The 129,926-nt window shown below is 49.6% G+C and overlaps 4 protein-coding genes across 4 annotated transcripts; 2 read left to right on the forward strand and 2 right to left on the reverse strand.

Moving 5' to 3' along the window:
• Positions 1-15,433: 15,433 nt before the first annotated feature.
• Positions 15,434-22,438, reverse strand: PEX19 (peroxisomal biogenesis factor 19). Its single transcript, XM_066609040.1, has 8 exons — positions 22,356-22,438; positions 21,661-21,773; positions 21,428-21,593; positions 21,034-21,119; positions 20,783-20,944; positions 20,311-20,475; positions 17,663-17,707; positions 15,434-16,135 (listed from the first exon to the last, which is right to left on the reverse strand). The coding sequence occupies exons 1-8, from the start codon at positions 22,402-22,404 to the stop codon at positions 16,055-16,057; spliced, it is 867 nt and encodes a 288-aa protein (XP_066465137.1). The 5' UTR covers positions 22,405-22,438; the 3' UTR covers positions 15,434-16,054.
• Positions 22,439-25,469: 3,031 nt separating this feature from the next.
• VPS72 (vacuolar protein sorting 72 homolog) lies at positions 25,470-30,769 on the forward strand. The gene is made up of 6 exons (XM_066609041.1): positions 25,470-26,037; positions 26,384-26,536; positions 28,601-28,721; positions 28,882-29,058; positions 29,896-30,040; positions 30,230-30,769. Exons 1-6 carry the CDS (start codon positions 25,921-25,923, stop codon positions 30,600-30,602), a joined length of 1,086 nt encoding a protein of 361 aa, XP_066465138.1. The 5' UTR covers positions 25,470-25,920; the 3' UTR covers positions 30,603-30,769.
• A 5,440-nt stretch (positions 30,770-36,209) lies between these two features.
• On the forward strand, positions 36,210-97,852 carry TMOD4 (tropomodulin 4). Its single transcript, XM_066609043.1, has 10 exons — positions 36,210-36,291; positions 74,215-74,368; positions 76,645-76,801; positions 79,322-79,444; positions 87,291-87,380; positions 89,303-89,433; positions 89,538-89,645; positions 94,704-94,847; positions 95,195-95,339; positions 96,930-97,852. Exons 2-10 carry the CDS (start codon positions 74,249-74,251, stop codon positions 96,956-96,958), a joined length of 1,047 nt encoding a protein of 348 aa, XP_066465140.1. The 5' UTR covers positions 36,210-36,291; positions 74,215-74,248; the 3' UTR covers positions 96,959-97,852.
• A 19,063-nt stretch (positions 97,853-116,915) lies between these two features.
• LOC136633364 (germ cell nuclear acidic protein-like) lies at positions 116,916-118,965 on the reverse strand. Its single transcript, XM_066609044.1, has 7 exons — positions 118,660-118,965; positions 118,422-118,538; positions 118,242-118,299; positions 117,990-118,134; positions 117,549-117,678; positions 117,186-117,396; positions 116,916-117,077 (listed from the first exon to the last, which is right to left on the reverse strand). Exons 1-7 carry the CDS (start codon positions 118,766-118,768, stop codon positions 117,005-117,007), a joined length of 843 nt encoding a protein of 280 aa, XP_066465141.1. The 5' UTR covers positions 118,769-118,965; the 3' UTR covers positions 116,916-117,004.
• Positions 118,966-129,926: the final 10,961 nt, after the last annotated feature.

Here is a 129,926-nt window from a genome sequence, read left to right on the forward strand (position 1 = left end):
CCCAAGAAGGGCATGACCTGCTTCTTAGTTTTGGGACTGGGCCATGCTCGGATGGTGCCTACCTCCCCGGGCTCTAGCTTCAGTGTTCCCCCGCCTACATGGTGCCCTAGGTACTACACCTCTTGCATGCCGATCTAGCCCTTCCCAGGCTTGAAGGTGAGACCTGCTGCCTGGATCTGCCTGAGCACTGAGACAGGTGCTCCAGGTGTTCCTCCCAATTGGGGCTGAAAACGGCGATGACAGTATACTCCCCGTGCCCCTCAAGCAGCTGATCCATCAAGCGCTGGAAAGTAGCCGGAGCATTCTTCACACCCAAGGGCATTACCTTGGAATTGTAGAGTCCAAATGGCATGATGAAAGCCGACCTATCTTGTGCCTTCCGGGTCAGGGGTATTTGCCAAGTACCCACTGTTCAAATCCATTATGGTGAGGTAGCGGGCACCCGCCGATTTGTCCAACAGGGCATCGAATAAGCATCGGATACTGTGATCGCATTCAACCTCCTGTCGTCCACACAGAACTGGGTCGTCCTGTCCTTTTTGGGCAGCAGGACTACAGCGGAAGCGCATGCGCTCTGGGACTTCTGAATGATGCCCAGGTGCAGCATCTCATCAATCTCCCGCTTCATATCTGCCTGCACTTCTAGGGAAACCCAATAGGTGGACTGCCTCATAGGGGAGTGATTCCCAGTGTTCACTTGGTGGACTGCCAGCTGGGTCCTTGCTGGTTTTCCTGTAAAGGTGGGTAAGAAGAGGAGCAGGGCCTTCAGCAGCTGTGACTGCTGGTCCCTGGACAGCTGTGGATTGAACTTCGCGTCTTCAATGGGTCCATCAGCCTTTCGCTGTGGTCAGCAGATCTATCAAGACCTCGGTTTCCCCATCCTCGGGTATACTCCATACCGGTAGGATGCATGCCCCCCCGTTCATGATGAGCTTTCATCATGTTGACGTGGAAGACTCTCTGCTTCGATGGTGACCACGTAGTTCACAGTTCACGCTGGTGAACGATATATGGGCCTTCCCAAGCAGACTGAAGCTTGTTTTCGTTCAGTGGAACTAAGACCCACACCTTCTGACCCACCTGGTATTCTCTCTCCCTGGCATTCCGATCATACCAAGGCTTGGGCCTGCTTTTATATGCTCGCACATGAGTCAGGATGAAGCATTTTCTAGAGCTGCTGGGAAGGGCCAGGAAATGGATCAGATCCAGAGCCTCTGAAAAGGCTCTTTAATGAATGGCAAAGAGACTAGGGGTTCTTAGGGCTAGGCCCCAACCTCCCCACCCTTTGACACGTCTTACACGACCGACAGTAGTTGGCTACATCAGTACCCATCTTTGGCCAGTAGTAAAGGTGGGCTAGCCGGGCTTTGGTCTTACTGACCCCTAGGTATCCAGCCAACAGTATTTCGGGGGGGGGGGGGGGAGGGGGGTAGCAATCCGTAGCAACTGGTAGGGTACGATCAATTGCTTCTCTCTCAGCCACTCCTTCTGGGGATTGCACAGGTAGGTCTCCCTGTACAATCTCCTTGGTCCCAGAAGAGCCTCTCCATGTCTGACTCGGAGGGGTTTTCTTCGGTGAGGTCCCTCAACACCCACAGGGTGGCGTCATCATGCCACTGTAGTCTAGAACTCCTGGCTTGGTACAGCTGGAAGTTACCTTGCGGTTGATACCCCAGTGGGCCCCTCCGGGAACGACCAAGGGCTGTCTCGCTAGATGGGGAGGCTGAGTGTCCGGAAGGCAGTTCTGGGCACTCTGGCTATGGGTGACAGCGAATATGCCCGCCGGGCCTTGAAGGGTCACACCCCCTGTTCTTTCTGACTGGCACACCTCTGTACCCGAGTGGATCTCGATCCTGCTACTACCTGTTGCACCGCACCCAGAGGTGAGGCATGCAGGCCTCGCAGGGACAGTACCCACAATGGCATCACACGCTCCCCTAGAGTTGGCACTCACTGTTACAGGTATCGGCAGATCCTCAGGGACATCACACGTGGGTGTGATATCACTGAATCCTGCAGTATTACAGGTGTATGCAGTCCCATCAACATTGTGTAGTGGCCCAGAGTTAGAGTGTCTCTCTGTGACATTTGTTTCCTGTGGTGTTGTGGTTGTGTCTTTGTAAGTGTATTCCTGTTGATTCAGCCTATGTGTATTATCTGTTCTGTCTCCCTTTCCTGCTGAGTGTGAGAAGTGAGTCAGTAATTGTGAGGTGCTAGAAGAGAACAGAGTAGTCGGCGAGTGAGGAGAAAGGAGGTGTGATGTGGTAGAGCAGCACCTAAGGCTGCTCAAGAAGTGAGTGGAGATGTGATCGGAGAAGAAGACTGCGTGAGGAAGAGGCAGGAGATCTGAAGTTCACCCGTGCCGAGTCCTTGTCTTACTCCTGCGGCAATGGGATGCCTTTCCTTCGGGGAGTGTGAGGAGCAGACGCTATTCTCCTGGAGCTGACGGTGGCGAGTGCATGGTTCCTCCATTCATCTACCACAGTAGGAAGCACAACTGAAGAAACTGAGTAACCAGAGTGAGGAGGGTGACTGTAACGGAGAAGAGTAAAGTGTATGCGGTATGTGCCAAGCAAGTACCGGTCCGACAGAGACTGCGGATAGTCTCAGTGACTTCTGGATACAAACTTGTTGAAGGAAGAATAAGGAACAGGAGTGTTTGCGTTGTAATGCCTAAGACTGTTAAATGCCATTCATTGGAACAATTTGCATTGACTGTACAAGTAAAAGAAAACCATGTGCCTCCAGTTTAAAAACTATTTCCTTGACTGTGGACTCTGTTATTTGTAACGACCACTGAAAAGGGGTATTGGTGTCAAAAGGACAAACAGGTAATAAAGTTACCCAGCACTGTTTTTTATACCGGGTTCTGCGTGTGGCTGGGCCTACTACACCTTGGGTCTTAAGGGGAAGATGGTAGAGCCGCCCATGACACATTATTTGATTTTACCTCGCCATTTTGTCCGGCCAAAGGACTGACCCTGCCTGGTACAAAGGCCCACTTGGCATCACGAACAGGATGTGCCTTTATGTTGAAAAGGACTTTCTCTGCTCTCATCTTTGGAATAAGCTGGCAACTTAATTTGGGACAAGAGGTATGTGAAGAAAATGCCCTGCAAATTGAGAGGACTGTGTGGTGCTTTGGAAGAAGTATCACTGTTGAACATTCATGGAATGACGGAAGAAATGGACTCCCAAAATGGTGCCCAGCCCAACCCTTCTTCTCTGCCAGAAAAGCTCGCTAAAATCCCGCCAATGGTAAGGAAAAGGTAGGTGGGAGGAAATCCCCTGCTGCGGAGCTGGGAGAGGGTGGTGACCGGAGTCGCCCAGGGGTGCACTATGCAACGTACTATACAGATCTCGGAGAGTGCACTGGAGAGTCAGAGGAAAAGATAGTAGTGGTGAGCACCGACGACTCTGAGGAGCAAGCTACTATGGAGCCTACAGTGGCAGCAGTAGCCATACCCACCAGGGACATGAGGTTGTGCCAGTTGACACTCAAGCGCTCCCTGTGGCATCAACTAACTTTGAGTGAAGAAGTGCAGAGGCTGTCAGACGACCTCCATATGTTGCTTCTTCTGGGACTGTGTATACCTATTGTCCCCCCTGGATCTTAATACACAAGGACAATGTGGATGCCCGACAGGCCTTGCCGGCCTGTTTGCAGTCGTTCACTAAGGAGTTCGATGACCAAAATTTTTCATTTGTATTTCGGGATGGGCGGCCAAAGGAAGACAGAGGGCCTCCATACTGCGTTGCACCAGCAGTGCAAAAAGGTCAACTAACTACTTTTCTGCCTTTGTCATCCAAGGACCTGGTGAGAGATATCTCAGAATAGAGCACCTATATGTGCTGTATACACTTTACCATCATATATATGTTTTTTTTATCATTTGCATTTCATTAACATCTCTATCGATTCTGTGATTTCCATAATTCCCCATCACACCAGTAGGGGGTAGTGTGCTTCTCCTCAGCAAAGGCAGGATTGAGGCGCTCAGCCCAAGGGTCGCCAGACACAAACATGGCTTTCGTCAGCTCCCAAACTGAACCTTGATTCCATCGCTGAAGACAACCCGGTTCTCCTCCATAACGTCCAGTTTCATCATTCACAACACCACTGCAGATAGAGGTAATGGTGGGTGTCAGGGGCCAAACGTAATGGGGCCATCAGACCAAATGTCCTTCAGTCAAGTGCCTGTAAATGGTTCCAACAAACACAGGGGTGTAACAATGGCACCCCTTGTCTCTGGATGGCTGATAACGAAACAGTTGGAGTTGCTGGTGCTTGTCGGATGATCAGACGATCCTCTGTACCAGCGGTCTGTCAAGGGCGTCCTGAGCCTGGTTGCCTTGTGTGCCCCCATCCACTGGTCCCAACACCCCGTAACAGTCTGATCAGACGCTCCTCTCTACTGGTGGTCTGTAGGGGGCATCCTGAGCCCGGTCACGTTGTGTGCCCTCATCCACTGGTCCCAACACCTCCTAACAGTCTGGACAGACTGTCCCAGCCGGTGGAGACAATTTATCAAAACGGCCATCCAGCTTCTCTCGTCCAAATAATATCAGACTCTGGTAACTGAACAGGGCAGTTTTTCTGAGTGAAGCCAAAAGGATATATTACTGAGTGGGGGCATAAAGAATGGAGGCACTTTTACTGTGTGAGGGTAAGCAGCACTTGTGTGGTACCTACAGGGGGCACAAAATAGGGACATTACTACTGTGTGGGGTACCGCAAGTGGCATTATTACTATCTTGGGTACTCTAGAATGAGGATAGTGTAAAGGTGTAGATAATGTAGGGCAGTGACGGCGAACCTTTTAGAGACCGAGTGCCCAAACTGCAACTCAAAACCCACTTATTTATTGTAAAGTGCCAACATGTCAGGGGGCGGGGCTTATCACGTCGTATGATTTTTACCTCCGTTGTTCTTAAAAGGACAAGGCTGTTTCAAAATCGACCGGGTGCAGATTTTGACTGCTTTTGGATGCGGAAATGCTGTGGAATTTGCCACGGAAATTTCCACTGAGGACATTCTGCAGCATTTCCACCTCGTGTAAACATATCCCAGCAGTGATATTGACCCCCCTAGAGCTGCCCCAGCGCTAATAGTGACCCCCCCAGAGCGGCTTTAGTGGTTATAGTGACCCCGCACAGCGGCCCCAGCCGTAATAGTGACACCGCACCGTGGCCCCAGCCGTAATTGTGACACCACACAGTGGCCCCCCAGTAGTAATAGTGACACCACACAGTGGTCTCAGTGGTAATAGTGACATCCCACATCAGCCCAGTAGTAATAGTGACATCCCACAGCAGCCCCCAACAGTAATAGTGACATCCCACAGCAGCCCCAGCGGTAATAGTGACACCCCACAGTGGCCCCAGTAGTAATAGTGACATCCCACAGCGGCCCCCAGTAGTAATAGTGACATCCCACAGTGGCCCCAGTAGTAATAGTGACATCCCACAGCAGCCCCCAGCACTAATAGTGACATCCCACAGCGGCCCCAGCGGTAATAGTGACACCCCACAGTGGTCCCCAGTAGTAATAGTGACACTTCACAGCGTCCCCAGTTGTAACAGTAACATCCCACAGTAGCCAGTAGTAATAGTGACATCCCACAGTGGCCCCCCAGTAGTAATAGTGACACCACACAGTGGTCTCAGTGGTAATAGTGACATCCCACAGTGGCCCAAGTAGTAATAGGGACATCCCACATCAGCCCAGTAGTAATAGTGACATCCCACAGCAGCCCCCAGTAGTAATAGTGACATCCCACAGTGGCCCCAGCGGTAATAGTGACACCCCACAGTGGTCCTCAGTAGTAATAGTGACACTTCACAGCGTCCCCAGTAGTAATTAGTAATAGTGACATCCCACAGTAGCCAATAGCAATAGTGACATCCCACTGTGGCCCCCAGTGGTAATAGCGACATCCCACAGTGGCCCCTGTAGTAATAGCGCCCCCCCCCCCCCCACCTCCTCTGCTTGGCGCTGTTGCTGCCACTAATCCCAGGAGCACACTGTGACGTGCTGCCGGACACCTCCTCCCCTCCCCTGCTCTCGCGAAACCACGTATGAGACGTCAGAGGAGAGGGGAGGAGGATCCTGTCTGCACACTGACATCACAGTGTGCAGCGGGATCAGCGCCTCTAGCAGCGCTGCTGAGTTAATACCAGCAGGGGAGCTGCGGCACCCCTGCTGGTATTTACTAATGTGGTGAGCGGACGACGGCGGCGAGTGCCAGCTGGGAAGGCTCTGAGTGCCGCCTCTGGCAGGCGTGCCATAGGTTCGCCACCACTGATGTAGGGAGTGTGATGGAAAAGCGAGGAGCCAAACATGTCTGTGTCAAATTCCACAGAGACAAATTGTGGATGGGAGAAGCTGTCATGGCAGTCTGGTTCAGAAGAATAGAGGAACTGAACGACTCCAGTTAGAGAGGATGTCACTGGATAAAACAGTGCTGTAATCACTTAGACCGGCTTCACACAGGCATAGAGAATAGAACCCATTGATTTGCGGACTTTCCCAACTTGCAAAAAAATACAGCATGCTTTATTTTTCTGTGTATTTGTGCACCAAAGAACCCCATAGAAGTCAATGGGGAGGTGCATAAATGTGCATGCAATATGCAAGGAGATGCGTTAAACACTGCGCAATTCCGTGGGGAAAAGAACACATCTGTAGCTAATTAGCAATTTCATTTGGTGCATCTTTGTTTGCAGCATGCAAATGAAAATGCAGCACTCAAACACGTACAAGTAGCGTGCGCCCGTGTGAATACGGCCTTATATGGTCTGCAAAATACGTGTGGTGCTGGTATCTACCGTTATATGGTCACTGTATGCGTAATTGCAGATTTATTGCCGCATATGTTGTAACACAGTGCAAAGGGCCCACAAAAACCTAGAGCCAGACCTGGCTACCACCACTCCTTGAAATGGGCAAGGAGTCTCAACATATACAAATACACACACACACTTGTCTTCTGCAGTTAAAGGGTTATATTCTATAGGAAAGGCGATGGATTCTCAAGAGCACATAAGAACAAAGCTTATTAAAGTTTCAAGCTTTAAAGAAGACTTGTCTTGTTGCAAAGTCAGCCGATCCAGGAGCATAGCTCTGCCACTACCGCCCCACTGACTCTATCAACGCTTTTCTTATGTTCCATCCCAACCTTTGTTTACTTGAACAACTTCTTCTTAGATCTGATGCTGTGAGTCTGTCAAATGGGCGTTCCCCACCATTCACTTTCCATAGGTGATGTCAGACTTGATTAACTGTGAATGCTGGGGACTGCCTAATTGATGGATTTACAGTGCCAGTGCTGGATCTAAGGAGAAGACATACGGATAAACTGAGGTGGGTAAGAAAAATTAAATGCGGCAACAGAGTTAGTGGGGCTACGGCAGCAAACGGGCATACTTACAAATCATAGGGTCCGAACCATCGAAAATTGCAAAACATAAAAAGAAATATATATATATTTGGTATCATCTCAGCCGTACTGGCCTGCAGAATAAAGTTAGTGCGTCATTTTACATGGACGCTGTAAAACAAAATACAACTCATTACGCTGCGGTCCCACTGCTCCCTACCATTCTGTTTATTGGTGCTGCACTAGTGATGTAATGGACTACCCATGTAACCAATCAGTGGTCAGAAAGACTGACGGGGAGCAACGGAGCAGCAGCGCTGGAATACGGCAAAATGAACAGTATGGCTTTGTTTTTTGTAACCCTGCATTTCATTAAATTTGTAGAAGTCTTAGAAAATCCCTGAAGGGCCCAGTCAGCCATTGCTTTCCTTAACCTCCAGGACTGTCACTGCATCACTACTGCGCTTACTTCTGGCAGGCAAAGTACCGAAGGGATCAGAGACTCCACAATGACGGAGCAACAATCGAGTTTTGAGATGAGGTAGTGGGTTTGGAATTAACCTGTGTCATCCAGTGTCAGTCATTGGCACAGTTGGGTAAGGTAGGCTCAGTCGGCCATGGGCATGGAACTCGCCTTGGCCCTCCATGTTGGAAGTTTGGGTGGGGAGACAGAGACCAACCGTGGAGATGGAAACTCCTTTGGCCCTCCGTATTGGAAATTGTAGCGGGGAGGTGGAGCTGGCCGTAATGGAAGTTGTGGAAGGATCCAGAGCCAGGCTAGCTAGAAATGTCAGAGAACTCAGGGAGCCAATAAGCAGGGCATCTCTCTGGCGCTGAGTGGTAGGGCGCACTGGGGCATGCAGGAGAAGGGTTGTGGCCAGGGTCCTGCATTGGGGTGGTTCTGGGCTCTGGGAATGGGGGAAGGCCTGCACAGAAGTTGGAAGAGCCAGTGCCAAGTCCCTCAAGGTGACCAAAGTCCCCTGATCCATGTAGGTTGGGGGAGGCACCAGCAGGTCTTTGTGGCTGGGATCAGGCCACACCAGTTCAGATTGCGGTCTCACAGAAAGTTATGCCCGTGACAGGGCAGGCACCCGAAAACGCCAGCTGTCTGTAGTATCATTATGAGAGGACTGATTGATGCTCACAAATGGAACAGCAGCAGGACAAATAAGCTAGATCCGACTGGTAAAATATATCTGCCTAATAAGCTCATCCTGTTTATTGGGTTTTCTAATGGCCTTAGGGCGAAGATAATGTCTGTCGGTGTTCCAGTTTGCTGGGAGTCAGTAATCACTCTTGTCTTTTTCTTGCCTACTTCTTGGCTGACACTGTAATGGCGGTTTTCACGGCTGATGTCCTTGGAGGAGAGGGGTGCAGGAGGAGAGCGCAGTAGACTCAGTCTCTGATCGGGTATTAAGCATGCCAGAGCCCAGACAGATGTAAAAGCCGAAATGCTCATAGGGCTGTCACCTTTTCTGCATAGGATACTCTAGGGAGTATCCTCACTTCTACTGTTGCAGCGTAGCTGTGCACTCACTTTGCTTTAGGTTCCTGTGCAGAGACTTAGCCGAAACGCCCCCACGTACAGCACAAGAGTGCCCCCATCAAATACTACAATCACCAACAAGACAATACACCAGCCCAGGTGAAATTAAGTAAAATGAGCAATGTCCTCAGCTTGCAGCAGCGGATGGGCAGGCGTTTGACCCACGGGGACCTTCACACCTGTGTGGCCTGCCACCATTGCAGATACGCCTCTGGCTGCAGAGCTATGGACTTAGCCCTGCTGACCCTACAATGTGACACGTCCACCTTCATAGGAAAAAGTACAGAGCACAAAAAAACAAAACAAGCAAAAGGATATAAAACACAAGGAGGAAAACCAAAATGAACACTTACAGTTCTTGGGGTCTTTTCTGCTTTCTTGAGGGCAGGAGGAACAAGGGGACACTCAGACCTGGATGACCCCCAGTGTGACCTCTTCTCTATTGTCCACAACACATTTCTATAGTGTCAGTCCTTGGGATCAGGACTCCAGTCACTCATTAGGCAAATCCCTTGTATATGGCTGGACAGTCAGATAATAAGGGGGAGGAGCAGGGATATGAACCAGCTCATTGTCCTGTAGCCCCTTCACTATAAGTGGGTGGGGGACTGCAGTTTGGATGCACAGAGATCCCAGAGAAGCCCTGAACAACCCAGGCTTAGGTGTTATATATGACCTCCTCCTCCAGAACATAATCACCCCCCATGGTCTAACTTGCCATAAAAAGTCCTAAGTTCAAAGAGCTTATTGTATTCAAAAACTTAACCACATAGATGCCAAATACACCCATTGTAAAACCAATGCCCACCCCCCCTCCCCCGCCAGCCCAATAGAAGGGAACTCTCTCTGTGTGGTTGTAACATTGATATAAAAAGTGATTATAATATTAGAGCAAAAGGGTCATTAATTGTGGAAAACTGGCCCCTTGTAGGAATTCTCTAGTACCCTGTTGTACCGCCACTAGATTGGATACAAGATGTGATATGGGGGCATGGAGGTTTTAGTACCCTGTCAGGTGACCTCTAGCTTGGATACAAGATGTAATATAAGGGGTCATGGGGGCTCTAGTACCCTGTTTTACTGCCTTTAGCTTGGATATAGGATGTGATATGAGCAGGCATGGAGGCTGTAGCACCCCGTTAGGCCGTCTCTAGCTTGGATGCAAGATGTGATACGGGCAGGCATGCAGGCTCTAGGACCCTGATGAACCACCTGTAGCTTGGATACAAGATGTGATATGAGTGGGCATGGAGGCTCCAGTACCATGCTTGGCCGCCACTAGCTTGTGTACAATATAGGATACGGGGCGCATGGAGGCTCCAGTACCATGCTTGGCCGCCACTAGCTTGTGTACAATATAGGATACGGGGCGCATGGAGGCTTCAGTACCCTGTTGGGCCACCTCTGTCTTGGATACAAGATGTGATACGGGGGTGGGGGGGGGGGGGTCATGGAGGCTCTAGTACCCTGTCGCACTGCCTCTTGCTTGAATACAAGATGTGATATGGGCAGGCATAGAGGCTCTAATATCATGTTGAGCCACCTCTAGCTTGGATACAAGATGTGATACAGGAGGGCATGGAGGCTCTAGTACCCTGTTGTACTGCCTCTAGCTTGGATACCAGATGTGATAAGGACAGATATGGAGGCTCTAGAACTCTGTTGTACCACTTCTAGTTTGGATACAAGATGTGATACGGATGAGCATGGAGGCTCTAGTACCCTGTTGTACCACCTCTATCTTGGATACAAGATGTGATAAAGGTGAGCATGGAGACTCTAGTATCCTGTAATCCTGAGCCCAGTCACCTTATGTGCCCTCACACATCCACTGGTCCCAACACCTCCTAACAGTCTGGTCAGACGCTCCTCTCTACTGGTGGTCTGTAGGGGGCATCCTGAGCCCGGTCACCTTGTGTGCCCTCACATATCCACTGTCCCAACGCCTCCTAACAGTCTGGTCAGACACTCCTCGCTACTGGTGGTCTGTCGGGGCATCCTAAGCCTGGTCACCTTGTGTGCCCTCATCCACTGGTCCCAACACCTCTTAACAGTCTGGTCAGACACTCCTCTCTACTGGTGGTCTGTAGGGGGCATCCTGAGCCCGGTCACCTTGTGTGCCCTCACATATCCACTGTCCCAACACCTCCTAACAGTCTGGTCAGACACTCCTCGCTACTGGTGGTCTGTCGGGGCATCCTGAGCCTGGTCACCTTGTGTGCCCTCATCCACTGGTCCCAACACCTCTAAACAGTCTGGTCAGACACTCCTCTCTACTGGTGGTCTGTAGGGGGTGTCCTGAGCCCGGTCACCTTGTGTGCCCTCATCCACTGGTCCCAACACCTCTTAACAGTCTGGTCAGACGCTCCTCTCTACTGGTGGTCTGTAGGGAGCGTCCTGAGCCCGGTCACCTTGTGTGCTCTCACACATCCACTGGTCCCAGCACCTCCTAACAGTCTGGACTGACGGTCCTCTCTATTGGTCGTCTGTCAAGGGGGTACTGAGACCAGTCACTTTGTGTGCCCTCATGCATCCACTGGTTCCAACACCTCCTAATAGTCTGGTCAGACACTCCTCGCTACTGGTGGTCTGTAGGGGAGGTCCTGAGCCCAATCACCTTGTGTGTCCTCACACATCCACTGGTCCCAACACCTCCTAATAGTCTGGTCAGACACTTCTCGCTACTGTGGGTCTGTTGGGGGCCCTGAGCCCGGTCACCTTGTGTGCCCCCATCGACTGGTCCCAACACCTCCTAACAGTCTAGTCAGATGCTCCTCTCTACTGGTGGTCTGTAGGGGACATCCTGAGCCCGGTCACCTTGTGTGCCCTCACGCATCTACTGGTTCCAACACCTCTTAACAGTCTGGTCAGATGATTCTCTCTACTGGTGGTCTGTAGGGGGCGTCCTGAGCCCGGTCGCCTTGTGTGCCCCCATCCACTGGTCCCAACATATCCTAACAGTCTGGTCAGACACTCCTCTCTACTGGTGGTCTGTAGGGAGCATCCTAAGCACAGACACCTTGTGGTCAACAAGCTCTACACAAGCGGAAGAAGAGGTCACTACATATAAGGAGCCTCCGAAAGCCTTTCATAGGCCAAGGGGGGGGAACCACTTTTAGGACCTCTGCTGGCCAGGCTGTTCATCTAATCACCCCACAACTGTCATCATTTACGTATACCTGCCTGAGAGGCAACTGCATGCCAGGTTTTGTGTATATAGTCATGTGACCTTTCTATATGTATACCTCACCCAAATTATACACAGTTGAGTCCCATTATTATGACTACCTTCTACTTTCGACGTCGGCAGTGTGTAGCCCCTGCAGGACATGACGTGTGGTGGGTGCCTTGGGGTATATAAGGTGTGCAATGGGCCGTCTGCCCACACATCATCTGTTGTCATCATGGATAAAAGGGGTGATTTGTCACAGTTGCAAAAACAGATGATTATTGGCTTTTGGGCCGAGTGTGGCGGTATTAAGCAGCGTAGTTTGTTAACTGTTCGCGTGCTGCTGTGGTCTACGTGTATAGTGAGTGGACAGATGGCATCATTGGGAATAACCAACACGAAAACTGCAGTGCACCATGTGCTGTTGATGTGAGGGTGAGGGCCGACCGATAGACCACAGTGGAGCAGATTACCATGAACCAGGGGGCTACGGCATGTGGAGACGGATGGTCACTACACCGATGCTAACAAAGGTGCATCAGAAGTAAAGGCTTCAGTTTGTACGGCGGTAGCGGAGTTGGACCACCACTGATTGGTAAAGGGTTGTCTTCTCCAATGAGTCACGTCTTCTGCTTCATCGGACGGATGGACATCGGTGCGTCAGATGAGAAACATCAGAGAAGAAACACCTGGCGACCATTGCTGGAAGAACACAAACCGGTGGTGGCAGCGTGAGGGGAAGGTGTTTGTGGCATTCTCTGGGCCGCTCATCCATGCTGAAGGCTCTCCAAACCCATCTAGTTATCCATCCTTGCAGATCTCGTACATCTATACTTGCTGACCGTCTCTTCCAGCAATACAACGCAATATCTCACACGGCTAGAAATGTCCTACAGTTGGTAGGAGAGCACGGCCAAGACTGCATGCACTTCCTTGGCCCCGTAATTCCCCAGATGTGGACCCAATTGAGCATATGTAGGACCTCGATCATCGTATTCGCTCTATGGATCCTCCCCCATGCACCCAACAGCTACTGTGAGATATACTGCAGTCAGCATGCTCCAGCTACCTGAGACCACCTACCTGCACCTTACTGGGTCCCTCTCACCCCGTCTAGCTGCTATCCGTGCGGCCCTTGGCGGTTACTCCGGATATTAGCTGGTGGTCATAGTAAAGTGACTCCACTCTCTATACGACGCTGTACACCTCGCCCACATTACATACAAGCGTAACTATAGGACAGCGCCCCCTGCGTTTACATTCTGAGGCTACATTTACATGGGCAATTATATTGCATGATTTCTGGACACTGCGAGATAGACGTGAAAACAGCGCATTGCCTTTAATGGGGGCCTTTACAGTTTTTGTCCTGCAGCACGTCCTATTTTTGGGTGACGGTGTAAGAATCACCCATTCCACTCTATGGGAGCCAAAAAAAAAAAATTTTCAGTCACACGTTTATGGGAGTTTCATGCAAGTGTGATGCGTTTTTTTGCTCCCATCGGAAATAGGCGACTTTCACGTACATGGAAAGTCACACAACACGTCGCACCCACATGAAAATCACAACTTCGTAGGCACAATATCTTATCCAGTTTCTTAGACCGATAGCACAGTCGCCTGTGTAAATGCTATAAACCTCACCTAATGTGGGGAGGTATGTGGTGTATACTGCTATATACCCCCCCGGGTGTATGCTGCTACATACACTGGGGGATGGGAGTGGTGGTCAACTGTGAACGCTGCTATATACCTCACCTAGGGAAGGGGTACACTGCGCATACTGCTCTGCCCTCTGGGGTGGGTACACTGTGTATTCTGATCTGGCCTCTGGGGTGGGTACACTGTGTATTCTGCTCTGGCCTCTGGGGTGGGTACACTGTCCTGCCCTCTGGATTGGGTACACTGTGTATACTGCTCTGCCCTCTGGATTGGGTACACTGTGTATACTGCTCTGCCCTCTGAATTGGGTACACTGTGTATACTGCTCTGGCCTCTGGCGTGGGTACACTGTCCTGCCCTCTGGGGTGGGTACACTATGCATATTGCTTTGCCCTCGGGGTGGGGGGTACACGTTGCATTCCTGCCCTGGAGGTGGATTCTTTTTGTATACTGCCATCTCTCTCACATGTGGGGCATATAAGGCCAGTAAACCGCCAGCCACACCCATGTCTCCGCCCTCGTATACCTGGCTAAAACTGCACAACTGTTATATTTACAAACCGCAAAAAGGTCAGGGTTCTTATCACATATTCCAATCAAAACCCATGAACCCATCTGCTATGTGCAGGCCTTCAGCACTCAGACTGGCCCTCACAGGGGCCGGGCCCCGTCTGATGATTGGAGGCTCGGGGAGAAGAGAGTCTGCTCAGAGGGGGACCTGTTGCGGTGCTGGTCACCTGGACATGGTGGATGGGTCAGATGTTTTGATCACAATATGTGCTAGGACCCTCCCACTTCTGTGCCATTAGTAGATATCACAGTTGTGCAGGGTTATCCAGGCATTAGCTGTATCTGAGTACTGAGGTTCACGATTCTGCTATGGTGTCACAGCCCTGGCGTATGAGCACCCGCACATTTAATACACGTGTAGGCTGCCGTGACGGACATTTGTTTCTGGTCATTTTTTTTCCCTTATAATTGGCAATATTGCCAGTAAAAATTATTACGTTGCTACAGGGCCCCTGAACCAGAGGGCCCGCCCCTGCTACGGCTGACTCGCAGCAGCAGTTTACTCCGTTTTCTTTGTGAGTAAAGTACTGCCACCACACGCTCTGCTGACCACAACCGGACTCCTCCCCCGTCTCCTGCTATCAGACTGCAGTGTGTGCAGGAGACAGGGGAGGAGTCCGGTTGTGCTCTGCTGGCAGCACATGGCATCTGGCACCAGTACTCTGTGAGCTGGTGGTTCTACTAGGGGCATTATTACCATGTGACGCCACGATGACTAAGTTTAGCTAAGTAAACCCCCGACTATAGTAGGTGATGAACAGCCGCCAAAGCACTTGTGCAGTTTTATGAAGCCAGTGCACTAGTGTGATGGGGGCTGGCACGATGTTAAAAGAGGCCATCACCAGCTGGCAACCCCATAGAGGAAACATGGCACATTAGAGCTCAGCGCCACGTGGGTCAGTGCATTATTCTATAGTGGGTGGGCCACAGAAAACTAGCCCATACTTTGCTGTGACCCCACCCTGTACATCATAGAAGACCAGCCTTGGCTAGTGCCTATAGGGGGCAGGAGAGAACCAAGAAACCCTCTGACTTTTGAGGTTTGTGGAGTTGACCATGACGGAGGAGAGATAAGGTCCGGGTTGCTCTAGGAGGAGGAGAAAGCACTTTCACGTTCTGGTTTTTATTTTTTTTTAAGAGTCCAGTGAATCTACCAACATAGAGGACCCCCGGCCCCTACTGGTGTAACACAGACAACCGCGACAGCTCTGCCGAAATTGGCTGGGCTTACCACCCACCAGAATTAAAGGGGCAGTGCAGGCAAAGTTGCAGCCATTGGGGGAGGGGAGTTTGTGATGCTGAAGCCTCAGGCCCAACCAAGGATTATTTCTTCTTTCTACCGTAAACCACTGATACAAGAGAGGCGCTCTTCTGTACCTCGCTAACCGAGCAGCAGGGTGGCCATGGTGTCGGTATTTTTGTGCCATGTGGGGTGGAGGAGGCACGTTATATACAGGCAGCGTCGTCTTTCTACATGCGGTTGGGTCCTGGGGGCGGGGCTACGTGTCATCATCATCATCATCGCCAGCGGTTACATCAGTAAGGCAGTCTTGGAGAAAATGTCAGATTGTCCCAGGCGACGCGTTTCGGAGTCATCCGGCAATGTACGAGCTGACCGGTGGCAGGGTTGTGCAGATTGGAGCCACCTTATAGCCTCTACCCGGACGTCCTGGCCGAGCCAACAACGGGGGCCGACCTCCTGCTGCACGCTACGTCGTCTGCTACAGGTCACATGATCAGGCACTGCTCACCGCTGGCACTTCCGGAGTTAAGGTTCATACCCTCCAGATCGAAATTCAAACCGGGCGGCTGAAAAGAAAGTTACAGAAAACTCAGAGTGAATATATCTTATACTCCAAGCACACCCAAAGCAGCACTCACATTTCAGCAGGCTTTTTAGCTACAATGCAACTATGGGAATGCAGCTCTGGATGCGACTAGAGAATAAGGTTAATAAAAGTAGCATTCTACATGAAAAAAAGTTTAAGAATTTTGAATGCTGCTCTGGATGTGACATCAGTTTAAGGCCGGCGTCACAAGGGTATAAGTGCATTTACACCACGTATTTGTGCGTATAAAGTTTTACTGCTATTTGGCCACTATGACTAGATCTGGGGTGTGCAGCTTTAGTTGGAACTGGAGTATTGTGAATATAGTGGAGAATATAAAATTATGAATGCTGCTCTGGAGGTAACTGCAGTATAGAAATAGCGCATACTGCTACAAAACTGGGGTATAAGATTTGGAAATACAGCTCTGGATCTGACTGGAGTATAAGAATTATGAATGCCGAAACAGGGATGACAGGAGCATGAGAAGTGGAAACGCAGCTCTGTATGTGACTAGAGTATAATGTTTGTGGATACAGCTTTGTGAATGGAGTATTAGAATTATGAATGCTGCTCTGGATAGGACTTCAGTGTAAAAATAGTGAATTCTGCTACGACTAGAATTGTAGTTAGAAGAACTGGAAACGCAGCTTTGAATGTGACTGGAAAAAAAGGCCTGGCATACAGTATAAGAATGCAGCTCTGGATGTGACCGGAGTATCATAAAATAGCTTCACATCTAAAATGGGAGTACACTATTAAAAAATTTGAAAGCTGCAGTGTTAGAAGTGGAGTGTGAGATCTGGATGCAAATAGACCATAAAAGCTTATGGATACAGCTTTGCATGTGAATGGAGTATAATTGTTACAAATGCAGCTCCGGATGCAACTACAGTACAAGAATAATGGATTCTGCTACGACTGAAACTGCGGTATAAGAACTGAGCATACAGCTTTGAATGTGACTGTAGTATATGAATTCTGCTCTGGATGTGACTGGAGGCCGACCCTGTGGCTACATTTCAGCCAGAGGTCTTCGGCACACACAAGGTTAACTCTCCGACGGGCTTCACCTCCTCTTCTTGGGATGCAGAGTTAGTAAACAAGCTGCAAGACGGAGCCAAGAAGCCAAAACTGGTCAGAGCAGAGCAGATGTCTCCGTCACAGCGAGCCAGGGCCCTCAAATAGAACGCGGCGGAGTACAGTGGGGGCGGGACTTAAAGGGGAACGATACCCATCATCTATTTATACCCAGGGAGCATCAGAATCCGTGCGTTCAGGGGGAGCATGCCCCAAAACCCTACAGCTGAGCTATCACCGCACCAGGGACTGTCTAGTACCCAGAATGCAATGCAGCCAGGATCACCGCTCTGGCAAAACTGCAGCTTTAGAGGTGACTGGAGCAAAAGAGATGATGCTACTTAGGATCAGTTTAAGATCAAGAATTCAACCTTTCAGGTAGATGAGATTGTACAGACATGCACCGCTCGCAGCTGAAGCAACGTACCGAGTCTCCGGCCAGCTCCTTGGGGGGGTGCCCTAGCTCCTGGAGCTGCAAAATAACAGAAGTAGTATTTAGTACCTGCTCCCCGTGGCCACGGTCAAGAGTGCCGCCCCCTCCCAGCATCTCCCACAGCCGCTCGTTAGCCAATTCTTGCAGCCCAAGACAAGAACGCCGCTCCTACACCTCCTTCACGCTCCACCCAGTTCTTATTGCCCCAGACAAGCGTGCTCCTCTCTCCCCTGTCTTACTGCGCCAACAAGAGCACCTCTCCTCACCCTCGATCGTGCTCTCCCTAATTCTTGCTGCCCCAGCCAAGAGCACCACTGCCTCCCAGCGGTCCTGGGGCCCCAGACGAGAGCGCCGCTCCCTCCCAGCAGCCCCAGACGAGAGCGCCGCTCCCTCCCAGCAGCCCCAGACGAGAGCGCCGCTCCCTCCCAGCAGCCCCAGACGAGAGCGCCGCTCCCTCCCAGCAGCCCCAGACGAGAGCGCCGCTCCCTCCCAGCAGCCCCAGACGAGAGCGCCGCTCCCTCCCAGCAGCCCCAGACGAGAGCGCCGCTCCCTCCCAGCAGCCCCAGACGAGAGCGCCGCTCCCTCCCAGCAGCTCCAGACGAGAGCGCCCCTCCCTCTCAGCAGCCCCAGACGAGAGCGCCGCTCCCTCTTAGCAGCCCCAGACGATAGAAATACGTTCACGCTCCACCTAATTCTCACTGCCCCGACAAGAGCGCCGCTCCCTCCCAGCGTTCCAAGACGAGAAATATACCCCACACTCGTTCATGCTCCCCCAACAAGAGCACTGCTCCCTCCCATTTGTGCTCCTCATGAATATTGTTGCTTTCAACAAGAGCACTGCTCCCCACCCATGGTTGCACTCCCCCCTCATTCTTGCTGGTCCAGACAAGAGTGCTGCTCCGCCTCCGGACCCCCCCAGACATCGCGCTCTCCTCTTCCTCCCCCCACACACCGCGCTCTCTTCTCTCCTCTTCTCCCCCCAGACACCGCGCTCTCTTCTCTTCTCCCCCCCTGGACCCCCCCATAGGCGCCGCTCCCCTTCTCCGCCGCCGCCCCCCATAGGAGCCGCTCCCCTTCTCCGCCGCCGCCCCCTATAGGCGCCGCTCCCCTTCGCCGCCGCCGCCCCCCATAGGCGCCGCTCCCCTTCGCCGCCGCCGCCGCCCCCCGTAGGCGTCGCTCCCCTTCGCCGCCGCCCCCCGTAGGCGCCGCTCCCCTTCTCCGCCGCCGCCCCCCGTAGGCGCCGCTCCCCTTCTCCGCCGCCGCCCCCCGTAGGCGCCGCTCCCCTTCTCAGTCCTCGCCCCCCGTAGGCGCCGCTCCCTTCTCAGTCCTCGCCCCCCGTAGGCGCCGCTCCCTTCTCAGTCCTCGCCCCCCGTAGGCGCCGCTCCCTTCTCAGTCCTCGCCCCCCGTAGGCGCCGCTCCCCTTCTCCGTCCTCGCCCCCCGTAGGCGCCGCTCCCCTTCTCAGTCCTCGCCCCCCGTAGGCGCCGCTCCCCTTCTCAGTCCTCGCCCCCCGTAGGCGCCGCTCCCCTTCTCCGTCCTCGCCCCCGTAGGCGCCGCTCCCCTTCTCCGTCCTCGCCCCCGTAGGCGCCGCTCCCCTTCTCCGTCCTCGCCCCCGTAGGCGCCGCTCCCCTTCTCCGTCCTCGCCCCCGTAGGCGCCGCTCCCCTTCTCCGTCCTCGCCCCCGTAGGCGCCGCTCCCCTTCTCCGTCCTCGCCCCCGTAGGCGCCGCTCCCCTTCTCCGTCCTCGCCCCCGTAGGCGCCGCTCCCCTTCTCCGTCCTCGCCCCCGTAGGCGCCGCTCCCCTTCTCCGTCCTCGCCCCCGTAGGCGCCGCTCCCCTTCTCCGTCCTCGCCCCCGTAGGCGCCGCTCCCCTTCTCCGTCCTCGCCCCCGTAGGCGCCGCTCCCCTTCTCCGTCCTCGCCCCCGTAGGCGCCGCTCCCCTTCTCCGTCCTCGCCCCCGTAGGCGCCGCTCCCCTTCTCCGTCCTCGCCCCCGTAGGCGCCGCTCCCCTTCTCCGTCCTCGCCCCCGTAGGCGCCGCTCCCCTTCTCCGTCCTCGCCCCCGTAGGCGCCGCTCCCCTTCTCCGTCCTCGCCCCCGTAGGCGCCGCTCCCCTTCTCCGTCCTCGCCCCCGTAGGCGCCGCTCCCCTTCTCCGTCCTCGCCCCCGTAGGCGCCGCTCCCCTTCTCCGTCCTCGCCCCCGTAGGCGCCGCTCCCCTTCTCCGTCCTCGCCCCCGTAGGCGCCGCTCCCCTTCTCCGTCCTCGCCCCCGTAGGCGCCGCTCCCCTTCTCCGTCCTCGCCCCCGTAGGCGCCGCTCCCCTTCTCCGTCCTCGCCCCCGTAGGCGCCGCTCCCCTTCTCCGTCCTCGCCCCCGTAGGCGCCGCTCCCCTTCTCCGTCCTCGCCCCCGTAGGCGCCGCTCCCCTTCTCCGTCCTCGCCCCCGTAGGCGCCGCTCCCTTCTCAGTCCTCGCCCCCATAGGCACCGCTCCCTTCTCCGCCCTCGCCCCCATAGGCACCGCTCCCTTCTCCGCCCTCGCCCCCATAGGCACCGCTCCCTTCTCCGCCCTCGCCCCCGTAGGCACCGCTCTCCTTCCCGTTCTGACTGCCCAGACAGGAGCACTACCTCCCGCCCATCTGCGCTGTACATTTCGGTTACCTGCTGCATAAGATCCATGATGGCTTCAAATCTGGTGGCCTCGTCCCCCGACGTCTCGGTCTCAAAGTGCCGGCAGATCCTGGCCATGAGGTTGTGCTGCTCCTGGTACTTGCGGTACTCCTCGGGGGGCAGCGTGTCCTGATGTGTCTGCAGCCACTCTGGGAACTGGGCGGCAGGAGGAGAAGCAAGACGACGTTAGAGCGCCCTACCCGCTCTCATGTATCACACCTCTACCTGTTGCCCACGGCAACCAGTCACAGCGGCTTTCATTTTTCCCCACAAGTTTATAAAATGAGAGCTGAGCTCTGATTGGCTGCTAGGGGCAACAAGTACATCTTACTGTTAGACCGGTTTCATAAATGGGGACCAGTGTATCACCAAGAAAGCTGGGTGACAACCAATATGGCCGCCAGTACCAATCCTACACGGTGGGAGCGGCGGCCATATTAGTTGTCCCCCAGGATGCGGTCACCTTCTCAGTGATCTCCTTGAGGGACGGGTACAGGACATCCTTGGACAGCAGGTTCTGCATGATGTTCTGCATGAAGGGCAGGATGTTCCCCTCGCCCTCCAGCTCCTCCATGCCCAGACCCTCCATGGCACGGGACAGCTCCTCCTCCGACAGGCTGGAGTTCTGCAAGGAAACACACGAGGGCAGAGGGGCATCAGCGGGCACTGTGGAGGCGAGGCAAGATGGCAGCCCCAAGGGGGTACATCTCTTACCTGCAGGTCGTTGGCGTTCTTCGCCAGTCCTGTCAGCGTCTCCTTCAGACAAGATGTAAATTCCTGCTGGGAACCTTCATCGCTTCCTGTCGGGAAAAGCAAATTCACCTTGTAGACTCAAGAGGCGGCAGAAGCAGCCCGACAACAGCCCGAATGGTGGCCAGAGGGGGTAAAGAAGACATGGCAGCCGCTCACACATTATTCTTGGGCTGCAGCATGGCATCCGCCCGCTATTCCAGCCCTTGCTTGCGGTGCAGTGACAATCTTAACATAGGACTGCAGACACTGATGGCAGGGTGGCAGCGTGATGTGGGTGTCTGTACGGGCAGCAGGGAGGCGGAGCCTACTAGCTACACGCCATCATACTCACAGGTGCCCTTTGCCCCTCTCTTACCCACTTTCCCGGCGGCCTCGGACAACTTCTGGAACTGCTCGACGAGGTGCGGCTCCTCCTCCGCCAGCTCCTTCATGGCCTTCTCGAACTCCTCGGTGGCCTGCGCCGCCAGCTCACTGCTAAAGAGCTCCTGGAAGAACTTCTCCTGAGACGTGAAGAGGGCATCCTGGCGGGAGAGGAGAGCGCTAAGACGGCGTGCACACAGGGAGCGGGGGACAGCGGGGGGCACTAACCTTAGCTGCATCAGCGGGCGGCCTCTCGGACGGGGCGGGTTTCGCGGTTTGGTTGGACGTCGCTGCGGGAGGAGGAGGAGGGCGACCGGTCTTCTCAAAGTCATCAAGCGCACCTGTCACATAACAGAGGAGAAGGAGAACACGGCCGACATGCTGCGGGTTACTAGTCCTCCCATCAGCTGACACCACAGAGCAATAGCTCACAGTCAGTCAACACAAGACCTCCATACAATGTGCAGAATAGCTGACACCAGAGAGCAATAGCTCACCGTTAGTCAACACATGACCTCCATACAAGGTGCAGAATAGCTGACACCAGAGAGCAATAGCTCACCGTTAGTCAACACATGACCTCCATACAAGGTGCAGAATAGCTGACACCAGAGAGCAATAGCTCACCGTTAGTCAACACATGACCTCCATACAAGGTGCAGAATAGCTGACACCAGAGAGCAATGGCTTATTCTGATGTGTCAGTCAGGTGCTATCGCTCCATACCCCCTGACATCAGAGAGCCATAGCAGAGCTATAAGTCTCAGCATGCCCAAAGGTTGAGCAAGTTTAGAGTACTAGCTGACACCAGAGAACAATAGCAGATGCCAATAACAATCACCCCCACCCGCTACTCAGGTTTTGTCAGCTGTAGAGTAACACCAGAGAGAAGTAGCAGCCCTGCACCCTCTCCCAGCTCTCACTGTCCAGCAGCTCGTCCAGCTCCTTGTCTTCTCCCCCAGCTTCGGCCATCTTTCCTGCTTCCTCCGGGCGGGGGCGTGTCCTAGTGACATCGTCACCGCACAGCCAATAGAACGCCCCACTGCAGTAAGGGCAGTGATGCCGCACTGGCCGGCGCCATTTTTAAAAGGCAGACGAAGGTGACAGGGAGGAGCCCTGTGCTGAAGGGGCCGGGCCCAGTAGCTGGCATCACGAGGTGATCGTATCACACTGGTTCTCCACTAGTAAAGAAGAACTCCAGCTCATGCAATAGCTGTGCTTGCTGTAAGTGAATATGAACACCCAGCATGTAAAGCCTTGTCCTCAGCTGGAATCTTGCTGCTGTAGTTTTTGAACATGATGAGGACAAGGTTTTAGCCTCTGAGCGTATTTCCACCCACTGACAGCAGGCACAGGTCGTGAAAATGGCGAGTAATGTAAATACGCTATTTTTTAAAGAAAGTTGCAGAGGTTAATAATATACATGAATCATCTTCACATGACCGGGAGTAGCTGTGTGCGACCCATGTGGTACCAAAGGGCGCTGGCTACTGACCTTAGAGGGCACTAGGTGAGTGTAGTCTGGGGGTGATCGCCCCCCCCAATCCTTAGGTCCGCCTGGGCGGATGATCTTCTTCCTCTGTGTGGCAGCTTCTTGAGTCCCTCCTGGCTCTGTCTGCTACCCTCTGATGCTCCATTGTGCTGCTGTCAGACCATCAACCAATTGCTTAGTTCTGCTACTGTATTCATGTTATGAGCTCGGTTCTGGTGCTGTATTTATGTACTGAGCTTGGGTCTGGGGCTGTATTTATGTACTATGGTTGATTTGTGCTGTATTTATGTAGTATGGTTGATTTGTGCTGTATTTATGCCCTGAGGTTGGTTCTAGTACTGTACTTGTGTAACAACCTTGGTTCCTTGCTGTGTTTATGTTGTGAGCTTGGTTCTGGTACTGTTTTTATGCACTAAAGTTGATTTTTGCTGTATTTATGTCCTGAGGTTGGTTCTGGTACTTTATTTTTGTTACGAGCTTGATTCTGGTGATGTATTTCCATTATAAGCTTGGTTCCTGTGCTGTGTTTATGTTGTGAGCTTGGTTCTGGTGCTGTATTTATGTACTGAGCTTGGCTCTGGGACTGTATTTATGTACTAAGGTTGAATTGTGCTGTATTTATATCTTGAGGTTGGTTCTGGGGTATTATTTTATCTTGACGCCACCAGGAAGTCCTGGTGGAGTCAAGATTGACAGGAGAGTGATGCCCCCTTAACGTGATTTGCTGGACAGTTGGCTGGGCTGTAGGTCCTGGCAGCCCAGTAACATACAGCATACTGCAGAATTTCTTTTACATTGAACCGGCAGCCCCGGCTGTATTGCTACATCCGCTGCTGCAAGCGCCCTCCCCGCCACCAGTGCCGCAGAACGCAGCACCCCCCTCTGTGTTTACGCGCAGAGCGGGGATGGCAGCAGGGAGGGCAGACCGGCGTGAAGCACCTTTCCTGGTAAAGGCGGCTGACAAGTGCGGCACCCTGCCAAGAAAAATTGCCAGCGGCAGCATGGGGGGGAGAGACAGTCACAGGCGCTGGCCCCCGACTGCAGGCTTTGACTGCAGGGAGAGCACAGCGGCGCGGGACAGTCGCTGACATGGCTCCCCTACACAGCTGTAGCACTGCAGGGAGCCAAGTGTGGCGGGGGACTGTCACTCATAGACAGCATATTTTTGCTGTATTTATGTCCTGAGGTTGGTTCTGGTACTTTATTTTTGTTACAAGCTTGGTTCTGGTGAGGTATTTACATTACGAGCTTGGGTCCTGTACTGTGTTTATGTTGTGAGCTTGGTTCTGGTGCTGTATTTATGTACTAAGGTTGACTTGTGCTGTAACCCCATGACAGCCCCCCATCTCATGGTGGCAGCAAAACAAATGACAGATTCATCATTGCACTCCAAGCATGCTCAGAGTGTGGCAACCATGCTCTGCCTGTTTCTCATTGCATCGAGCATCTCTGGAGCGCATACCCAGGTCATTCATCATTACTGGGTCACGCTCTATCCAGGAGTGTGTTTGCCGCAGCCCAAACGTTTGCAGAGTTGGAGGAGGATCACAAATGTGGCGCGCCCAGCGTTCAGGTCACCATTGTCACGATTATCCTCCATATTGCCAGACAGTGAATGGATGAGACGTACAGAGCAGTGCCAACATCCGGCTGGGACGTCCTCACCACGGTGGTGTTCTAGGCGACCGCATCAGTTTTATTGACCAGTGAAGTAGTTTGCTGTTGGAGGTGAAGCTTGAAGTTTTTTGGCTCTGATGTAAACTTTGTAGTGGGGCCCCTGGCAGTAACGTGTCACTTACAGACCTCCTATGTAGCAGAGGGGCCTACGGATCCTCTCTGACTCCACGACGTGACTGTTACCACTGACCCCCTCTAGCGTACCTTCCACCGCCCACATTCCAGCGAGACGGTCCTGATTTTTGGGTGCGTCCCATTATAAACTATTATCTGCCACCTCAGGACGTAGATGTGAGTGCAGTCAGGGGCGAACATAAGAGCACAGCACAAACCTGCAGGGCTCTGTGAGCAGCATAGCTCCACACCTCCCCGTCTCCTGCTCTACAGCGCCCCTACCCAGTGCAGGAGACGGGGAGGAAGCAGGCTATGCCAAACATGGAGCTGCAGTGTGTCCTACACCAGCAAAAGAAACTTTGTCCTCTGCCAACTGGAGTTTCAGGGGACCGGGTAAGTTGTGGACTAAAGGGGGCAGGGGAGCTATTACTTTGAGTGGGCACATTTGAACACCATTACTTTGAAGGGTCGCATGGGCACTATTACTTTGAGGGGGAACAGAGGTGCACTATTATTTTAAGGGGTCACATAGGGGGCCTATTACTTTGAGAAGCACATTGTGGCAGGGTTACAGATTTTGAGGGGTCACAGATGGGCACTAGTATTTCTAGGGGTCACAAAAGGGCACTTTAAGGGGGCAGAGAGTGGCACTATTAAGGAGGGTAGAGATTGGCGCTATAGTACAGAGTGGCACTACTAAGAGGAGGGCACAGAGTGGCACTATAGTATGGAGGGGCACTATTACTTTGAGGGGGCACAGTGTAGCAGGGTTACAGGTGTGTTACAAGGTAGTAACCTGCCTACGTGTGCTTGCAGGTGTAGTCCCTCTTTTGGTGCACGGTCATCTCCGTGATTTATGATCTACGATCACAGCCAGAATAAACATGAAGACGTCACCCTCACTAAATATAAACTTTATTCCGTTAGTACCTTTCACCATTCCTAGCAATAAACACAGAGCCTGAGCCGCCATATTACGGCTGGCACGGTAATCGCTTCAAATTGTCGCAGAACTGATGACGTCATGCGTTCCTTTGCTTCCCATTAGGTATAGAATTATATGGGCTCCTCTAATTGGCTGATTCCAACCTGGCTCTTCTATGCTGCATTCTGATTGGTCCTGTCGCTCGCCGCTCTGCGGTCGCTTGCTCTCGCCTTGGTCTTCAGACTCATCCAGCCGCTGACCGATTTGTAAGACCAGCAAGATGAGCCTGGCGGAGAGCAGAGCGCCTCGTAAGACGGCTGGAAACCGCCTGTCCGGTCTGCTGAACCGGGAGGAGGAGGATGAGTTCTACAAGACTACGTACGGAGGCTTCAACGAGGTTAGTTTACTCACAGCCGGACACGCTGTGAACTACATCTCCCAGCATGCCCTAATAGAGCTCGCAGCTATCACTGTGCATGCTGGGACTTCTAGTCCTAAATCCCCTGCCCATCCATCTCTCCTGCAGCTATGGCTGTGTGTCAGTCTTTACTGTCCTTGTAGCATTGTGTTCATGCAGCAGGAGGCTCTGGATGAGCATCCGAGACGACTGCTCGGATGCAGAAGAAAGCCGAGTCCTTAGTTCCCAGGGGAGCTGGTGAGCCCAAACCGACCTTATGGGGGCGCCTACCCCCTGAGTGAGCTCTTGGTTGCTGCCGCCGCTCACTCTGACGTTCCTCCCGCAGGAGTCCGGCGACGAGGAGTACAACGATGATCGGGACGCCAGCGAGGATGAAGTGGATTCGGACTTTGACATCGACGAGGGTGACGAGCCGGCCAGCGACCACGAGGAGGACGAGCCCAAGCGCAAGCGGAGAGTGGTGACCAAGGCGTATAAGGTGAGCGCCAGTCAGCACGGCTGCCCAGTCTACATTAACCCCTTAATGACTGGCCTGCCTTGTGCCTCATTGGCGCCATCCTGAGGCACACGGCACCGCCGGAATGTACTTTATTAATTTTTTGTTTATTTTTTTATTTATTTTTTTTTAATTTAGGCATTTATTTATTTATTTTTTTTTTTACTGAACTGCCCATGTACGATAAATGACATCATCTCGCTGTCTGGATCGTAATGAACGCGGTCATACCGATCATCCGTATTTTTTCCCTTCTGGATTTTAGCCATTTAAAAAAGGTTTTCGTAGGGCCAAAAAGCAAAAAAATGTGTTTTTTTTTTTTTTGTTTTTTTATTGGGGGGGGGGAGGTTATTATTATTATTATTTTTTTTAATTTTGAACTTCAGTGAGTCCTTCTTCTTTTTTACACTTTTTATTTTATTTTTTTTTAATCCCTGGAGGGGGCCTGAAGATGGGATCATTCATTTACTAGGATAGTACACTGCATTACTTATGTAGTGCATTCTACTAAGCCTATGACAGCAGCCTAGTAGGCGGAGTTACATGGCGGACATGGAGGCCTTTGTCAGGCATCCGGCTGCCATAGGAACCCATTGGTACCTTGTGATTGCACTGCGGGGTGCCGATGGGTGACAGAAGGAGCCCCCTCCCCCTGTCATCTCCTTACATGCTGCAGTTGCTGAGTATTGTGGAATGTAAGGTGTTAAACTGCCAGGAATGGAGGCTTGTCTCCTCACGGCTGTTAGAGCAGGAGCCCCGCTGTCAGGAGTCAGTCAAGCCACCACATTTAAAAAGATGTGCAGGTTTAAAGCCCATCGGTGAGGTCAGTAAAAAAGGCGGATTGGTCCTCACTAAGGTATTCATGGATGTAGGATCCTACTCTACCCAGATAGCCGACTCAGTGGAATAACCTCAGTGTGGAAACCATCAGCATTTTCAAGCGGACTTGCTAATGGTACCATCAGTAGGGTCTAGCTGCTGACTGGAGCGTGTTAATGCTTAGGGGACTCTGTGCCGCCCAGATATCCATCCCTGTGGAAACCATCAGAACTTGCTGACGGTTTCCACTGAGATGCTGGTTGGCTAAGAGCAGGTGATGTAAGTGCTGATCTGCGGCATGCGTGAAGTACCAACTGCTGTCTCAGCGTGCGGCTAGTTTCAACTTCTTCAGTTTGAGGGGGAAAGAAAAGCGCTGTTAGAGCGGCCATTTTTTTTCTTACGGTTCGGAGACTAAAGTTATAGAGCGAAGATCGCCGAAGTATGGTGAATATAATGCGAGGAGAGAACACCGAGCAGCCAGAACATTAAGACCAGTCAAGTCTTCTAGCTGAGCCGGGAAGCAGAAGCATATGTGGTGGCTAGAACCTACCAAAAGTAGTCCAAGGAAGGCCAGCCTGTGACCGGCGGCAGGGTGACGGGTGCCCCATGTGTGTGGGGTGAAGGTGCCAGTCTGCGCCGATCCCACAGGAGAGCGACTGTAGGATAGAAGGCTGTCCGATCACACAGGACATCGCAGCTCACACTAGGCTAGGACCACAAGGCAACTGTTAGGGGGATTCACAGAAGTGAGACCTGAAATGACCCGGTTTTCTGCAGACGTGGGGGCACCAAGGTTGTTTTAGAACATTCATCAAGAATTAAAAACTTTTTTTAATGTCTTTTCTTTGCCGTATTCTGCCCCTCAGGAACTTTTCTTTTAACGGTTGACTAGTGTCGCTGTGCGGGGGCTCGTTGTTTTTGGGAATGGACACACAGGCGCCCCTGGTTCGTCGAGCTTCCTCACAATGGCCTCCTGTCACCGGGGCAGCATTAGTAGTATGGTGGGGGAGGGTGAAACGGCTGCTTCTTGTTGCCGTGTCTTTAAGAAAAAAAAAAAAAAAAAAGATGGTGGCGTGAAGAACTACGTGCTGTGAGAGTGATGCGCGTGGGAATGTCCCCTGCAGGGCCCATAGCTAATGACAGCCGTCCGGTGGCCCCATTGCTGGTCATTACCCCCTCTGTTTCGGTCAGGATGCACTCAGGGTTGTCGTCTCCTTTCCTCCATAGGAACCAATTCAACTTCTGAAGCCGAAACCCAAACCCAAATCGGATGCCGCGTCCAGCAGCACACCAAAAAGCCGACCGGAGAGGCCTCCCCCGCAGGAGACCACAGAGGACAGTGCAGAAAGTAAGTGGGATATAAGGTGTGCATTGTCTTAATTTCTTGAGTGCTATGATCTATTGCTTGCTGTTATCAGCCAGTAGGACAGCTGTGTCTGTAGTGTTTATATCTGGTCCTTGGGCATCCAGTCCTGAGGGAAGCCACTGAACTTACCTTTTCCCACCAGGCCGTAAGCAGATGCGTCAGTCTACCACAGAACACACGCGGCAGACCTTCCTGCGGGTGCAGGAGCGGCAGGTGCAGTCCCGCAAGAAGAAAGGCCCGCACCCCGACAGGCCGCTGACCCAGGAGGAGCTGCTGGAGGAGGCCAAGATCACAGAGGAAATCAACATCCGCTCGCTGGGTACGCATGTAATGCCGGCCGTAACGCTGATTATGGCTGTTGACCATTTAAATGTATCGATTTTATAATGTCCCAAACGGCTGGTTGGGTGCCGCCCGGATGTCATGGCATCCCTGAGCCTTCTGGTGACCCCTATGGCTGCCATGAGTGATTGCCTATTAAGCCCTGCCTGTTGCACGTCTTAATAGTTTGCAGGTCACCATTGCATGAGTGATTGGAAGGTCCCTATCCTATGGAGACCATGAAAACCTAATAAAAAGTAAAAAAATGTTTCCATTATTGCAAAAAATCTGACATTTAAAAACAAACAAAAAAAAAAACTTCCCAGTCGTTGCATCAGAAAATAAAAAACGGGGTCTGAGCAGCGGCTTCCACTCCAGCCCCGTCGTATCCCGGCACTAACAGCCGACACTTCCTGGAAAGCCCCTTTTAAGGTGCTCAGCCCAGCTGTCGGAACCCCAACAATCCTGTAGATAGTGGATAACCTACCATCATAGCACAAGCCCTTTAATTTAGTGGCATTCCCCTTTAATGATCCTATGGCCCAGCAGTCTCCGCCCGCTGCCTCTTTTCTTAACCCTTTCCAATCCAATCCTGGTTTTCCTAGGGGGCTTACTCTTTTTCTGCTGTTATACAACGGCGCTATCTGCTGGCTAAAGCCAGTACTGCATGAGGTGACACGTTGGATGGGCTCTGACAGCAGAGAGGCTGGCAATATACAGTAAGAGAACCCCGACGGATGTCTTCCAACATCAGAGCTGCACAGCCTTAAATCATAATGTCTTTAGACGTCAGACAGTGGATTGGAAAGGGTTACATTTATTTCTCTCATTGCAGAAAATTACGAACGCTTAGAGGCCGACAAGAAGAAGCAAGTGCAGAAGAAGCAGAGATACGTCGGGCCGACCATCCGCTACCACTCGGTGGCCATGCCGCTCATCACGGACATCACCGTGAAGGAGGAGAACGTAGACGTGGAAGGGTGAGTGGTCCTTTAGTCAAAGCCACGTTTCTCCCGTGAGAACCAACATGGCCACTATGATTGCCCCCAAAGGGGTTGTAATTGGCTTTCCCAGATTTCTGCTGACATCCCCTGCTCTGGGGTCTTTATATCAGACGAGCGGCCATATTGGTTGTCACCCAGCATACTGAGGCACCCACTGTTTTCCAGGTTGGAGCAGGAGCAGACCGGTGACTCCACTGCGCCCCCTCTCAGCAAGTGCTCCCGCACCTTCATCACCTTCTCGGATGACGAGGGTTTTGAGCGTGTTTTCCCCAGGAACAAAGTCAAGCTTCCTGTCCGAGAGCTGTGCCCGGTCACCCACAAGCCCGCCCAGTACAGGGACCCCATTACTGACATCCCCTATTACAACGCCCGCTCCTTCAAGATCATCCGAGAGGCTTACAAAAAGTACATCACCGCCCACGGCCTGCCCAACGCCGCCATGGCGGCCGCTTCCATGGGTCCCACGGCGACGCAGGACACCAGTCAGCGGAACACTCGGCAGAAGATAGTGATCAAACAGAGCGTGCCGACAACCTGACCTCCCACGGCTGCCCGGATGTCCGAGGAGCGCGATACGGAACACTCAGCACCTAAGCTGGTTTATTGGGGGTTTTAGTTTTTGTTTTTTTTTTCCTTTTTCTATAAAATAAATTATTTTCAGGACCAAAAACCTTCTGTGTGACGTCTGCCGGAGCGGTAAATCTGCCGTAGATCATCCATCCATGGGAACTCTTGTGGGTCGGGAGGCGAGACGGCGGATCAGAATGTAATTCAGCTGAGCTCAGTGTTTTTGTCTATACTTGCGTGTTGGAGTCGCGCGTCACGTAGTTTTACACCACAAACAAATTAATCCACCCCAAAATCCGCATGTCGTACATTCACATTTGTAGTGGAATCTCTCGTCTTCCGCCGCCGTGATCTGAATTGGTTTCCAATGGGTTCTTTCACATAAGAGATGTTTTGTAGCCTGAAAAACCCATTGGAAACCATGAGCTTCACGGACATGCGAAGTCGTGCGTTTTTTTTTTTTTCTTTTTTTTGTGTAGCCGTGTGAATAAGGCCTTAAGGCTCCATGTCCACGAGGAAAATCAGGCCTGCTACGGATTCTCCATGGAGAATCCATAGCGGGTCCCTCCTGCCCCGCGGACATGAGGGCTGAAAATAAGAATAAATCAGAATTAACTCACCTTTCGCCCGCTTCGGATCTTCCCTTCGCCGCAGCGTCATCTTCTCTGCGTCGCGGCCGGATTTTCTTTCTTCGGCCCGGCGGATGCACAGGGCACGTCAGTGACGTGCCCCGCGCATGCGCCGGCCTGAAGAAAAAAGATCCAGCCGTGACGGAGAAAAGATGGCGCCGCGGCGAAGGGAAGAACCGGAGCAGGTGAGTAAATTCCGATTTTGGTCTCCCGCGGATCCGGACGGCTTCCATAGGCTTCAATAGAAGCCCGCGGGAGCCGTCCCCGCTGGAGACCTGCACGAAAATGGAGCATGCTCCAGATTTTTTTCATGCTCCATTTTTAAAAAAAATCACTTTTATTGACCATCCGCGGGTATTTATCTACCCGCGGGTGGTCAATGCATCCCTATGGGGTGCGGATCCGCGGGCAGGAGAAGAGTTAAAATCCGCTGCGGATTTTAATTCTTCTTTTGCCCGTGGACATGAGGCCTAAAGGTTTCTCCTTCCCACTGTCAAAAAGGTTATCGAAACTTTCTTTCTTTTTTTTTTTTTTTGTGGGACGGATTTCTCAGTTCTACTTAATGCATTGGCGACAATGTCACGATAACGTTATTGACAGGGATACATTTTTAAATAGTTTTTATAGTTTTTGTTGGGCTGTTTAAAAAATAAATCTTAAAAGATAACATTTTGGAGGCTGCAATCTTCTGAACGCTATAAAAAAAAAATTTTTCCTTTGGGGCCGCGCACAGCAGGGGGCAGGGAACCTGGCGGTGGAGCCGCGCACAGCAGTGGGCAGTGGAGCCCTGCACAGTTGGGAGTGGGGAGAGGTGAGTATATGCTGGTTAGTTAAGTTACTACACGGGAAAAGAGGTTTGTTAAAATAACAACTTGGACAACTCCTTGAATTTTTTTTTTTCTTGAGGACATGGTGCCAAAAAAAAAAAATGTAATTTTGGCTTTTTTTCCCCCTATTTTCTTTGACAGCAATATCAAATGTGTGGGGTTAATTTTGCTTTTGTTTTGACTTTCATTAGAAATGTGGGAAAAGATTCTTGAATGGGAACTTTGCCAGCAGTACCAATCTTGGCCACTGGAGTAAGAACAGAGCTATTTACTTCCTGCAGAAATTAGCTTGGTACATGAGCATTGCCATCCTGGCGAACAGCTGATTGGCCGGAGCCTGTTGCCTGCGACCCTTGCCAATGTACTATTGATGACTTATGCTCCAGGACAGTCCATCAATAATTTTTACCCCCTTTCATAGGCAGTGCTGAAAAGTACTGCAATACAGAAGTATAATATATAAAGTGATCAAGTCCAAAAACAAAAAAATATATATTTTTTTTAACAGCAATCATGGGGAAAAATGCCATTTTTACCATGGAAACCTAAACACCATAAAAGTACATCCTATTATAATATTACTCTATTTAGCAAGGTGAATGCTGGGAAAAAACATTATACATACAATGCCATCCATGGAATAATAGTTATAGGGGTCAAAAATGGTGACAATTATAATATACTGTATATATTTTAACCCTTTCCAATCCACTGTCTGATGTCTGCAGACATTATGATTTAAGGCTGTACAGCTCCGATGTTGGAAGACGTCCGTCAGGGTTCTCTTACTGTATATTGTCAGCCTCTCTGCTGTCGGAGCCTATCCAACATGTCACCTCATGCAGTACTGGCTTTAGCCAGCAGATAGCGCCATTGTATAACAGCAGAAAAAGAGTAACCCCCCTAGGAAAACCAGGATACAAATTGGGTTGGAAAGGGTTAATATATATATATATATATATATATATATATATTTTTTTTTTTTTGCTGTAAAACCTAGGAGCTGCACATTTATCTGCAGAGTAACCGTACTGAGCCGCAGGACAAAGTAAACATAACGCATCCCACACCGTGAACACAGGAAGAACAAAAACCAGCAATGTTTTTCAGTTCATGAAATAGTTCCAGTAAACAATAGAATCGTCCCGCAGGGAGTGCGCCCTCGTGTGGACGGAACAGGATAGAGGTTATAGCGCCTGGAATGGGGGGAAAAAAACAAAAATGACGAACTGTAAAATCTGCGTTGTGGAAAGTGTTAATGTTCCCTACAGTAGGTGGTCCTCTAGGTGTAGGTTGGGGGCTCCTACTAGGGGGAGGTCTTTAGGCCAGGGGTGTCATCCTCCATGTCAGCATTCTGGGTGCTGTCACAGGGCTGGTGATAAGGGCTCGCTCACATGGGGGAATTCGTGCATCGTGTTATGTGCGTATTTTGTACATGCATAATGCAGAGAGGACCCCCTACCCCCCCATTGATTTGCATTGAGGCACTCGGAGACGGATTTTCACGCGCTTGCAAAAAGGAAACGAGAGAAACCCAGCATGTCCCATTTTGGTCTGTATTATGGCCAAAATTGCCCATTAAAGTCTATGGGATCGTGTAAATGCACATGCAGTACGTACGTGTTTACACGTGAATGCAGGAGAAATCTCCGGGGGTTCATCGGGGGGTTTCGTTTTGTTTTGCACATGTGAAAAATACAGGGAATATGCACGCAAAAAAAAAGTAAAAAAGCACAAATAGGCCCAGATATGCTGTGAAGAGGCACAATATCGGTCACGGACTTTAAACGGCATCCGCCCGTGTGAAGGATCCCTGACTGTAGCTACTCCTTACATGGCGGTGCAGCTCTACACACTGAGGGACATCAGGTACACGGGCGGATCCACGTCAGGCGTCCGCCCCAGGATCCGCCCATAGTATGCCGAGGGATTCTTCCTGCACGTGAGTGGAAACCAATTGTGGTTTCCGTTCATGGAGGAAAAATCGCAGCATGCTCCATTTTTGCGCTGATGGCTTCCATTGAAATTAATATTGCGGAAAGGTCGCAGATTCCGCATCGTCACTAGACGTTTAAAAAAAATTATCTGTACTGCGCATGTATAACGGCGAGCCATACAGACCAACCACAGCGGAGATGAAGAAAAAGAAAAGCGGGCAACGCGGATACTACTTCTGCCAGGGCTGGACTCCGCATGCGGACTCCGACCCGTCTGTTTGCGGGCGGCCTTAATGGGGTTTCTTTCCGTCCACCTCTCCAGCGCTGCGCTTTCCTACCTTGGCGGGTGGCTAGGGTGCCCGGGTAGGGTTGTCAGAGCTGAGCCACCACTGATAAGCTGGTGATGAGAGCAGGGTGGAGGAGCTCAGTATCCAAGATGGCCCCCACTCCCTGTGCTGGCGCTGCCCCTTCTGGCGAGCGCTGGCTGTGAAAGGGCAGAGCCGGTCCTTCTTCATCCGGACCTCGTGGCAGGCCTGGAGTCTGACGTGGTTCGGCGGGTCTACTGAGGACTGGACAGCCAGTAATGGTGTCCGCACACCTCCCAAGTGATGGACCACTGTCTGCTCACTGGTCCGGCCTGTATATACGGGATGGCGCTATACGCCGCTACAGGTGCAAAAGCCGGAACTTCTTTTATTTTTCTGTCCCCATGGCCGTAAGACGGATGTTTTTACATGCTGAGCTGCAGTACTTAGTGCTATTATTTTTGGATTTATATAATCTATTCTAGATCTAGTATTTCCTTTTTCAGGGCAGGAAGTGAAAACATCAATGCTGCCTTTTTTAGGTTTATTATTTGCAGCATAAAGAACATCATACTTTTTCTGCAAAATTATATTAATAAATAGTGGCGGTACAACAGGGTCCTAGAGCCTCCATGCTCGCCTGTATCACATCTTGTATCCAAGCTAGAGGCGGTACAACAGGGTACTAGAGCCACCATGCCGGTCTGTATCACAGCTTGTATCCAAGCTAGAGGCATTACAACAGGCTACTAGAGCCTCCATGCCCCTCGTATCACATCTTGTATCCAAGCTACAGGTACTGCAACCAGGTACTAGAGCCTCCATGCCCGCCTGTATCACATCTTGTATCCAAACTAGACTGGGTACAACAGGGTACTAGAGCCTCCATGCCGGTCTGTATCACATCTTGTATCCAAGCTAGAGGCGGTACAACAGGGTACTAGAGCCTCCATGTCCCCGTATCACATCTTGTATCCAAGCTAGAGTCGGTACAACAGGGTACTAGAGCCTCCATGCCTGACTGTATCACATCTTGTATCCAAGCTAGAGGCAGTACCACAGGGTCCTAGAGCCTCCATGCCCACCTGTATCACATCTTGTATCCAAGCTAGAGGCTGTACAACAGGGTACTAGAGCCTCCATGCCCACCCGTATCACATCTTGTATCCAAGGTAGAGGCGGTACAACAGGGTACTAGAGCCTCCATGCCTGCCCGTATCACATCTTGTATCCAAGCTAGAGGCTGTACAACAGGGTACTAGAGCCTCCATGCCCTCCTGTATCACATCTTGTATCCAAGCTAGAGGCATTACAACAGGCTACTAGAGCCTCCATGCCTGTATCACATCTTGTATCCAAGCTACAGGTACTGCAACCAGGTACTAGAGCCTCCATGCCCGCCTGTATCACATCTTGTATCCAAACTAGACTGGGTACAACAGGGTACTAGAGCCTCCATGCCGGTCTGTATCACATCTTGTATCCAAGCTAGAGGCGGTACAACAGGGTACTAGAACCTCCATGCCCCCCGTATCACATCTTGTATCCAAGCTAGAGGCGGTACAATGGGGTACTAGAGCCTCCATGTCCCCGTATCACATCTTGTATCCAAGCTAGAGGCGGTACATCAGGGTCCTAGAGCCTCCATGCCCACCCGTATCACATCTTGTATCCAAGCTATATCTGCATTAAATGCTCCTTTTGCTCTAATATTGCATCCTTTCAGTTACTCCTCTAACGACTCCCTGTCTGCATTCGGCATGTAAATGAGTTTTTCAAGCAGGTGACATGGAAGTCACAATGCAATACTGGAAAATGACCACTAGGTGTCTGTCCGAGGACATAAAAATGCGTACACCAGCTGTAGCCTAATGACAGCAGGGTCACACCCCTTTGCAGAAGTATCCCCTTTTGAGGCTTGGTCAGACCCCCCTGACACACAGCCGGCAGGAGAGTCACAAGGTAAGCCTGCTGATATTTTAGCATCCCAAGTTTTTGTTTTAGTAAAAAAAAAAATTGTGCAACTTTTTAAAACAAAATGGGAACTTTTTTCTAAAGTTTTTGTACCTGCAGAGTTGCAAAGTTGGGGCATTTTTAATCAGCTTTATGTCATGAAGTCGCTGCGATCTGCTCCACGGGACTCAGGACTGACCTGTTAGTTTACTGGAACCATGTTTTATGATTTTAATTGTTTTTTATGTAAATTGGCAAAAAAAACATCAACTTTCAGCTGATTTTTGGTGTCCTGCTTGTAGGTGACGTAATATGAGGAAGGTTATTATTACCTCTTTTATATCTGTCCGGTAGTGGTAACGCCATGGGGGGCCGCTGCCAGGAATACCCCAGTCTAGGGACGCTGACCGCACCTCACCATATGTGTGCGCGGCTCCTGGCAGCGCCATTCCTGCACCGAGGAGCCTGCTGGCTACCTAGCATATTTTTAGATTTTTTTTTTTTTTTTACTTTTTTTCATGGCTTTTATTAGCTTTTGGTGAAACTTTTTGGTTTTCCAGAATTTCTAGTCCTACAAATCCCCCCCTTGACATCCAGAAAGCCGGCTGCGCTGGGAGCTTGTGGTGTAAATCCCGGAGTGCAGCGCTGACTTTAGAGCACAATCCCCATGCGGCGAGCGCGCAGATCCCGCTGCAGCTGCTGTGTTGTCTCACAGATTTAAGGGCCTTACATGAGGGATTATTTTTAACAAGGGCCCCTCCGGGGACGGACAGGTGGTTATCTGCACTGGGGGGTACGGAGCCCTTCTGAGTGCAGCCAGTGACGGCGGGGTGGGGAGAAGCGATTTGTGGGTAGAGTTGTTGTTTTTGAGGATTTTGGCTGCTCCGCTATTTGCCGCATAGGCAGTGATGTCACCAACAATACCGCACATTGTCCATTCAGGAGTCTGGGAAAGCTGAGTGATGTTTTTGTGGTTCATTCCTTGACCCTTTTTAACCCATGAAGGACGCTTTTTTTTTTTTTTTTTTTTTTTTTCGTTTTTGGTTTTTCTTCCCTACTTTCAAAAATTCCTAACTCTTTTATGTATCCGTCGCGGTCTGCGGTTGTTTCTTGCGGGCCGAGTTGTATTTATCAATGGTTCTAATTATTATCGCATAGAAATTTATTGAAGTTTTTCAGTACATTATAAGTGGATGGAAATGTAAAAAAAAAACCGCAGTCCCGCCATCTATGGGTGGGGGTGGGGATTCCTATTTACACGGTGTGTACGCTGCGGAAAGAAACGACGCGATAGCTTTATTCAGCGGGTCGGTACGATTACTTAGTTTCTTGCGCGACGTCCTGTAGTTTTTATGGGTACCAGTTTGATGTTCATATGACTTTTTGATCACTTTTGAAATTTTTTTGTGGAGACAAAGTGACCAAAAAAGTGCATTTCTTTCGGGTTTTTTTTCCTGATAACGTTCACGGTGCGAGATAAATAATGCATTACTCCAATATAGCAGACTTTTACATATATTTGAGCTGAGTTTTTTTTTTAAACTTTTTTATTGCATTTTTTTATCATAAAGAGAACTTTTTAAAAAAAAAAAAACTTTTTATTTTCTTCTTTAGCCAACACAGGTGATTTGAACTTGCGATGGCTTGATCGCTCGTAGAGTGTAATGCAATACCACAGTATTTCATTATACCGGGGTTCTGACAGGCAGCGACCTGTGGCACGCCTTGATAGGTAATTAATCATGACAGCCCTGGGGGCTTCAGTACGCCCCAAGCTGCCTTGGTAACCAAACGGCACCTCGTTATCTCATTGCAGTGGGGCTATTTGGGACCCTTCCCACCCCCCTGAACACATTTAAAGGGTTAACGTGTGTGAGCGCTTGCTGATTGCGGTTGTTGCAGACGGGTGTCATCTGTCAGACAGCCAGCACCCGCCGTGTATGGAGGAGAATTGTCTCCCCATCCAGCTCCATACAAACGCCAAACACCCAGGACGTAAATGTATGCCCTGGAACGTGAAGGGGTTAAAGATATCTGCTTGCTGTCAGTGAATTGAAACTGCACATGGGATTGTCGAAATCGCGTCCATGCGCTGCGAATGTTAAATCCCCACAGCCTCTATTGCTGCATATTAAACGCAGTTGTGAGGTTTTTAGCACCATGTGTTACGCAGGCGCCATTCGCCCGAGTGAGTGAGCCCTAAAGTATGTTCACATAGTGGAATCTATGAATTACACCCCTAAAAACCACAGCAAAATAAGCATTTTTTCTGCCGTGGATTTAGACGTGTCAGTGGCAAAAATCTGCATGTTAATTCCAACATGGAAGATCAAGCGGAAACTCATCAGAATTCTGTGCGCCAATGTTACCCATAAACAGGGCTGCATCTGGGGCAAAAACCGCGGCAGAAAGAGGCGGAGTTTGCAGTGATTTTTAGGGTATATTCACATGGCAGAAATTCTGTGGCCAGGGGTGTAACTAAAGGCTCAGGGGCCCTGATGCAAAACGTGAGCTGGGCCCCCCCCGTCTATCTGTACCCGTACCCATACCTAAACCATGCTGCACAGAGACATAACTTGAAGCTTCTGGGCCCCAATGCAAAACCTGTAACAGGGCCCCCAACTATAATGCTTTATTCATAGTACTGGGCTCCCTATATGGAGAGGAGAGGCCTTATGGGCCCCCTAAGGCTCCTGGGCCTGGGTGCAACCGCATCCCCTGCACCCTCTATAGTTACGCCCCTGTCTGTGGCAAATTCTACAGATCCGCAAGCAGATATAGCCCTGTCGGTGGACGAAATCCGCATGCGGAATTCCAACGAGCTTTTTCGTGTCAAGAATTGGCCGCAGATTCGCACAAAGATTTAGCCTTTTTCAATGGGCAGATCTGACGTCATCCATTTTTTTTTTGTTCCCCACATGTGGATTCGAAATCCGTGTGCGCAAAAATTAGCGCAGTATACACTATGGCGCAGAATGTGATGGGGTGTAGAACTGGGTGCAGAATGGGTGTAAATTCAGATGCAAAATTTGCCGTATGAAGATATCTTAAGGTCTGAATGTAGACAAGAATATTCCTAGCACTGACAGCAAGCAGTGATCTTGAAAGTGAAGAACTGAAACCTGGATACCTAAAACTGGAAACCTGCTTTAGTAATAAGACGTCTTAAAGGAACATTGCCGGAAAATTTGGTTCTACCTGATGTGAACGTGCGGGGTGCCTGCAAAATGGGATACCCTGACCCTCAGGGGTCGCACGGCTTATACTGACCATAAAGTGTATAGAGGATGGTTGTTATAGTCCTGATCACTTCCCCCTCAGTGATGTAACGCAGCTGTCCTCCAGCATAGGGGGCGCTACTACTGGATAACCGCGGAAAATAACCGCAGTCCAGAATATTCTTGTGTTATTAGAAGTAACACGGAGGCCGCATCACCCACAACAGTTAGGTCACCCCAGGATTGGTGTGCGGCCCAAAGCCGAAACAGTAAGGTTTAAGGAAAAAGAACCCGATGATCTGCCGATCTCATCTAACCATATTGTATTCCCACTAGAACACAGAACATATCAGAGGGGGAGGGAAAATGGTTCTCCATTTCATTTGTAACTCATTTAGAAGTCGATGACAGGGTACTGATGTATCTTGACACCACCAGGAAGCTAGGGGTTTGACAGGAGGAACGCCCCTCTCACACCCCCAGCTCCCGATTGGCTAAATGCAAGTAGGTCCTAGGAGCAGCATGTGCCACGCTCCTGACAGAGCACTCAGCTCATGACACTGTGCTCCCCTAACCCTTGCTCCTCACACTGCACTCCTGGGCCGCCACGATCCTGATACTGCGCTCCCGACCACCCCCCGGTCATGGCACTGCGCTCCCGGTTTCCATCCCCGGCTCCCCTCTCCGTTTCCGCTGCTCCCCGCTCTGCTCACGCCCACAGAACAGCGCTGCCAAGTGGGCACTGCGCTCCCGTTTTCCCCCAGGCTCCCCGCTGTGCTTACCCCCGCAGAACAGCGCTGCCACGTTTGGGCAAACACACTGCGCTGCCGGCTCCCCTCCATGCTGGGCTTCCTGCTCCGCTCACCACTGCTGGGCTGCCGGCTCCCCGCTCCGCTCACCACGGCTGACAGTCGCTTGCAACTGCAGTCCGCCAGCTGTCACCTTCCCACCGCTACAAGGGAGCATCGTCCATGAGATTCTGCACTGTAGGGAGGCAGCTACAGGACCTGTGTGCCCAATGACAGATAGGGGGCGTCAACCCCCTGTCAAACACACTGTATCTTGCCTCCACCACTACTTCCAGTGGTGTCAAGATACACCAGTACCCGATGGCAGCAACACATCTCTTAAAAGTTGGGCGGGGCCGTGTACCATCGTGTAGCATCCCCTCTTCTGGGAAGTGAGGAGACCAACTGCTGGAGTTCTGGGAGAGGAATGCTGTCCCCTTCCTGTCTGATGGAGGATTCTGGTTGCTCAGCAGTCCTTGGTCTCCTTTTTTGTTTCATAATGTGCCAAATGTTTCCTATTGGTGGACGATCTGGACTGCAGGGGGCCGGTTCACCCGGACTGATAACAAGCTGGATGGTCCCTTTCCTCTTAAGTCCACAGGATACGGTGTCTATGATGTCCAAAAAGAACTCTGAACTTATGATTCATCTGACCACAGAACAGTTTCCATTTTTCCTTGGTCCATTTTAACCCCTTAAAGTGGGTCTGTCCGCTGGAAAACGCTGTATAACCTGCATGCATGATGTTATTGAGCCGGGGGAGCAGAGCAGACTGATACATAGATTTATGGGGAAAGATTCAGTAGAACTTGTATTTTATTCATTTATATCTCTGCACATTCTGAACTGAACGGTCCAGTAGGTGGAGCTATTAGTGATTGATACTCAAGAGTCCAGTGGGCAATCCTATCAGTGATTGACAGCTACACCTGTATCTACAGTCATACACAGTTTTCAATCACTGACAGCTCCACCCATTGGACTGTTCAGATTTGAATGTGCAGAGATATAAATGTATAAAATACAAGTTCTACTAAATCTTTCAGCGTTCGTGCAGAACACGGCTGTTGCCACCGGGGGTGTAAGCTGTGAGAAACAGTGAGTGCCTGCATAGTATACAAACCCTAAACACACAGGAAGTAACTGTACGTCCTGTGTCATTAAGCCCTTAGTGACCAGCCCATAGTGTTATTACGCTCTAGCCAAGTGTGCTTTAATCCCTGAAGACCTAAAAACATGCTTCAGCCCACGTGGTCTATGGACGTGACAGCTCCATGTTGTCAGTACATGGAGGTAGCTGACGACATGGTGCTGTCATCCTGGGCTGCAGGAACACCCCCACGCGGCAGTGCAATTGGCGCTATCTGCCACAATGGGTATGTTTCTGAACATGCGACAAACAGGGGTATCCATTTTGGGGTGAAAGTCTTCAGTCATATGTGTGCTGTACCAAAAAAAATCTGTTTTTATAATGACACAATTGCCAAAAAAATGAAAATCATAATTTTTTCCTTCTGCTTTGCTCAGATTCATTCAAAAACGGTGGTATCAAAACACGCAGTACGCCCGTAGATGAATTCATTAAGGGGTCTAGATTTCAAAATGGGGTCATTTGTGGGGGTTCTCCATGGTTTTGACCACTCAAGGGGTCTAACAAGTAGGCATTGGGGCCTAAAACACCTTCAAGCAAAACGTTTGTTCTGAAAGCCACCGGCTGCTCCTTTCGGTTTGGGCCCTGTTGTGCATACGGACATAATATTAGGGCCACAATGGGTATGTCTCTGAACACGGGAGAAACAGGGGTATCCATTTTGGGGGGTAATTTCTCATTTTCATGTACATTCTAGAAAAAAATCCTGTGTTTAAAATGACATATTTGCAAAAAGAAAAACGTGTGGCCAAAATACTCCTGACCCCCTCAGTGAATACATTAAGGGGTGTAGTTTTTAAAATTGGGTCATTTGTGGGGGTATCTATTATTCTGACACCTATGAGCCTTTGCAATCTTGGCTTGGTGCAGGAAAACAAAGTGTCCCTCAAAATGTTGATAATGTTAAATTTGTCTCCTAAATGGTTAAAAAAACAACAAATATTTTTCATGTGCGTCCAAAATAAAGTGAACAAATGGAAATATATATCTCAAACATTTGTACAGTATGTTTGCACATATTAGTTATATTACAATTGAAAATGTGAAAAATGACAATTTTAAAATTATTTTTCCAATTTTGGCGCTTTTAATAAATATACACAAATTCTATCGGACTATTTTTACAACCTAAATGAAGTACAACATGTGGTGAAATACAATGTCAGAATCACTTGGATATGCAAAACCTTTATGGAGTTATTTTATGTTAAAGTGACAGATGTCAGATTTCCAACATTTGGCCTGGTCATTAAGGGGCAAACAGGGTTGGTCACTAAGGGGTTAAATGAGGTTTGGCCCAGAGAAGACGCTGGTGTTTCTGTATGTGGTGATATATGGCTACTTACTCACATGACACAGCTGTAACTTCTAGTTGTGGAGTGTATGGTGAACTGTGATCAGACAATGATTTCTGGAAGTATTCCTGAGCCCATGCAGGGATTACATTACAGAATCATGCCTGTTTATAATGCAGTGACGCCTGAGGTCCCGTAGATCTCAAGCATCCAATATTGATCATCGGTCTTGTCCCTTGTGCACATGAAGTTCTCCAGATTCTGTGAGTCTTCTGAGGATATTCTGTACTGTAGATGGTGGGATATTCAAAGTCTTCGCAGTTTTACGTTGAAGAACATTTTTCTGAAATTGTTTCACAATTTTCCGACAGTTTTTCACAGATTGGTGAAACTCTGCCCATCTTTGCTTTTCTAACATGATCTATATATGTGTATATATACTGCACAGTACCCATTCTCCTGTTCTGTATGTATATATACTGGTATATACTGCACAGTACCCCTTCTCCTGTCCCTAATCCCCTTAGTGAGCGCTGATACACCTTTTGACGGCCTGTATCGGCAGTCTATGTATAAAGATTGATTGCGCAGCGATCTCTCTTCATACATAGTGGGCGCCAGCTGTTTCTTACAGCCGACACCCGGCAGCAACAGCTCTGATAAGCGGATGATCAATTCTGACAGCGGCATTTAAATCCATTTAGGGAGATTGCAAGGAGCCATGCAGGTGTAATGGCAGCCGAGGGCCTTCTGAAAGGCCCCAGGACTGTCATGGCAGAATACCTATCAAGCCATCCCCGTGGGGTGGCTTGATAGACTGTCTGCCCGATTGCATTACAACATACTGCAGGAGTGATCAAAGGATCGTCAGTTGTTGTCCCTGGGGACTAAAAAAAAAGCAAAAGTAAGCATAAAGTTTAACTAATTATTAAAAATAATAATAATAGTTAAAAAACCCTTTTGCCATATTTACAATAAGGCCCTCTGTCCACGGCAGTGTATTCACTGGCTGACGCTTTCCATAGCATTACTATGGAAAGCGCCGGCCCCTGTCCACGAGCGGAGAATCATTGAGATTCTCCGCTCGCGGCGGGCTATTCGCAGCATGCTGCGAATTGCCCCGATTCTCCGCGCCCAGCTTATCTCTCAGATAGGGCTGACCGGCGGAGATTCGGCGGCGGCTCCTGCTCCCGGGCGGAGATCTGCCGCGGGACTCCGCAACGCCCGTGGACAGCCGGCCTTGGGAAAAAAAACAAACTATGTCTGGCGTCGTAGTAATCGTACTGACCCCTAGAATAAAATTATCATGTCCTTTTTGGTGCAGTTTGTGCGCCGTAGAGACAAGATGCACCGAAAGATGGTGGAATTTCTTTTTTTTCAATTTCTTTCCACTTTGAATTTTTAAAGTTTTCCAGCACATTATATGGTACCCTTAATAGAACAATTGAAAAAGTCAACTCATCCTGTAAAAAACAAGCCCTCATACAGCGATGTTGATACATAAATAAAGGAAATATGGCAAAAGCTTGGTTTCTAAGGGGTTAAGTGTGTGTGTGTGTGTGTGTATGTGTATATAAATACACTGCACAGTACTCCACCTGTCCTGTGTGTGATATATATATATAAAACAGTACTCCTCCTGTCCTATATGAATGTGTATATATATTTATATATTTCACACACACTGCAAAGTACTCCTATCTTGTCTGTGTGTTTATAACACACACACTCTGCACGGTACCTTTCCTCCTGTCCTGTATGTATATATACTACACAGTACCATTTCTCTTGTGCTGTATGCATGTGTGTATATATGTGTGTGTATGTAATTATATAATATTAGTAACACAGTCTTCCAGGGGTGGGGGCGGCAATCACACTCCGGACTAGAAAGTGCATAAAACTTACTTCAGTTTTATTCTTGTACAGCACACTCCAGGCAAAGCAACAAAAAGGCCATTCAACATAACATAAGCAAAGGTGCACCATGCAGGGTGCTCAGGTCCACGCTGTAGGTATTGCTCCCTCCTCAGTTTGTCAGACACTGACTCTTTAGAGCTGCAGTCTTTTATGCCCCAGTAACGGGGTTAGTGCCTACAGCTGAGCTTTCTGAGAAGTAGGCTGAAGTTGTGGACTGGACCACCACCCTGTCCAGACTAAGAGCCTGGGAGGGAGATATACTCCATCCACCACTTCACCCTTTAACTGCCTACATATCCCCCCCTCTTCTCCAGACCGGAGGGCTGGGCCTTTTCGGTGACCAGACAATGCACCCTAGACAGGGCATCAGCATTACCTTGTGACTTGCCTGGTCTATATTCGAGGGTGAACTTGAAGTTCTGAAGCAAAAGAAACCACCTCGTCACCCTCGCGTTCTTTTCCTTATTTTGCTTCATCCAGGTCAAGGGGGCATGGTCTGAGACCAATTTGAACTCTCTCCCTAAGAGATAGTACCTTAACGTTTCTAGTGCCCATTTTACCGCTAAACATGCACGTTCAACAACAGCATAATTCTTCTCCGCCGGAGATAGTTTCCGGCTTAAACACAGTACTGGATGTTCTTCCCCATTTATGGACTGGGACAACACTGCACCCAACCCTACATTAGAAGCATCTGTCTGCACAATAAACTCTTTCGAGAAGTCGTTTGTTATCAATACTGGCTGTTGGCACAGAGCAGACTTTAAACTTTGAAAGGCCTGCTCGGCCTCGGCTGTTCATGCCACCATTACCGACTTGCCCCCTTTCGTCAAGTCCGTAAGTGGTGCTGCAATGGAGGCAAAGTTAGGCACAAACCTACGGTAGTACCCGGTCATTCCTAAAATAGCTCTGACCTGTTTTTTTGTTAAAGGTCTAGGCCGTGCCTGTATGGCCTCCACGTTGTTGACCAGGGATTTAATGACACCATGGCCAATAACATAGCCAAGGTACTTGGCTTCCTCCAGGGCCAGCGCACATTTCCCAGGGTTTAAGGTTAAACCTGCCCTTTTTATGGCATCCATGACCGCCTGTACCTTCCCAAGGTAACTCTCGCAATCGGCACTATAGACTACGACATCGTCTAGGTACGCGGCAGAATAGTTATGGTGAGACCTCAAAATCCGATCCATTAATCTTTGAAAGGTAGCAGGCGTGCCATGTAGTCCAAACAGCATGTCTTTGTACTGAAACAAGCCCTCTGGGGTTGAGGAGGCCGTTTTCTCTTTGGCCTTGTCAGTCAGAGAATTTTGCCAGTACCCTTTGGTAAGGTCAAGTGTGGTAATATATCTGGCATTACCCCGTCTCTCAATTAATTCATCAACCCTGGGCATGGGATATGCATCAAATTTGGAGATCTCGTTTAACTTTCTGAAATCATTACAAAACCTCCAAGTACCGTCTGGTTTGGGGACTAACACAATGGGGCTTGACCACTCGCTTTTTGATTCCTCTATCACCCCTAATTTCAGCATACGCTTAACCTCAGAAGAAACTGCTTCCCTGCGGGCTTCTGGAATCCTGTACGGATTTAAGTTTACCTTCATCCCAGGTTCAGTTATGATATCATGTGTTATGACGTGTGTACGACCGGGCAGGTCAGAGAATTTGTCTCTGTTTCTTTGCAGGAACTCTTTTGCCTCCTGCCGTTGGCACACCGAGAGGGCCTCACCTACTCTAACATCGGGCAGGGAGGGCTGCAACCCACCCCTCCTAATGCTTGAGGTAGCCAAAGCTTCTCTGTTCTTCCAGAGTTTTATTAAATTAACATGGTACACCTGATACGGCTTCCTTTTCCCCGGCTGGTGCACTCTATAGTTTACAGTGCCTACCTACTCAACGATTTCATAGGGACCCTGCCATCTAGCGAGGAATTTACTTTCTACAGTGGGCACCAACATGAGAACTCAGTCACCGGGACTAAAAGTTCTCACCCTGGTAGAACGATTGTGCACTCTGCTTTGGGCCTCCTGTGCCCTCTGCAAGTGTTCCCTGACAATGGGCATTACAGTATTAATGCAGTCCTGCATCTGAGCCACGTGCTCGATGACGCTCCTATAGGGAGTAGACTCGGTCTCCCAGGTTTCTCTGGCTATATCCAACAACCCTCTGGGGTGCCGACCATATAGAAGCTCAAATGGCGAGAAGCCTGTGGAAGCCTGTGGTACTTCCCGTACGGAGAACATGAGATAAGGTAACAGACGTTCCCAGTCCTGACTATCTTTCTCTACTACCCGCTTTAGCATTTGCTTTAGGGTCTTATTGAACCTCTCCACCAACCCATCCGTCTGAGGGTGGTATACCGAGGTTTGTATGTGATCAATTTTAAAGAGTTGGCACAATTCTTTCGTCACTTTGGACGTGAATGGTGTATCTTGGTCTGTGAGGATTTCCTTGGGAAGACCTGCTCTGGAGAACATAAGGGACAACTCTTGTGCAATGTTTTTGGCAGTAGGGCTTTTTAAAGGGATTGCCTCAGGGTATCGAGTGGCATAATCTAACACGACCAAAATGTATTGATGCCCTCTAGCTGACTTGACTATGGGACCCACCAAATCCATTCCAATTCTCTCAAAGGGAACCTCTATAATCGGGAGAGGCACTAAGGGACTGCGGAAGTGCAACACAGGAGCGGTGATCTGACAGGTGGGGCATGACTCACAGTACTCCTTTATGTCCTTGTACACCCCTGGCCAGAAGAACCTTTGAAGAATTCTATCCTGCGTTTTATCAGTTCCTAAATGTCCTCTTAATACATGATTATGTGCGAAGTCTAGCACCTTGCGCCTGTACGGCTTCGGCACGACCAACTGTTTCACCACTTTCCCGCTTATTTTTGTTACTCTATACAACAAGTTATTATTCGTCGAAAAATGGGGGAACCGTTGGTCAGAACCCGGTTGCTGTGACACACCATTTATAACTTCGACATTTTCTTTGGCACTGATAAGAGTGGGGTCCCCTAACTGGGCTGTCCCAAAGTTCCCGGGCACATCCTCCAGATCGGACACATCCTGAGCCGAGGGGTAGACTTCCTCTTCAGCATCATCTCCAGCCAAGTTACATTTTCTTGTTCAACGTCCACATTTACCCCGCTATCCTGCGGAGGTGTAAGGTCCGCTGGGTTTGCGTCAGTCTCTTTAGAAGGGATTATCATTTTTCCCCAAATGTCCCAGAAAACAGGAAAATCGCGCCCTAATATCACGCTGTGCATTAACCCTTTGACAACAGCTACATCGTAGGTCACAGTTCCGACATGAGTTTCAAAGTTACACTGTGCCATAGGATACACCCTTGTATTACCGTGTATACATACCACACTTATGTGCTTACCCGGTATGAAGCCTTCTGCTATCAGGCTAGCATGCACTAAGGTGACCAGGCTACCCGCGACAGCAAAGCCTCCACAGAATGGTGGTTTACACTTATGCGACACAGTTGTGGCTCAGTCTCTAGTCTCTGTGAGGCATTGCTAATAGGACTTGTGAACAACGACCGGTGCTAAGCACCGTCACACTCCATAGGCTCATTGGTAATAGGGCACTGAGCCAACACATGCCCGAGCCCCTGGCATCTCCCACCCTTCAAAGGCCCTGGTTTCCTTGGTTTAGAAAACTGGCTGGGGCTATCAGAGCCTTTTAACACCATTGGTGCCCCTTCTGGTGGCCCGACCTCCTTCCCGCCATGCCACAGCTTTCCGCCGGCATCTAGTGGTCTCTTACCCCGGGTAGGCCTGGGACTCGTAGCAGGGGTCTGGATGGAATGGACGTCCCGGTGGTAGTTCTCAGTCGCAGTGTAGCGGTCGACCAGATCTACCAGTTGGTTAGCATCCTTGGGTCCTCCATGGCCGATCCAGCGTTGCAGATCAGCCGGCAGGGCACGGGTATAACGATCCACCACGACCTTATCGACCATCTGGGTTGGTGTGCAAACGTCCGGTTCCAGCCAGTTCTTTACCAGATGGTACAGGTCAAACATTTGCGACCTGCCTGATTGGTCGGACCTGTAGCTCCAATTAAGCACTCTCAGAGCCTCAGGTCCACGCTGTAGGTATTGCTCCCTCCTCAGCTTGTCAGACACTGACTCCTTAGCGCTGCAGTCTTTTATGCCCCAGTAGCGGGGTCAGTGCCTATAGCTGAGCTTTCTGAGAACCAGGCTGAAGTTATGAACTGGACCCCCACCCTGTCCAGACTAAGAGCCTGGGAGGGAGATATACTCCATCCACCACTTCACCCTTTAACTGCCTACAATATATATACACACACATACTGCACAGTACCATTTCTCCTATCCTGTATGTATATATATATATATATATATATATATGTATATATATATATATATATATATATATATATATATATATATATATATATACATATAGACATATATATATAGTGCAGTACCCCTTCTGCTGTCCTGTATGTATATGTACTGTACAGTGCACTTTCTTCTGTGCTCTGTGTGTGTATGTATGTATGTATGTATGTGTGTATATATATATATATATATATATATATACACTGCACAGTACCCTTTCTCCTATCATTCGTATATAGCACAGCACAGCACCCCCTCTGCTGTCCAGTGTGTATAAATATATATACTGCACAGTACCCCTTCTCCTGTCCTATATGAATGTGTGTGTGTGTGTGTGTGTGTGTGTATATATATATATATATATATATATATATATATATATATACACACACACACCCTGTTTTACCAAAAATAAGACAGTGTCCTATATTATTTTTGTTCAAAAAGATTTCACCGCATCACTCAACTTTTGTGCTGCTAAAAGATGAGCGATGATGACCATCACTCATAGTGCAGTTTAAACAGCCGCTGTTCAATAGCGAATGGCGCCTGTGTTATGTGAATGGAGAGGGGCGGAGGAGCGAGAGGAGAGAAATCTCCTGCACTGCCCCGCCCCTCTGCTGGCCGCTCAGTGTGCGAGCCAGCTGTGCTAGCTCCCACGCGGGAATACAGGGATGAGTGTTGGGCATCGTTTGCCCGACACTCGTCCAATGTAAATGAACCTTTAGTGTGTGAGGTTGTGTGGTGTTTAGGTTCTAAACGGGAAAAGTAAAGGGGTCACAACTTGACTATTCAATGCTAATTGCAGAAGTAAGTGCACCCCTATGTAATGTAACTTACCGGTGTCGTACAAGCGTGAAATTTGATGCAAGCAATCTTTAGATCCTAAGTCAGGAGAGTAGGAGGGGTGGGATATTCTGCAGAAGGACATCGGTACATGCAGCCTGAGGAGAATCTAATGCTCCTCCATGTGTATACATATTTTATTCCTCGGTTACTCTAAAGTAACACCGTAACCAAATTGAACACCGTAACACGTAAACACCTGTACCAAATTAACTCGGGTGAAGCTGGGTATATCAGCTAGTATAGATATATATATATATTCTGCACAGTACCCCTTTTCAGGTACTGTGTGTGTATGTATGTATATGTGTATATATATATATATATATATATATATATTTATTTTTTTTGTATATATATATATTGGACAGTACTCCTTCAATTGCACTTTATGTATAGGTATACTGCACAGTAGTCTTTCTCCTGTCCTGTACGTATATATATGCTGCACAGTACTCCTCCTCCTGTCCTGTATGTGTATGTGTGTGTGTATATATATATATATATATATATATATATATACTGAACAGTACCATTTTGCCTCTTCTGTATGTGTGTGTGTGTGTATATATATACTGCACAATACTCCTATACACAGTGCCACTCCCCGTGCTATATATATGTGTGTGTATATATATATATATATATATATATATATATATATATATATATATATAGCTTAGCACCTCTCCACGGGCTCTGTCCTGGGTGCATTACATGGTGGGGTATTAGTCCTTAGTCCTGGCGGTTAGATAATGATCTCCGGTTGGCGCTGGCGGCTCCGCTGAGTCAGTTTGTTATGTGAAGCCAATTAACTCTTTGTGGTCAGTTGGGTAGATGCAGCCTGGACAGTGACAGCGACGCCTCCTCTCGGGACCCCTGGATTCTTGTGATTAATAAGATCTCCAGATATTGAGGACTCTCTGTGTTCCCTATGAGGTGTGTATGCAGGGGTGTAACAAATGTGGCCCCTGCACCGGTTCTGGGGTCCCTGGAGAGTAAGGGGTCCCTTCCTGGTTGTGTTGCCTCCGTTGTGAGACCCTTTACCCGACACGGCGCTGCGGGGCTTGGAGTCACTCCACTCCTCACCATGATTGGCGCATCAGAACCTTTTATCACAGGTGTTTGAGTGAGTCTCATGGTGTAAAGCAGCACCTCTAAAGGGCCACATTTTTTTACTTTTGGGTCCCCTGTCCTCTCTGTACAGCACTGAGTATACGATGTATAATGATGCATGACTTCCTTTTTCTCTGTATGGTGTTACGCACTATATGGTGGTCTTATTAGCAGATTGTGTAGTGGTATAACTGTAGGATGCATGATGGGATCTGGATGACGGTGGTATTGAAGCATTTTATGACGGTATGTTTTGCGCGGTATGGTGGTAGTATTAATGCATTGTATGGTGGTACTCACAGCATTATATGATACTAGCATTAATTCATTCTACTAAAGGAGTATTCCAGTACCCTTTTGATGACCGACAGGGACCTATCGCTCGGATTCCAGCTGATCAGCTGATTCCCCGGGTTATTGCCACTGTGGTCAGCACAGGAAGCAGAAGGCGCTAACCAGAGTGCAGTTGCCTGGGGTGGTACTGCAAGCACAGCTCCCAATGAATTCATGGGAAGCTGCTCCTGCAATACTACGCCTGGCCACTGTGCTATAGTCAGTGCATTTTGCTTCCTGTGCTGACAGCAGCCCCAGGAACCAGCTGATTGGCAGGGATCCGAGCGACAGGTCCCCACTGATTCTGTTGTTGACCGGTTGGTCCTCAATAGAAAAAAACAAAAGTCCTGGAATACCCCTTGAAAGTATTCACGGTATGGTTTTACAGCGGGATTATAGCGGTGCAGTGGATATGCACGGTATGGTGGTAGTAGTAACGTATTGTATGGTGTTATGTAGTATATGATGGTAGTATTAGCGCACTCTGGCAGTTATTACTGTATGGTGTTATGCACGTTATGGTGGTATGCACTATATGATATTATGCATCTTATGGTAGTAGTCGTAATACACTGTATGGTGGTAGTATTATTGCATTTTATGAAGGTGTTGTGTTGTATGATATGTACTGTATGGTGGTAGTATTAATGTATAACTCCATACAGTAATTACCATCATACCAATGGTGTGCCGCCAATGTAGGCAGACCACAACACTGATAAGGGACTGTGCGACTGCCGGGGCCTGAGACCGATTGGCCTGACCCACTGCCTTATTGCTGACTCTTCTTCCCCTTCCCTGAATGTCTGGCCAGCAGCACAAGTTTCACTTCTAGCTGCTGCGGGCGCTGTGGTGCTGCCTCTCAGTCAGTGCAGGCTGCTCCCCCCCCTCCTACCTTCCTGCTGTCAGTGTAGTACTGCTGAGAGGAGGGGGAGCAGCCTGCACTGACTGAGAGGCAGCACCACAGCGCCCGCAGCAGCTAGAAGTGAAACTTGTACTGCTGTCCGGACATTCAAGGGAAGGAGGAGAGATTGACCCCAGCAGCGTCCAAGGCCCAGCGCCCCCAGGAAGCATGCGGGGAGAGGCGATCCTCTCTTGATGTATTAGCTACAGGCGAAGGGGAAGCGCATCTCCATGACAAGGCAGAGAGCGTGAGCCGAGTGCTGCGGCAGAGCGGTCTGTGCAGGATCCATAAGCGCCTACAAGGACAAAGTCCTGCTTCTCTGGCAATCTCTGACTTCTCAGCCAACCACTCTCCCGAAACCCAGGACCCATTCCCCGACTGAACCTTTCACTCCAACCCCCACACACCGCTGCGTACAACATAAGCGTTATCATAGGTAATAAACATATATAATAAAGGAACAGCCGAAGTAAACTAATCCGAACAGAGGCACCCCTCTACAGAGACACCAGAGCTGTGTGAGGCGGCCAGTGCTTTCTGGGGACAGCAGTGCTTTGTGGGTCCGCAGCGTGGGGACCCCATTGCTATCTGGAGACACCAGTGCTGCGTGGGGCCGCAGTGGGGCCGCAGCGTCGGACACCTGTTCTTTGTGGGGTTTCAGTGTGGGGGCACCAGTGCTCTGTTGGGCCACAGCGTGGGGACACCAGTGCTGTGTGGGGCCACAGCCACACCAGTGCTTTGTGAGGTCACAATGTGGGGACACCAGTGCTTTGTGGGGTCGCAGCGTGGGGACACCAGTGCTGTGTGGGTCCGCAGGGTGGGGACACCAGTGCTGTGTGGGGCCGCAGGGTGGAGACACCAGTGCTGTGTGGGGCCGCAGCGTGGGGACACCAGTGCCTTGTAGGGTCGAAGTGTGGGGATACCAGTGCTTTGTGGGGCCATAGTGTGGGGACACTAGTGCTTTGTGGGGTTGCTGCGTGGGGATACCAGTGCTGGGTGGGGTTACAGCGTGGAGACACCTGTGCCTTGTAGGGTCGCAGTGTGGGGACACCAATGCTTTCTGGGGTCGAAGTATGGGCATATTAGTGCTGGGTGCAGACAACAGTGCTCTTTGGGGCACAGCGTAGGTACATCAATGCTTTCTTGGGCCGCAGCATTGGGACACCAGTGCTGGATGGGGATACCAGTGCGTTTGTGGGGTCGCAGCATGGTGACACCAGTGCTGGGTGTAGACACCAGTGCTTTGTACGGTCTCAGCCTGGGGACACCAGTGCTTTGTGGGGTCGCAGCCTGGGGACATTAGTGCTTTGTGGGGTCGTAGCGTGGGCACACCAGTGCTTTGTGGAGCTACAGCATGTAGACACCCGTGCTTCGTAGGGTCGCAGTGTTGGGACACCAGTGCTTTGTAGGGTTTCAGCATGGGGACACCAGTGCTGGGTGGTGATACCAGTGCTTTGTGGGGTTGCAGCGTGGGGACACCAGTGTTTTACAGGGTTACAGCAGGGGGGACACCAGTGCTGGGTGGGGCCACAGTGTGGGGACACCAGTGCTTTGTGGGATCGTAGCATGGGGACACCAGTGCTGGATGGGGATACCAGTGATTTGTGGGGTCACAGTGTGGGGACACCAGTGCTGGGTGGAGACACCAGTTCTTTGTGGGGTCGCAGCGTGGGAACACCGCTGCTTTGTTGGGTCGCAGCGTGGGGACACCAGTGTTTTGTAGGGTTACAGCATGGGGGGACCAGTGCTGGGTGGGGCCACAGTGTGGGGACACCAGTGCTTTGTGGGGTCACAGCGTGGGGACACCAGTGCTTTGCACGGTCGCAGCGTGGGGACACTAGTGCTTTGTTGGGCCGCAGCGTGGGGACACTAGTGCTTTGTTGGGCCGCAGTGTGGGGACACCAGTGCTTTGTGGAGACACCAGTGCTTTGTGGGGACCCCAGTTCTTTGTAGGGTTGCAGTGTGGGAAAACCAGGGATTTGGAGGCCATAGTGTGGGGACACCAGTGCTTTGTAAGGCCGCAATGTGGGGACACCAATGCTTTGTTGGGTTGCAGTGTGGGGACACCAGTGCTGGGTGTAAAAACCAGTGCTTTGTGGGGCTACAGCATGTAGATACCCGTTCTTTGTAGGGTCGCAGCGTGGGGACACCAGTGCTCTGTAGGGTTACAGCGTGGGGACACCAGTGCTGGGTGGGGATACCAGTGCTTTGTGGGGTCGCAGCGTGGGGACACCAGTGCTCTGTGGGGCCGCAGCATGGGGACGGAAGTGCTACGTTTGGCCGCAGCGTGGGGACACCAGTGCTGTGAGGGGTTGCAGCCTAGAGACACCAGTGCTTTGTGGGGTCGCAGTGTGGGGACACCAGTGCTTTGTGGGGACCCTAGTTCTTTGTAGGGTTGCAGCGTGGAAAAACCAGGGCTTTGGAGGCCACAGTGTGAGGATACCAGTGCTTTGTGAGGCCACAATGTAGGGACACAAATGCTTTGTGGGGTCGCAGTGTGGTGACACCAGTGCTTTGTAGGGTTACAGCGTAGGGACACCAGTGCTGTGTGGATCCGCAGGGTGGGGACACCAGTGCTGTGTGGGGCAGCAGGGTGGAGACACCAGTGCTGTGTGGGGCCGCAGCGTGGGGACACCATTGCCTTGTAGGGTCGAAGTGTGGGGATACCAGTGCTTTGTGGGGCCATAGTGTGGGGACACCAGTGCTTTGTGGGGTTGCTGCGTGGGGATACCAGTGCTGGGTGGGGCTACAGCGTGGAGACACCTGTGCCTTGTAGGGTCGCAGTGTGGGGACACCAATGCTTTCTGGGGTCGAAGTATGGGCATATTAGTGCTGGGTGCAGACAACAGTGCTCTTTGGGGCACAGCGTAGGTACATCAATGCTTTCTTGGGCCGCAGCATTGGGACACCAGTGCTGGATGGGGATACCAGTGCGTTTGTGGGGTCGCAGCATGGTGACACCAGTGCTGGGTGTAGACACCAGTGCTTTGTACGGTCGCAGCCTGGGGACACCAGTGCTTTGTGGGGTCGCAGCCTGGGGACATTAGTGCTTTGTGGGGTCGTAGCGTGGGCACACCAGTGCTTTGTGGGGCTACAGCATGTAGACACCCGTGCTTCGTAGGGTCGCAGTGTTGGGACACCAGTGCTTTGTAGGGTTTCAGCATGGGGACACCAGTGCTGGGTGGTGATACCAGTGCTTTGTGGGATTGCAGCGTGGGGACACCAGTGTTTTACAGGGTTACAGCAAGGGGGACACCAGTGCTGGGTGGGGCCACAGTGTGGGGACACCAGTGCTTTGTGGGATCGTAGCATGGGGACACCAGTGCTGGATGGGGATACCAGTTATTTGTGGGGTCACAGTGTGGGGACACCAGTGCTGGGTGGAGACACCAGTTCTTTGTGGGGTCGCAGCGTGGGAACACCGCTGCTTTGTTGGGTCGCAGCGTGGGGACACCAGTGTTTTGTAGGGTTACAGCATGGGGGGACCAGTGCTGGGTGTGGCCACATTGTGGAGACACCAGTGCTTTGTGGGGTCACAGCGTGGGGACACTAGTGCTTTGTTGGGCCGCAGCGTGGGGACACCAGTGCTGTGTGTGGTCGCAGTGTGGGGACACCAGTGCTTTGTGGAGACACCAGTGCTTTGTGGGGACCCCAGTTCTTTGTAGGGTTGCAGCGTGGGAAAACCAGGGGTTTGGAGGCCATAGTGTGGGGACACCAGTGCTTTGTAAGGCCGCAATGTGGGGACACCAATGCTTTGTGGGGTTGCAGTGTGGGGACACCAGTGCTGGGTGTAGAAACCAGTGCTTTGTGGGGCTACAGCATGTAGATACCCGTTCTTTGTAGGGTCGCAGCGTGGGGACACCAGTGCTCTGTAGGGTTACAGCGTGGGGACACCAGTGCTGGGTGGGGATACCAGTGCTTTGTGGGGTCGCAGCGTGGAGACACCAGTGCTTTGTGGGGCCGCAGCATGGGGACGGAAGTGCTATGTTTGGCCGCAGCGTGGGGACACCAGTGCTGTGAGGGGTTGCAGCCTAGAGACACCAGTGCTTTGTGGGGTCACAGTGTGGGGACACCAGTGCTTTGTGGGGACCCTAGTTCTTTGTAGGGTTGCAGCGTGGAAAAACCAGGGCTTTGGAGGCCACAGTGTGAGGATACCAGTGCTTTGTGAGGCCACAATGTAGGGACACAAATGCTTTGTGGGGTCGCAGTGTGGTGACACCAGTGCTTTGTAGGGTTACAGCGTAGGGACACCAGTGCTGGGTGGTGCCACAATGTGGGGACACCAGTGCTTTGTGGGGTCGCAGCGTGGGGACACCAGTGCTGGATACCAGTGCTTTTGTGGGCTTGCAGTGTGGGGACACCAGTGTTGGGTTGAGACACCACTGCTTCGTGGGGTTACAGCGTGGGGACACCAGTGCTTTGTAGGGTCGCAGCGTGGGGACGCCAGTGCTATGTTAGGCCGCAGCATTGGGACACCAGTGCTTTGTGGGGCCGCATCGTGGGGAGAGCAGTGCTTTGTGGGGCCGCATCGTGGGGAGAGCAATGCTTTGTGGGGCCGCAACGTTGGTACACCAGTGCTTTGTAGGGTCACAGCGTGGGGGCACCAGTGTTTTGTCGGGCCACAGCATTGGGGCATCATTGCTTTGTAGGGTCTCAGCGTGGGGACACCAGTGTTTTGTGGGGTTACAGACTAGGGACACCAGTGCTTTGTGGGGTCGCAGCTTGGGGACACCAGTGCTTTGTGGGGTCGCTGGGTGGGGCCACACTGTGGAGACACCAGTGCTTTGTGTGGTCGCAGCGTGGGGACACCAGTGCTTTGTGGGGTCGCAGCCTGGGGACAACAGTGCTTTGTAGGGGTCGCACCGTGAGGAAACCAGTGCTTTGTGGGGGTCGCACTCTAAGGACACCAGTGCTTTGTGCGGTCACAGTGTGGGGATACCAGTGCTTTGTGAGGCCGTAATGTGCGGACACTAGTGCTTTGTGGGGTTTCAGCGTGGAGATACCAGTGCTTTGTGGGGTTACAGCGTGGGGCGCCCAGTTCTTTGTAGGGTCGCAGCGTGGGGACACTAGTGCTGCTTGGGGACACCAGTGCTTAGTGGGGTCGCAGCGTGGGGTCACCAGTGCTTTGTGGGGTGGCAGAATCGGGACACCAGTGCTGTGTGGGGCGGCAGCGTGTTGACACCAGTGCTGTGTGGGGCCACAGTGTGGCGACACCAGTGCTTTGTAGGGTTACAGCGTAGGGACACCAGTGCTGGGTGGTGCCACAATGTGGGGACACCAGTGCTTTTTGGGGTCACAGCGTGGGGACACCAGTGCTGGATACCAGTGCTTTTGTGGGCTTGCAGTGTGTGGACACCAGTGTTGGGTTGAGACACCACTGCTTTGTGGGGTTACAGCGTGGGGACACCAGTGCTTTGTAGGGTCGCAGCGTGGGGACGCCAGTGTTATGTTAGGCCGCAGCGTTGGGACACCAGTGCTTTGTGGGGTCACAGTGTGGGGACACCAGTGTTTTGTGGGGACACGATTGCTGTGTCGGGACACGATTGCTGTGTCGGGACACCAGTGCTGTTTAGGGCGGCAGCATGGGGACAGCACTGCTTTGTGGGGCCGCAGCATGGGGACAGCAGTGCTTTGTGGGGCCGCAGCGTGGGTACACCAGTGCTTTGTAGGGCCACAGCGTGGAAGCACCAGTGCTTTGTGGGGCCACAGCATTGGGGCATCCTTGCTTTGTAGGGTCTCAGCGTGGGGACACCTGTGCTTTTTGGGGACACGATTGCTGTGTCGGGACACCAGTGCTGTTTAGGGCAGCAGCATAGGGACAGCACTGCTTTGTGGGGCCGCAGCGTGGGGACAGCAGTGCTTTGTGGGGCCGCAGCGTTGGTACACCAGTGCTTTGTAGGGCCACAGCGTGGGGGCACCAGTGCTTACCAGTGCTTTGTGGGGCCACAGCATTGGGGCATCATTGCTTTGTAGGGTCTCAGCGCGGGGACACCAGTGCTTTGTGGGGTCGCAGCTTGGGGACACCAGTGCTTTGTGGGGTCGCTGGGTGGTGCCACACTGTGGAGACACCAGTGTTTTGTGGGGCCATAGTGTGGGGAGATCAGTGCTTTGTGGGGATACCAGTGCTTTGTGAGGCCGCAATGTGGGGACACCAGTGCTTTGTGGGGTCGCAGCCTGGGGACACCAGTGCTTTGTAGGGGTCACACCGTGAGGAAACCAGTGCTTTGTGGGGGTCGCACTCTGAGGACACCTGTGCTTTTTGGGGTCGTAGTGTGGGGATACCAGTGCTTTGTGAGGCCGTAATGTGCGGACACCAGTGCTTTGTGGGGTTTCAGCGAGGAGATACCAGTGCTTTGTGGGGTTACAGCGTGGGGCTCCCAGTTCTTTGTAGGGTTGCAGCGTGGGGACACTAGTGCTGCTTGGGGACACCAGTGCTTTGTGGGGTCACAGCATGGGGGCACCAGTGCTTTGTAGGGTTGCATCGTGGGAACACCGGTGCTTTGTGGGGTGGCAGCATGGGGACACCAGTGCTTTGTGGGATCGTAGCATGGGGACACCAGTGCTGGATGGGGATACCAGTTATTTGTGGGGTCACAGTGTGGGGACACCAGTGCTGGGTGGAGACACCAGTTCTTTGTGGGGTCGCAGCGTGGGAACACCGCTGCTTTGTTGGGTCGCAGCGTGGGGACACCAGTGTTTTGTAGGGTTACAGCATGGGGGGACCAGTGCTGGGTGTGGCCATATTGTGGAGACACCAGTGCTTTGTGGGGTCACAGCGTGGGGACACTAGTGCTTTGTTGGGCCGCAGCGTGGGGACACCAGTGCTGTGTGTGGTCGCAGTGTGGGGACACCAGTGCTTTGTGGAGACACCAGTGCTTTGTGGGGACCCCAGTTCTTTGTAGGGTTGCAGCGTGGGAAAACCAGGGGTTTGGAGGCCATAGTGTGGGGACACCAGTGCTTTGTAAGGCCGCAATGTGGGGACACCAATGCTTTGTGGGGTTGCAGTGTGGGGACACCAGTGCTGGGTGTAGAAACCAGTGCTTTGTGGGGCTACAGCATGTAGATACCCGTTCTTTGTAGGGTCGCAGCGTGGGGACACCAGTGCTCTGTAGGGTTACAGCGTGGGGACACCAGTGCTGGGTGGGGATACCAGTGCTTTGTGGGGTCGCAGCGTGGAGACACCAGTGCTTTGTGGGGCCGCAGCATGGGGACGGAAGTGCTATGTTTGGCCGCAGCGTGGGGACACCAGTGCTGTGAGGGGTTGCAGCCTAGAGACACCAGTGCTTTGTGTGGTCACAGTGTGGGGACACCAGTGCTTTGTGGGGACCCTAGTTCTTTGTAGGGTTGCAGCGTGGAAAAACCAGGGCTTTGGAGGCCACAGTGTGAGGACACCAGTGCTTTGTGAGGCCACAATGTAGGGACACAAATGCTTTGTGGGGTCGCAGTGTGGCGACACCAGTGCTTTGTAGGGTTACAGCGTAGGGACACCAGTGCTGGGTGGTGCCACAATGTGGGGACACCAGTGCTTTTTGGGGTCGCAGCGTGGGGACACCAGTGCTGGATACCAGTGCTTTTGTGGGCTTGCAGTGTGTGGACACCAGTGTTGGGTTGAGACACCACTGCTTTGTGGGGTTACAGCGTGGGGACACCAGTGCTTTGTAGGGTCGCAGCGTGGGGACGCCAGTGCTATTTTAGGCCGCAGCGTTGGGACACCAGTGCTTTGTGGGGTCACAGTGTGGGGACACCAGTGTTTTGTGGGGCCGCAGCATGGGGACGGAAGTGCTATGTTTGGCCGCAGCGTGGGGACACCAGTGCTGTGAGGGGTTGCAGCCTAGAGACACCAGTGCTTTGTGGGGTCACAGTGTGGGGACACCAGTGCTTTGTGGGGACCCTAGTTCTTTGTAGGGTTGCAGCGTGGAAAAACCAGGGCTTTGGAGGCCACAGTGTGAGGACACCAGTGCTTTGTGAGGCCACAATGTAGGGACACAAATGCTTTGTGGGGTCGCAGTGTGGTGACACCAGTGCTTTGTAGGGTTACAGCGTAGGGACACCAGTGCTGGGTGGTGCCACAATGTGGGGACACCAGTGCTTTGTGGGGTCGCAGCGTGGGGACACCAGTGCTGGATACCAGTGCTTTTGTGGGCTTGCAGTGTGGGGACACCAGTGTTGGGTTGAGACACCACTGCTTCGTGGGGTTACAGCGTGGGGACACCAGTGCTTTGTAGGGTCGCAGCGTGGGGACGCCAGTGCTATGTTAGGCCGCAGCATTGGGACACCAGTGCTTTGTGGGGCCGCATCGTGGGGAGAGCAGTGCTTTGTGGGGCCGCATCGTGGGGAGAGCAATGCTTTGTGGGGCCGCAACGTTGGTACACCAGTGCTTTGTAGGGTCACAGCGTGGGGGCACCAGTGTTTTGTCGGGCCACAGCATTGGGGCATCATTGCTTTGTAGGGTCTCAGCGTGGGGACACCAGTGTTTTGTGGGGTTACAGACTAGGGACACCAGTGCTTTGTGGGGTCGCAGCTTGGGGACACCAGTGCTTTGTGGGGTCGCTGGGTGGGGCCACACTGTGGAGACACCAGTGCTTTGTGTGGTCGCAGCGTGGGGACACCAGTGCTTTGTGGGGTCGCAGCCTGGGGACAACAGTGCTTTGTAGGGGTCGCACCGTGAGGAAACCAGTGCTTTGTGGGGGTCGCACTCTAAGGACACCAGTGCTTTGTGCGGTCACAGTGTGGGGATACCAGTGCTTTGTGAGGCCGTAATGTGCGGACACTAGTGCTTTGTGGGGTTTCAGCGTGGAGATACCAGTGTGGGGCGGCAGCGTGTTGACACCAGTGCTGTGTGGGGCCACAGTGTGGCGACACCAGTGCTTTGTAGGGTTACAGCGTAGGGACACCAGTGCTGGGTGGTGCCACAATGTGGGGACACCAGTGCTTTTTGGGGTCACAGCGTGGGGACACCAGTGCTGGATACCAGTGCTTTTGTGGGCTTGCAGTGTGTGGACACCAGTGTTGGGTTGAGACACCACTGCTTTGTGGGGTTACAGCGTGGGGACACCAGTGCTTTGTAGGGTCGCAGCGTGGGGACGCCAGTGCTATGTTAGGCCGCAGCGTTGGGACACCAGTGTTTTGTGGGGTCACAGTGTGGGGACACCAGTGTTTTGTGGGGACACGATTGCTGTGTCGGGACACGATTGCTGTGTCGGGACACCAGTGCTGTTTAGGGCGGCAGCATGGGGACAGCACTGCTTTGTGGGGCCGCAGCATGGGGACAGCAGTGCTTTGTGGGGCCGCAGCGTGGGTACACCAGTGCTTTGTAGGGCCACAGCGTGGAAGCACCAGTGCTTTGTGGGGCCACAGCATTGGGGCATCCTTGCTTTGTAGGGTCTCAGCGTGGGGACACCTGTGCTTTTTGGGGACACGATTGCTGTGTCGGGACACCAGTGCTGTTTAGGGCAGCAGCATAGGGACAGCACTGCTTTGTGGGGCCGCAGCGTGGGGACAGCAGTGCTTTGTGGGGCCGCAGCGTTGGTACACCAGTGCTTTGTAGGGCCACAGCGTGGGGGCACCAGTGCTTACCAGTGCTTTGTGGGGCCACAGCATTGGGGCATCATTGCTTTGTAGGGTCTCAGCGCGGGGACACCAGTGCTTTGTGGGGTCGCAGCTTGGGGACACCAGTGCTTTGTGGGGTCGCTGGGTGGTGCCACACTGTGGAGACACCAGTGTTTTGTGGGGCCATAGTGTGGGGAGATCAGTGCTTTGTGGGGATACCAGTGCTTTGTGAGGCCGCAATGTGGGGACACCAGTGCTTTGTGGGGTCGCAGCCTGGGGACACCAGTGCTTTGTGGGGTCGCAGCCTGGGGACACCAGTGCTTTGTAGGGGTCACACCGTGAGGAAACCAGTGCTTTGTGGGGGTCGCACTCTGAGGACACCTGTGCTTTTTGGGGTCGTAGTGTGGGGATACCAGTGCTTTGTGAGGCCGTAATGTGCGGACACCAGTGCTTTGTGGGGTTTCAGCGAGGAGATACCAGTGCTTTGTGGGGTTACAGCGTGGGGCTCCCAGTTCTTTGTAGGGTTGCAGCGTGGGGACACTAGTGCTGCTTGGGGACACCAGTGCTTTGTGGGGTCACAGCATGGGGGCACCAGTGCTTTGTAGGGTTGCATCGTGGGAACACCGGTGCTTTGTGGGGTGGCAGCATGGGGACACCAGTGCTGTGTGGGGCAGCAGCGTGTTGACACCAGTGCTGTGTGGGGCCACAGCGTAGGTACACGAGTGCTGTGTGGGGCCGCAGCGTGGGTACACGAGTGCTGTGTGGGGCCGCAGCGTGGGGACACGAGTGCTGTGTGGGGCCGCATTGTGCGGGCACCAGTGCTTTGTGGAGCCACAGTATGGGGGCACCAGTGCTTTGTGGGGTCGCAGGGTGGGGACACCAGTGCTTTGTGGGGTCGCAGGGTGGGCACACCAGTACTTTGTGGGGTCGCAGCCTGGGGACACCAGTGCTTTGTGGGATCGCAGCTTGGGGACACCAGTGCTTTGTAGGGTCGCACCTTGGGGACACAAGGGCTGGGTGTGGTCACTCTGTGAAGAAATTAGTGCATTGTGTGGCCATAGTGTAGGGACATCAATGCTTTGTGGGGACATCAGTGCTTTGTGGGGACCCCAGTTTTTTGTAGGGTTGCAGCGTTGGAACACCAGTGCTCTGTGAGGTTGCAGTGTGGGGACACCAGTGCTTTGTAGGGTCGCAGTGTGGGGACACCAGTGTTTTGTGGGGTCGCAGCCTGGGGACACCAGTGCATTGTGAAGTTGCAGTCTGGGGACATCAGTACTTTTTGTGGTTGCAGCGTGGGGACACCAGTGCACTGTGGGGTCACGGCTTGGGGACACCAATGCTTTGTGGGATCATAGTGTGGGGACACCAGTGCTGGGTGTAGACACCAGTGCTTTGTGGGGCTTTGAGCGTGGGAACCTCAGTGCTTTGTGGGGTCAGCAGTGCTCTCTGTGGCCACAGCGTGGGAACACTAGTGCTTTGTGGGGTCGCAGTGTGGGTACACCAGTGCTGGGTAGGGGACACCAGTGCTTTGTGGGGTCACAGCTTGGCGACACCAGTGCTGGGTGTGGTCACTGTGTGAAGACACCAGTGCTTTGTGTGGCCATAGTGTAGAGACATCAATGCTTTGTGAGGACACCAGTGCTTCGTGGGGACCCCAGTTCTTTGTAGGGTTGTAGCGTTGGAACACCAGTGCTTTGTGAGTACACAGTGTGGGGACACCAGTGCTTTGTGAGGCCACAATGTGGGGACACCAGTGCTTCATGGAGTAGCAGAGTGGGGACACCAGTGCTATGTGGGGCCGCAGCGGGGGGACACCAGAGCTTTATTGGGTTACAGCGTGGGAACCTCAGTGCTTTGTGGGGTCACCAGTGCTTTCTGTGGCCGCAGCGTGGGGACACCAGTGCTTTGTTGGGACGCAGCGTGGGGACTCCAGTGCTTTTTTTGTGGGGTCGCAGTGTGGGGACACCAGTGCTTTGTGGGGACCCCAGTTCTTTGTAAAGTTGCAGCGTGGAAAAACCAGGGCTTTGGAGGCCACAGTGTAGGGACACAAATGCTTTGTGGGGTCGCAGTGTGGTGACACCAGTGCTGGGTATAGACACAAGTGCTTTGAAGGGTTACAGCGTGGGGATACCAGTGCTTTGTGGGGTTGCAGCGTGGGGACACCAGTGCTGGGTGGTGCCACAATGTGGGAACACCAGTGCTTTGTGGGGTCGCAGCGTGGAGACACCAGTGCTGGATACCAGTGCTTTTGTGGGCTTGCAGTGTGGGGACACCAGTGCTGGGTTGAGACACCACTGCTTTGTGGGGTTACAGCGTGGGGACACCAGTGCTTTGTAGGGTCGCAGCGTGGGGACGCCAGTGCTATGTTAGGCCGCAGCGTTGGGACACCAGTGCTTTGTGGGGTCGCAGTGTGGGGACACCAGTGTTTTGTGGGGACACGATTGCTGTGTCGGGACACCAGTGCTGTTTAGGGCGGCAGCATGGGGACAGCACTGCTTTGTGGGGTCGCAGCGTGGGGACAGCAGTGCTTTGTGGGGCCGCAGTGTTGGTACACCAGTGCTTTGTAGGGCCACAGCGTGGGGGCACCAGTGTTTTGTGGGGCCACAGCATTGGGGCATCATTGCTTTGTAGGGTCTTAGCGTGGGGACACTAGTGCTTTGTGGGGTTGCAGACTAGGGACACCAGTGCTTTGTGGGGTCGCAGCTTGGAGACACCAGTGCTTTGTGGGGTCGCTGGGTGGTGCCACACTGTGGAGACACCAGTGTTTTGTGGGGTCATAGTGTGGGGAGATCAGTGCTTTGTGGGGACACCATTGCTTTGTGAGGCCACAATGTGGGGACACCAGTGCTTTGTGTGGTCGCAGCGTGGGGAAACCAGTGCTTTGTGGGGTCGCAGCCTGGGGACAACAGTGCTTTGTAGGGGTCGCACCGTGAGGAAACCAGTGCTTTGTGGGGGTCGCAGTGTGGGGATACCAGTGCTTTGTGAGGCCGTAATGTGCGGACACTAGTGCTTTGTGGGGTTTCAGCGTGGAGATACCAGTGCTTTGTGGGGTTACAGCGTGGGGCTCCCAGTTCTTTGTAGGGTTGCAGCGTGGGGACACTAGTGCTGCTTGGGGACACCAGTGTTTAGTGGGGTCGCAGAGTGGGGGCACCAGTGCTTTGTGGGGTCACAGCATGGGGGCACCAGTGCTTTGTAGGGTTGCAGCGTGCGAACACCAGGGCTTTGTGGGGTGGCAGCATGGGGACACCAGTGCTGTGTGGGGCGGCAGCGTGTTGATACCAGTGCTGTGTGGGGCCACAGCGTAGGTACACGAGTGCTGTGTGGGGCCGCAGCGTGGGGATACGAGTGCTGTGTGGGGTTGCAGCATTTGTACACCAGTGCTTTGTGGGGTCGGCAGCGTGGGGACACAACTGCTTTGGGGGGCCGCATGGTGCGGGTACTAGTGCTTTGTAGAGCCACAGTATGGGGGCACCAGTGCTTTGTGGGGTCGCAGGGTGGGGGCACATGTGCTTTGTGGGGTCGCAGGGTGGGGACACCAGTGCTATGTGGGGTTGCAGGGTGGGCACACCAGTACTTTGTAGGGTCGCAGCCTTGGGACACCAGTGCTTTTGTGGGGTTGCAGCTTGGGGACACCAGTGCTTTGTAGGGTCGCAGCTTGGGGACACCAGGGCTGGGTGTGGTCACTGTGTGAAAACATTAGTGCATTGTGTGGCCATAGTGTAGGGACATCAATGCTTTGTGGGGACACCAGTTTTTTGTAGGGTTGCAGCGTTGGAACACCAGTGCTCTGTGAGGTCGCAGTGTGGGGACACCAGTGCTGGATGTAGACACCAGTGCTTTGTAGGGCCACAGTATGGGGACATCAGTGCTTTGTTGGGTTACAGCGTGAGAACCTCAGTGCTTTGTGGAGTGACCAGTGCTTTCTGTGGCCACAGAGTGGGAGCACTAGTGCTTTGTGGGGTCGCAGTGTGGGGACACCAGTGTTTTGTGGGGTTGCAGCCTGGGGACATCAGTACTTTTTGGGGTTGCAGCGTGGGGACACCAGTGCACTGTGGGGTCACGGCATGGGGACACCAGTGCTTTGTGGGATCGTAGTGTGGGGACACCAGTGCTGGGTGTAGACACCAGTGCTTTGTTGGGCTTTGAGCGTGGGAACCTCAGTGCTTTGTGGGGTCAGCAGTGCTCTCTGTGGCCACAGCGTGGGAACACTAGTGCTTTGTGGGGTCGCAGTGTGGGTACACCAGTGCTGGGTAGGGGACACCAGTGCTTTGTGGGGTCGGAGCATGGGGACACCAGTGCTTTGTGGGGTCGCAGCTCGGGGACACCAGTACTGGGTGTGGTCACTGTGTGAAGACACCAGTGCTTTGTGCCGCCATAGTGTAGAGACATCAATGCTTTGTGAGGACACCAGTGCTTCGTGGGGACCCCAGTTCTTTGTAGGGTTGTAGTGTTGGAACACCAGTGCTTTGTGAGTACACAGTGTGGTGACACCAGTGCTTTGTGAGTACACAGTGTGGGGACACCAGTGCTTTGTGAGGCCACAGTGTGGGGACACCAGTGCTTTGTGAGTACACAGTGTGGGGACACCAGTGCTTTGTGAGGCCGCAGCGGGGGGACACCAGAGCCTTATTGGGTTACAGCGTGGGAACCTCAGTGCTTTGTGGGGTCACCAGTGCTTTCTGTGGCCACAGAGTGGGAACACTTGTGCTTTGTGGGGTCGCAGTGTGGGGACACCAATGTTTTGTGGGGTCACAGCCTGTGGACACTAATGCATTGTGGAGTTGCAGCCTGGGGACACCAGTGCTTTTTGGGGTCACAGCATGGGAACATCAGTGTTGGATGGGGATACCAGTGCTTTTGTGGGGTCGCAGTGTGGGGACACCAGTGCTTTGTGCAGTTGTAGCGCGGGGACACCAGTCCTTTGTGGGGTTGCATCGTGGGAACACCAGCGCTTTCTGGGGTCGCAGCATGGGGACACCAGTGCTGGGTGGCGCCACAGTGTGGAGACACCAGTGCTTTGTAAGGCCACAGCGTGGGGACACCAGTGCTTTGTGGGGTTGCAGCATGGGGACGCCAGTGCTTTGTAGAGTTTCAGCGTGGGGACACCAGTGCTTTGTGGGGCCACAGTGTGGAGACACCAGTGCTTTGAAGTGCCACAATGCGGGGATACTAGTGCTTTGTAGGTTCGCAGCGTCAGCACACCAGTGCTTTGTGGGGTCGCAGCATGAGGACACTAGTGCTGAGTGCAGACACCAGTGCTCTGTGGGGCCACAGCATAGGTACATTAATGCTTTCTTGGGCCGCAGCATGGAGACACCAGTGCTGGTTTGGGATACCAGTGCTTTTATGGGGTCGTAGCATGGGGACACCAGTGCTGGGTGGGGACATCAGTGCTTTGTGGGGTCGCAGCGTGGGGACATCAGTGCTGGGTGGTGCCACAGTGTGGAGACACCATTACTTTGTGAGCCCACAGCGTTGGGACACCAGTGTTTTGTGGGGTCGCAACATGGGGACACCAGTGCTTTGTGGGGTCACAGAGTAAGAACTTTAGTGTTTTTTGGGGCCACAGTGTGGGGACATTAGTGCTTTGTAGGGTTGCAGTTTGGGGACACCAGTGCTTTGTGGGGTGACCACTGTTTTGTGTAGCCACAGCGTGGGAACACTAGTGCTTTGTGGGGCCACAGTATGGGGATACCAGTGCTTTGTGAGGCCACAATGTGGGCACACCAGTGCTTTGTGGGGTCAACACATGGGGACAATAGTCCTCAGTGCAGACACCAGTGCTCTGTGGGGCCACAGCGTAGGTACATCAGTGCTTTCTGGGGCCGCAGCATGGGGACACCAGTGCTGGATGGCGATATCAGTGCTATTGTGGGGTCGCAGCGTAGGGATGCCCGTGCTTTGTGGTGGGGCCACCTTGTGGTGACACTAGTGCTTTGTGGGGCCAAAGTGTTGAACATCAGTGCTTTGCAGGGTTGCAGTGTGGGAACTCCAGTGCTTTGTATGGCCACAGCGTAGGAACACTATTGCTTTGTGGGGTCGCAGTGTGGGGACACCAGTGCTTTGTGTGGTCGCAGCGTGGGGACGGCAGTGCTTTGTAGGGTCACAGCCTGGGGACACCAGTGCTTTGTGGGGTCGCAGTGTGGAGACACCAGTGCTTTGTGTGGTCGCAGCGTGGGGACGGCAGTGCTTTGTAGGGTCACAGCCTGGGGACACCAGTGCTTTGTGGGGTCGCAGTCTGGAGACACCAGTGCTTTGTGGAGTTGCAGCCTAGGGACACCAGTACTTTTTGGAGTCGCAGTGTGGGGACAGCAGTGCTCTGTGGGGTCACAGCATGGAGACACCAGTGTTTTGTGCGGTTGTAGCGTGGGGACACCACTGCTTTGTGGGGTCGCGGCCTTGGGACACCAGTGCTTTGTAGGGTCGCAGCCTGGGGACACCAGTGCTTTGTGGGGTCGCAGCCTGGAGACACCAGTGCTTTGTGGGATCGCAGCATGGGGACCGCAGGGCTTGGTTGAGCCACAGTGTGGGGACACCAGTGCTTGTCGGGAAACCAGTGCTTTGGGTGGCCACAGCATAGGAAAACTATTGCTTTGTGGGGCCACAGTGTGGGGATACCAGTACTTTTTGGGGTCACAGCATGGGGACACCCGTGCTCTGTGGGGTCACAGCATGGGGACACCTGTGCTTTTGTGGGGTCGCAGCGTGGGGACATCAGTGCTTTGTGCGGTTGTAGCGTGGGGACACCAGTGCTGTGTGGCACCACAGTGTGGAAACACCAGTGCTTTGGGAGGCCACTGCGTGGGGACACCAGTGCTTTTGTGGGGTCGCAGCGTGGGGACACCAGTGCTTTGTGGGGTTGTAGCATGGGGACACCAGTGCTTTTTGGAGTTTTAGCATGGGGACACCATTGCTTTGTGTGGTCGCAGCGTGGGGATAGCAGTGCTGTGTGGGGCCACAATGTGGAGACACCAGTGCTTTGAGGGTCCACAATGTGGGGATACTAGTGCTTTGTGGGGTCGCAGCATGGGGACACTAGTGCTGGGTGCAAACACCATTGCCCTGTGGGGCCACAGCGTAGGTACATCAATACTTTCTTGGGCCGCGGCATGGGGACCTCAGTGCTGGTTTGGGATACCAGTGCTTTTATGGGGTCGCAGCATGGGGACACCAGTGCTTTGTGAGGTCGCAGCGTGGGGATACTAGTGCTTATTGGGGCCGCAGTGTAGTGACACCAGTGCTATGTGGGGCCGCAGCGTGGTGACACTAGTGGTTTGTGGGGTCACAGTGTGGGGAATCCAGTGCTTTGTGGGGCCACAGTGTGGGGAATGCAGTGTTTTGTGGGGCCGCAGTGTGAGGACTCCAGCGCTTTGTGGGGCCGCAGCGTGGGGACTCCAGTGCTTTGTGGGGCAGCAGCGTGGGGACTCCAGTGCTTTGTGGGGCCGCAGCGTGGGGACTCCAGTACTTTGTGGGGCCGCATCGTGGGGACTCCAGTGCTTTGTGGGGCCGCATCGTGGGGACTCCAGTGCTTTGTGGGGCCGCATCGTGGGGACTCCAGTGCTTTGTGGGGCCGCATCATGGGGACTCCAGTGCTTTGTAGGGCCGCATCGTGGGGACTCCAGTGCTTTGTGGGGCCGCATCGTGGGGACTCCAGTGCTTTGTGGGGCCGCATCGTGGGGACTCCAGTGCTTTGTGGGGCCGCATCGTGGGGACTCCAGTGCTTTGTGGGGCCGCATCGTGGGGACTCCAGTGCTTTGTGGGGCCACAGTGTGGGGAATCCAGTGTTTTGTGGGGCCGCAGTGTGAGGACTCCAGCGCTTTGTGGGGCCGCAGCGTGGGGACTCCAGTGCTTTGTGGGGCCGCAGCGTGGGGACTCCAGTGCTTTGTGGGGCCGCAGCGTGGGGACTCCAGTGCTTTGTGGGGCCGCAGCGTGGGGACTCCAGTGCTTTGTGGGGCCGCATCGTGGGGACTGCAGTGCTTTGTGGGGCTGCATCGTGGGGACTCCAGTGCTTTGTGGGGTCGCAGCGTGGGGACACCAGTGCTTTGTGGGGTCGCAGCGTGGGGACACCAGTGCTTTTTTTGGTCGCAGCGTGGGGACACCAGTGCCTTGTGGGGCTGCATTGTGGGGACTCCAGTGCTTTGTGGGGCCGCATTGTGGGGACTCCAGTGCTTTGTGGGGCTGCAGCGTGGGGACACCAGTGCTTTGTGGGGTCGCAGCGTGGGGACAATAGTGCTTTGTGGGGATCCCAGTGCTTTGTGGGGTTGCAGCGTTGTTGCGACACTAGTGCTTTGTGGGGTCGCAGCGTGGGGACTCCAGTGCTTTGTGGGGCCGCAGCGTGGGGACTCCAGTGCTTTGTGGGGCCGCAGCGTGGGGACTCCAGTGCTTTGTGGGGCCGCAGCGTGGGGACTCCAGTGCTTTGTGGGGCAGCATCGTGGGGACTGCAGTGCTTTGTGGGGCTGCATCGTGGGGACTCCAGTGCTTTGTGGGGTCGCAGCGTGGGGACACCAGTGCTTTGTGGGGTCGCAGCGTGGGGACACCAGTGCTTTTTTTGGTCGCAGCGTGGGGACACCAGTGCCTTGTGGGGCTGCATTGTGGGGACTCCAGTGCTTTGTGGGGCCGCATTGTGGGGACTCCAGTGCTTTGTGGGGCTGCAGCGTGGGGACACCAGTGCTTTGTGGGGTCGCAGCGTGGGGACAATAGTGCTTTGTGGGGATCCCAGTGCTTTGTGGGGTTGCAGCGTTGTTGCGACACCAGTGCTTTGTGGGGTCGCAGCGTGGGGACACCAGTGCTTTGTGAGGTCGCAGTATAGGGACACTAGTGCTTTATGGGGCCGCAGCTTGGGGACTCCAGCGCTTTGTAGGGCTGCAGTGTGGGGACATCATTGCTGCGGAATAAGTTGGTGCTGTACAAATAAAGATTACTATATTATTTATGCAGTATTTGTTGGTAGTATTCACTGTATAGCGTTATGCAGCAGTATTATGTATGCACTGTATGACAGTATTCATTGTATAGTGTTATGTAGTACCATTATTCATGCACTGTATGGTGGTATTATTTATGCACTGTATGGCGGTGTTTCTTGACAATTTACCATTGTATATTTGCTGTATAGTGGTATGTAGTAGTGTCATGTGGGCACTGTAGGGTTGTATTATTCATGCGCTATATGGCAGTCTTTCTTGGAGATGACATGGTACAGCATATGATAATGGGGGCGCTCGGTTATATGTCACTGTGTGTTATAAAACACTCATCCTATATATTGTAGTAAGATAGTACAGTGGGAAGGGGCTCAACTGGGACCTTCTTGGATAGATACAACTGTGACATGCGGCCCACTTATTTTAACATTTGCCTCCTTCATTATTACGGTAGCCGCTGTTTCCCTGGATCGTACAAATTTGATGGCAGCCAAACTTGAAGTGAAGGCAATTTTGGACCGCAATTAACTAGATGAACGCCCATTGCTATCTGCGGGGTGTAGTGAATGGGACCGTTGTAACAACACGTGTGACGAAGTGATAAGATAGGGCGGTGGTCCACGTGACAACCCTGTTTGGACTTGTCTGCATATTGCCTTAAAGGGCCTCGGCTATAGTAACTGATCAGATCTTCCTATATGGGAAAGTACCTACATAATGCCTTCTCGCAGACTCCGTGTCACCAAAAGCCAGATTAATGGAGAATCTTTTAATAAGTGTTATTAGTCATGCGAATGTCCTATCTCAATATAAGTTATATTTTTGGAATCAGGCGGGCCAGCTAAATGAAATGCATCTAGACACATTGAGGTCCGAAGCCCAGAACACCCTGATTGGCACATCCGCGTGACTGGTTATAATGTACGTGTCATGTTTGATATCGCTGAATAGATAAAATCATGACCAGAAATATGCCGGGCCTATATTCCTGATCGGAGGGCCTCATGCCGAGATATGGGGAATCATGATTTTTCCACAAGGGATGCATGGCCCACCCCAACCTTCTTGAATGACATCAGAGGGGGCAGTGGAAGAAGTGTTCTGAGGGATCCTTTATAATTTGGGGCTCCACAGACCCCGGAGGTATGCTGTGGCATATGGACTGTCCTGTTTTGTTTCCAGGAACTCCGCCACCAAGAACCTTGGGCTGGATATCCCAAATCTGCTATCTTTCATTTATTTTTCTCTTTGTTTTATTTTAAAATACTGTCTTTTTGTGTATACCTGTATACCCAAATACTTTATATATATAATCTCTGCACTGCTAGTTTTTTTAGAATAAATTTGCAATTTATTAGTCAGCCCTGTCCGTTTTAGGCCTCATGTCCACGGGGTTAAAATCTGCAGCGTTTCTCCAGCACGCGGATCCGCACCCCATAGGGATGCATTGGACACCCGCAGGTAGTTAAATACCTGCAGATGTCATTTTTCCCGTCGCGCGAATCCATGTGCGGGAAAAAGTCCGGACATGCTCCGTTTTAGTGCGGGTCTTCCCCGGGGACGGCTCTCGCAGGCTTCTATTGAAGCCTATGGAAGCCGTCCAGATCCGCGGGAGACCCGTACCAGAATTAAAACTCACCTGCTCCGGACGATGCGGTTCTTCCCTTCTTTGCGGCTGGATCTTTTTTCTTCGGCCCGGCGGATGTGCCCGGTGCATGCGCGCGGCATGCTTGCGGCGTACCGAGCACATCCGCCGGGCTGAAGAAAAAAGATCCGGCCGCAAAGAAGGGAAGAACCGCATCGTCCGGAGCAGGTGAGTTTATTCTTCTTTTTAGGCCTCATGTCCGCGGGGCAGGAAGGACCCGCTACGGATTCTACATGAAGAATCCGCGGCAGGCCTGATTTTCCCCGTGGACATGAGGCCTTAAAATGAACCATAAAATCCAAAGATTGTGTTCACAGTCTGGGTCGCAGCTTCTCTTACAAGCTGGTAGTGGCAGTGTGTCTGTATGCAGCATTGTAGAGTGCTTAAGCGCGATAGAATGAAGCAGGTGGGGATTTGAGCTTTCGGTCTGCTTGCGTGCAGGAGCCTGGGAAAGCTAGATACAAATCCACCTGTATTCTAACAACTCCACACTTGCAATCCTGATTAATCGATGCTCTGTTGTGACAAGCTGTCATAGTGGCAAGAGCACTCAGAACAGTCGATATGTAGCAAATTGGTGATAGAGGCGGGGTCTGTCAGGTCTCCCCTCTCCCATCTATGACAGGAGGCAGCATTCCTGCAAGCCAATGTCAGAACTTCCAATGAGACTTGTAACACTGACTGGGAATATTCTCCAGAAGAAAGAGCACAGCCGTTTCAGTGTGCAGTAGGTTTCTGGCTTGGCTAGTGAAAGGTCTATAGATGTGGGTTGGGAAAGGTTGTTAAAAGATCTGACACTGAATCGCAGGAATACTGTCTTCCAATAGGTGGCGCTGTAGAGGTATTGTTCCATCTTTCAATTTGCATATTTCCCAGAGCAGCACGGATGGCCTTATAAGTCTCCTCCCACTTTCTAGGTGCTCTCCCTAAGGGAAAACGATACCCTTCTTATAAGGCTTGTTACTTGCAGGAATGTTGCCTTCCAATAGGTGGCACTGTAGAGGCATTGCTCCATTTTCACATTTGCATCCCAAGTAGCTTTTATTCTGGTGTGCTGGGAAAATCTGAGATATACCTGATATGGTCCTATCCATTCTACCCAAGAGAATGAACTGAACTGCAACACCGCACACAACCCACACACAGGTTGACCCCTTTTTCTAATCCCAGACCTTTGGGACGAGAGACTGAGCTTTATGGTGGTCATCTTTGTGAGGACCAGTTCCTGCTAGAACATGAACATGGTTGAGGTTACATGGAGACAAGGTCATAAAGCCCATTAAACATGATTTCTTTACAGTGTTCAAACCACTAACCAAAAGATGACCATGATCATGTTGAGGAAAAGTTTATAAAGGACCTAAAACAACGCAACCTCTTAGGATGGGTTCACACTGTACAGAATTGCCACGGAATTTCAGTGCGGACTTTCCACACAAAAATTCCGCTGGCCATCTTAAACCCGAGCCTAAGTAGCAAAGTGGACGAGATTTGCAAAAATCTTGTCCACATGCTGCGGACAAGCCGTTGGGGCCAAGCAGTGCTCAAAGAGACTTGCCACACGGAATTCAAAACCGCGGCCTGTCAATTGTATCGCCGTTTCTACTGTGGCCATCTCTCCTCTCTATGGGGAGAGATGGCTGCAGCAGGCAGCAAAGCCTCTTCAAAACCCACACCACATGAGTTTTGAAACGGCCTTTCTGCCCCTAAAATCACACGGAATTTCTGTGCGGTCCCACTGCGGTCATTTCATGAGATTTCCGCGGCATCTACGCCCTGTGTGACCGCAGCCGTATATAAACAGTGTGTTTTATTGTAGTATTTCCTGTAGTGATTACTTCACAACATTTTTTTCACTATTCTGTAGTAGGGGCTGAAAGGCCACCACCACCTCCACCACCATGTCTTACCAGAAGGAGCTGGAGAAGTATCGGGACATAGATGAAGATGAAATCATGGGGGCCATGTCTCCTGAAGAGTTGGCCCAACTGGACTTAGAGTTACAAGAGATGGACCCTGAGGTACTGATGACTAGAGCTTGCAGTAAAGACCCTGTCTGGGGTCCATGAACTTGGAAGCCTCTAGAATGGCTGAACTATTCACTATTGACAAGCAAGGGCCTGATGCCATGCAGGCTCCTTATTACATGTTAATATTGCCATTACAATTTGCAATGGAAGTTGTTATATTCTTGTACATAAGAGCAGTATTATAGTAGTTATATTCTTGTACATAGGGGGCAGTATTATAGTAGTTATATTCTTGTACATAGGGGGCTGTATTATAGTAGTTATATTATTGTATATAGGAGCAGTATTATAGTAGTTATATTATTGTATATAGGAGCAGTATTATAGTAGTTATATTCTTGTACATAGGAGCAGTATTATAGTAGTTATATTCTTGTACATAGGAGGCAGTATTATAGTAGTTATATTCTTGTACATAGGAGGCAGTATTATAGTAGTTATATTCTTGTACATAGGGGGCAGTATTATAGTAGTTATATTCTTGTACATAGGAGGCAGTATTATAGTAGTTATATTCTTGTACATAGGAGGCAGTATTATAGTAGTTATATTCTTGTACATAGGGGTCAGTATTATAGTAGTTATATTCTTGTACATAGGAGCAGTATTATAGTAGTTATATTCTTGTACATAGGAGGCAGTATTATAGTAGTTATATTCTTGTACATAGGGGCGGTATTATAGTAGTTATATTCTTGTACATAGGGGGCAGTATTATAGTAGTTATAGTCTTGTACATAGGGGGCAGTATTATAGTAGTTATATTCTTGTACATAGGGAGTAGTATTATAGTAGTTATATTCTTGTACATGGGAGGCAGTATTATAGTAGTTATATTCTTGTACATAGAAGCAATATTATAGTAGTTATATTTTTGTACATAGGGGGCAGTATTATAGTAGTTATATTCTTGTACATAGAAGCAATATTATAGTAGTTATATTTTTGTACATAGGGGCAGTATTATAGTAGTTATATTCTTGTACATAGGGGCAGTATTATAGTAGTTATATTCTTGTACATAGAAGCAATATTATAGTAGTTATATTTTTGTACATTGAGGCTGTATTATAGTAATTATATTCTTGTACATAGGGAGCAGTATTATAGTAGTTATATTCTTGTACATAGGGGACAGTATTATAGTAGTTATATCCTTGTACATAGGGGGCAGTATTATAGTAGTTATATTCTTGTACATAGGGAGCAGTATTATAGTAGTTATATTCTTGTACATAAGAGGCAGTATTATAGTAGTTATATTCTTGTACATATGGGGTAGTATTATAGTAGCTATATTCTTGTACATAGGGGGCAGTATTATAGTAGTTATATTTTTGTACATAGGGGGCAGTATTATAGTAGTTATATTTTTGTACATAGGGGGCAGTATTATAGTAGTTATATTCTTGTACATAAGGGGCAGTATTATAGTAGTTATATTCCTGTACATAGGAGGCAGTATTATAGTAGTTATATTCTTGTACATATGGGGTAGTATTATAGTAGCTATATTCTTGTACATAGGGGGCAGTATTATAGTAGTTATATTTTTGTACATAGGGGGCAGTATTATAGTAGTTATATTCTTGTACATAGGAGGCAGTATTATAGTAGTTATATTCTTGTCCATAAGAGGCAGTATTATAGTAGTTATATTCTTGTACATAGGGGGCAGTATTATAGTAGTTATATTCTTGTACATAGGGGGCAGTATTATAGTAGTTATATTCTTGTACATAGGGGGCAGTATTATAGTAGTTATATTCTTGTACATAGGAGGCAGTATTATAGTAGTTATATTCTTGTACATAGGAGGCAGTATTATAGTAGTTATATTCTTGTCCATAAGAGGCAGTATTATAGTAGTTATATTCTTGTACATAGGGGGCAGTATTATAGTAGTTATATTCTTGTACATAGGGGGCAGTATTATAGTATTTATATTCTTGTATTTTTAGGGCTGGTTCTTTCACCTGTGATGTGAATATTTCTAGTGACTGGAATTACCATTAATAATAAGAATATATGAGCAGTTCATCGTTGGGCTCCCTCAGGTTCTCTGGTAGATCTAAGGCTAGAAAGATACATTCAGTCATTTGAGCCAAAGTGTGAAGTGGATCCTGTACATGAGACGGATCCTTTCTTTATATTCCCTAATCCTGTTGAATTCATCCTGGCTTTGGCTCAAGAAGTTTCCCCCAGAGTTGCAGGTGTGATTCCAGTGTGACAATCAGCTTGATGTATTACTCTTCATGCTACTGTAGAACATCCTGCTCCCAGCCGGGTTACGCCAAAGAGACCAAACATTGAAGAACCCCACTGGTCCTCTGAACAGAGACGCTCTCTTAACCCATCTGGAGAAGGAGGCTCTGGATGCGAAGGAACGAGAAGACCTTGTCCCGTACACCGGGGAGAAGAAGGGTAATTATGTCTTCACTAGACATAACCTGTTACATTGTCCATAATACGTCCTATTCACTAACATTACCTGTCCTGGTTTCCACAGAAGGGGGCAAGTATTTTTTTAACGTATTTTGAAGAGTAACTTGTACTTGGCCCCTTTCCTCCCCCACAGCGGCGGACGGTGACGGGTGTAGACAGGTGCAGACTATATTCGCTCTGATGAATTCACTGACCCCTTCTCAGCTCTGCCTGGTTCCTGCTGAAGCCTAATGACTTGTACAGCCTATACTAGCCATGGCTGCATTCATAGTCTGCTGGCTTCCTGTTAACTCTCAGGTGTACACATCACAATAGGCTGCCCCCTGCTGATTCAGTGTCTTCACAGAGCAGCATCCCCCACATTGCATTTGAATTGTAGGACTTCAGATGGATACTCCCCCAGTCGCATCAGTCCGTCAAAGTCACTATAGTGTGATTGTTCTCAGTGAGAGAAACCACGTAATCTTGTAGATCTCATACCTTTTAAAGGAGATGTCCCGAGGCAGCAAGTGGGTCTATACACTTCTGTATGGCCATAATAATGCACTTTGTAATGTACATTGTGCATTAATTATGAGCCATACAGAAGTTATAAAAAGTTTTATACTTACCTGCTCCGTTGCTAGCGTCCTCGTCTCCATGGTGCCGACTAATTTTCGCCCTCCGATGGCCAAATTAGCCGCGCTTGCGCAGTCCGGGTCTTCTCCTCTTCTCTATGGGGCTCCGTGTAGCTCCGTGTAGCTCCGCCCCGTCACGTGCCGATTCCAGCCAATCAGGAGGCTGGAATCGGCAATGGACCGCACAGAAGCCCTGCGGTCCATGAAGACAGAGGATCCCGGCGGCCATCTTCAGCAGGTGAGTATGAAGACGCCGGACCGCCGGGATTCAGGTAAGCGCTGTGCGGGTGGTTTTTTTAACCCCTGCATCGGGGTTGTCTCGCGCCGAACGGGGGGGGGGGTTTAAAAAAAAAAAAACCCGTTTCGGCGCGGGACATCTCCTTTAATGGCTAACAAAAATACATCATGTTGATGCAAGCTTTCAGACTTTTTTTTATGCCTTGATGTAGGACTGAGAGTAAAAGTGTGAAAGCTTGCTGTAACATCATGTATTTTTGTTGGCCATTAAAAGGTATCATTTCTACAAGATTACTTGGTTTCTCTCACTGAGAACAATCATACATTTTAACACCGTACCAAACCTTCTTAGTCAGCACACTATCATCTCATTGGAGCGGTCTTACATGTCCTGCAGCTTGATCATATCTCTCGGGTCCATGTCGTCGTTGACATTGTCTGGTACAGAAAACTGTCTGGTTTCCTCCCATGCGCTGCAGGGTCCTTCGTCTCAGTGATCCCTCTGGCTGGTCCACATCTGCGTTGCCTATGTGACCTCAGGTCATCAGGGCCCTTGACATCCTGCATTTTTGCCTGTGGTAATCTAGGACTTTTAGCAACCTTCCACGCTGCTCCCCAGTATGGGGACAGCTCTGCACATGCGGCTCACCACGGCCGCTGACATGTACTCTACTGTGTCCCTGGTGACTTCTGGCCCGCTCCATACAGCGCTGCTGCGCCAACTCTACCCCTGTAGCTGCTGTCACTGCACTCCTCAATGACGCAGCTTTAATTCTTTATATATCTGGTGCCGAGACCTTTCTCCCCTTCTTCTGGGGATGGAGCCGAGTTCCATACGCTCTATCGTGGGTTGGATCTTCTGGGTGGTGACACACTGTTCGTGGCACTGCCCGCATCAGGAGGGAGGCGGAGCCTTCTTTAACATGGTGCCCCTCTGCATAGCACCCCAGGCACTCTTAACACAAGTGCCAGCAAGTGCTCATCAGCTCTCCCACGTCTCCTTCTCTGGGTCACATTTCGAACTGGGAAAGAGCGGGGCTTATCACAGCGGCTCCAAGACCGCTTCTCTTGCGGAGAAAGCATGCAGTACTTCCCACTTACATATATATTCATGCCGCAGATAGCCAAGCTCTTGTACTTGGCTATTTCCTCAGCCCCACTTACTTGAATGGAGTGATGGTTGCGCATGCTTGGTGATTCTTCCATTCAGTCTCCTCCTCACTTGGCGGGTGCAGTGAGGAGGAAGGGGGACACAAGATCCTCGTTTTTGGGATCGATGGGGGTCTTGGCGGTGAGGATAGCTGATAAAAATCTCTAGTTTGGTACATCGCCTTGAACATCTTTTATAGGAGTTACAGCTATTTTTTTCTGATAGACCTCCAAATCTGCTACATAAGCTTTATCGCCTGAAGCCACCACTACTACAAATACAGAAACGGTCATCATAACTTATAACCCAATTGCACAAATTACATTTCAGTACAATAAAAGTTCCATGGATAGGTGATAAAAGTCAATTTGGTACAACTCCTTTAAGTAGGGTCAGCATAGCTCTGATGGACTTCAAGGAGGAGCCAACAGAATTCTGAATGCAGCTCTGGATGTGACTGGAGTTAAACCCTTCAAATCTCTCTTTTCTCAACAGGAAAGCCCTTTATCCCAAAACAGGCAAAGAGAGAAATCCCTAAAGAGGAACAGATCGTGCTAGAACCGGAGCTGGAGGAAGCCTTGGCCAACGCCAGTGACGCAGAGATGTGTGACATTGCAGGTACAAACCAAGAAGACGACATAAGCTTCTGTGTAAATTGAGATACGGTCATTGAGGCAGATTTACTATCGTGTCTGATAGTCACGCAGACAGTCTAATAATGCGCCAAATTTATCATAGTAGCTTACGCTCAGTGATAAATTTGGTGAATCCTTAGACTGTCTGGTCTAATTTTAAACCACTTATTGGACGGCTTAGTTTGCATGATGTCTTATCTTACACCATACCCACTTTACATGATGCCACACAGCCCCTTAGCGGATAAGCCACACCCGCTTGTCAAACAAACTGCGGATTGTTTCTGAAACATGTTATAAATCTGATAATTTGTAAGCCTTTTTTTGGTGCAAATTGTGCTGGAAGAGGTCGGGGATCACAGACTGATGACTGGACTGGAACTACTACAGACCCAGTGAGTGAAAGGTTTGTCTGGTTGTCGCCCAGCCAGCAGTTATTTCTTTAACGGCCTTTAATATGGACAGTGAAAAATAGGTAACCTACCGCCCCTCTGAGGTTCTGGTTCAAGTCACCTCATGGTAGGGGTGCCCATGGCCTGGCCATAAGATTTTGACCATCATCATCATTTAGATTGTCCTTGTGGATAGTCTTGAGTAGGTAATGGTTAACGCTCGAACATGCCAAATACGAACGACCTCTTGACTTCTGTTCTCCTGGATAACTAACCACAAGGATCTTGACCCCATAGTGTGTACAGAGTCATAATTTTGACCATTTTTCTATAAAGGCTCCACCCCTGCTTAAACTGCCAACCAATCATAGAATTTGACTTTGTACAAGTCACCTGGTTAGAGTTAGGAAGTTTTCCTCATCTGTTTTGTTTCTGAAAAGCTCAATGTCACGGGCCTCAGAATTTTGATGCATATAATGAGGTTATCTGACTAGTGAACAGCTCGCAGAGCCCCGCACAGAAACGTCACTCACCGGCCACCTGCTCCGTTCTGCGCATGAAAGAGCCGGGGCCGCAGGAGCAGGTGAGTGCCACGCTGCTCTCTGCAGATGCTCGGGTCGGGTCCCACTGCAGCCAGATCCGACCCGGCCGTCTGCAGGCGGCCTTAAGGAGAAGCAATACCCTTGTGATCAGTAATGTGGTGCCACGTCACGATCTGCTCTCACATAATGCGCTGTCCTCTTGTTAGGACCGCCAGGTGTGCAGGGGCCCAGGCAGGCATCTCTGTCCGGGGTTTCCCCACTCTGCTGGTCGGCCGCGCTCGGCTTGGTGCGCGCCGCCAGGGGGAGGCGGTTTCATAAGTCCCCGTGGTGGTCATGTGACTTGTCCCTGCCCCCTGGGCGGGGAGTTCCATATATAGGCCTACTCAGCCAGTTCCTCCTTGCCAGTGTTTGTTTTGACTCAGTTCTGACTACACCTGCATTCTGTGATCTGACTTTTGTGCTTAGACCTCTGCTTGTTTTTTGGACCTTGCTTTTGCCTTATCCTCCTGTACCTCGTTCATGGCCTTTGGTTTTGACCCGGCTTGCTTCCTGATTATTCTCTGGTTTGTGTCCTGTACCTCGCTCGTGGCCTTTGGTTTTGACCCGGCTTGCTTCCTGATTATTCTCTGGTTTGTGTCCTGTACCTCGCTCGTGGCCTTTGGTTTGGACCCGGCTTGCTTCCTGACTGTTCTCTGGTTATTGTCTCCCTGTCCTCGTCATCACACGGTTCCCACCTATTTGGTTCCCTGTCCCTCCTTCTTGGGGTCCCTGACACTAGTGCAGCGCAGGGTCCATCGCCCTGGGGTTTAGCCCAGGGCGGCAAGTTGGTAGGGACACGGGAGAGGGTTGGCGTAGGGAATCCTTGTCCATCTGCCCTGGGCAGCCCTAACACCTCTCCTCTGAGCAGCAGAGGGCAACGTTTGACAGTCATGGGTAAACATGGTCACTTCAGTGACTTTGATCCCTGATAGATTGTTGGTGACCAGAGGGGTGGTGCCAGTATTTATTAAACAGTCCCACTTGTTGGCTGTTCCTGAACTGCAGTATCAAAAGTGTACTGAGACTGGTTGAACCATAGGCAGGCATCCGACAGAAGTTCACACAGGTAACATGTAGTTGATCCTAGAGGCGAGCATCGGTTGCCACACTTTGTATTTTAGCAACAACATGGCGCAGTAGACCAACTGACCCAGCAGTACAACAGTGGGGAAATTAGACAAATTTCCACAATGACCACTCAGTGTACTTTGCGTCTACTGGTATTCAAGAGCCATAGACTGACAAGGGTGCACCTGATGACTTTGAATCCCATGTCAACAATGCCTTGCATGGGCTCAGGAAAGATGTCAGTGGACCTTGGACACATGGCAGAAGGTAATTTAGTGTGATAAGTCCTGTTTCTCTGAACCATACGGATGACCAGGTTCCCATCTGGTATAAGCTGTATGAAGCCGTATCTCATGGGTGCATCGTTGGGGTTCAACAGGTCAGTGGTGGCAGTGTCATGGTCTGGAGCACATTATCCTGGTATAGCCTAGGACTGCAGTTAACCATTTAAGGATTGTGGTATGATGAACACTGCATGGACCTATTAGCTGACCATCTGCAACCATATCTTCAGGAAGTCTTTCCCGACCACAGTGTCATCTTTCATCAGGACAATGCTCTGTGGCATCGAGCTCAGATCACTATGGAATGGTTGGAGGAACACAAAAATGAATTCTCCTCACTGACCCCCAAACTCACCGGACTGTAACCCCATTGGACATGTTTTGGATGGGCTGGGAAGGGTGGTGAGATCTGCTCTCACTTATCCACAGAATGTGCACCATCTGACGGAGCTGCTGCAGCGGGCACGGGGCAAGTTGAGTATGGTGGATGTTCACGACCTTGAGGAATCTATTCCCGGATGTCTGAAAGCCACGATCATGCAAAAAGGTGGAGCAACCTGTTATTGAGTAGGTGTTCCTCATGCAGCGATTAGTAAATGTATAAACCTGGGAACGGTACACTTTATCCTTTGGATGAGTACATGATGTAAATTCGGCTGGTGAGGTCTGCAGTGATTCAGGGGGTTATACTTCAGATTATGATCTGCCTCTTCAGACTCGAGTGTCAGAAGCTCAGATGTGACATCACTGAGGAGCTATGCCTATCTCCTGGAGACCTTGCAACCAACCAACCCCACAGACAATCACGTGAGAGCATGCGAGGCCTTATAAGTCCCCTCACACCTTCTAGATCAGTGTTTCTCAACTGCAGTCCTCAGGACACCCCAACAGGTCATGTTTTCAGGATATCATGTAGTAAGAACACCTGTGGCAATGTCTGAGGCACCGACAATAATTACATCACCTGTGCAACACTGAGGAGATCCTAAAAACATGAGCTATTGGGAGTCCCTGAGGACTGGCGTTGAGAAACATGTTACTACCATGCCCAATCTTACCCAGTCCCATTTGTGCTCCCACATGGTAATAGTGCCCCTCTTTGTGTAACAAATAGTGCCCTCCTAAGGCTCCCACACAGTACGAATGTCCCCTTAGTGCCCCGCTCACAGTAGTGATGGCCCGTGTGCAGTGCATCATCCTCCCTACATCCTTGGATCAACTTTCTTGGCCACGTTGAGTAGACAGAACACATAGCTGAGCATGATGTCTCCTCTCTGTACCGCTCTTCATTCTTTGAACTGAACTTAGTAGTCAGGGGGCAGTGTCTGAGGTGAGGTGTGCACTAGGCTGGGGGCTGACTCTTCATCCTACTTTGGCCTTTCTGGGATTCAACTGATGTCATCATGGGCTAGCCATATACACTATGCTGACCTGTGCGGTCAGGTGATGTGTGAATTAGGTATAAAGGAGAGGATCACACAGCATATCCCAGTACAGAAACTACCATATCCCGCTACCAAGTGTAGAGCTGACAAGGGGGTCTGGTGGTGGAATGTGTGACAATAGGGGATTAGTTACTACTCAGGATCGCCATCTTTCTTCCACTTAGATGGGTAGTTGCACCTCAGTAACCCAGATCCATGCCAGATTTGGTGGTAAAACATTGAGAGTCCATTTATTTTGGCACTGATAATAGATAACAAATCTCCGTGTGTGCGGGGCCGCCATGTTCAGGGAGATCTCGTAGGCTGACAGAATGTGGACAAGGAAGCCTTGTACGAGCTGTGAAGACATCGTACACATCGTCTGCCCTCGCTGAGGAGGTCTCACAGGTCATTGGGACATCCATTTGTACCTACACTATCCATAGGGAATGGCAGGGGAAGGGTTACCATGGATGAGCGGCTGCACACAACATCACAGCAGTGAATGCACAGCGGCGCCTGCGACGGTGCTTGGAGCGACGGACTGTAAGTGAGTGGATGCAAGTGTTGTGGATGGCTGAATCACTGGACACCATCTTTTGATCGGATAGCCATACTTGGATGTGGCGGTTGGCTGGAGGGCGGTTTCTATACAACTGCAACGTCCCAACAATGAAGTTTGGAGGAGGTTCTGTTATGGTGGGTGGGGAAGTTCTGCTGGGAAGAACGAGGGCCATTGGCTATAGTGAAGTCCACCCTCAACACCAATGGGTACATAGACATTCTGGACAATGTGGCATCACCTACCCTGTGGTAATACTTTGGTACAGCTCCGGGTCTCCACCAACATGACCGAGCACCGTGTTATACGACTCGCAGTGTGGAGGAGCAGAATTTCTGCAAACTTCATTGACCGCCAAAGTGTAGATCTCGATCCCATCGAGAGGGACAAACGAGACCGCCATATCAGTGCTTCCCAACACTCCCATCATCCTCCCATCACTATCTGAAGCTCTCCTCGAAGGAATGGAGCTAAATCCCTCCACATATTTATGAGAATTTGGTGGAAAGCGTCCGCAGAGGGTTACTGCAGTCATTGAGACCAATGGTGGCCCAACAATGTATGGAAAAGAGGAAATTTCATCCCCTTCTATGTGTATCACAATACTTCAGTCTACATAGTTTACACTGCATTATCAAGATGTGGACCAAGATGGGGTCACAAGATGAATACTGGGAGCTAAGAAATCCTTGCTGCAACACCCCAGAGGGGTAAGCTGGACACTTGACTAACGTGAAGAGCTGGGAGGGATAAGTGCTGACTTGTCACGGCAGCACTTACCAGGCTCTGGTCCCTGAGGGATGACACGCAGCTAAGGCCAGAGAAGGACTGCAGGCCAGCTTCAACACCCCTAGGATAGGGAATGCCAATAAACGGGATGAGGAGAGTAGTAGTAGTTATCACTCGTGACGCCATCGTTCCCACACACCGGTATGCTACGTGGCGGAAAATAAACACAGAGACTTGTGTATAGTGCCTCGGGATTTTAGTGAAGTTAACCTCTCAAGCGCCGCAGCTGTGCAACACACATACTGGAAATGACAGGACAAGTTTTGCACAGTGCATACACATGGGACAAACATGTATGACATTTATGGAGGGGACCAGGATGGTGTTCTGGGCCACTACACTTGCTCCACCATCGTATTCAAACAGAGGCGTAACTTGAAGCTTCTGGGCCCCGGTGCAAAATCTGTAACAGGGCCCCCTACTATAATGCTTTTTTTTTATAGTACTGGGCTCCCAGTATAGAGAAGAGAGGCCTTATGGGCCCCCTAAGGCTCCTGGGCCCGGGTGCAACCGCATCCCCTGCACCCACTATAGTTACGCCCCTGTATTCAAATGTATCTGCACCTTGAATATTGCAGATACAACTGAGATCCAGGACTGTCCCACTGTGTCCAAGATGGTTGGAAGGCATGCACAGAACTGCAGTTGATACCTTCTGTATTATGTAGATTCAGAAGGTTATCACAATATAGTCTTACATAGGACTGCTAGTCCCTTTGGTAAATATGTGCAGTAACGGGTGCTGCTTGTAGAGATTTCAGTCAAAGTTTGAAGAGAGAAACCTGCAATCCTGCATCGGCTTTCAATGATCATATTGCTGCAGGATCACTGTTAACCCTTTGCAATCCAATTTTGGATTCAGGATTTCCTAGGGGGGTTTTCTCTTTCTGCCATTATACAATAGCGCCACCTGCTGGCTAGAGCCAGTGCTGCGGTATGGGACATGCTGGAGAGGCCCCCGACAACAGAGCGGCCAGTAATATACTGTAAGAATACTCTGACGGACGTCTTCCGACATTGGAGCTGTACAGCCTTCAATTAGAATGTCTTCAGACGTCAGACAGTGGATTGGAAAGAGTTAAATAAGGTTTATTTATAAAAGTGGAGAATCCCTTAAAGGACCGCCCACTAATGTTAAGAAGTTGCAAAAAGGAAAAACTAAACAAGAGAGGGTAAATTTTGGATTTGGAAACCATTAACGTGGAGAGATTTGATGTGTTGCACAGATCTATGATGCCTTCTCACCTGTGCATGGCGCCCACCATCCCTCTTATGGTCTTTAGGGGTCACGCTCTGTCGTGTTCTCCTGTACTGCACCAGTCGCTGAGCTCGCACCATATTCCCCCAGTCAGCAGAACTGCGAGGATTTGGATCTGTGTCAAGTGGTATATTTAGTATGGGGGAGTGTGAAGCCGAGGGGATATCTTCTTACACTGTGTGTCAGGGTGAGGCCATGGGATATAATCATTTATTTTCTCGCAGCCAAGCTTTGGTGCCCCCATGAGGGGTGATGTGACTCTTCAGCTTAGTCCTTAGAAAAACATGGCTTCCCAAGGTAGTAGCTTACCACTACACATCACTCGCGCCTACAGATGACCACAAAGCCCCACTTAGAATTGGAATTTGGTGTTATGTATTTTGTATGTATCATATTATATAGCTTTAACCCTTTCCAATCCAATTTATATCCTGGTTTTCCTATGGGGGCTTACTCTTTTTCTGCCGTTATACAACAGCGCTATATGCTGGCTAAAGCCAGTACTGCATGAGGTGACACGTTGGATAAGCACCGACAGCAGAGAGGCTGACAATATACAGTAAGAGAACCCCGACGGACGTCTTCCAACATCGGAGCTGTACAGCCTTAAATCATAATGTCTTTGGATGTCAGACAGTGGATTGGAAAGGGTTAAAAATGTGCTGAATGTCCTCTTTATTAGAGACCCCCATCTACTAGTGCACTGGGCCTTCCTGGGGTCTTCAGAACCGCAGCAATGTATCGTGGTGTAGATTCCACCAGATGATGAGATTGTTCTGCACGAATATCGGCCCCTGCGGACAGGAAGCTTCTTGTAGTTCCTGCAGATTAGATGGCGGAGCTGACCTGTTCTGACTAGCTGACAGGAAGGGGTCAGCGATTCATGCTGCTTGCTCCAAATTCTCACCTTCCATCAGCACGGTGCAGCAGAAATCTGGATCCGGGGATGTTTTTCTGCTGCTCAGAGATACAAATTTTGTGCTACCCCCCTCCCCCATTAACTGACACGTTCGTTGGAGCCCCAGCGTTGTTTTTGGCTGCTCCTGACTGTGCCGCACCTGTTGATCGGAATGATTCCTGACATCCTCCTCTGACCCCTTTCAGTAACGAGTTGTTTCCATCCACAGGATCCCCTTTCGCTGGATGTTCGATCACACCCTTCTCTGTATACTCTTCACACCATTACACAAGAAATTCCTCCACAGTTGGCAGTGAGGCCCGGCTAGTCCAGCACCAATGACCGGGCCTCGCTTAGATCGCTAGATTTTCCCATCTAATGTGGATTCACAGAGACTGATCCACGGAAAACTTGTGATTTTATGCCGCACTCCGGAGTCACGGGTAGAATGTCCATACAGGGAAGCCCAATCATGAGAGGGTCGGGGACCTAAAATAGGGGCCATTCAGTGTAGGTGGAAGCCATACTGTGTGGATGTATTACTGATGGGCATCATGTGTTCTTCTCTTGCAGCCATCTTGGGGATGTACACGCTGATGAGTAACAAGCAGTATTACGACGCCATCACATCTGGAATCATTATGAATAAGGAGGGTATCAACAGTAAGTACAAGCAGGATGTATTTTCCCTTTCTCAGTATTTTGGTGTCCCGATTTCCCTGTACAGGTGAAGTCTAATTCACCAGCAAGTCAGAAATTGCCCCTTCTACTATAGTAATATTTTGTGTATTCTATAGGGTGTTGTCAAAAAGCCGGATCCAGCGCTGTATCTCACTACTGATACGCTATTATTTCTATATAGGATATGTAACAGGAAGGCATAGATGACCTACATGATGGTACGGCCAATGGGCTCTTGGCGGCCCCAGAACCGGCATTTCAGTTTTGTGTTGTGGCCCCTGTAAGAGGTGGAGAGTAAAACACGATTGTAAAGTTGAGGAGCTGCATGTGAGAAGCAGGAATCCGCTTTCCTCTTTCCTCTGAGTCCCATAGGACCGCTGCTAGGACTGAGGTAAGGACAGCGTACTGGAAGTGGCCTCCTACGATACATGCATGGAGCCAGTTGACATAGGGTCCAGGGCTGACGCTACCCTTTTCGGGACCATGTTGGTGAACAGCGAAGCGCCAATTCAGTGCAGATGTAATACAAGTTACTAGTAAGAGCGCAACCCAATCAGAAGACAATGCTCCTTTCAGTGTGAACGCTTAGCTTGGAATTTGGCGCAATCTGTTGGACTTCTGCTCATTCCAAGGACTCTTAATGCGGATCGGTCCCTGAATCTCCTGCAGACGGTGGTGGATGACTTCCTGGATGATCTATCCCTGCCGTAGGGGAAGGAGGCCACTTCCAGTACACTTTCCTTCCTTCAGCCATAACGGCGGTCCAGCAGGAAGTAGAGAGATGCGAAAAGCAGATTTCTGCTTCTCAAGGGCTACTCTGCTACTTTATAATTGTATTTTACTCTCTTACAGGGGCCACAATGCAACATTGAAATCCAGGGGCCGCAGGGACCGCGCGTCATACCATCGCGCAGTGCATATTTAACAGGGAGCCGCGTGGTGGACATTGCGGAAACTCCCTCCCAGGGGAAAGAATGGGTCGGTGGTTTGGTCAGACAGGAACCTCATTGGCACTGGATAGATCGGTCTGCATTGGGGCCACCATGGTGGGAGTCATAGTACCTTTCTCGGCACATATTGGGACTAGGGTCATGAGGCTATTATGTCCTAGATCGGGCCAAGCTAGATGTGGCCGAGGTCGGTGTCGCTCTGTTTTGAACACAATTCTCGGGTCAGCCACACACCGGATGCTACGTGGGTAACTCTGGAATTACGGAGTCTTGCGCAGATTTATGCTGTTAACCAAAACTCTTGGCTTAATAGAACAGTTTAACAGCAGTCCGTAATCGGAACGCAGGAATCAGTAACATATAAGCAACACAAGAAGGCTAACGTCCAGGCATTACTCAGGTTGGAGGGAAATGGCAAGGTCTCAGTACCGCGACCGCAGCGCAGGTGATTGTTGATCATCACACGGGAGCCTCAGCCTGGAGGTCTCACACAGCGGTTGTCCTGGGAGCAGTTCCCACCTTTGGCAATGACAGAGCTTGCATGGTGGTGAAACCGACAGGGCCGGACCACCAAAGTCTCAACAAATGGCGGAATGTTGGGAGCCCTTAAGGTGCTATAAGGGTCAGCTCTATCCTTCACAACTCCGCAGGCCAGACTTCTGTGCAACACTCACCGGAAGACCGCACCACTTAATATGAAGGCACTTCATGAAATTGACGCCAACCCCCTCCCCCCTACACTTCATGAAATTGACGCCAACCCCCTCCCCCCTACACTTCATGCCTCCCTATTTACCAGTAGCTAGATATAGCGCTGGATCTGGCTTTCTGACTACGCACTGTATACTTTTTGTAAAGTGTTTGGAAATATTTTGGCGCTTTGTAATCGGAAAAAAGAAAGATGTAACTGTTTTGAATTAGACCCTGAATCGCGTCCGTATCTCTTCCGTACAGGTGTCGTGCAGCCCGACACATATAAACCTGTCCCGGACGAGCCCCCAAATCCAACAAATGTAGAAGAAACCCTACAGAAAATAAAGAGCAACGCATCAGACCTGACGGAAGTGAATCTGAATAATATCCATGTAATTATCGGTTGGAGTAGAAGAAGGTTTAGACTATAAAGTTTGGCCAGAGTTTGTAGTGTGCACTTTCTTCCCTTCCTCTATGTTGTGTTCTGTCATTGCAGGACATTCCCATCCCGACCCTAAAGGACATTTGTGAAGCCATGAAAGCTAACACACACGTGAAGAAGCTCAGTTTAGTCGCTACGCGCAGTAATGATCCCGTGGCTTTCGTAAGTTTTGTCTACCGCAGGTTTAATAAGTTGGGACGTCCTAATATTTTAATCAACTGGACTTTTACAGACGCAGCAAAACCAAATTTTTAAATCCCCATAATAAACTTTTTTTCAATTTTTTTTTTGAAATGGCTAAAAAGTTCACTATTTTACAAATTTGTACTTTTTTCCTTTTTTTTTTTTTTTTCTTAAGTCCTCATAGGGGACTTGAACTTGCCATGGTTTCTGACTGCCATTTTATTAAGGCTTGCCAGATGCACATCTTAATAGACAAACAATCATGTCAATGTCAGCTCTGAGGACCTTCAGAAGTCTTCAGGCTGTCATGGCTCCCAGATGACACCCTGCGGTTTCATCACATGGGGACTGTACGGGACATCTCTGGATTTTTAAACGCCACTCTCAAAATTTAAAAGCGGCATTTAAATAGTTAACAGCCGCAATCTGAATTATCTCTGATTGTTGTTGTTGCTGACAGCTGTCGACTGTCAAAAATGGCCGACATCCACTGCCTATGGTGCAGGCTTGACTTCTAAGCTCACTCTATATAAGGACACCCGAAGTGCACCGAACATGTATGTTGGAGTTCTAGATGGGGTTAACAGGGTTGGCTTATTAACTCCTTAGTGACCAGCCAATTACTTTTTTATGTCCTGGCCTGCTAGGCTTAATTCCCAGAGGACGTAAAAACATGCGTCCTCTGGGCATGAAAGCCCTACACAATCTGGACGTAACAGCTCGATACTGTCGACTACCGGAGGTTGCCGATATCCTGGAGCTGTCATCCCGGGCCGTGGGACCCCACTTCCGCGTTAAAGTCAAGTTTCAGCTCCCCTTACAGATTGGATCCATAAGGGGAGCTGAGCATACTCACCCCCCATCCTCCGCAATGTCCAGTGTCTTCCTCGTCCTCCCTGGACCTGCCAACCGTGTCTGCACACAAGCACCAGATGTATTACGTCACGCGCAGAGGGCCGGGAGGCATGGGAAATTTAAAATCTCCTGGCTACTAAAGGCAGCTGAGAGCTTGGAGATGTCACGGGGCGCCACGCTAAGTGTTCCCCGGTCACGTGATCATGCGTAAAAGTTAAAAGACAGTTAAAGTTTGATCCTCCATTCAGTTTGGGCCCCGTTGTGCATCCAAACAGAAGATTAGGGCCACAATGAATATGTTTCTGAACACGGGACAAACAGTGGTATCCATTTTGGGGGGAAAGTCTCCATTCCTAAAAAAAACAACCCTATTTTCAAAATGACACAATTGACAAAAAAACAGAAATCATAGTTTTTTCCTTCTGCTTTGCTTCGATTCATTCAAAAATGGTGGGGTCAAAATACGCAGTACACCGCTAGATGAAGTCGTTACTGGGTCTAGTTTTCAAAATGGGGTAATTTGTGAGGGTCCTCCGCGTTTTGGCCGCTCAAGGGCTCTACAAGTGGGCGATGGGGCCTAAATCAACTTCAAGCAAAATGTCTGTTTTGAAAGCCACCGGCTGCTCCTTTCGCTTTGGGCCCCGTTGTGCATACAGACAGAAGATTAGGGCCACAATGCGTATGTTTCTGAACACAGGACAAACAGGGGTATCCATTTTGGGGTGGAAATCCTCATTTTCATGCGTACTATAGAAAGAAATGTGTTTAAAATGACATATTTGCAAATATATGAAATTTATTTTTTCTCCTCTAAATTGCATGAACTCCTGAAAAAAACTGTCGGGTCAAAATCCTCCTGACCCCCTCAGTGAATACATTAAGGGGTGTAGTTTTAAAAATAGGGTCATTTGTGGGGGTATCTATTATTGTGACAGCTATGAGCCTTTGCAATCTTGGCTTGGTGCCGGAAAATAAAGTGTCCCTCAAAGTGTTAATAATGTTAAATTTGTGCGTCCAGAATAAAGTAAACGGATGTAAATATATATCTTCTCAAAAAATTCTGTATTATGTGTGCACATATTTGAGATATTGCAGTTGGAAATGTGAAAAAAATGACGATTTTTTTTTTTAAATTTCCCAATTTTGGTGCTTTTTATAAATAGACACAAATTCTATCAGTCTATTTTTTCCGCCTAAGGGGGCATTCAGACGATGGTATATCAGCTGGGTTTTCATGCACAGCCCATATACGGCGTCCCTCTCTGCAGGGGGACCAAGCTGGAAGAGGGGGGGGGCAGTGCTCTGAGCTCCCGCCTCCTCTCCACCCCTCAACACTATTTGCAATGGGAGGGTTGGGGCGGAGCTATGCTTGGGAACTTAGCTCCGCCCTTCCCACCCCTTCCAATTGCAAATAGTGGCGAGGGGAGGAGAAGGGGCGGAGATTAGGCGGGAGCTCAGTGCATTGCTACGCTCGGGAACTTAGCTCCGCCCCATCCCACCCCCTCCCATTGCAAATAGTGGCGAGGGGTGGAGAGGGGCTGGAGAGGAGGCGGGAGCTCGGTGCACTGCTCCCGGTTCTTCCAACTTCCTCCTCCTGCAGAGAGGGACGCTGTATATCAGCTGGGCGTGAAAACCCAGCCGATATACAGTCGTCTGAATGCACCCTAAGGGTGACTACAGTCTAGCGTTTATGAATTTGCTGCCTTTTTTTTTTTTCCAGGTGTCTATGGGACTTTCTAATCTTAAAAACACATTGCGGCAAAATTGCAATTTATCGCGAAATTGCGATTTTGCGTGATTTTAACATTAACAAGTCCCATAGACCCCTGGAGAAAAAAAATGCTGTGAATTTCACAGTGAAAAAGAACTGTAGTGGGTAGTCACCCTCAAAGAAGTACAACATGTGGCGAAAAAACAATGTCAGAGTCACTTGGATATGCAAAGCCTTTACGGAGTTATTCCATGTTAAAGTGACACATGTCAGATTTCTCAAATTTGGCCTGGTCATTAAGGCGCAAACAGGCTTGGTCACTAAGGGGTTAAATAAAACCCTTCTATAAAATTAACCTCTCCAATGATTGCTGTGGGTCCGGCCCCTAGAACATACTCCATGATCTCTATTATGTTATTTCAGGCTGTATTCACCCGGCCATATGTGAGTTGTGTCCAAGAAACTAAAGTGCAACTCGAACAGGTGGAACATGGTCACTTGTCTATAGACAAACACAATTTTTTTTTTAACCCCTTAGCTCCCCATGATGTAAGCCGAGCCCGTACCATACACAGGTGGTGTTGGCTGTCTATGACAGCTGACACCCATTTGCAACAGCTGCGATCAGAGTTCACGCAAATTGCAGCTGTTAACCCTTTAAATGCCACTGCCAGTTCTTTAAAAACCCATTAAATGCCAGGTGTCATGGCAGCCAGGGGCCTTCTGAAGGTATGTCCTAATATAATGCCTGCAGGAATACCATATACTGTAATACTGAAGTATTGCGGTATATGGTCTAAGTGATTAAACAATTGCAAGTTCAGGTTCCCTATCGGGACTAAAAAGAACAAAGTAAAAATAAGTGCAAAAAAGTTTTTTAGATTGTAAAAATAAATGTTTTTTACATTTTTTTTCTCATATGTATGTTATTAAAAAAACTAACATTTTTGGTATCACCATGTTCATAAAAGTTTGATCTATCGAAATAACAAATTTTTTTCTTATCAGTAAAAAAAACCAAAACACGAAAAGCTAGAATTGTGCTTTTTGGTCATTCCTGCCTCCATTGTAAGAAGTAATCAAAATGTTATTTGTACCCTAAAATGGGGTCAAGAGAAAGCGCAGGTCATCCTGTTAGTCCAAGGCCTCATATAACCGCACCGATGGAAAGATAAGGTTATGGCAGTCAGAAGACGGTGACTGTGAATAATAGTTTTTAAATAGTCTCATTTGCATACCTTTGCATGGACTTGAAAACTCCCTACACCCTTGGGGTGCTCTCTACAAATAGAACCTGTTACCCCCCTGACTCTGGTCAATGATCTCTCACCCAGCCAACCAGAACCCTATACTGCATTGTCAGACTGGTGTCTTATTATTACAGAGCAGACTGCTCTGGGTTACAGCTCAAATCATTTTTCAAGGCCCATTATCAAAAGACCTAATGCCTGCTATACTCAACGCAACCACCAGATGGCAGCACAGACCTCTTAAACCACATTAAAAAAGGCGCTATAAAACCTACCTGATGTAACGGATGACGTGACTAAATAGAGCAAATGGGGCACTTTGCAAATCTTCCTCGCGTTCATTATGTCCATTAGTCATTAAATCTTTCGTCCGTAATGGCGATGTGCTAAGTGCGCTCTTTACTGCGTGAAAAACTGTGCCAGTTTCACAGCACATCAGTTCAAGTCCATTACCTGCGCAAATTACATTAAATCTATGGAATAACACTTGTGTCGGAAGTTCAGCCCGGGTCTAATGATTTCAGTGAACTGACCATGCGGGAGGACAAGCGGAAATATCTGTGGCTTAACTCGTACAATGCAGCGCGCAGCAATACCAATTTTTATTTTTTATTATTTTTGGTTGTGACAACTGGGAAAGGTGTTTCTTTTTTTAATCTTTATTTTACTTATTTTTGTATTTTTCTTAATTCCCATTGGAGACTTGAACTTGGGATTATTTGATTTGTTAATACAATATAATGCAATACCATAGTATTGCATTATACAGTATTCTGACCGGCATGCTATTCAGACATGCCACAGGCAGGTCTTAATAGGCAATCATTCATACAGCCCTGGAGCCTTCAGAAGACGCTAGACTACCATGACACCCGATTTCGGCTGTTGCAGACACAGCAATACCTGCCATGTATGGAAGGGGTTTGGCTCCCAAGCCCACTCCATACAATGACACCTGACGTGCATCATTAAAACTGCCATTGCCCAATCTGACCATCACTAAGCTGTCACATCTCCCGGTACAATGAGTAAATTATTCATCAGTGATCTCAGAAAAGAGAACGTCCTGCAGGTCATTCTCTGTGTTCGTTCATCTCCATATTGTCCTCACAGTCCAGAACGGGAACAGATTTGAGACTGACTGCAGAGTTGGGTTTATTGTTCTTCCCCTGGACCTTCCTTCCCATTACTGCCACGTAACACTTTTCTGGTTCTCTGCAGGCGGTGGCCGAAATGATCAAAGAAAATAAGACTCTCGAGATCTTAAACATCGAGTCCAACTTTATCTCCAGCGCGGGAATGTTGGCAGTAATTAAAGCCATGAAAGCAAATGCTACGGTGACCGAACTTAAGGTGGATAACCAGGTAACATTTTACTCACTTGGTTCTCAAGGGTCTTCGAAGACCCAGCGAATCTTTGAAGCTCCCCACACTGAAGCATGTCCCATACATGGGCGAATGGACTTGATCCCATGAATGAGCTAATATAAAGGGTTCTTCAGAACATTAATACTGATGGCACATCAATGTTTAATACATGGAGGTTTGACTTTTGGGGGTTTTTCATTGATGGTCTGATGGAGCATTAATGCCTTATCGTCATATTAGGCCATCAGTATTACACCCTTTTAATGTCAAATGCTAGTACCATAGATGTGGACAAGTCAAGTCCATCTTCAGTTCTGATCATGGCCTTCTCCTATTTCCTGTAGCACCAGAACCTTGGAGACACTGTAGAGATGGAGATGGCCTCCATGCTGGAGAATTGTCCTTCTGTTGTACGCTTTGGGTACCACTTTACACAGCAGGGACCAAGGGCCCGAGCTTCAAATGCCATCACTAGGAATCTGGAGACGCGTAAGTTTAATCCTTGTGAAAAAATTGATTGTTAGGAGAAAAATAACATAAGGCCCGCTCCAAAAATAATGTAAGGGCTTCTCCGTAAAGGGGAGGTCCAATTGAGAAAACCCAATTTCATACACCCTATTAGGGAATTCCAAATTAATAAAGGGAGGGAGGGGTCCTCTGTTCAGGATCCTCAGCTTTTGGTTAGCTAGAGTGGCTATAAAGAGTGTCTTTTGCTCTGGTGGACCTGTCCTGTCCTGTATTTCACAGACAACCCATTGGTGTCAACGGGCACTGTGTAATGCTTCATTTTCCCTGTGGAGGCGCTACAGGGAAATTGGAAACTTCCTGCTAGCTTTTGCTGTAAAGGACAGCTGATCAATGAGAGTCCCAGGATGGAAAGGCCTTGTAATAAGCTTATGGTCAAGGGACCCTTCTAATAGAGATTGTCTGAAGTGGGTTATGGCCTAACAAAATTTTGTTCTACATGTTTGGGAGGGTTTTTGATTATCATCCCTTCTTTGATTTCTGAGAGTGTTTCTTGTTGGTCCGGAACTGAATTTAGCCACCAAAACCTCCCAGAGATAAAAAAGACCAATGGCAGCTTTCTTTAGTGTTCATAAGATAGGTATAAAAGTATAATCTCACTGCTGAAACCCCCACAATCCTGAGAATGGGGGTCCTGTGTTCTCCTCCTCACTGCAGACTCAGTGCACCCTCACAATATAGAGGAGATTGGATGGAGTAGCGGTCATGCATGTGCAATGTATCATCAGTGGGACAGACAGAGATAGCCAAGCACTTGTATTCAGCTATATCTGTCAGCCCCATTGAAATGAATGGTGCGGAACCGTGCATGCATACCCAACATTCCATTCAATCTCTACAGGTGGGTGCAGCAAGCCTGCAGCAATGAGAAGAGTGGGATACGGGATCCCCATTCTTGGGATTGATGGGGGGTCTCAATGGTGATCAGACTTTTATCACCTATCCTATGCGTAGGTGATAAGTCACTTATAGTATATAACCCCTTTAAGGTACCCATACACACTAGGTCAATGTTGACCAAAGCTGCTACTGTCTTCATGGCCGTCCAACTATCTAAAGTGTATGGAGATCACTAGACTCTTCTCCGATGGCAACTATTAATGGAAGAAAGATTGGCCATGTTGGACTTTAACATGCCTGATCCTTTATTGCCATGATAGCTAAGACGATGCTGGCAGCAACTTATTCTCTTCTCCCCACTGAAAACCCACGTATGCTTATCCGAGCATGCACATATACAGGGGAGTCAGTTAAAGAGCATTTGACTAACAACTATCTAAAGCGAATGGCAACTTTAACTGTCAACTCCAATTGAGTGGTGGTGTCATCTGAGAGGTGGTTCCATTTCTACATTCACAGGTAACTTTTGGGGAGAACCTTTACTGATCACATTGGGGGCATCACTGACAGGAGGGGCAGCTGCTTCCTGGGTATTACATAAATATCTATACAGAAGGGGAAATGTCCTAAAACCAATTAAACTAATAGGGAACGCAGGAAGTGTCAAGGCTGTTCTCAGTGGAAACCTCAACTTTTTTTTTCTCCTCTTGACAGGTCGTAAGAAGAAGAAGACCACTCAATGAATCTATTCTGAATCCCAAGACATTTTTTTTAAAGTCCAACTTCTTTCATCTTGTAGACGGTGTCTGTGTCCCATTTTTGCCTTGGCTTTGGCGACTTGATTTATATACATCACATCCATGCATCTTTTTGTTTTCCTTCCCCTATTTGTCCCCTGTCATTGCACCTTTCCTTCGTCTATGTCTCATAGTCCATGCGCCCTTCTTCTTTTGGTAACACTGCCATCGAGTGTGTTAAAGTTTACCAAGCTATTGGAAAGAAGCCATTTTATGAGTGTGACCGTTCAGCCTATCACTTTGTTACAAGTTCCCAGGAAACGTTTTGAGTCTTAAGGTGCCCATGAATGTCTTGGACATAAGTCTTGCTATAGTTTTCTCTTTCCTGTCAATTAAAAACTACAATAATTGTTGGGTAAACTTCATTACCAACATCTTGTGGCATTGGCCCCTTTAACACCCCAATAGTAAAAAAAAAATAAAATAAAAAAAATAAAAATCACTGGGTGAATCTAGGGTAAAGTTGACCCATGTAGCGTTGACTGGAGGTTCTTGGGTCCTAATGCAAAATCTGTCACAGGGCCCCCCTACCATTTATATGACTGGTGCCTTCCTACGTGGCAGAGGGGCTTTGGGTCTTCTCGGGCACCAGGGCTCCAGTTGATTTGCTATCTCTGTATCCTTATAACTATTTGCCTGGTCGCCTTAATGATGTCATTAGATACTCTCTTCAGGACAAGAAAAGGCTGCCTCAGGTGGTTGTGACGGTCACCCGAAACCTAAACTTCTCTTACTATGTCTCTTATGGAAAGTGGGGACAAAGAGGAATGGGAGCCATACTGGAAGAAAAGTACAATAATTGTATTTAAAACATGTAAATAAAAGTGACTTTGACCTGTATCTCAGGAGTCGTTCTTTGCACTGTCGGGACATCGCAGGTTTATATGATGGTGTGAGGGTATATATATATATATTGCCATATGTTTTTTTTATGCTTTATACCTATATGCAAGTTTTATTCAATTCCAAATGAGAAAAAACTTATATGTCGCCTTACATCAGATATTCCAAGGCTTTGCAAGGCTGAGAGAGATGTTCTAGAAATTCAGAGATGATACCGAACCAGACATGAAGGACGCGTGTACTTGGCCGTTTTCCCAGAAGCAAGATATCAAGATGTTCCACTATGTACATAATTTTCACTGTCTTAGGCCGGAAATCCGGACTTCCCATATATGGAGAATACATGCTTGGCCATTTTCTTAGAATTGAGTGGGTGATTCTTTGTACTGGAGTTAATTGAATACGTGATTTTCTGTACATAAGCCAGAGGCGCCGTAGCAAGATAACGGCTGTTTTCAGTGTCTCAGGCCGGAAATCCGGACTGCCCATATATGGTTATGAGCCCATCACCCCTTGCTGGTGATGGGACAAAGGGTATAAGATCTCATGTAATCTGTAATAAAGGTTGGCGAAGCGCAGCCATGCCCCGTGTGAGGAATTATACCAGACCTCCCTGTGTGGTGTCTCTTCTTACCGCCGGCAACGGGGCAAGTGGGGTGGGCCCGATTGGTGCTGTACTTAGAAGATTTTATTACCCTGACAGTGGCACTTCCATTCCGGTGGTGAAACGGGTAGTTTGTGTGAAAAGTAGACTTACCTGTACAGATAATTTATTGTAGTTTGGTCAGTAGCTTCCTGAAGGCAACATCAAGGTTAATAATAATAATAATAATAATAATAATAATCTTTATTTAGCGCCAAACATATTCTGCAGAGCTTACAAAAACAGGGAGACACAGAAAGACAAAAGTACAAAAACCACGGTTCCATCAGTTGATGGAAACAGTAGGGGTGAGGGTCCTGCTCCAACAAGCCCAAAATAGATCAAGATAGGTTTGGACTATGTTTTACCACCAGATTTCAACCTTCGTAGTATCATTCAAAAGAGGTGGGAGATCTTGAAAAATGATCCCTACCTCACAGATATATCATCCTCCTGTCCAAACATCATATTCAGGAGAGGTAGAACAATAGGAAATCTCTTAGCCCCATCACGCCCTCGCGCATTAAACCACACCCAAAAACTCATAAGCTTCCTTCAACCAGGTGCATACAAATGCAGAAAAATGACTTGTAAGTGTTGTAGAAATATGTGCCGTAAAAGAAAGATCATTGAAACAAATACGGAGAATAATAATTATATAATTAAACAATACTTAAAGGGGTTGTCCCGCGCCGAAACGGGTTTTTTTTTTTCAATAGCACCCCCGTTCGGCGCGAGACAAACCCGATGCAGGGATAAAAAAAAAAAACGGGTAGTACTTACCCGAATCCCCGCACTCCGGTGACTTCTTACTTACCTTGTGAAGATGGCCACCGGGATCTTCACCCTCGGTGGACCGCAGGTCTTCTGTGCGGTCCATTGCCGATTCCAGCCTCCTGATTGGCTGGAATCGGCACACGTGACGGGGCGGAGCTACGAGGAGCAGCTCTCCGGCACGAGCGGCCCCATTCAGAAGGGAGAAGACCGGACTGCGCAAGCGCGTCTAATCGGGCGATTAGACGCTGAAGATTAGACGGCACCATGGAGACGGGGACGCCAGCAACGGAGCAGGTAAGTGAATAACTTCTGTATGGCTCATAATTAATGCACAATGTACATTACAAAGTGCATTAATATGGCCATACAGAAGTGTATGACCCCACTTTGTTTCACGGGACAACCCCTTTAAATTGCAGTACCGAATATTTAGTTTACATGATAGAATGTCCCTGTGGATACCGGTACATAGGCCGCACTATCAACCCTTTGCGAAATCGCATAAACCACCATAGGCATAATATAAAAAGAGGCTTTTTAAAACATAGTCTATCAAGACACTTCTTTCTTGAACACAATTCAGATCCTACTTTTATGAAAATAACCCCGGTGGAAAAAATAAATACAGGAGAATTCGCAAAATTAAAAACGAAGGAAATGTATTATATATTTCACTTCAATACCCTCATACCAAATGGATTAAATGAGGTTTTAGAGAAATTTTAAAATTTAAAATATATCTATATACTTTTTATCAATAGCTTTAATTACATTTATAGTTTTATAATATATTCATCGATAGTAGACAATTCTATTCTATATATATATATACCTTATAGTATTATAGGCTCTATAGACTAAGTAATTGATGTTATATCTGCCTATTAACGATATCAACACATATGTATCTATATACTAATTTGATATATGAATTTGATAATTTTATGTACCAAGATTTATACAATAAGTAGACATTTGTACAAAATTCTTATAATAGATAGTTTTATCTTTATATTTATATACATGTATACACATAGTTTAGAATAGTCTATTATAATAGATAGAAATTCATTTATTTATTTGAATTGTCTTGTCTAAACTAAGTATTTAACATCGTCGGTTTGTATTGTCATGTGGTTACATTGTCATATCTTATCAGATCTATATATAGAAAAACTACTTGCGTTATTCATGGCAGTCACAGCCATATAGCGCTTGTTGAGCCGAGTCATGTGACCTGCGTCATAATACATCATTGATGACACTGTCGCGATCACGTGACCCAACTCCCATAGACCTCGGCGTCATGAGTGACGTCCGTGGCCAGGTGATGCTTCTGACACCACTCCCATAGACCGCGGCGTCATGAGTGACGTCCGCGGTCCTGTGATGTTCCTGCTGCCACACCTCTCACAGACCGCGGCGTCATGATTGACGTCTGTGGTCATGTGATATTATACCTCCCAAGGGCCGTGGCGCCTATATCGACGTCCGCGGTCGCATGATATTAAAATCCAGCTATATGACGTCGGGTGCGCCGCGTCATCAATGACGCGACTATATAACCATGCCCACCAATGACGTAGCGATTCTAATGCACAAAAGGGCGAGCTATTCAGCTCTGCTTCTGTGCATAATCCTCTTCGCATCTTCCAGCTGACAGGATGAAACGTCATCTGAGGGAGACATGACCCAATGCCCTTGATCTCATAGGTATGCATGCTTCATAAATTGTCAACATGTTGTATATCACTATATGCTTGAGAAAGGCCAACAGCTCGTCCGAAACGCGTCGCACAATAAAGATTTTCCTTATCTATTATTTGGATTCTGCCTGCTTTCCGGGATCCAGGGGTGCTTTTCAATAAGCACCCCTGAGAAGTAAGTGACATATGCTGTATAACTGGGTGTTATCATATATCCCCATATCTTTTGTCTGTTTTCAAACACTGGAGCGCTGGTATTTTTTGTACTATATCTACTTGCTTAGAGGCGGGAATGAGAGGTTCGAATTAATGTGGCACTCAGTCTGATTTCATTAGCAGAGTGTAGGGCCCAGGCTGGGAAGTGGATTGAGATGAGGGAGGCAATGTTGAAAAAATCGGAATAATTTGAGATGTGGGGACTGCAGCCTGTCACTCATTTCTGTGAATGTAGGAAATATTCCGTCTGTGTAAATGTCGTTTAGTGTGTGTACCCCTTGGGCCATCCAATACTGTGGGTCGGGGACTGATTGTAAGGCGGTGAGACCTGGGTTATTCCAGAGGCAGAGCTCGGGTATTACGTCTTGGTATCGCTGGAGCTTCTTCACCTCCCTCCACACACCAAGGGCCAGTTTGTGGAGCGGGATCACGTCGGTGGGATTGGTATATTGCGGGAACTCTAAGTAGTTTAAAAGATTATTGCCTTTTACCTGCTTCGCCAGCTGTTTATCTGCTATGGGAAGCTCCCCGTTCAAGACCCAGGCTCGTATGTTCCTCAATTGTCCTGCCAGGTAATAGTCAGAAATCCGGGAGGGCCATTCCGGCTTGCTCTTTGGGCCTTTGTAATGTCGACATGCTTAGTTTGGAGCGAGAGGAGTTCCATACAAAGGAAATGATCAGGGAATTTAATGTCTGGAAGAAACGTTTGGGGATGGTTACTGGCATGTGCTGCAGTATATACAGACATTTAGGCTGGATGGCCATTTTAATGAGGTTTATGCGCCCCGCCACGGAGAGCGGTAGTTTTGTCCATCCTTTTAGCTTGTGCTTTATATTGTCTAGTAGCGGGTCTATGTTTTCTGCTATAACATTATTATGGTCATATGGCATAAGTATCCCCAGGTATTTGAACGTTTGTACCGGTTTTAGCCCGTATCTGGTAACACAGGGGTCATTTCCGAGGTTGAGGTTTGTGTACAGGATTGTCCATTTAGACCAGTTAACATACAGGCCTGAGAAATTGGAGAACTTGTCTATGTGGATCATGGCTTGGGAAAAAGAGTTAATCGGGTCTGATAAAAAAAGAATTGTGTCGTCCGCATATAGTCCTACCTTACTTTCTAGGTCTGTCCATCTAATACCTTTTACATTGGGGGTACTTCTCAACCGAATCGCCAGTGCCTCAATGGCTATGGCAAATAGGGCCGGAGATAGAGGGCACCCCTGTCGGGTGCCTCTTGCCAATTGAAATTCGGGTGATGGGATGCCGTTTACCACTACATTTGCGCTCGGGGATTTGTATATGGTTTTGATCCATTGTTGGAATTTGGGTCCAAATCCAAAGCGAACCAGACAAGCCTCAAGAAAAGCCCATTCCAATGAGTCAAAGGCCTTTGCCATGTCCAATGAGACCAAAGCCCAGGGCATATTGTATTGCCTTCCTAGTTGCATGGCTGTCTGGACTCTACGGATATTTATTGTTGTAGATTTCCCAGGCATGAAACCCGTCTGGTCCGGATGGATAATGGACAAAATTACTTGATTTAATCTAGTAGCTAGGATTTTAGTTAGGATTTTGAATTCAGCGTTTACCAATGAGATTGGGCGGTAGGAGCTACAATCTGTCGGGTCTTTTCCAGGTTTTTATATCACTACTATGGAGGCTTTATAGAATGAGGGTGGGAGGGTGTTGTCTATTTGGGCTTGGTTTAGTGTCTCAAGTAGTAACGGGGCTAGCTGTTCGCTGTATTTCCGGTATGTCTCTATTGGGAGGCCGTCCGGGCCGGCTGATTTATTAGGGGCCATGTCCCGGATTGTCTGCTGGACCTCCTCTAGCGTGATTGGGGCTTCCAGAAGTTCAACCTGATCTGCAGATAGGGTTGGGAAATTTAGGTCCTCTAAGTAACTCAGGATGTCCGCCACTGTGCTATAAGATGAGGATTTGTACAAGTTACTATAAAAGTCTTTAAAACAATTTGTAATAGATGGGCCGTCAGTCAGCTCCTCCCCACCTTGGTTCTTAATTTTAAGGACCGTATTAGTTTTGTTTTCCCGCCTAATGAGGCTGGCTAGTAGATGACTGGATTGATTTTCCAACTCAAAATAATGTTGCTTAGTGAAAAATAGTTTGCGCTTAGCTTTAGCATATATTTGATGTTTATGGAGTCGGAGTAGGCTGAGCCAGGCTGTTTTGTTAGCGTCTGTGGGGTTAGATGTGTACATCTTTTCAGCCTCTATTGTCTGGGTTTCTAGTTCTTTGTCGGCCTGGGCTGTTGACTTTTTAATGTATGCAATGGCGGACTTGAGGAATCCCCTAACATAGGCCTTCAGGGTATCCCATTTCAGAGCGGGGTGGGTGTTCTCGCTATGGGCCTCTAGAAACAGGGATATGTGAAAAGGCATTTGGTCGTCTGTTCCGATCAGCTTCAGCCAGAAAGGGTGGAGCCTCCAGGTGGGTACTATAATTTGTTGCGGGAATTTCAGTGTTAGCAGTATGGGGCTGTGATCAGATATGCCACGCGGACAGTGCGTGATGTTGGAGAGGTATATTGCCAATTCTGCTGAGCTAAATATATAGTCAATCCTCGCTAGTGCGCTATGTCCCGGGGAATGACAGGTGAACTCTCGCCCGTCAGGGTGTTTGAGTCGCCAGAGATCAATCCAGCCGACACTTTCGATTAATTGTTTTAAAGAGGAGCTTTGGGTGGGGGTCACATTAGGGGATATGTGGAATCTGTCTATTGCGGCGTCCATTACCATATTAAAGTCCCCCAGGCAGATCACCCCCGCCGAGGGGTATTGATGTGCATATGCTATGGCAGATTGTAGAACGTGGAGATTATTGTGGGGTGGGTTGTATATAGATAGGATGATATAAGGTTTGGAGTCTATTTCGCCGAATATGAATATGAACCTTCCTTCGGGGTCCCTGCGAATATTAATAGGGTTCCAGCGCAGTCACCTATGGATAAGCACAGAGACACCCCTGGAAGAGGAGGTGTGGAAGGAGTGGGCAGCCCACTGAACCCACGGCTTTGCCAGGGCGTCGGCCTTTTCTTTAACAAGGTGGGTCTCTTGCAGGCTTATAATGTGTGGGCTAGTTTTCCGAATATAGGCAAAGACCGCTCTTCGCTTGAGGGCAGTGCCGAGACCCCGGACGTTCCAGCTAAGACATTTTAGGGTCATTGCTGGTTGTGGGGGTATCTAATTGAAGTGTTGCCTCTATGTCCCTAGGGTGGGGAGAAAGGGGAAGGATCGGTGAATGTGGGGAGGGGAATTGTGCAGATTACAACAATTTAAACATTTAACCTTTGACATTTTGCTTAATTTCGACGCAAATGTCAAGAACAACGAACAAAAATAAAACAGTTTAGCTACAATCTGTTTAGAAGTAGCAGATGTTACTCTAATACGGGGGGGGGGGGGGGGGGAGAATATCCCGGTGGCCTACAGAGGATCGTGGGTATTTGCCAGGTCCGTTGGCAATTTAAAGATATCGTCGCCCCACGTTTTCACTGTCTATAGGTCAAAGGGGTATCAGTCGCATGGATTATGACTGGGTTTAGAGTCCTGCCGTAGATGTTGCGGGATTAATCGTCCTTCGGTGTTTGCGGGTGCATGTCCAACCACTCCAAGGCCTCGGTGGGAGATTGAAGGAAAACCACCTTTCCTTGGGTTACGATGCGCAGGCGGGCTGGGTACGCCATTGAATACAGGATGTTTCTTTCTTTGAACTTTCTTTTTGCTTCTATGAATGTGGCTCTTTGCTTTTGCAGCTCGGCGGAAAAGTCAGGGAATATGGAGATTGTTGCGTTATTGTATTTTAATGGGCCTTGTAATCTGGCTTGACGAAGCGAGGCGTCGCGATCTCTGCAGTTCAGAATTCTTATTAGGAAAGGGCGCGGGGGGGCTCCCAGTTGTGGTGGTTTTGTTGGGACCCGGTGGGCTCTTTCCACTGTAAAATGTGCAGAGAAGGCTTCGTCACTCAGTAAAGACTTCAGCCAGGTTTCGGCAAATGTTTCTGGGTTGGCCCCTTCTGATTTTTCGGGTAAGCCTATTTTCCGTAGGTTATTACGGCGCGACCTGTTTTCTAGGTCGTCTGTCTTGGACTGGCAGAATTCTGCTACCCGTGTGGCTTTTTTAACTGCCGCGGAGAGTGGGCGTAGGGAGTCTTCTGCGTTGGAGATGCGGTCTTCCATTTCTCACATTCTACCTCTCATATTCTGTAAGTCCTGTCTCAGTAACGATACGTCAGACTTTAGCTCTTCTATTTTATTAGTGAGAGAGGACTTGCAGGTATTGATTGCTTCGAGGAGCTGTCGCATGGTCGGTTCCGGGGGTTGCCCGCTCTCGTCTTCGGGCTCCCTCATCTGGGTAGGCCGTGTTGGTCGTGGCGTATGGTCCGGGGTCTTGGAGTGGGCGAACTCTCTTAACTTTTCTGCTGCTGAGCCACTTTTGGCTCGTGTGCTCATGATGGGGGACGTAGATTGGTGTAATGGTTTATGGGAGTGAATGACTTTTCTTCTTTTCCGGCCTGGGATTTGAATTATGATGGGTTAACTTGTCTCTTACGGGGTTTAGATGTCAGCTAGAGTCCTTATAATTTTACAATTGCGGTGGTTGTCAAAGAATAAGGGTCTTTCCCGCTTAGTGTGGTACGGTGTACAAAGTATCGAGCGTTGTTGATTGTATCAGAGGCCAGGGAGCAGTCCTGGTAGTTTGACGTGACTTTGCAGGGTTTAGATGTTGTTGGTTATATAGTCCTGTAGTTATGCGCTTGCACTGGCTATCCGGGAGTGAAGATTTCTGTCTTTTCCCGTTTAGTGTAGTATGATATAAAGGGTGTCGAAGCTATTACTTGTGGCAGGTACTTAACAGCGAAATTGACAGTTTGATGCGACTTTTGTGGGGTTTAGATATGCTTGGCTGTCCAGTCCTTGTAGTTATGCAGTTAGAGTAATTGTTAGAGGGTGAAGGTCCTGCGACCCGGGTCTCAACTAAGTGTGGTTTGACCAAATTTAGGATTGGTTATATTAGGTGATGAGAAGCGGCGCCAGCTCCCCACCGCAACGCCGTTCGCTGCAGGCGGAGGGCAGAATAGATGAAGTTATGAGCTGAGGCAGTCCGCTCCCCGCGGACTGAAATGTTTTCCCAAGGGGTGGTGGGAGTCTATTGTTGTAGGCTATCCGCCCAGCGCACAGTCCCAGGGGGGTCAATGTCCCTTAACGGGTGTGTTGTCCCTCAGCCCCCCGTTGGTTACTCACGATTCGGTTGCCGGCTCCGCAGGGCCGGGTGTGAAAAAGAAAGGGGGTACTGTAGCGCGGTGTCCCCGGGTGTCACAAGACGGGTCGCTGGTGGGTGACTGGTGTTGTGGCCAGGTCGACCGCGGTTTCAGATGGATCTGTGGCTGTCTGTCTGTCCGGTGGTCGCACTTGATGGAGGGGCCTCCTATCTGCCGGTCCGCAGGCGGAGCGGCTCTCAGGGCTGTAGTCCGGGCTCTGCAGCGTGTCCGGCACTTCCAGAGAGCGGTGGCAGGGTAATGCAAGGCGGCCGACAGGCTGGGCGAGTCGCAGGATCTGCGCGGCTTCTGCGGCGAGGAGAGGAGCCCGGAGGCTGTGAGTCCAGCAGCCCCTCCGGCCTGGGAAGGATCGATGTCTCGTCAGCCGCGGAGGATCTCCGGATGCACAGGAACGGGCGCCGAAGCAAGTCGCGGTCCCGGCCGGGATCCCGTGGGAGGTACTCCGCACCGGGGGGGGGGCTGCCGACCGGGAGGATAGGTCCCTTGCGGGCCGTGCGTCGGCTCCAGCCGGCGGCGGCAGGGGTGTCGGAGCGGCGGGGCGGCCGAAGCGGCTTACAAGCCGTGGTCCGCCCTTCAGGTTTGACGCGGCCGCTTCTTTCCGGGGCAGGTCGCTCCGTTCCGGGGTCCGGGGCTTGGCTCGGGGGTTTTCTTTCCCCGGCTTCTCGGGTCTCGTCCGGGCGGCAGCGGCCGAGAGGGGAAGGGGAGGGTCAGTCCAGGTATAATGACCGGGTCCCAGGGGAAGCTCGCCGGGCAGACAGCGCTCAGGCAGGCAAGGGTAAGTCCCCGGGTTCTCACCTGGCCCGCATGCAGAGAGTTGAAGGGGTCGGCGTCAGGATGAGCGCGGGAGGATGGCAGGGCGTCGGCGCCGCTCCCCCCCCCTCCTCGGCCCGCGGCCCTGCAGTAGGTCTTCAGAGGGTTTTAATTACTTTTGGTCACGGTCCGATCGTCCCCTCTGGTTCTAGGAGTCCATAAGCTGTGTTTAAGGTTTTCGGTTTTTAGGTTTGGCCAGGATTTTGAATTTTCCCCTAGGGAGCTCTCCTCACAGGCGACTGTTCATGACGGTCGCTGGCCACGCCCCTTTAGTTGTTTTTTTTTTAGTAACAAAGTGACAAAAAAACCAAACATTCTCTCATTTTATTTATTTTTTACCATGGACTTTTAGGCTGGGTTCACACACACCGGAATCCCGGCGGAAATCTCGCAGTTTGGCCGCAGCGAGATTTCCGCTGGGAGAAGTGCTGCTTCAAAACCTGCGGCACTTAGCTGCGGGTTTTGAAGCGGCCTGGACGCTCGCTCTTCTGCTGTTGCCGGCGCTCCCATAGAGGAGAGCGCGGCCGCAGCCAAAGAAGAAAAAAAATGAACATTCTGCAGCCGGCGAATCCGCGCCGCAGCGCCGGCTTCTGCCAGCTTTGCCGCGGCGGATTCGCCGTCCCGTGTGGATGAGATTTCTGAGAATGGTGGGATTAGCGGCCGCAGGCCCATCTTTGCACTGGGAGGGGGTATGATTGTGGTTACTTGTATTTGTTGTTCGGTCCTTTCCAGCCTCCGGCGGTCGTGTTCGCCTGTAGAGTAATATGAGAGAAAATGGAAATAGAAAGCATTACTTGCTATAACCGATAGTGAAAATCAAGGCTACATCTACCCAAAGCAACTACACCGACCCCGCACATCACTGCACTTGATGGACGCCACTGAGTCCAATGGGCACCATGTGATGCTTCATTTTCCCTGAAGTGGAGCTGCATGGGGAATTGAACACTTGCTACCATGTTCCTCCACATTGTAGAAGTGGGACTCTTTATTCAGCTTATTATTAGGGGACTTGGTCTAATGTAGAGGAATGGCCAAAAGCAGACAACCCATTAAGGATGCGGGCCTTTTTTCCCCCATTCCCCCCCCCCCTTTTAAAACAATCGTAACTCCTTTATTCATCCATCGCCGTCGCTGTATGAAGGCTTGTTTTTTGTGGGACGAGTTGTATTTTTTAATGGTATTATTTAATGTAACATGTAATTTACTGAAAAACGTAAAAAATTCTAAGTGGAGTAAAATGAAAAACAAACAAATTGAAATTCCGCCATTTTTGGTGCGTCTTGTTTTTATGGCGCACGAACTGCAGCAAAAATGACATGATAACTTTATTCTATGCATCAGTACGATTACTACGATACCAAACTTATATTGTCGTTTTTTTTTTTTGTTTTTTTTTTGCGGTACAACTTTTTTTTTGTTTTTTTTTCAAAGATATTTAATTTTTTTAAATTATTTTCTGCCGCCAAGTTCTGAGAGCAATACATTTTTGTTCAATAAGATTTTATTTGGACAAACAGTGCAATAATACAGTTAGGGCATTCAAGACGATTACATTAGATTATGGACATCTACTCATTCCGCCCCACTCTCACTTTGATATAGAAGTGAGCTGAGTTGTCCTCTATTTTGTGTTAATAGTAGAACTCGGTTGATCACCAATTTATGGTAGAACAAGATTAAAACAGAAACAGTAGAGAGAAAGGACTTAGTTTGGAGACTAGAAGTATAGAAGGGGGGGAGGGCTAGTGGGGGGTGGGTCAGGCAACCGCGTAGCAACCCTGATTGTTGATTTAAGTGACGTTGTGGAGACTCGACGGCCAAATCTACCCAAGTCATCTCTTACCAGGTCGACCGCTTGACCTTGGATCTCTTGTCGTGCATTCCCTGAATCCCCAGATCAAGTTGGGGAGAGGGCTGGCCGAGCGAGCAACCGAGAAGGCAGCAACTCCCGCTCCACCCACCCTTTTGCTTCTGTGGTATTCCTGTATTCCAGCCATGGCCGCCAGAATGCATAATAGTCCTCTCGCTTCATGTCTTCCTCCGCCCTCATCTCCTCATATCTTACTAATTCGTTGATGGCTTTGACCCAATGACCTCTGGTGGGGGAGGCGTCAGACCGCCAGAGCCTTGGAATGATCTGTCTGACGGCTTGTACAAAAAAGCGCCATAGGCCCTTTTTGGTTTTGGATATAGGGCCCGGGAACATGGATAGCACTCCCACCTCGAGCGTGAGCTGCGCGTCCCCTCCGCTTATATTGTTAAATAGATTTACTACATCCTTCCACAGCGAGGCTTTTGGCGGCAACTCCACCAGATGTGGGACATGCTTCCCGTTGCGTTTGGGCATCTTTAGCACTTCGGGCTAAGTTGTGGGAGCATTTTGTGTAGCCTGACCAGGGTTCTATACCAGCGGGAGATTATTTTAAAATTGAGCTCTTGGAGTCTGGCATAAACCGACCCTTTATGTGTCGGAGCAAAAGCCTTTTCCCCTTTCGGCCGGGGGCAGATTCCTACCCAGTTCCTCTTTCCACGCACCCACGAAGTAAGGTGGGGAGACCCCATCTCCCGGTCCAGCATCATCTTGTATAGCACTGAGATTGGATGGCTGATAGCATCTGTGGACATGCAGAGTTTCTCGAAGTCTGTGAGCTCCCTCCTCGTCCGGGACCCAGAGGCCAAAGAATCCACCAAGCTCCTCAGCTGGAAGTACTCCAGCCAGGCTCCCGCGGGGCAGTATGTCCTGCAAGTTACTCCGTCAGGGGCCTCAATCCTTCTTCACCTAACACGTCTCTAAGTCGCGGTGTGAGGACGCACTGGAATGGTCTTTAGGGATTTACTGTGCACAAAGGCCTTAAATTGGGGATTAGCCAATAGAGGTGTGAGGGGGCCCGATATCAATATCAGTTAATTTCCCTTCGAGAACCCCGACCAGGCCCTCATCAGCTGGTTTAGTAACGGTGATATGTCGGCGATACTCCTGATTAGAGTCCCCAGAACCCAAAAAATTCCCTGAGTCAACCTGGGATCTAGTTTATGCTCTAGCTCCACCCATAGTTTGGATTCTCGTTTTCAAAGCAGATTTATTACGCCGTTCACTAGATTAGCTTTATAATATAGAGAGAAGTCCGGCAGACCCATTTCTCCCTTTGTCTTGCTTCTGGTTAAAGTATTGTATTTTAGTCTGGATCTACGCCCTCGCCAGACAAATTTTGTGATCAGGGAGTGTATGTGTTTGAAAAAGAATCTATGTAGTTTAATGGGGAATGCCTGGCAGATGTATAAAAACCTTGGCAGGGCATCCATTTTGACTGCATTTATCCTGCCCCCCCCCCCCCCCCCCCCAGGATAGGAGAAGGGGATTCCATTTCCCCAAATCTCTTTCCAGATTTGTTAGAAAAGGTTTAACGTTCAGGTCATATGTATTTGCTGGGTCGCCTGGTAGTTGGACACCTAAGTACTTGAGAGAGTTGGATTGCCATTTGAAAGGGAATAGCTCTTGCAGGGATTTTGTTTTGGCTCGAGGGAGAGAGATATTCAACATTTCTGTTTTTTGTAAATTAATTTTAAAGTTGCTTATTGCGCTGAATTTGTCGAATTCCTTTAATAGAACTGGAATTCCAATTCTTGGACAGGATAGGTCCAGCAGAAGGTCGTCCGTGAACAAAGAGAGTTTTAGCTCCCTCTGCCCCAGCCTCACCCCTCTTATAGCGTCATTTTTCCTTATGGCGCTGGCCAGAGACTCCACTGTCAGTATGTACAAGAAGGGGGACAATGGGCAGCCCTAGCGCGTACCGTTCCGGATATGTATGTTGTCCGACAGGGCTTTATTGACTCTTACCCTAGCCGAAGGGTCTCTGTACAGCGCCATTATCCAATCTCTCATGCGGGGCTCCAGTCCCACTCTCCTTAATGTGCCCTCTAGAAACCTCCAACCGACTCTGTCGATGGCCTTTTCGGCGTCGACTGCCATGAGTCATAGTGGGGACCCCTTCTGTCGGACATGTGATATCAATGACATAGATTTTATTATATTATCTCTCCCTTCTCTCCCGGGACAAATCCCACCTGGTCCCTGTGGACCAATTTTGGGATATGGGGCTGGATCCTTGTAGCGATTAATTTTGCAAAAAGCTTGACGTCCACGTTTAAGAGGGAGATGGGCCTGTAATTTCCACACTCCATAGCGTCTTTCCCTGGTTTAGGTATTATGACCAGGTGAGCCTGTAGGGCCTGAGTCGGGAAGGGGCATCCCTATTTTATCGCGTTGAAGGAGTCGATTAGCAGCGGTGTAATATCATCTTTGAAGAGTTTGTAGAATTTTGAGGACAATCCATCCGGTCCCGGACTCTTGCCCACTTTGAGTTCTTTGATTAGGGACGAGATTTCCTCTAGAGAGAAATCCCCTTCCATTTCTGCAGACACTTCTGGATCTACAGGTCCAGGGGCGTGGCTAGTTAGGTACTCCTCTACGTCTCTATCCCTCGGGGCCTGGTCGGGGTTCCGCTCGATATTATATAGGTTATTACAATAATCATGAAGACCTCTAGGATTTCCGCAGTTGAGTGTGCGACGCCCCCCTGTCGTTTTTGTATCTTTGGGATGTGTGTCAGGGGAGTCTTGGGGTGCAGAGTCCTTGAGAGCCATCTCCCACATTTATCCCCGTATTCGAAGGTGCACCTGCGCATTTTGTCTCTGAATCCCATCGACCTCTGATCGAGTATCGAGAGTATTTGCTGTCTTATCGTGGAGATCTCTGCTCTCAAGGGCTCTGATGGTTGACCCTTGTTTTTTTTTTCTTTTTTATCTCCAGCTCTATCAGGAGTCCTTTTTAATTTTTCCGTTCTATCTTTTTTTTAAGCGGGCCCCGTGGGAAATGAAAACGCCACGCAAGACGCATTTTAGAGCTTCCCATTTGATGGGAGTCCTCATGGTGTCGTCTCTGTGGGCTTCGATGAAGGTTTTGATCATTTTTTTGACGTCTCCCACACAGACGGGGTCATTAAGGAGGTTGTTGTTAAGTCTCCACTGATGTATTTTGCCCCCCCCCCCCAATCTGTGAATAACTCCGTAGACAGGGGCGTGGTCTGACCATAAGAAAGGTCCCATGGAGCACTCTGGGTCTTGGTCCAATAATTTGTGGGAGATAAAAAGGGGATCTATTCGACTGTAACTGTTATGTACGTCCAAATGGAAATTGTAGTCTCTGACCCCCGGGTGCAAGATCCTCCACATGTCCACTAGTCTCAGCTTTTCTAGTTCCTTTTTGAGTGTACGACGAGCTGTGTGAGAGATGGGGGACTTACCCACCGATGAATCCATCACAGGGTCCATTACCAGATTGATTTCACCGCCCAAGATCACGTCAGAGCCATCAGCGAAGTCGGCCAGTTTCCTCAGAGTTGTCATCCCAAAGGAGATCTGACCCTGGTTAGGGAAGTAGACATTGGCAAGTGAGATCACAGAATTCATAGCCTCTAATTTTAGGAAGATGTATCGACCTTGTAGGTCTACCACTTGATCGATCACTACGTGTTGGAAAGACTTGTGCAGTGCCACCGAGATTCCCCCCGCCTTTTATGTTTGGTGTGGGCTGTGTACCCAGGTGGTGTAGAATTTAGAAGAGAAGCATGGTATGTTATCTGCCTTGAAGTGGGTCTCTTGTAACATGGCCACCATAATTCTCTTTTTGTGTAAGTGATAGAGGAACTGGTTTCTCTTTTCCGGGGTGTTCAACGCTTTAACGTTGTATGTGCATACTGTTACGCTAGCCATGTCGACATGTGTAGGGGGATTGTGTTTGATTGTCCGGTGCCCGGCCTCTCGCGGTGCCTTGGGGTGGGGGTGGTGGTTGGAACATGGGGGAGGGGTTAGGGATAGATGAGAAAGAAAGGACAGGAGAAAAAGAAACAGAAGAACATGAGCAAATATGGGGTAAAGCCCCACTAAACATTTCTAAGGGCTTTTCTAAGAAGAAACCTTAACTTGCAGCGCGTTGGCTGCACCCTCTAATAGGGAATGAACGGAACCTTACGCCGAAGTAGCGCCCCGTGGCGGCTACGGCTGGAACAAACATATCAATAGTAAACTTTCAAGGCTATTGCTAAATGTCCCTTTAACTAGGTGACTTAAACTGCGTCTCAGCAGAACCCGGAGGTGGGAGAGCGAACAAAGACATGAAAATGCGTAGGTATTAGTGTCTCAATAGTTGGCAATCAGCAACAGGCATCATAGATTGGGATGTCAGCGTTCGGCTCTGTCTCTGACCCTCTGCCATGAGGGTCGCATCGCTGGGGCAAGCGCTCCTTCTCAGTGTGGCCAGTCCGGCAGGTTGATCATTGGAAGCTTAAATATACTCAGGAGGTTGGGCAGATCCCCCAGCGATCTAAAGATAGCTCTTTTGTTTCCTTTGCGGGCTTGCAGTTGAAAGGGATAGCCCCATTGATAAATCATGTCCTTTTCTTTCAGTGCCGTCAGTAATGGCTTCAACGCTCTTCTTAGTTGTAGCGTACGGCGGGATAAGTCCTGCAGGATCAGTATGGGAGAGCCCCGGTATGTCAGGTTCCCTGCCTCTCTGGCGCATCGCATCATTTGCTCCTTCTCTTGGAAGAAATGCACCCTGCACACGATGTCCTGCGGCCTTGCAGGGTCCGCGGATCTCGGGCCCAGAGTGCGATGTATTCTATCGATTACAATAAAGTCATCTGGTGGGTGCTTGAGCAGGTCGGTAAAGAATTTTGGGGCCCAAGTCACGAGTTGATTCTGTTCCACTCCTTCTTCCAGGCCTCTTATGCGTTAATTGTTCCGCCTGTGGCGGTTTTCAAGATCATCTAGGTAGAGAAGGAGCTCTGAGATTTGTGTAGATTGGGATTAAATGGCTTTTCTATGCGATTCTACCGTGTCCATTAGCTTTTCTTGTGTTTCCTCCACCTCCACTAGTCGTTGGCCCACGTGTAAGATATCTTTTTGTAAGGCTGTAATGTCCTTCTTGTGTGACAACTCGAGTTTATGTAAGAAGTCGTCCAGGTCTGTTTTTGTGGGGAGAGCGCGTAAGTGGGTGCGCCAATCCCACTGCTCTTCCTCATAATATAGGTCTGCTGAGAGCTGCTGGTGGGGGCCCCTCAGGTTTGCCTCCTGGGTCTGTGTTGGAGAGATGCTTAAGGGGCTGTGGGAACCCTGTCCCTCTTGCACTGTGTGTGGGCCGCCCCTTCCCCACTGCAGAGACCGCGGGGGGTGATGTGACATGTGGCTCTAGCTGGGAGCTCATTGTGCCGGGTTGGCCATAATCTGACCTTATTGCTGCTTCTCCTGCAGGTTGTGGGTGATCGCTTGTCCTGGGTGGCCTGCTGCTTCCCTCCGTGATGTCTCCCGAGTCCTCGGCGTCTGCTGCTCTCTCCCTCTGCGCGCCGCCGCTGTGCCGCGCCGGACCTCCCGCCGGCGCCATCTTGGATTTTCCTCTGTTGCCGGCCGCCTCGGTATGCGGTCGTAAAAAGTCCTCTAGGCTGCCCTTCTCGTGATCTGAAAGGCGCCCTGATGTGCTCTGGGATTTTCTGCGACCTATGCTGTCCTGCTCCGCCGCTGGGAATGCCTGTGAAGCCTTTTAATCGCCGCTGCTGCCGGAGCCTTTCCTGGATGCAACATACTCCTTCATCAGGTAGCTCCGCCCCGCACAATACATTTTTTATTTGTCCGTCGACATAGTTGTGTGAGGGCTCATTTTTTGTGGGACGTCCTGCAGTTTGCTTTGGTACCATTTTGGAATACATACGACTTTTTGATCGCTCTTTATTGCATTTTGTCTTGATGACAGGGTGACCAAAAAAAGCACATTTCTGGGGTTCTTTATTTTTTTTTCTGACGACGTTTATTGTGCGGGGTAAATAATGCATTACTTTGATAGATTAGACTTTTACGAATGCGGCGATACCAAATATGTATTTTTGTTTTTTGATTTGGATTCTTTTATTATAAAAATGGCAAAAGGGTTTTTCTTTTTTTTAACTGTTATTACTTTTTTTAAAATAATTAGTAAAGCTTTATTGATCGTACTTTAACTTTTTTTTTTTTAGTCCCCAGAGGGGACAACAACTTGCAATGCCTTGATCATTCCTGCAGCATTACATTATACTGCAATCAGGCAGGCAGTCTATCAAGCAACCCCACGAGTGCATTCACGTGGTTGTATTTTCTGTCTACGTGTGGTCAGTATTTATTATTGACTGTATATGGACTACATACAGACCTATTAAAGGTGATGTCCAGTTGTAAGCTACTGATGGCCTATCCTCAGGATAAGTCATCAACATTAGATTGGAAGGAGTCTATCACCTAGGACCCCCTCTGATCAGCTGATCTCTGGGCCAATGCTCCTATGTACTGAGCAGATTCCTGTAAGATGCAGACAGCTCCATTCTCACTGATGTGGCCAGGCATGGTATTACACACCAAGTTACCATTCATTGCCATTCTGCAGTGAGAGTGAAGCCTTGTGGTTGCGGCAGGAATTGTCTCCGTACACAAACGCATTGGCAAAGAGAACAGGTGATCAGCAGGTTTTGCTGGAGAGAGTGGACAACCCTTTTAAAGCAAATTGGTGAATTCAGACGTGCGTTTCTTTTAAGTGGAACTGAAAATCGCAGCGTGTTCCATTCTGCTCCTCAAAACATCGCCCACCCCCCACTCTCTCCAAAACAAGCATCTTGATTATCCCTAAAACTTCTGACACATATATTATCCATTGCACCCCTCTGAATGTCCTCCGAACAATTCGGTTGGGCGCTATCGGAATGTGTATGTTGGTGAGACTGCTGGATCAGCTGTCAAGGTGCTGAAGGGTCCAGCCAGTTACAAGGGTCTCTGTTCCTAAAAGTGTCAGGTTTGTTTCAGCAAGTCCAGAACTTAGTAGTCAAGTGGGCAACAAATACAAGTTATAGACAGCTGGCCGACTTGGATGTAGGAGAGCAATATCACTATCCGAAGGCCCATCTTTGGGGTATGATTGTGGTTACTTGTATTTGTTGTTCGGTCCTTTCCAGCCTCCGGCAGTCGTGTTTGCCTGTAGAGTAATATGAGAGAATATGGAACTAGAAAGCATTACTTGCTGTAACCGATAGTGTAAGGTTAATAGACTGAATTTTGAGTTTTTCTCCTAATTGCCAGTAAGGGTGGGTTATAATAGGGGTAGCTTGGGCGGCCACTTAGGGCCCATGCCCACCCAAACCGCCCCACCATGAATGCAGGCCCTCTTTAGGCTTTCAGAAGCAGCCGTGTCCTACGAGTATAAGACGTGCCACGTGGTGCCAAAGGAGGGCCATGTCGCAACGGCACTAATTCCAGGCAAGAAGCCTTGACTGTGTGTAGCTTTGCTAGTGATTCCCAGCAGCCGACCCAAAGCCAGAAGTCCCACCACTGAGGAACATGTTGCCCTCTGTCCATCAAGGGGCAGCAGAGAGGAGAGACAGATAATACTCTGATCAGGCAGCAGGGAAGCAAGTCAGCAGCTTCTGATCATTAACCATTTGCACCCTCCCCAGCTCTTATTTTAGGTGGGCGAGCGCTTTGTGGATTCCTTGGAATTACTCAATAGAAACACATAAAAATGATGTCAGGATGATTTTATTAGCATTTTTAAAAAATTAAAGTTGCGCTAATGATGCGGATGGAGGATGATGATGGAGATTCATCGTTTTTGCCGGTGGTCATATTTTTTGCCTGCTCTTACAGGAACTGCAGTAAACGGCTTCATTAGTGATCTTTCTGTAACGGCCGACACTATAGAGACAGAGAAAATACCGGTTAGTAGACAGGAAACGGAGAAGAACACAAATCATTACAGGATAGGAATGGATTGTATCAGCCACAAATGTTGACCCATCTTACCTGCGTTGGCACAAACTGCACTGGTAGGTGAACGGGAAGTTGATGTCATAGTTGTGGTAGACCGTCACCTCTGGCAGCTCAGGATGCACGTTGGTGACATTCGCTGCATATGACTTCCATAATGGACCGTGGGATCCGCTGTCTAATTGCTTGTTAATAAGCCGGCAGGCAGCATGACACATTTCGTGGACTAATGTGTCTCTTACTCGGTCTAAAGAGAAAAGCATTTATATGTACAATGAGCATAAAAGACGGATTCCATCCCCAGTGCCAGCCTATCACTTCTATCACAGACGGGGCATTTCCTGGCAGCTTCTTACCCCGTATATAAAGATGTATAGATGGATGTGATGTGAGACCTACCTGCAGAATCACAGACTTTATCTGATAGATTGATGATGCAGTAACTATCGTCACCCTTGTTCATCCAACTGCAATAACCTGAGGTCGTTGTTAGCCTCTTGTTCCATATGATGCTCATGTTCTCAGGGAGCTAAAGAAGAAGGAAGAGAAGACAAAGTCCAATAAATCTGCAGTTCTATCATAATATATAGCAAAAAGAGGTAGCTTGAATCTTTGGGCCCCAATGTAAGAAGTTGCCCAACTCTTGTTTATAGCTTTTCTTTATAAGGGGCAGAAGACCTTCAGGACCCCCTTGTACTCCAGGACCCCAAATCTCCAAACCAATGAAAATATAAATGATTCTAAAGGGTCCAAATGTTGACTAAGTGTCTGGGATTTCCAATTTCAGGCCAATTAGAATTATTGAGGGAGGATATATTGGATCAGTTGATGATAAGATACCTTGTTCTCAAATATGGTGCTGTTGTACAGCTGGTAGAGCCTGGATACCAGCTCCTGCTTCGTCTCCTGGAAGTTGGTGGTATAAATGGAGGTTGGCAATGTGATCTCTTCAAGGAAACAGCCCTGGATGTTACACAGAGGCCTCCTGGGAAGAATAAGGAATCCTATGTAAAGCCACTGGAATGTTTGTCCCATACTTCATTGTTTCATTTCAAAATCATAGCGATGAATAATATATGTAAGAGGACTCACCTCTCGTCTGATTGCCCGCTCTCCTCATGGTCAGAGAGTTCATTATTCGTACAGAAAGCTGGAGAAAAAAAAAACACTTTTCAAAATTTTGCTGAGTTTTGTTAAAATCTGCTAATGTTGCCAACAAGAAATGTCTTTATGCAGACAGAGCGACAAGAGTCCTTTGGTTTGGTAACTGACCTGTGAAAGAACTGTCTGATATAGAATATTCATTGTCCTCATCGTCGCTGTCGCTGATGATTATTGGCGAGTCCGGCTGTATATACGACTGATGAGTCCCAGTATCCGTCCGGATGCCTATAAATTACAGAGAACAGAGCAGATTTCTATACTTAATAACATAAATCTAGATTGTAACTACAAAATGCAGTAAGACAAGCGTCAACCTATGAGGAGTGTTATTGGATCAGTGCCGTACCTGGGGTATAAGGTGATGGGTGGTAACTGAAGCCACTATCTTCACCTCGGTATGGAAAACTGGTGGTTGGCTTCTTCTTAGGACGGGGCTGGAAAAACATAGAAAACATATTGAGCAAAATCCAAAAACATGATTGTCCAATTTCTGGAATAAATCATCTTGGTACATACCCCACTGACTTCTATCATCGCCCTATATGTAGTGTATGCAGAGTGTGAGGGGCTCGGCTATGGTTATGGTATGGATAGGGTTGGGGGTGACATTTATTTGGCCTCTTACAATACTAATCTCTGTCCTGCACATGGACCTGTAGTCACAATGACCCCACTGAGGGGGTCTTTAGTCTGCAAGCATCATCCAGGCTGTCTGGAATAGTTTTGGTCATCTCCTTCCTTTTACCCCCCCCATGTATTAGCATTAACTAACTGCATAGAAGGGATGCGCTCTAACGATATTTTGTCTACCCTTGACCTCTTGAGATATTTCCTATATGTGATTTGGGAAATCACAGCTTGACCAGTTTAATTTTACTTGTTTTTATATTAAAGCAGTTTGATCTGTTTCCAATGTGGTAATGAAACTTCGGATTGTGTCACTTCATGGCCGACACTGAAATAGGACTTTGTTTTCTGTATCAAAAATCTTGTCAAAAACTCTAAAAAATTTAAAAAAACCTCTGCTCACCTGCTGGATCTCCTCGTCCTCGTCCTCTGAACTGGACACAATTATATAATGCTTTCGCTTTGACATAATAGCCAAACTTGCACAGAAGGATCTTCGCTCCACAAACTCCTACAAAGACCTTCAATGGAACTTTGGGCGACTGGGAATTTATGGATGTTGGTCATTTGTGACATCATTAGATTGTTCTTACTTATGGAACCCTGTGACATCATGACAGTGACATTACTGGTCGTCCGATCACTTCTCACTGTGCGGGTCACCTTTGACCTTTTGTCGCCTTATGATTTATCCTTTATGATATTTATACATGCACAATGTATAGAATATTTAACCCTTTCCTGTCGCAGCCAGTTTTGGCAGTGATACTTTAGTATTTTTTAGTAACAAAGTGACAAAAAAAACATGGACTTTTATGGTTTGTATTTTTTTTCTGTTTATAGATCTTACATAAGAAATTGGAGAAGGTTTATTTTAATGTATCTCTTATATTTATGAACATTTTTGAAAGGTTAGCGAACTGGGGACCATGGCCACCCACCATATACTGTACCACCGCTGCGGCCTGCAGGCCATCTCCGGGTGATGCTCCAGGAGGGGAGGGCTGTTACCCGGGGCAGCCAATCCTGTGCTGCAGACTCTCCCAGGTGCGCAGTCCTCCCTTCCACTGAGATACCGCAGTTGTGATATATCAGTGCACTGCCGGACGCGTGATTGGTCCGGCCTGCGGTGGCTGATAGCAGAGAAGGGGAGTGAGTCAGCGGAGTAACCAGGTATGCACCGCATGTAATCCTGTATGTATAGCTGGTATAAGTTATACCAGCTTTCATATATAATTATATTTAGTAGATACCTAGGTTATACCAGCATGGTCCATATCCCCATATATACAGGGGGATGTACATATCCCTGTATGCAGTGATATAGACCATGCTAGTATAACCGCATATCTCCTGTATATAATTATATATTTCTCATAAAGAGTCCGCAGGTTTTGAATTTTTGCCTTGACAATTTTTACATCGAAGTTCTGTACAGGAAAATATTTCTGTGCAACTTCTAGCAACTTTTTTTAAGCTTCTGTCTTCTTCATCCGATTACTGTACTCTGGGCTGGCTGGCTTCCACAAGCAGGAAGGAACTCTTCACACTCCATGACTCCCCTATGGAAACAAAAGCAAGAAGATTGAAAACTTGTGAAACATTACTATAGTGTCACAGGTCTATAAGATATTTGTATGAAATCCTACATTCCAACCCAAAGCACACTTAAGGGTTGTTCACATCAGCATCAGAAATTCCATTTAGAACCTCCATTGTTTATTTATGCTAGAAAGCAAGGCGAAATAGTGGTGAAAGCGGTGCCATTTAGTCCAATAGATTCCGGCAAAATGATGGACTGCTTGCCCGAAGTCGAATGGACCCCCATTATAGTCAATGAGAGGGTCGTTCAGTTCCGTCCCAAGCAGGGGCGTAGCTAGAGGCTCATGGGCCCGGGTGCAAAAGTTTAGCTTGGGGCCCCCTTCCAGACCCGTCCACCCACCACTCCTTTTCACAGCTACTCCTTGTATATCACTTTTAGCTACATTACTGTTTTTTTTAATGACCCATCAATGGATCATTAGTAATCAGGGGTTTTAGATTTTTAAAACATCCAGAACACAAGCCTCAAGGCACGCTTTGCTTCCCCAAGAAAGAAAAAAATAATGATATATACACATACATACAGGCACGCATACATTGGAGACAGCATGAGCTAACTTTTATAACATGTTAGGGCTCATGTGCACGACCAGGTTTTCACAACGTATTATGCACACGTGGTAATCCCAGCATGCTCTCTTTCTCTGCGTACCACGTAACGTGAGCCCTGTACACTTGTATGATACACTGCCCATACACATTACATTGTTTCCATGTGCATTGTCACTCTAAACAGAGAGGGGAATTAAAAAAAGAATCCCCCTGTGCATGTGCAGTGCTACACAAAGCCGTATGTGGTCCCTGCCAGCAGCGTGCATGGCTGGGAAATGTGTGAGATGCTGGTGGTCCCCCACAGTGTTGTAGGCTTACGGCTGTGGCATTGAGCCCTTAGTCACCAATGCAGCGGCTCGGTTCTAGCATACCTCTAATAGAGAAGTCAGGTGCCGGCTCGCAGAACCCCCCTCACTCACCCTCACTCCCCATCACACAGAACCCCCCTCACTCACCACAACTCACCATCACACAGAACCCCCCTCACTCACCCCCACTCCCCATCACACACAGAACCCCCTTCACTCACCCCCACTCCCCATCACACAGAACCCCCCTCGCCCCCCCCCCCCACTCCCCATCACACAGAACCCCCCCCCACTCCCCATCACTCAGAACCCCCCTCACTCACCCCCACTCCCCATCACACAGAACCCCCCTCGCCCCCCCCCCCCACTCCCCATCACACAGAACCTCCCCCCCCACTCCCCATCACACAGAACACCCCTCGCCCCCCCCCACTCCCCATCACACAGAACACCCCTCGTTTCCCCCACTCACCATCACACACAGAACACCCCTCACTCACCCCCTCTTAATCATACCGAGGACGTTCCCTCTCACTCACTGACTGCACTTACTTTCACTATGGTCTCTGCGCAGGCAGGCAGCCTCTCCTGGCACATCGGCGCTTCCTCCCAGGACCTCCGCTCAGACTCCTCCCCTCTGATGATCTCTGTGCTGGAGAACCAGATGGGGGAGGGGTCTGAGCGGAGGTCCTGGGAGGAAGCGCCGATGTGCAGGAGAGGCTGCCTGCCTGCGCAGAGACCATAGTGAAAGTAAGTGCAGTCAGTCAGTGCCGCCTGACTGACTGCAAAGTAAGCCCTGTGGGCCCCCAGGGGCTCAGGGGCCGGGTCGCAACCGCACCCCCAGCACCCCCTATATGTACGCCAGTGGTCCCAAGACGGAACTGTTCAGCCAAGGTGTGCCGTTTTGCTGCTCCCCGAATAGAGCAAAAAAACAAGAGTCCCCGAATGCTGCTGTGAAGGAGGCCTTACTGCTTCCTCAGTTACCCAGTCTATCATCTTCGGTACTAGCCCTTGTTCAGCTCTGTCAGGGTAACCCTCGAAATTGTGAAAAAAAAATGTCTTGCAGGAATCATTCACAATTATGAACGCCTGCACCGAGCCACATTGCGCTAGTATGAGGAAGACATTTTTGCTCGTAACTTCGAAGGATACTTAATTTTTTTACAATTGCTAAAAGTGGGACTACCCAGGACTATAACAACCAAATGGAGTACTTTCCACAGGGGTGAACAGATGTGTCAAAGCATCCCTCGAAGTAGCGAGCAAAAATGTCTTGCAGGCACCTGCGCCATGTGCCTCTCCATCCGTCATTACGAATGCCTGGATGAAGCCATATGGCGCTGGCGCCTTTGAGCCATTTTTGCTTGCTACTTCAAAGGATACTTCACTTTCTTTGCAATTAATAAAAGTTGGAGTCGCAAGGACTATAATGACTGAAGGAAGTACTTTCCGTAGCAGAAAACAGACATGTAGAATTAGCGAGCAAAAGCGTTTTACAGGCGCCAATGGCTCTCCATTTACCATTACAAACGCCTGGATGAAGCCACGTTGTGCTGCCACTTGCAAGACATATCTGCTGAATACCTCGAGGCATCCTTTGCCATGTCTATTCGCCGCAGCAAAGCGGTGATGGCGCTGGGACCTATGGAGCAATGAAATGTACAAGCCAGTTTGAACCATTCACTCTTACGAATATTCCCTGGAAGGACCAGGCCATACTTTCAGGCGATTGAGTGAAGTAATCCTTGTTGAAGTAGCGAAAAGAAATGTTTCGCAGGCGACAGCAGCCCGTGGCACTCTGCAGGTGACCAGACTGGTGAGTGACTCCTCAGATCTTTTCCTATGGTGTACGTCCATTCATGATGACACACTGATCAGTATGACCATCCCTGTTGTCTGCTGGAACAGATGCTACAAGGCCTCAGGGACAATATGTTATCTTCACAGGAGGAGGAGATACCAATCTCCTCACTGTCTGACCAGTCCACCATTACTCAACACCACAAGGAGGTTGGCTTTGGATGAGAAAGGGGGCATGCTTCTCCAACAATGAGAAAAGTATAGATGAAGAATAGGAGGAGGACGAAGAAAATGAAGAGGAGGGACCTACACAACGTATCTTCCATCCATTACTAACCCCAGCTATTCTCCAGCCTGACTTTTAGTATGTTTGTTGTTGGTTTTTATACTTGTTTGTAATTTGTAGGGCTTATAGTCCATGTAGTTGTAATAAAATTTGGATATTTACACCATTGCTGGGTTTCCCTCACCAAACACCTTTGGGAGCACCACCATTTACCACTGCCTACCAGGATTAGGGGGGCTCTTAGTCAAAACTTTGGGAGCACCACCATTTACCACTGTCTACCAGGATTAGGAGGGCTCTTACTCAAAACTTCCCCTGTAAAGTCATTACTGCCCCCTGGAGCACAGTTTTTAAAAAAAAAATCTTTTGCCTGCTTGCTTTTTCTCCATTCATATTAGACCCAGAGTCCCCACTGACACTCTTTCTTAATATGCTGAACTAGATGGACATGTCTTTTTTCAGCCTTACATACTATGTTACTATGGTGTTGGCTTTTTTGACTTCTGGGTCTCTGAGCTGGATGAGTGGCCAGAACTTGCACAACAAGCTTTAGAAGTGCTTGTCTGCCCTACCGCCAGTGTGCTATCAGAAATGTGGTTCAGCACAGCGAAGGGTGTGATAACTGCCAGACACATCCGCCTGTCCACAGATAATGTGGATTGCCTGACGTTTATAAAAATGAACCAGGCATGGATATTACGTGATGTCTGCACCCCCCATGGCAGATTCCACTGATTAGTTAACATGCTATCAATTTTTACTCGCATATGACCGCATGGATTTATATCAAAGACCACACGGTGCCCTTTGGTGGTAGTGACTGATCCTCTCTGGCCAAATAGGCCAGTAAGTGGCCGTTCTTGTCTCCCCGATCGAAGATCTGATGGCGGGAATGCAGAAGTTTCTTTTTGGTATATTCAATAAGAATTTGTTTATATTTCCGCCGCGGGCCATTAAGAGTTAAGGCAGTTTCTGTGGAAGGATCTGCTATGTGCCTAGCTTCTGCTGAATCAAGCCGGCGCTTTAGGTCCAAACGGCTGGCCCGCACGGTCCTTTTATGTTCAGCAATGGCAGAGGTAAAGGATCCCCTGGTAAAAGCCTTAAATGCATCCCATACCACTAGCTCCGAGGCCGTCCCCTCATTGACCCCCCAGTACATCTCAGCCTCTTGCTCTACATATTCATGTACTTCTCTCTGCTCCAGCCAGAGCGGACTCAGTCTCCACATAGGGCGACAGCCATCAACTCCAAGGTCAAGGACCATTCGGAGCGGGGAATGGTCTGCTATGCCTCTGGCCAGGTAGAATATATCATGCACCATGGGGAGACAGTCCGGGGAGCCAAAACATAGGTCAATACAGGAGAAGGCATTATACGTCGGGGTATGGCATCAGTAGGCCGTATCATGTGGATGTCGCACACGCCATATTTCCTGTAACAGATAGGAATTGGCCCACCTAGGCAACCGAGTCTGTATCGAAACAGCCGGAGTGAGGCGGTCCCACGCCGGATCTAAGATCAGGTTAAAATCCCCCATAATTACTATTGGGGCTGACTCGAGGAGAACCACCCGTGCCATCACCTCGTGAAGAATCTCAATATTAGCAGGCGGTGGTAAATAAACGGTAACTATCGTGAGGAGGCGGCCATGGAAGGTGCCCTGGAGAATCAGGTAGCGCCCCCCAGGGTCAGTATGTATTCGCCGGAAAGCAAACTGGGCCGACTTAGCCACCAAAATACTGACCACTCGAGCATAGTTAGAATAAGTTGCGTGGTACGCAAAACCTATAGCTGCCCACTTGAGCGCCAATGTCCTCGAGCCCCTAAGGTGTGTCTCCTGGAGCAGTATCATATGAAGGGAGTGGGTTTTGAGAAAATTAAAGACCAACGCTCTTTTAAATTTAGAATTCAGGCCCCTGACGTTCCAGGAGACCAGCTTGAGATACGTACTAGCCATTACTGTAGAGCTGAACATTATTGCAATAGACTCCCCGCAAAACATCCAAAAAAGAGTCGCGCCAAAAAAAAATAACAGAGCAAATAAAAATCAGCTCACGTTTACCAACCCCAACCAAAACCCTCCCATCCCCCCGAACTTAGGACAGGTTTAGATCCCAGAACTCACAACTTTGTAAGGGGCGTAAGGCCTACCCCCAAGAGAGAGACAACAAAAGAACTAAGACAGAAAAAGAAAAACAACAGCAGTCATAGACACAGAATCCCCCTGTGAGGAAACAGAGACAGAGTCATGTGATTGTGGGCTACTCCACCATAGATTATAGGTGCCCAGTGTGGCCCATGGACGGTATGTAGGCAGGTTCCTCAGAGGGATCCCCCGGCCACAGGCCTCAAGGGGGGATGGGGGGAGACCATCCAAGGAAGCTTATTGTTTCCAATCCAACCAGGTCTCCCACAAAATAAGATAGGAGCAGCAACCTTTCCTGTAGCCCACATCGTTTTTTGCAACAATATTATCGTTGGTTGCCGGCCTAAAAACCTAATGAAGAGGGAGAGGTAGAAGGGAGGGTGGTGAGAGGGGGGGGGGGGGGGGGGGAGAGAAAAAGTCACACTCAGCAGTTACAGCGCAAAAAAACATTGACGGGCCAGCCGCATCAAAAACATATTTTTGAAAGTCTCAAGACATGGTTCAATTTTGTTCAAGCCAGTTTAGGACATCCCCTGGAGTCTCGAAAAAATGGGAGCGGTTGTCCTAACCACCTTCAGCCTGGCAGGGTATAGCATGGCATAAACAAGCTGTTTTGAACGCAGCATTTTCTTTGCTTCTGTAAGTTTTTGTCGCCTCTGCTGCACCTCTAAGGAAAAATCCTGAAAAATATGGACTGTTTGCCCTTCAACCTTCAGCGGATCTCTCTCACGGTTGAGTGCCAGGATTTTGTCTCTGTCCCTGTAATTGAGCAGCTTTGCTATGAAGGTGCGTGGAGGGCCTCCGGGCGGCGGGGCTCTTGATGGGATGCGGTGTGCTCTCTCAACGCAGAATAAGGGCGACAGAGAGTTGGGGCCATACACCTGCTTGAGGAGCGATTCCAGGAAGTCACAGGGATTTCTGCCCTCGGCGCCCTCCGGCAGTCCTATGAATCTGAGATTGCATCGGCGCAGGCGATTCTCCATATCATCCAGTTTCTTCTGTTGCGCCATGAGGCTGGAGTTGAGGGTACGCACCTGGTCTGAAAGTTGTGTAACCGTGTCCTCTAAGTTAGAGACTCGCGTCTCGACCTCTGTCGTGTGCTCCCTCAGCGTTTGGGCGTCTGCTCGCAGTAGACCAAAGTCCGACTGTAATGTGTCAATTTTCTCTGTGAGGGCAGAGCGGGATTCTGTGATTACTTTCAGCACGTCGGTGATGGTCGGACCAGATGCAGAATGCGAAACTGGCGCGGTTCCCTCAGAGGGTGCGCCTTGCGGGCTGCAGGGCACATTAGATCGGGAGTCCGTTGAGGTGCTGGGTCGGGGATACTGCTGGAGCTTGTTGGTTATTTTAGTTTGTTTACTGGGCGCCATCACGCTAGAAGGTAGTAGTAGGAGATGTCCGCAGGCACTTGCTGAACTTATAGGATGTCACAGGGGGGGGATTCATATGCGGTTTAAGCGTTAATGCATAGCTGTTGGGGTGCAGTCATAGTGTAGTAATGTCCGTGTACCGCTGATGCACCACCACCAGGCGGCAGCCCAGGGGCCAGTTTATAGGTCTATATGGAACAGTGCTTTATGAGCCTGGAAAGCCGCTAGTATATGGATCCGTGTGCCTGTGTCCCTCTCCACTCCACAGTCCTTGGGTTAGCAGATAAGGGGTGAGATGCACAGGGGGCGGAGCAATCAGCTGCTGCTGCACCCCACTGTTCAGTGGCAGAATGCTCTCCTGGGGGGCTATATGCGCAGTGCCAGAGGCATAACTTGAAGCTCCTGGGCCCCGATGCAAATCTGTAACAGGGCCCCCAACTATAATGCTTTATTCATAGTACTGGGCTCCCTAAATGGAGAACTGAGGCCTTATGGGCCCCCTAAGGCACCTGGGCCCGGGTGCAACCGCATCCCCTGCATCCTCTATAGTTACGCCCCTGCGCAGTGCTCCTCGCTGCTCCTCCACTGCCCCTCTTTTCCACAGTCTGTCTCCTATTCTCCCCCTGTCTCTCCCCTCCAAGATGGGGGTGGGGATGGTGGAGGCGTCCCTTAATATATCTGCTGGCCTGGGATAGTGTCCGCTCGGCAGGGAGCCCATTTCAGAGGACCCTTGTTGCCCCCAGTGCAGTCCAGCAGTCTCGCGGGAGGGGGGGGGGGGGGGACACCGCAGCATTACTCACCCGGTCCGCAGTGGTGGAGGACAGCAGGCCAGCTCTCTTCACCCCCGCAGGCACCTCCGATGCAGTCCCCGCTCCGATCCGTCGAGTGGGAGAGGCTACAGCTCAGCACTTTCGGTCGCGGGCGGCCGGCACTTGAGCCCGGGGATCTTCAGGTCTTAGAGGCCCCTCTGTATTCCTCCACGGAGGAGACCTTAAGAGGTCTCTAGATGTTCCCCCAGGGCCGGGGGAGTCAGCGCTGGACACTAGAGAGCCGTCCCGGGTCTCAGCAGCGCAGGATGCCTCAGATTTCAGCGGCTGAAGAGCGGAGCCTCTCCAGACGCAGCTTCCCTCTTGGGCTGCTAGGCCACGCCCCCCACTTGTGAATATTCATTGCATATAATACGCGCATAAAAAAAAGAACACAGCATGTACTATTTTACTGCGTATTAAGCGTGATATAGCCATATTGCTCTCTATGGGGGTGTAATAAATTCTGCACATGTCCTATCTTTGGGCATTCTATGGGAACGCACAAATCTTGCACAATTTTCTCAGCCATGTGAAAGTGGACTAAATTCGGTGATATTCACATCACATTATCAAATGTGTTCAGCAATACTACAAAAATGGAGATACAACTGTATGTCTACTAAATGTATAAAATATGGATCCACCAAAAATGCCAATGGTGGTGGATATATGGACAAATGTAAGCATATTCCTAGTACCGTATCTATGCAGTAAGCTGATTTCTGGTACTTTATCTGCGTAGTAAGCTTAGTTTTGTTATACATATCTAAGTAGTAAGTTTGGTTCTGTTCTCATGTCTCGGTAGCAAGCTTGGTTCTCGTACTGTATCTATATAGTAATGCTTTGCTAGCCATATCTATGTAGCAAGTTCTGATATGTTATCTATAAAGTAAGCTTGATTCTCATACTGTATCTATGTAGTATGCTAGCTTCTGATATCAGACCTATGTAGTATGCTTTACTCTGGTGCTGTATCTATGTAGTAAGCTTGACTCTGGTAGTGTATCTATGTAGTACACTTGGCTCTGGTGCTCTGCCTGTCTGGTAAATGTATCAATTTATGTCCTCTCACGTCAAGTGAGGCTATATATGTGAGTGATTAGGAGTGGGAAAAGGGTCTTCCATCTTCTGGAGCTGAGAAAAAGTAAAGCACAGAGGCACATGGGAGCACCTTCAGCCCTTATGTGTTGAAGATGGAAGAGTAGGAGAGATTTGCGGAGTGCAAGGATCAGCATGAGCAGTGAGTGAGCCCCCAGGAAGAGAGAAAGCGTGAGCCAGTCCTAAGTCTTCTTACCCAAGGCCCAGTACAGGGGTATGCTTTCTTTTTTTCAATTGTTCACGCCCAAGTGTCCTGAAGTCTGGGATCACTGTGTGGAGGTACTCATCTTTACGTCTGTCTGTAAATATCCATAATTCTACCTGCACTTGGAATACTGTCCACTTTATTGTATTGTTGGAGTTGTTACCCAGTAAAGTTATTCCAGGCCCTGACCATTCCCAGGGACCCGAGGTACTCTATTCCTGTCTGCGGCTCATTTATTCTCCGCCGAGGTTCATGCCGGTGGAAAGTGGAACAGTGGCATCACCCGTGACAACCACAATCCCTGTTCTCCAGTCTATTGGGCATCCCTATGCTGTGGGTGTCCAGAAGAGGCCCAGCACTGCCCTGGCCTTGGCTGTGTGCGTCCCTCCGGGAGGGAGCGTGGTAAGTGCCGCCGTGACAAGCCAGCATCTTGCCCTCCCAGCTCCTCAGCATATGCCATGGGTCCGGTGTCACTCTACGGGATGCTGCTGTATACTAGGCTCTAATATGGTATATATGTAGTAAGCTTGGTTCTGGTATGAAATCTACTTAGTAACTTGATTCTGTTAATATGTTCTTCTCAAAGAAACCCCATTTTTCTAATGTTTCCATGTTGAAATGTTCTCATTTATCATCTTAATGTCCAACCTATTATTTTACAATGTCCCAAATGGGGCCACTTTTAGATTTTTTTCCAGGGCCACTTTAGGTTCCCAATCTGTCCCTGGTCGTAGCCATGGCTTACATGCTCCTTAACATTTATTTGTTGGAAGTGCTGACTTTTGATTTTTGTATGCACAGCCTCACCGA

The sequence above is a fragment of the Eleutherodactylus coqui genome, chromosome 6 (genome assembly GCF_035609145.1).
Source record: "Eleutherodactylus coqui strain aEleCoq1 chromosome 6, aEleCoq1.hap1, whole genome shotgun sequence".
NCBI lineage: Eukaryota > Metazoa > Chordata > Amphibia > Anura > Eleutherodactylidae > Eleutherodactylus > Eleutherodactylus coqui.

What these genes read in the sequence shown, in the direction of transcription:
- PEX19 (XM_066609040.1), bottom strand. Translation starts at nt 22,404, where the DNA reads ATGGCCGAAGCTGGGGGAGAAGACAAGGAGCTGGACGAGCTGCTGGAC. An exon ending in CGAGGCCGCCGGGAAAGTGG is followed by an intron (nt 21,120 to 21,427) that starts GTAAGAGAGGGG and finishes TTTTCCCGACAG; the next exon opens with GAAGCGATGAAGGTTCCCAG. An exon ending in AGGAGCTGGCCGGAGACTCG is followed by an intron (nt 16,136 to 17,662) that starts GTACGTTGCTTC and finishes CTTTCTTTTCAG; the next exon opens with CCGCCCGGTTTGAATTTCGA.
- VPS72 (XM_066609041.1), top strand. Translation starts at nt 25,921, where the DNA reads ATGAGCCTGGCGGAGAGCAGAGCGCCTCGTAAGACGGCTGGAAACCGC. An exon ending in CACAGAGGACAGTGCAGAAA is followed by an intron (nt 28,722 to 28,881) that starts GTAAGTGGGATA and finishes TTTTCCCACCAG; the next exon opens with GCCGTAAGCAGATGCGTCAG. An exon ending in GAGAACGTAGACGTGGAAGG is followed by an intron (nt 30,041 to 30,229) that starts GTGAGTGGTCCT and finishes ACTGTTTTCCAG; the next exon opens with GTTGGAGCAGGAGCAGACCG.
- TMOD4 (XM_066609043.1), top strand. Translation starts at nt 74,249, where the DNA reads ATGTCTTACCAGAAGGAGCTGGAGAAGTATCGGGACATAGATGAAGAT. An exon ending in GAATAAGGAGGGTATCAACA is followed by an intron (nt 87,381 to 89,302) that starts GTAAGTACAAGC and finishes TCTTCCGTACAG; the next exon opens with GTGTCGTGCAGCCCGACACA. An exon ending in GTAATGATCCCGTGGCTTTC is followed by an intron (nt 89,646 to 94,703) that starts GTAAGTTTTGTC and finishes GGTTCTCTGCAG; the next exon opens with GCGGTGGCCGAAATGATCAA.
- LOC136633364 (XM_066609044.1), bottom strand. Translation starts at nt 118,768, where the DNA reads ATGTTTTCTATGTTTTTCCAGCCCCGTCCTAAGAAGAAGCCAACCACC. An exon ending in AGCGGGCAATCAGACGAGAG is followed by an intron (nt 118,135 to 118,241) that starts GTGAGTCCTCTT and finishes TATTCTTCCCAG; the next exon opens with GAGGCCTCTGTGTAACATCC. An exon ending in TGCAGTTTGTGCCAACGCAG is followed by an intron (nt 117,078 to 117,185) that starts GTAAGATGGGTC and finishes CTGTCTCTATAG; the next exon opens with TGTCGGCCGTTACAGAAAGA.